This window comes from Natator depressus, chromosome 7 (genome assembly GCF_965152275.1).
Source record: "Natator depressus isolate rNatDep1 chromosome 7, rNatDep2.hap1, whole genome shotgun sequence".
Lineage (NCBI taxonomy): Eukaryota > Metazoa > Chordata > Testudines > Cheloniidae > Natator > Natator depressus.
Genome location: NC_134240.1, coordinates 34,450,137 through 34,594,315, shown reverse-complemented (window position 1 = coordinate 34,594,315; position 144,179 = coordinate 34,450,137). Strand labels below are relative to the sequence as shown.

The following is a 144,179-nucleotide window of genomic DNA, read 5'->3' as shown; positions in this document are numbered from 1 at the left end:
ATTAAGGCTCGGCTGTATGGCTGACAGATCCTGCAGTTCTGCCTGTGGTCACAAGATGGAGTGTGAATACCCAGTAGAGAGACTTGCCAATAGTGGCATTCAGTGGTGAAATACAGTCTCTCAGAACCAGTATCCCCACTTCTTGAGCCAGGTGCCTTCCCCCTGGCCTACAATAACTCCTTACTGGCTTGGAAACAAGAACTGACTCAAAAATAGAAAGAAAAATAGTTGTTACATTTTATATTATCTTGCATGAGTCACAGTGAGCAAGAGTTCAGTTAAAAGTGATGTATCTCCCTCGAGGGGTTCCTAACCAAATTTCTGACAGCTAATGTGTCACACAGTCCAATGCCATATATTGGATATTTCTGGAGGGCCCTGTGGGATGTTTAATGTGCCATGCTGATGTCAATGGAACAAAATGCTTCTAAGGAAAAAGGTCTCCTTCTGCTAGATGAATGATGGAGTGGACCTACGGTATTCCTCAAAAATGAAGAGTTCCATAGCTGAAGCGTTTCTTTCCAAAGCAGGAAATATTTATTCAGTGACTGTACTCTACTGAGGCTGTCACTTTGACTGATGGCCATGGCTTCATCACTGACAATTGCTCACTATGTCATAATTAGAAAGTTTCATTTCTATTGTCTTAGGGAACAGAACTGGTCTGCACTTCATTCAGTCATAAACTACCCTGCTACTGAAGTGTTTGTTTTTTCCTCAGAGAGTGAATAATTTTTTATCAATTTCTGGTTGGCTGAAGTTCTTGTTTGTTTGTTTTTAAATAAGGGACAGCTGTTCATCAATCCTGTTGGTCAGCCTGAATTTAATTTTGAGTTGAGAAGTTTACTGTATAGCACCAATATTTTTAAAATGGTATTGATGGAGGGACTAAGAAATTATAGTTTAAGTATAAAATATTAGGGAAGACTCCCTAGCATGGATTCTCAGCTTGGGAGTCACAATCCACAGGGAGGTTGCCAACAATTCTAAGGGTTTTTTTGATCACCCTCCCTTTCTTTATGGCGTGGGTGCCTAAAACTTTTTTCCTTTTCGTACATAGGGAGGTATGAAAAAGGTAGACGATACTAAAATTAGGCTGGGTACTGAGAAAATCAGCGAATTCATAGGGATGATGAAGAAAACACAGAGTCTGATCCTCATCTGGTATAAATTGGCACACTGCCATTAACTGCTGTGGAGCTACATCAATTTATACCATCTGAGGATCTGGCTGACGATCTACTTACACAGTAGTATTAAAGAGTATGCAAGATTAGAAATTATTATTAAATCATTATTAAAAATTGACCCAATAACCATTGTCAGGGAGCAGTAGTAAGTGGACACAGATAGTGCTCTCAGTATTCTGAAATTCTCATCACCTATTGAATACAATTTCCAATAGGAATAAAGAATGCTCAGCACCTTAGCAGCTCACATGTGAGAAAAAAAGTGACTGATGAAAGGACCACAGGAATGGGCATTAGTCCTAATCTTGTTCACTCTATACAACAATGACCTGTAGGGAGGAAGGTGTATAACTTGTAGGTGATACAAAACTCAGAGCTTTGGTCAAACTGCCAAAGAGGAGGAAGAATGGTATCTAGGAGACCTTGACAGGGTAGACATAGGAGGCAAAGCATCTCAAACTAATGAATATGGAGAAGATGTAAATTGGTGACTTGGGAAATGGCTCTGCTGTCATTGGTGACACTCAAGATAGTGATTGAGAAAAAAAGGTGGTAGTGTGTGTGAACTTGAAAGAATCTATGGCAGCCGTTAGGAAACCAAGAGCAATAACTTTGAGACAATTGTATGCAAAATAGGTCCATGTTCTTAAATCCCTCTCCTTAGAATTAATTCCACCCTTTTTTGGCACTCCCTCCCTTATGCCCATCCACTCATTTCACAAAGAGCTATAAAAGGGTAACAACTTTTGGACCCATATCTTTCAAGCTGCTCTACATAGGTGACACACGTAGGCCCATATGAAGATCCATGGGTTGCTTGTGGACACAGGGGTCTGACCATACAGAGCAGCATGCAGGATTGGAGCTTTGGGCATTACCAGTTCTGGGCCTGATTTGAAATGGCATGCTACAGGGGAAGCCTTTATATACTACTATCAATCCCCTGACTCCTCCAGTCCTCTGCCCACACCAAATAGTGTTGTTTGAGCTTATTCTTTACTTGTTACAATTCTGTACTGTCTTTCGTGAGTATCAACTGGTATTCATGGGATGGCTCTCTACAACTCTTGAAACCTGTGGTAAAGATAATGAAGTCCCAAAGTGTGGGGAGGAGAGGGATTCTTACAAATTACTCATATGAAGTTCTGAGACTTGTAGCCATATTTCAAAAGCCTTCCTCTGCAGCATGGGGCACAGGTCACTTGCTGGAGGATTCTCTGCTCCTTGAAGTCTTTAAACCACAATTTGAGGACTTCAATAGCTCAGACATAGGTGAGAGGTTTTTCGCAGGAGTGGGTGGGTGAGATTCTGTGGCCTGCGTTGTGCAGGAGGTCGGACTAGACGATCATAATGGTCCCTTCTGACCTTAGTATCTATGAATCTATAAGTGTCTGGGTATAAAATTCATGAGCCAATGGAAACCCAAGCTCATAAGGTCAATAATGTTTTGCTCACAGAAAACCCACGTAGACAGCAAGCAGGCATTACCTTGTCTATCAGGAATGCATATATTCTGATTTATTAATTAATATAAGGAAAAAAGGGGGGAATAGACACTGTACTCAGCAAATAAAATGTAAAAGCACACATGTTCAGAATAATATACCTGTGGCTCTTGTGTGCTCCAGCAGTGGAAAAGGACGATCAGAGAGAAATACACACTGCGGACTGCCATATATACAGTAGGCTAGTCTCTTTCTTTCTTTCCTGAGACATACATTTTAAATAATGTTGACACTTCCTTCATGGACCACATTCATTTGCATTAATAGGTAAATTTATGAGCAATTCATTGTGCTTGGCCAAATATGGCGAGTCAGAATAAGTTTCCTAGGGCTCAAACATAAGCATTAAACGTCTGATTTTTTTCCAGAGGTGCTGAGCACCTGCAGTTCCCATTGTCTGCAGTTCCCATTGTTTGTGGTTGCTCAGCACTTACAAAAATGAGGCCACAGTGAGAAATGTTATACATACTACAGTTTGCTGCACAGAATCTGTTTCTTCTGCTTAATTTTTCTAAATTACTCTTCTTATAACTTATTCCACCTTCTTTTAGGTTGCTCTCCTACCACTGCCTTCCAAACAATGTTATTCTGTGAAATAATAATGAAGCAATAAGGCACACAAGAGGGTATGTGTCAATTCAACCTGTTTACATTTACAACTATTTTATTTTTTGGTTTGTAGGAAACATAGGCAGCATATATGATTGGCAAATTCCAACAAGTAAACTGCAGGAGATTTTTTTTTTAATATTTTACATTTTTGACTCATCTTTCAAGAGTGAAGAATCAACGCTAGTACCTGGTGTACTGCTACAGTCAGGGCAGGATGCTTTTGTGAAAAGATCTTGCTCCTTGCTACCTGATTTCTCAAATAAGCCTAATACTCTTTTGCAGAAGGACTGATCAGGACTTTCACCTGAAAAAGCAAAAGCAGGGCATTCTGGCCTGCATGCTTCATACAGGTCACTAGTACTTGCAAACATTTCATCTGATGTAGTAGAGATATACTCCTTGATGTTGATTCCTCTGATCAATTCTTCAAAATATCGTCTCACTGAAATTTTATACTTTGATGGATCCTGGAACAATGACCTTCCTTCGATAAGTTTTTCCATCTTGCTCCTGAGTTTTTTATCCTCTTGAAGAAACTGTACTGAATTTGAATGTTGTTCCAAAAGAGTTTTCATTTGCTGATAAAGCTGCCTGGGGGCTTCAGTTTCACTCTCTAGTAGGTGCAGTTTTTCTAATTTTGTTGAATAGTCCTTGTGTAATTTTGTCTTCAGTTCTGCAATTCTGCACCTTATCCCTTTCAGTAAACTGATCCCAACTGTGTCAATCATTACCTTGGTGTCTGTAGTGCTGGATAGGAGTTCACTGATCAGCTTTTCTGTTTCCTGTTTAAAAAAAGTTTATGCAAGGTTTCTTAGTAATGTCCACAAGTAGTATTCAAAATAGTTAAAAGTGTGAGAAGTTATTTTAACTTTCAAACATAATTTCAGATCTAGATATACATTTTAGGCCTTAAATTTAAAGTGGTTTCAACTTTGCCTCCCATTTATGCTCAAAAGCAATTATAGTTGTAAATAATTGCAATTACTTTTTATAGCACTTTGCTTTCAGAGTTTTGCTAAGGTCAGGCAGGCCCTTAGGCCTTTTCAAGGGCAAATAGTTTCCTGATTGTATTGTGTACAACTCACAGTCTTTAAGGCCACAAGGGACCATCACGATCACCTCCTCTAACCCTCCTGCACATTGCAGGCCACAATACCTCATCCATCCACTCCTACAGTAGGCCCATAACCTGGCTGAATTACTGAAGTCTCAAATCTTGATTTAAAGACTGCAAGTTTCAGAGCATCTAGTTCAAACCCGCAAGTGATATTTGCCCCATGCTGCAGAGGAAGGCAAAAGAAAAAATCCCAGAGTCTCTGCCAATCAGACCTGGGGGAAAAATTCTTCCTGACCCTATATGGCAATCCATACACCCTGAACATGTGGGCAAGACCTGCCAGTCAGACACCAGGGATAGAATTCTTTATAGTAACTCAGAGGCCTCCTCATCTAGAGTCCCACCTCTGGCCATCGGAGATATTTGCTAAAAGCAATCACCAATGGTTCATATGCCATCGTAGGTGACCTCATAAACTGCCCCCGCCCCCAAACTTATCAAGCTCAGTCTTGAAACAAGCTAGGTTTTTTGCCCCTAGTACTCCTTTTGGAAGCGAGTTCCAGAACTTTACTCCTCTGAGGGTTAGAAATCTTGGTTGAATTTCAAGCCTAAACTTGTTGATACCCAGTTTATATCCATTTGTTCTTATGCCAGCATTGGCCATTAACTTAAATAACTCATCTTCATCCCTGGTGCTTATCTCTGTGATGTATTTATAGAGAGTAATCATATCATATCTCCCCTCAGCCTTCAGTTTATTAGGCTAAACAAGTCAAGCTCCGTACATTTCCTCTCTTAAGGCAGGTTCTCCATTCCTCTGATCATCCTAGTAGCCCTTCTCTGCACATATTACAGTTTGAATCCATCTTTCTTAAACATGGGAGACCAGAATTGCACACAGTATTCCAAATGAGGGCTCACCAGTGCCTTGTACAATGGTAATAATGCTTTCCTAGCTCTACTGGAAATATCTTGCCTAAGGCATCCTAGGATTGCACAAGACTTTTTCACTGCTGCAGTGCACTGGTGGCTCATAGTCATCCTGTGATCAATCAATACACCCAGTCTTTCTTTTCCTCTATCACTTCCAATTGGTAAGTTCCCAGCTTCTAGCAAAAACTCTAGTTGTTAGTCCTTAAGTGGATGACCGTGCACTTTGTACTATTTAATTTCATCCCATTTCTATTACTCCAGCTTTCAAGGTCATCCAAATCTTCTTGTGTGACTCTCTATATCCCAGCCAAGTGGAGGTCAGGCATCCACAGAAGATTGAGAACCTGGGAAGGAATAGGGTTAGCAAGCTCACATGACCCCAAATAGCAAGGGACAAAGTAAAGTCACCAGGGAAGCCTCCCATACCATTAACTCTTGCAAAATTGTCGTCAAACTTTGCCAAGCCACATACAATCTACATGCCTACCCTTCTGATGTTGACAATGAAAAATCTAAAGATATTTTAGGCACTCTTTCAGAGGGTCAGTTGGCCCTTCAGGAAGGTTGGGGATCAGCTGCATCGGTGTCAGATTTAGTGTCAGATGAGTGAAGTCACATGACAAATGGTCAGGTGACTAAGGGCAGTCTTTCTAGGAAAATAAGAGCAGCCTGCAGCTGTAAGAGGGAGCCAACTGTGAGGGACTCCAGGGAAAATAGCCTTTGGAGTTTGTGATTTATAAAAGACCAGGAGGGCTCGAGAGTATAGGAAGTGGCCCTGGGAAGAAGCCAGGTGGGTTGAGGCTACTTGGGGGCAGACAGACTATTTGTTTAGAGCTCCCAGCGACAGGAACCCAAAAGCTTGCCTCCAGTCAAGCAAGCAAGTATAAATATAAAAGGCTGGATTGCTGTCAGTTGAATGTAGTGTTATCTTTGTTAAGCCAAAGGAGGGGCTGGCCAGGCAAACAAGAAGAGTTCCAGACTACTGGATCCTGGAGCCAGTGATTATATGCATCCTGCAAATAACTAGGCTCAGAAAACGAAAGCACACTCTACTGCGTGCACCAGCGAGGACTGTATATTCTCTTGGACCTGCAAATAAATCCTTTGCTTCAAGGTGTAACAAGATTGCCACAGGGATCAGGTAGGATTCCCATTCCCTCCCCCACCCCAATGTACAGCATTATACATTTGCCTTATGGCTTTTTTGCCTTTCTCTGAAACATCAGACACTGGCCATTGCTGAAGTCAGGATATTGGGCTCGATACTAGTGGTGTACAAACTGCAGGGTTAACGATGGGCCGCACAAACTGAACCCTGCAGGGTCCATTCAGAGAATTTCCAACCCTTCCCTCAGAGTGTGCCCTACCAACTCTCCAGAGCCACTCACTCCTTCCAGACCTGGGATCTATCCAACCTTGGATGATTTTGGGTGGGGGCCTGGCTCCAATTTGCTCCTCCCAAGGGCCTTCAGGTGTACTGGGTGGCCTCTCCCAAACCTGCCGCACCAGGTAAAGACCATGGCCTCTGGTACCCCACTGAGGTTATTCTGGAGGACAGGGTTGCATGTACCTGCTTTGCAAATAGCATCAGCCAAGGTGTGTGACTGTTCATGACTCTGAGTTCTATGATAATACTTAAAACTTCATCATCAAAGTGTTTGATAGGCATTGATTAATTAATCTTCCTCACACTCCTGTGAGGTAAGCTTTATTAACTCCATTTTTCCTATGGGGGAACTAAAGGCAAAGCAGTTATGTGATTTGGCAACATGACAAAAGGAGTCAAGAGTCAGGAATACAACTTAGTCTCACGCTCACACCACTAAACCACATCATTTTATATAACTTAATCCTTTCCTAAGGGCTATCTGCCTACACTTGTATCAAACATCAGGTCATGTCATTCTGTTAATAAAACCGAAAGAAAGTGAGTCACTTGTACTATACCTTCCTAGATTGTACTGTGTCTTCAGATTTCTGAAGCAACAAGTCTATATCTTTAATAAAAGTAATTTTTCTTGCTGTGTAAGCTTCAGACATTTTTGCAACACTGTGATGCTCATGGTTTCCAAAGAGCTTGCAGATTGCACAAATTGGTTCATCATCAGTCAGACACATCTGAGAAAAGAACACAGTCATTTTCTAGTACAGCCATGTATGCTTACACGTTGTTAGCTACGTAGCACACTGACCTAGAACATTAGGCTCGGTCTGCTAAGTAAACACTGGTGCAACTGTCGAAAACAAATGTTCAGAATGAAGCTGAGATGGTTGTCTTCAAAAGGGAGAAATGCATGCTACAGCAACCTTCAGTTCCATTGGCATTCTCCTCTGGAACCTTATTAATCCAAACTCCTCCAAGCGACACACATTAGATTTTCTACCCCAAAAGAAATACTCTCTCCCTACTTCTTAAAAAGTTCTTAAGAACAGATCCTGTAAGGAGGTTAACTGTTACTCAAGCTATGTTGCACTTTACATTCAACAGGCATTTCGCAAGTACTACATACATCACAGTAGTGCCCACCCATAATTAGGGATTGTAGTAAGTGTTGCACAAGCACATATGAAATCACAATCACTGCCCTGAAGACCTTATTGTCTTAGAAGACAAGTAATGTATAAAGTTTGGAGGGGGGAGACACAGATTTTATACACTTTAGATTTATAATTGTCAGGAAACAAAATTACGGAAGGAGGTGAAGTTGAACTGTTCTCATTGGTCCATCAAGTCTTTATTAATTGGTTGATTTCTTATACGCATCATGGCAAAAATAGGTCTTTCGGTTGGAAGAGAACAGTGATTTACAGATTTGTTCACGAAGGGTATTCTGTGCCTGGAGGAAGGCACAGAATTGTCTGTGTGAGAAGCGGCTGAACGGGTGGATATGAGTGGTGCAGTGGTGCTTGTCTGCTTTTATCCCTTACCAAGTCACTGCACTTCAGTGGTGCAGTGACTTGGTAAGGGATAAAAGCAGACAAGCAGGGAGAGGCAAATTTATAAAGGGCTTGGAGTGTGGGGATAAGAAACTTGAACTAGATGCTGTGAAACAGGAAGCCAGTGGAAAGTTTCAAAGTGGTGGTGTGGCTCTCAAATTAAATGGGCAATGTACATCTTCTGAAGAGTTTTTTTCCTTGTTTTTTGGGTTCATTCAGTTACTAATTCTCAAACTACAGTAATTTTTAGTGGGTCTCCCAGTTGTTGGAGTGAGTGAGGTTTTAGTGTCTCTTGAACTAAATAATTTAGTACTGTTTTGATACCCTTTTCTCTAATGTTGTTGCAGGAGTGACAGTTGTTGCTTGTTGTTGGGCCATTGAGAAGGTGTGAGAGGTCTAGTGGCCTGACCACAGGAATGAGAGCTAGGAAATCCTGAGATATTGACTTCAGTGCGACTACTCATGTGCTTCTAGCTAGGCACATGTTTATGTAACATTCTGAGTTGTGGCCTCTGTGGGTAGCCCCACAGAAATCAATATGGCTGCTTGCGGAATAAAGCACTACTCAATGTGACTGCAGGTAGCAAAACTCTGGCCCTAATTAGTGAATCACTTAATCTTTGTGCAGTGCTTTGAAAATGTAAAGCACTAATTAATAATGACCTCTTTTATATAATTATGTTTTGTTTTTGCAGGGTGAATCTCATTTCATGAATTTCATTAGGAGGCTGGTAGTTCTTCCAACTGCAAACCACCAACTAGACTCCTCATCTAGATGGAAGTTATCCATTTGGGAAAGAAACAATTCAAATGGTAGGATTTGCCCTTTACTTGTGTTTTTATAGTCTAAAATTCAAATGATGTGGTTTATTCACAACTGAACATGGTATAAAGGACTAGCTTGTTTAGAATATGACCATTCTGCTACAAGATCCAACCAATAGAATTCATTTTGATTAAGTGAATATTGAACATTTACAGGACAGATTTGGTGTGCAAATAACTAAATAAAGGAAAAATAAGAAATACGTAAATGTATACCAAATTCATATTTTCCCCATGTTCTTCACATATTTGGGACAGCTGGTTTTGCTCCTGGGCATGAATGTTTTCAAGTTCATCCTTAAATTTTTCCAATATACTTTCAACCAGAATATTTCTCGGTAATCCAATTATTCCTCTGCCCCTCAAATATATGACCTAAAAGTGAGGAAAAACTGTTACATACTATTTGAGAGATGCAGGAGACACTTTGCTTCTTTGATAGTTTCATAGCTGTGTAATGTAGAAACAGTGCATCAGCATTCTTCAGTTGTGGTTTATATTAATTTGATCTTGTACTGAAATACAGTACTGCAGCTAAATGATCTAGACAGCAATTTCCTCCTAAAGTATACCTTATAAATCTAAGGCTCATGAACATCAGTGGTCCAAATTCTGCCTTTGAATAAGTGTATGCAAAACCCACATTTGGAACCAAAAGGAACTGAATGTGCACTCCCACATACAGAATTAGCCCCTTGTACTTAAGCAGAGACCCTTGCATGGCTTCTGTTAATAGTTAAACAAAAACCCCTCATTCAGAGCTAAATCCTGAAGGCTTGACTGAGGTTCCAGTCCAGGAGCTCTTACTATTTAAATCAATGGGATCATTCATATGAATAAGAGCTGCAGGACAGACTCCTCCATTCTTACTTGGGCAAAACATCATTGAAGTCAATGGGAGTTTTGCTCCAGTAAGAACTATGTAAAAACCTAGGACCAGATTTTGTCACCATTTTTCACACACAGTAGCACCACTTGAGAAGTAAAGTATTGCTCCACGTGAATAATGGTAGCAGATTCTGACTCTAAAAGAGGGGCTTCAATTAACTTGCTAAAGTCTATAAAACCACAGGAGTATTATGCTAGCTACAGTCTAAATTAATGCAAGAGAAGGAATTAATTTACATGTGATATAAGCACAAGTCCTGTAGATTTTGAAAAAACAAAGTCAAGGAAACATGCTGTTTGACTAAAATCCATGGAAATGTTTAGTTTATGACTGACATTTTATAGCAAGTGTTCCAGCATATCCTTGTTCCATATCTTTCCTTTTAAAACATGTTTGCCAACAATTTAAGTAACATTTTCTGAAAGACTTTAAGAATTGTCCTGCCAGGTTCTTGTGATTGGATCAGGATAGAACATTACATGCTTGGACCTATAGTCTCCATGGGCTTCACCATTTTTAATAGATGTCAGGGAAGTCACAACCATCTGCTCCATCTTATTAAATTAAATTAGGTATGGCCTCGGCCTTCTTGCAAGTTGGCAATGTGCCCCTTCAGTTGGGAACAGTTTGGGCAGACCCTTGTCTTGCAAATAAAGAGAAGAGCTCTGACTACAGAGAAGATTAAACGAGCGTCTCTACATACTTTCCTGCACATAGGGCAGCAGAACTGTCCATTGACGTGACTGCAGTTCTGGCGGATGAGGATCTTTTCCAGGCATTGCTTGCAGAAGTTGTGAGCACAAGTTAGGACCAGCACTGGTGGAGTGAACAGCTCCAAGCACACTGGGCAGGAAAGCGCCTCTCCCAAAGCCTCCATGGTACTGCTGCACCTCATGAGTAAAGCCTTCTAAGAGACCAGGTGCAGCTACCCCTTTCTTCCAGTAGCTGGTCGCCATCCAGGTTCTAGAACAACTCGGAAACCTCTGTGACAGCAGCTCCATAGCGACAAGCACCAACAATCTGTGCAACCTTTGAAGGATCATGCTCCTCCAGGTTTCTGGAACAGATGAGGGGGCAGACAACCAGTCCCAGATGTCTCCTTTGGGACAGTGATGTTTAGCTGAGACTCTCAGATTTTTGATTACCCCAAGCACACATATTGTCACGAAAGCACCCCTCATGTTCTCATTTCTCTTGGAATGCTCGAGTCTGTCTTGATTTAAGTCTATAGGTGGTGAAACAGGGTAGGGGTGGACAGCACACAATACTCCAAATTTAACAGATTTGCATCCAGATGCTTCTAGTAAAACAAGTTCCTTTTGATTTTTAATTCAGATTTCTCTCCCCTTTCCTTTCTTTGATCCATCTCTGTTAAATTTGCCTTTAGCTCACATTAGAAGCTGCTTGGTCAGTCTCTTTCTTTTCACCTAGCTTCCTTTGTAATTGTGAACTTATTTAAAATGGATTTTTTTAGAAAATTGAGTAACTTATAATACTGAAAGCTAGCAACCTCTTTTTAAGGAACATTCAGATTACAATAGTCTCTGTTTTGTGGTCATATACTGGCAGATCTTGGACTTTAATTGAAGCCTTTATGGGCATAATCGTGTAGGATATAAACTCGTCCTTGGGAAGTTTAGACTTGAAATTAGACAAAGGTTTCTAACCATCAGAGGAGTGAAGTTTTGGAATAGCCTTCCAAGGGAAGCAGTGGGGGCAAAAGACCTATCTGGCTTTAAGATTAAACTCGATTAGTTTATGGAGGAGATGGTATGATGGGATAACTTGATTTTGGTAATTAATTGATCTTTAAATATTCATGGTAAATAGGCCCAATGGCCTGTGATGGGATGTTAGATGGGGTGGGATCTGAGTTACTACAGAAAATTCTTTTCTGGGTATCTGGCTGGTGAATCTTGCCCCTATGCTCAGGGTTTAGCTGATCGCCATATTTGGGATCAGGAAGGAATTTTCCTCCAGGGCAGATTGGAAGAGGCCCTGGAGGTTTTTCACCTTCCTCTGTAGCATGGGGCACGGGTCACTTGCTGGAGGATTCTCTGCTCCTTGAAGTCTTTAAACCACGATTTGAGGACTTCAATAGCTCAGACATAGGCGAGAGGTTTTTCGCAGGAGTGGGTGGGTGAGATTCTGTGGCCTGCGTTGTGTAGGAGGTCGGACTAGATAATCATAATGGTCCCTTCTGACCTTAGTATCTATGAATCTAAAACTCTTGCTACAGAAATCTTTCATATACAGTACCGTAGTTAGGAAATTAGAGTGAGGTGAAAAATGACCAAAGGAAATTAAGGTAGTTGTACCATCCTCTTATTACAGTTTTATGTATCTGTGTATGTGCTGAGACCGCATGCATGCAGCACTTTTGTTTCTAAACATAAAGTCAGTTAACCTGCCATAATATAAAATGTCTTAATATCTTATCAATGTTTTCTAGAAAATAGAACAGGGGTGTGAAAGTTGGGTTCAATTCCCAACTGGAACTGACTTCCTGTAGGTCCCTGGGTAAATCACTTTCAATCACTCCACCACAGTTAAATTGGGGATAATAGTAGTTCCTACTTCAGAAAGGTGTAGTGTGGCTTGTTTAATGTTTGGCACTCTGAGATCCTTGGATGAAGGGATCAGAAAGAGTTAACTACAAGTGTTGATTTAATGTCTGACGTTTAGCGCTTTTCACAGTTTTTGCTATATCAAAGACTTCAGATGTCTATATAGTATATAGTGTATAGGGCCAGATTTTTAAGGGCATATAGGTTCCTAAAGATGCAGATAGGCAGCTAGGCACTTCTGAAAATCCCACTAGGTGCCTAACTGCCTCTTTAGGTACCTAAACGCTAAAAATCTGACCTACAATGCCTTTCTTCAGAGGGTGTCAAAGTGCTTCACCTGCAAAGAACAGAGTATGTGTGTGGCTTAAAATATTATCCCCAGTCTATCACTGAGGCAGAGATTTTAAGTAACTTATACACATCATAATCAATCAGTGGCAGAACCACAAAAAGAAGCATCCGATGAAGTGAGCTGTAGCTCATGAAAGCTCATGCTCAAATAAATTGGTTAGTCTCTAAGGTGCCACAAGTCCTCCTTTTCTTTTTGCGAATACAGACTAACACGGCTGCTACTCTGAAAAAAGAACCTAATTCTCCTGACTCTCAATCTCCTCCTGTAACTGTCTCCTTAGTAGTACATATTATTCCTTACGTGATAAGCCACCTCCATGGCTGAAAGCAGACAGACACAACAGAAACCAGGAGTCAGTATGGTCTGAGAAGCAGAACTGAGAATCCTCAGTTTAAAAAAGGCTTCTGCCACTTGAGCTAAAGGAGAATTCCCTTCAGCTCTCTCTAATGTTTGGGCTTTTATTCTCTTTCTGAGCTAGTCCCTAGAGAGGGCAAAATAATCACAAACACTCGGGCAGACCAGGCCAGGCAGGGATGTACACATACATAACAGCCAGTGCATTGCCCCTTACGGGAGTGAACATGGCAAATGTGCCACATCTTTTATTATGACATTTCCTAGACCAAGCCCAGCTATTGGGACACTGAGCTCAAGTCAGTGCTCAAACTGGCCTCAGAGAGAGCTGCCTGGTGCTATGCTGTATTGCAGGTATTCTGGAAATTCCTGCTTTCTTGGTCTTGAGATTTGGCTTTCAGGCCTTAGGGAGAAGTGCATTTTCTCATGTAGCCAACAACATAGAATTGTGTAAGTTCAATATGAATTGACATAAGGGGATCTCAGTCTAGTTGTTAATGTGTGTTTCAAGTGTTTTTTCCCTGCCTATCTGAAACAAGATTATTCCCATGGGAAATAAGAGGAATAAAGAGAAGGTGGCAGGTTAGGAAATTGAGAATGTCCACTGGGATGTTAAGTCCGATTGTAATATAGTTGGAATTTTCTAGTCACTTATTCCCAAACTTTATTAAATACAAAATCCCCTGTCTTGAATTAAAGCCCTTCTCTTTGGATTTAAGGCATAGCCCATGTGATGGGGCTGTGATGCAGCTGGGATCCCAGGGGGAATTCTGGCTAACTCAGGTTTTAGAGGTTAAATTAGGGAGACAGGACTCCTGGGTTCCATTCTCACTTCAACTATTAATTTGCTATGGTTCTTGGGCAAGCCTCTTATATTAACCGTGCCTCAGTTTATTCACCTTTAAAACACAGGTAATGCTAACCTACCTGACCTGGGTTTGGATGACTGAATTATTGTTTGGCACCTTGAGATACTTGGACACAAGTTGTTATGTCATGGCCTGATACAAATCCTACTGCAGTCTATGGAGAGACCCTATGGCAGGGGTGGGCAAAGTACGGCCCGCGGGCCCATCTGGCCCACTAACCGTTTTAATCCGGCCCTTGAGCTCCCGCTGGGGAGCGGGCTCTGGAGCTTGCCCTGCTCTGGTGTTCCAACCAGGAAGCAGGATCTGGAGCTGCTCCGCGCAGCTCCTGGAAACAACGGCATGTCCCCACCTCTGGCTCCTACGCATAGGGGCAGCCAGGGGGCTCTGCTCCACACACTGCCCACATCCCAAGCACCACCCCCGCAGCTCCAATTGGCTGGGAACTGCAGCCAATTGGAGCTGCAGGGGCAGCTCCTGCGGACAGGGCAGCACGCAGTAGAGCCGCCTGGCCACGCCTCTGTGTAGGAGCTGGAGAGGGAACATGCCGCTGCTTCCTGGAGCTGCTTCAGGTAAGCGCCACCCACTGCCTGATCCCTTGAACCACCCCCCATGCCCCAACCCTCTGCCCCAGCCCTGATCCCCCTCCCACCCGCCGAACACCTCGATCCCAGCCCAGAACACCCTCCCGCACCCTGAACTCCTCATTTCTGGCCCCACCACAGAGCTCAAACCCCCAGCCAGAGCCCTCACCCCCTCCCTGCACCCCAATCCCAATTTTGTGAGTATTCATGGCCCACCATACAATTTCTATACCCAGATGTTGCCCTCAGGCCACAAAGTTTGCCCACCCCTGCCCTATGGAATATGTTGGACTTTCAATGAGACAGATAATAAATGCAAACCATGTTACTCATCTAAATAAGTGATGCAGTCAATGTTTGATAGTTAACAGGATATATATGAATATTAATTCTCACTGCCCCTGAGTTTATCCATCTTTAAAATGGAGATAATACCTACTCCGGGTGTGTGTTTTGTGGCTTACTTATTGTTTTGCACATATTGATCTTTGGAAGCCAGGTGCTATCTTAGTGCAGACACTAATACTATTATAAATAAATATGATGCTTTAAATTAAAAGTTCAATATGTATAAGGATATTTATCAATATTTTTAAAATGTATCAACATATTGATATTTATATTGGGCTTCGATAGACCTTGTGGGCTACTCTCTAGAGAGGGTAATATGGTCACAAACACTTGAGCAAGAGAGGCAGAAATGTGCACATAATTAACAGTCAGTGCATTGCACTTTTATGGAGCTATTACTTGGTTGTCATGGCATTTATACCTCCCTCATTATGACATCGCCTGACCCAAGCACAGCAATCTATGCATTGAACTCAAGTCAGTACTCAGCTTGACATTGGGAAGAGCTGGTTGATGCTGTCCTGTATGGCAGCTATTCTGGAAATTCCTACTATACTGGATTCAAGAGCTGGCATTCAAGCCTTGGCTAGAAGTGAGTGATTCTTTTCTCGCTTTTCCAGTGTAATAGAACTAGGGTTCTACTATTTTTGAATTGAGTTGTGGGACGACATGGGTTTCACCCCAGTTCTTTGTGGATACAAGCCTTGTTTTGGACTTGTCCTAAAAGAATTACCACATTGCCACCTTACTTTACTGGGCGCTTCTACTGGGAATTCCCTTAATTATAACTATTATATGAGATAGGGAAGCAGTTTTACTGCCATAGCCAGCTGCAGAGATCACAGCATTATCTGATAAATTCCCCTCCTTTGTCATTAATGAGCTCGTGACCAACCAGGAAAATAGTCTTCTATTCCAATGTCAATTATAATCCTCTGTCTAGCTAGTGATAGTAGGTATTTATATAGACCCAAATCACCACAGTATCTATATATCTTGCTTCTTCAAAGGATGGTGATAATGAGACAAGATGATGGTCATGATGAGAAACCTAAACTTTCAGCACTGGGCTCCTGGATGGTTAGGATTTAATGGGATTTAGTAGCTTATCCACTCCAACCCCTTGCATCATTTAGGATTCTTCACTGTATTAATCCCACTATAAATCTGTCTACCCTAGTGCTTCTTTAGGCAGTTTACTTCCATTGTTAGATCATCTCTCTTTAACTGCATAGAAGATAGCCCGAATGTGAATGTCTCTGTTTTTGTCCATTTAAGGTATGAGGATCATGGGCTATATGGAATAAATGGCGGCTTGTTGTTAAGAAAAGAGTTTTGCACTGCAGACGTTGTACTGTGTATGCAATGTTGGGGGAGAACGGTGAGTTTTCGGGACACCACAATTAACCTAAAGAACCTCAGTTGGTCACGTAGGCCACTTAAAACTTTCAGAAAGAGCCCTGTAAGCAGTTCTGGTTAAATTGATAGTATATCATATCTCCTCCTTAACCCCTTGACTGTTTTGTAATTGAATGCCTAGGCTCCTCTAAGAAATCCCTGCTTTGTCAACTATTTTTTCTAGGTGCCTCAGAGACTCATTATGACCCTTTTTTATATGGAGTTTGCAGCTAACTGCTAGAGTCATCACATGCCCCCGCATTGCTTTACTGATTGGTACAATATTATTTTCAGGCCCTCTCAGACCTCTTGTCTGTGATTTTACACAGTGATACGGAATAATAAACATACTGCACGTTTCCAGCATACACGGATGCACTCTGACTCCTTTCAGCGTCCCACTCGGGGCAGACTGTCTTTCAGGTTTCTGTTAATAAGATGCAGTGTTTACACGAAGAGGGAAGGAGGGTTAATGCTGTTGTTTCTGATAGGTGGAGTTAATGGGGAAGGCGGTGTTCGTACACGTAACAGCAAAGGGAAATTGTGCAGCTGCAACTAATATTTTGTTTCCATTTCACTTAGGATGGAGACTCCATGTAGGGCTAGTCCATGTATCTGCAGCAAATTTGCTGCTTCTTTTCGGCCCCTCATCTACTTCTTCTTTCCAAAGCAAGCATCTTTGTCAGTTATAAAGGCAGGTCAGCCCTCATTCCGCAGGTAATTCTGGGATCAGCCCTCTTTCCTGAGGGTACAGTGCTTGGAGCATGCAGCTACAGAGCAGGGTTCCCACCTGTCTGAAAATGTAGATACAGTCCGGTTAAAAAAAACAAACACCTCCTCCACAGCCAGAGGTCTGCGTCCTCACTATACCCCAGTAAAGTGCAGGTTTAAGAGACTGAGAATACTCAGGCCTGCAGCCTTGGACCCATTTTTCTAGGTTTTTGAGGCCCCTCTCTAGAGAGAAAGAAGGGAGTTATGAATATAATATGCAGCAATCACATCTCTAGTGTGAATACAGCATCCCTCTCTGTATTTCACTGAAACCATAGGGCAGGCTGGGGTGAGGACCACTTCCAGTATGATGAGAATGGATTGATATAGGTATTTCACTGTCCACTATGAGGAAAAGGGCCTGACAGCTCCTCCAAAGATCCCTATAATCACTTGTAAGGAGAACATTGCCTAAAATCTGTTGCCTATGGGTAACATAATGCTCCATCCCTGATCAGATGGAATTTCTTTTCTCCTGTAATGACCAAGGCCAAGAACAATATGTGATGGAACAAAGCACTTGGTAAGGTGGTTGAAAGTCAAACAGGGATTAGGTCGCCATGGAGCTCACTGTTGTTCCTCTCTCTCACCCAGTTAGGTGGTGTGAGAATGTAGGAACGTGCTGGAGCCCAGTTTCCCAAATCAGGTTTGAAATTCTGCTGATAAAACAATCCAGATTTTACTGGAAGATAGAAGGGAGGTGAATTAGTAATCTTACTGGGATATGGGGTCATGGGACATTATTAATATAGATTATGGCTAAGGTTAAGCTTTTGTCATGGTTATTTTTAGTAAAAGTCACAGACAGGATGCGGGCAATAAATAAAAATTCACAGAAGCCTGTGACCTGTCTGTGACTTTTACTAAAAATAATGGGAGGGGGGGTGGGCGCTGACAGGGGGTGACTAAAGCCCGAGCGGGCAAGGGATGAGAGCCTGAGCCCCACTGTGGGAGGGGGGAGTCCAACACCCGCTCCGACACATGCCAGCTGACAGCTGCTGGGCCCCCCACAGTGGCTTAGAGCTGTGGGGCCCCCCGCTGGCTGACAGCTCCGGCCCTGCTGCCCTGGCCCTGAAGCAGAAAATGTCACGGAAGTCTCTGAAAGTCATGGAATCTGTGACCTCTTTGACATAATCTTATCCTTAATTATGGCTTAAGTGCAGGAAGGTACAGGAGAAGATGCTCAGCTAGTGCTAATATTTCTTTTCATTCATCTCACTTTAGGATGAGTGCTCCATCACGGTCCAGTTTAATGGGTGACCACCCACTGATTTCCCTATATTGTCTGATGCTTACTTCCTACTGTTGTATGAGGCTTTCCTAGGACAGAATGGATGATCTATCATTGAGTGAGTATTAGCATTCCTTCTGTTTTTGCCTGAGTACGTTTGGGAAGATGTATGTGTTTGTGTGTATAGATACAGGGCTCTGGATGCAGACATGGAATTCATTTGCCAATTTTAAAATGTAAATGTGAGACAACTAATTCTATGCAGTCACTGTGAAGAAGAACCAAATTCTGTCTCACTTAGGGCACTGTCTGACTAATAATAGGCCCCAGTAATTCCTCCTTCTGTCTTGCAGCCCAAACAGTCTGTTCCGTCCCATCTAGCTTCGCCCTGTAATATCTATGGAATGTTTGTCATATTCTCCGCTATCCCTGCCCTTGGATGGTGGCAGTTATGGGGAATGTCGTGTCCATTTTTTACTTATAGTTTTTGTATAGGGGATCTAAGACTCAGTCATGTCTATGGCAGATGGAGTTCACAGCTATTTCATAGAGTTGAAACTTGGATCTGCCCTGTTATGTATCATCCTGAATCCCATGACCTAGGACGTATTACATTTATTTTCAGCTACTTGTTTGGATATTTCATGTGAACTCTCTTGCCACACTGAGTATTGAACACATTTTTTTGGATGCAGTGGCGTTTGTTCTTTTCCTAGCCACCATTCTTTATTTGCTTAAACAGCCCTAGCCAGGACAGAGATGCTTTGAACTTACCCCTTTTAAAACCATGAATGTTTTTAGAAGTCTCAGAGAAGGAAGCATACAGATTTTACTGACAGATGGGTTTAGGTGTGTGTTATTAGAGACCATAATAGCATATTGGATAGAGGTGCATATGAGAAATGTTCAGCTGTGAATAATATTTTGTATCTACTTTTCTTATTTTAGGACATTGTCAACACGATCAGAGAACTTGGAATCTCACAGCCAGTCCCTGGCCCCTTAAGGCTCAGTCTGGCCATGTAATCCCAACCTGTTCCTCCATTCAGTCAGTATTAAAGTTCTTCTTAGGTCAAGCTACATTAAGGATGGTGGAGAGAGGGGTCTCTAAAAGCTCAAAGGCATACAAGGAATAGTGCTTTCAGAAAATATAGGCCGATCCTCTCATTTCAAGCATTATCAGGCGGCACCAAATTCTCTCTCACAGGGAGCACTGTCTGACTAACAAATATCCCTGACTCTTCCTCCTCCTCTTAACAGTCACATATACTGCAAATAGCCCCCATCCTTTCCTATGTATAGTTCCAACAGTGCCTTACACAGAAGGATGAAGACCCAGGTCTCTACCTTGGAGATTCTACAATCTCTACAATGTTCTGGTAAAAGGTGTAAAGCCCGTTGCTCCTCTTCCTGCAGTTCTTTGCCCACTGCTTCTGCCTCAGCAGAGAGGCGCCTCTTTGCCTCCCTTAAAACAATACCCATTTTAGTAGGGAAGGGAGGAGGATCAATACAGATAAGGATCAATTACGGATTGACAGGGCTGAAAAGAAGGACTGCTTTGCAGCTGCTGACATTTCAGCTCAGCTCTTTACTAACACATGGAGGCAGCTGAAGACCCCTGTTATGCCCCACACCTGCCTCAGAGGTCTGGGCTGAGGCTTTCCTGAATAAGAGTTGTCCCTCTACTTCCACCCAGTGAGTACTGGGAGTCTCATCCATTCTGTCCTGAGTGAATATCAGAGATGGGAGTGTTGTGTGTGCTTGTACAGAGCTTTGCATGCAGGTGTAAGCGGGGAAATGGTCCCGCTATTGTGGGGAACTTCCCTGGCTTATACGCTACCCCGGTGAAATGGACTAGTGAAAGGGTCTGAGTCCTCGCTCCCACTTCCTTTACCCAGAGGCCTGCCTGACCTCGAGGCCTCCCCTTCCACTCTCCTGTGTGGCAGAGTCCACGTAACCCCAACAAGACTGGGCCCAGGATTCCTGGGGGGCTTGACCCCCAACCTTGTCATGGTCACTTAGGACGGGGGCTAGGGTGTCCCCACTGCAGGTTGCTCTCTCTGCACTGGATGCTTCCCTGACCCATTGATCATTACATAGAGTTCAAAGCTAATACAATTTATTAAACAGCAATCAATATTAAAAAATAAGGAAAAAATGGGAAAAGTTAAAGGAAAACACATCACCCCGCTCTGGCACCGGGACACCACAACCAGACATCTCTGGAATGTAAGGGAAGTTCAGTCTGTTCCTCACAAGTCCCAGGCTCCTTCTCGGGTCCTGCTTGTGCTGCAGGGATGCTGTGGGTCGGACACTTGCTCTGGCGGTGGCCACACACCCTCAGGCTTTAGGTGGCAGAACCCTTCTTCCCAGCGTTGCCCCCACCCCGTTGGGGTTATGATCCCCCTCCAGGCAAGGCCTCTTGGCTGGGGGCATCTCCCTTCGCTGGGCCCTCTGCCCAAGGTCCCTCTCCCTTTCCCCAGCTGCTCACCGCACCCAGCTCTGGACTTCTCCAGCCCCAGCTCTCTGCCTCAGCATGGCTGCTGCTCTGCCTCCAGCTCCCTGGGCTGCTTCTCTGGCCCCGGTTGCTGCAGCTCTGCTCTCAGGACAGGTCCGCTCTGTGGCTCTGCTCCCAGCACTGACCTGCTCCCCCTGGGCTGCTTCTCTGGCCCCTCTGAGTGCTCCCCAGCTCAGCTCAGACCCCTGCTCTCTCCTTAGCTCACTAGGACCTACTCTGTCTGACCCAGGCAATTCCAGCTCACACAGAGGATGGGACCCGCCCTGGCCTCCTGACTCCCTCATTAGCCTGCCCACCCTGTCAATCAGGCTGACCTGGAGCATTGGCCTCTCCCCAGTATTCCTGGGGACTGTTAGTCTCAGGGTCCTAATTTCCCATCGGCCCTTCCCCTTTCTTTTGGTACTGGGAACTAGCCAACCAAAAAAAACCCCCACTGGGTTTTAGGAAGGGGACAATGGCATGCAATCAGGTAGCCTTCTTCCTGAAAACGAAAATTCAGATCAACTAGACTCTGCAGGCATTGGGAGGAGGCACCAAACTCTGGCTCACTCAAGGCATTGTCTGACCTATGCCCAGACCCGATCAGTCTCATGTAATGGGACTAAATGCTTTGCCTCCCTGTTATTGCCACACTGTTAATATCTCTGCAATGTTTATACATGTTCCTTTACTCCTTGGCTGTGGTATGGGAGACTGCTGCCTTTTCTTTTATTATTGACTAGACAACTCCACGGTTAGATGAAATTTATTGTTAAATCAGAGAGCTGGGATTGTGTGCCCAATTCCTCCTCCTTTCCAAACACATCTGGTCTGTGACTGTTGATTCTTTGGGGTTGGGATTAGAGGTTTATGCAGCAGCTTCCTTGGATTGTCCTCTGTGGGCTTCTCTAGAAGGAAGGACATGCATGCCATTAGTCTTCACTCCCTGCAAGAATGCAAGCACTGCAAGATACATTGGCATCTACTGCTGGATACCCATTACTCCTTTGCTGGCTTGCTTCTGCCCCACTGTGGGCAGAGAGACTGTGCATTTTTCTCCTGTAATTTATTAGGAGGGAGGATTCATTGAGATCTAGCTGGTATGAGAGGTTCCAGGAATATCTCAGGCACAGAATGAGATTTTTCAGCTTCTACTGAATATCCTATTTCTTTTTCTCTTCTTTTAGGGTGAGGTTTCCCGCTTCTGGCAGTTTATCAGTGCTCAGCTTCTTGACTGACCCTGTGACGTCTGAGTACGATCTTTTAATCCGGAAAGAGGCTTAAAGTGAGTATTGCAGTTCTCTTTAGTGTTTCCTTCCTTTAGAAGCTGTTTTTGTGGTGAGAAGGAAATGCTGGGCCAGGACACTATAATTATCTTTTGCTGGGTTTTAAAAAGTGCAGTGGATCATTAATTTCCACTTCACAATCTGGAGAGCTAGTGCAAAAAAGTTGGGTTTCAAGATGATTTTTCTCAATCATAATATCATCAATGTGGTGGGAAGCTGCTTGTCTCTCAAAGGGCCATGTGTCTATTTGTTCTGGCTTCTGCCATTGTCGTCCGTAGTTAAACGAAATGATGATGTTCTCCTTGTGGCTGTTATCCTCTAGGACACATTCTGAAAAGGTGAGAGGTATTTAGGTTTTTCCCCAGTGCCTCTGCCTTAGTCTACTCCTAGTCACTTCTGTAAGAGACTGTGGAAAAGTGAGATATTGGGGGGTCTCTATTTATTTCCCACCAGTGATTTCCTAAGCAGTTTTGTTCAGTGTCTGATTTCCGTGTTCCCAGATGTATCTTATCCATGCTGAGTCTGGCAGAGGAGAGAGCTGAACTGGCATTTTCTGATGGCAAGACTGGGCAAGTTAGAGCCAGGATCTGACTGAACTGAGAAAATCAAGTTTGAGGTGGAAGGGTAGGAAAATCTTGTGCCTGAGAATTAGTCTACACTACAAAGTTTTGCTGGGATAGCTATGTCAACTGGGAGTGTAACCCCCACTCCCCTGTCTCTCTTGGGGACTAATCCTGCATTCAGATTGGAAGGATTTTGTGATATAACAGTTATCTGCCTTTCTTCTAGTTCTCTGGATAGTGAGCAGACACCCAGAGATAGTCTCCAGAGCCCTCAGCATAGCAACCAGGTAACAGCACAAACACTGCAATAGAAAAATATTTGTTTTACATCTCTAGACTCGGGCATTCTAGTAGCAGGAAACTACTGAGGACAAAAGTTGGGAATCCCAGTTTAAAGCTGCTAATTAGTGAAAATCAGCTAGTGACTAAGTACTGGAAAATACTGCAGTTGAAGTCAAACTTCTGTGGAGTTCTAGGTTCATTAGGGCACAGGATTGAAAAAGAGAGGGATTAATCCCGTGCTTTATCCTGCATATGGAAACTCTGCAGGTGCTGTATTTCACTGGTAAAGTAGTGCAGGCTGGGAGCAAAGAACACCTCTAATATGATAACAATGTATTCATTAAGACATTTCACTGTCCACTATGAGGAAGAGGGGACCTGACAGCTCCTCTAAAGATCCAGTAATCATTTGTAAGGGGAATATTGCCTAAAATTCTTTGCCTATGTGTAAGGGAACACCCCATCTCTGATCAGATGCAATTTATTTTCTCCTCTAATAGTGACCAAGATCAACAACAACAACAGATGGAATAAAGCACCTGGTGGGGCGGTTGAAGGCGAAGTAGGAACTGGGCAGCCTTGGGGCTCATTCATGTTCCTCTCTCGCACCCAGTTATATGAAAATGTATGAATATGCATTTCACTTATCAAAATTAATTATTTATATGGGGCCCAGATTAAGACTTTCCAGACACTTGCTCACCCCTGTTGTGACCGAGGCTCATCTTGCTTGTGTGAACACTGAGGCGTAGGTGTGTGTGCGCATATGTATGTATGAACGTGTATATATACAGACATGGAATAGGTTACCACTTTGCTGAACATGTAATCGCAGATTGCACATGGTGTAAGGAGGGACCAAATTGTGCCTCACCAACAGGCACTGTCGATTACGCATCATTCTCATTGAATAGGGGTTCTTTCCTAATTAGTATTATTTATATGGTACCAACATTGCACTAGACATTTAGCGGACAAGTATGTGGGTCAAATACATTTGCCCCAGACAGCATACACAATCTAGGTACCCAAAGTGCAGAAGGATGGGGTGCTCCCTCTCTCCTGTCCACAGTTTTTTGGGGGGGTTGGAGGGGTGGGGGGCTTTCCTGCCTCTGCTGCTGCACTCTGGCCAAAGATACTTCAACATTTCTCCTTCAAAATGGTATCACTGGATTATAATAAAAGTTGGAGGGAAAGTGCAAGGATTCCTACAGATCCAATATCTATGGGGTTTGGGTTGGTAGTGATGATCTTGATAGAAAAGAAGAATTTTCAGCAGCCGCAATATGTCAATTCCATTTCTCTTCTTTTAGAACAAGGACTGTGTTCTTTTAGAACAAGGACTTCTTTTAGAACAAGTTTATTGTTCACAGATTATTGGTTATGCACCAGACCAATGTCATAATCCATCAGGGGACTTTCTTGAATCAGAGTGGGGTGACTTTTGCAGGGTGAGAATGGGGATCACATCGGTTATTGCCTCTGTGTAGATAAAGGGTATGTGTAGGGGAGAGGAGCTGTGTGTGTCAGCATGGACCCGGGCTGCCATGTTCATGGGAATGCAAGATGATTCCAAGACTTCAGGCATTACGAAAGGCACCAAGTTCTGCCTCAGCCAAAATTGTCTGGCCACCACACCACCCCACCCATGACTTCTCATCACGTCACCCTCCTCTAATGTGACTAGTCTTTCCCTACCCATATCTTTTGAGATTTTTATCACATTCTCCTTTTCCCCTGACATGTGCAGGACTGCCTCACTTCCCTGCTTTTTCACGTATGGGCTCCAATACCGAGTTGGCTCTTATTTTAGATGGAGATTACTGCCAGAGTCTGTTGCCATCTATGTGCAGTATTTGTTAGATGTCAATCTCCATGCTTTCTGAACATTGTGGAAATTACATAAAGGTTATTTGAAAAGGCCTGGAAATTGATTCTGTTCTTCCCATTCTGGGACTGGCTATTTACGTAAATCTCTCCCTGCCTTTCTCCTACTCAACATACTTTTCTTGTTTCTTTTGCTCCCTCCTGGACCAAGCATTTGCTCCTTTAAAACAATGTGGAAGTTTGCAGGAAGGAAGGCAGATTAATACAGGTTTAGCTGGTGGGTGCAATATTAGGGTCATACAAATAGAGATTATAATATTTTCCATTTCTCTTCTTTTCGGATGAGGACAATCGACTTTACCATTTCTGTCCTAGGATCTGCCACTTTCAGGATTCAGGCCCACAACATTGGTAGAAATAGCTTCTGTCCTCTATCTTCACATGGTAGGTAAAGGCGTCTCCTCGCTTCTGGCATGTGGGAATTTAAGAGGCAGGGTTTTGGGGGCATACACAGAAGGATTCTGCCTCCAAGTGGAGTTTGTTTCCTTTGTTATAAGAAAAGAGGTTAGGAGTCAATTTACAGGAGTGGATGGGTGAGGTTCTGTGGCCTACAATGTGCAGGAGGTCAGACTAGATGATCATGATAGTCCCTTCTGACCTTAAAGTCTATGAGTTTAAGACCTTAAAGACAGAAGTTTAAGTCTCTACCACAAAATTCAGGGATTCTCAATCTTTGTCCTTGTGAGTCGTCCCCTCCTCCCCCATTCCCCCTCAACATGCAATAACAACTCCACGGCCCACTCGTGCCACAACGGTCTTTCAGTAGATTAAAAGCCAGGGCAGGCATTGGGGGGTAGCAAGCACAGCAGTTGCCCAGGGCCCCGGTGAGTCTAATGCAGGCCCAACAAAGCAAAGTTGCTCAGGCTTCAGTTTCATCCTGGGGAGGAGGGACTCTGACTTCAGCCTCAAGGAGCGGGGCTCAGGATTTGGCTTTCTGCCCTGGGCCCCAGTGAGTCTAATGCAGGCCCTACTCTCTGGTTTATTTTGGCAGACCCCTGAAACCTGCTTGTAGCCTCCCCAGGGGGCCCCAGTCCCCTGGTTGAGAACCACTGACTTAATTCATGCAGTTTTCAATGGGTAAAGCCCAGTCCAAGAATTATTATTTGTATTCAGTTTTGTTGTTTGGAGAGTCCAGCTCATGGGATTCCTCCATCTAATCTGTTGCATTTCAGCAGGAGGGTGTTGGGGACATTCCTTCCAGTTTCAAAAGACAGAACATTGATGGTACAGCTTAATGGAATAAAACAGCTATCTCCTGATTGCATTACAGGCCAGGTTCATGTGTTCATCAGATTATCCTTGAGCCTGGGGATAACATGCAGGCCAGTGCCCATCACATCAGTAAGAAAACAGGCTGGTGGCTGAAGAAGATTCAGGTGTTTAAATACAATAGGCAGCAGTAGCTCTATATAGACTCTTCTTTGTACTATTTTCTCAAATAACTTAAAAATGAGTGAGATGCTGATAGCGCAGGGACTATATGCCAACTATATCTATTCCTCCTGCGGGAGAAGTCCTGCCTGGGCCTAGGGGGGAAAGACCACTGCTGGGTGGTCTGTGCTTTCAAAGGCTTCCTTTGGGTCACCGGGGTATGTATGCTGAGGGACTTAATGGTGTTACAGTCTAGAGTTTGTCTGCTCAGCGAACAGGCTCTGGCTGTCAAACGGGATGTCCTGAATTGTTTGCTGAACTTCTGGGGGGAGACCTGAAGACTGGAGCCAGGCATTGCGTCTCATTGCGATACCCAATGCCAGGGTACACGCTGCAGAGTCCGCGGCATCCAAAGAACCCTGGAGGGAAGTCCGGGCTACAATTCTGCCCTCCTCAGCAATGGCCCCCAGTTCAGACCTGGACTCGGACGGGAGGAGCTCTTTAAACTTTTGAACCGCAGAACATGAGTTATAACTGTACCGGCTCAGGATTGTAGCTGGTTAGTGATCTGGAGAGAAAGGCCCCCCGATGAATAAACCTTTCTCCCAAACAAATCAAGGCGTTTAGCATCTCTTGATTTGGGTGTGGGCCCCTGCTGACCCTGCCTCTCTTTATCGTTCACTGCATCCACAACAAGGGAACACGGAGGGGGGTGAGTGAAAAGATATTCGTACCCGTTAGTAAGGACAAAGTACTTCCGTTCGGCTCCTTTGGCCGTAGGGGGAATGGAGGCAGGCACTTGCCAAATAGTTTTGGCATTAGACAGGATAGTCTTTAGCATGGGTAAGGCCACCCTTGAGGGACCCTCTGGTGCCAGGATGTCCACCACAGGGTCATTGTCCTCTACCACCTCCTCCACCTGGAGGTTCATGTTTAGGGCCACCCTTTGAAGGAGCTCCCGCAGGGCCCTGTAGTTCATGGGTGGTGGACTGGATGTGGAGGTACCTGCCACCACCTCGTCAGGGGAGGACAAGGAAGACGCCACCGCCACATGGCAGCCTCCGGATCCTCCGGGATCGGATCCTCCCAAGCCCCGGGTGTAGCCTCCATGAGGGGTGGGGTTGGATCTGGGTTTTGTGAGGGATCCTGAGGTGGGTGGCTGATGGCTGCCTCGGGGAGGTGAGACCCCGAATGGGCTGGTGGGGGAGCTTCAGGAGGGGGAGGGCACCTTGGGCCTGATGGTACGCCCAAGGGGTCCAGAATTGCCACTGATGTTGCCAGTGGGGCACTGAAGCATCCTGTCTAAGACTTCCTGGCCCAGATCTAGGCACTTCCAATGCCCCTGTTGCTCTGCCTGACCTGAAGGAAGCTGACCTTCACGGGACAGCCAAGGGGTGGTGGCACGGGACTGCCCCACGGAGGCCTCCTCCTCCTCGAACGGACAGGATGAGTGCTGTGGGGAATAATGAGGGCCAGACGGTGACCGGTGGTGTCACTGTGGGGAATGGCGGCGAGATGCAGAGCGGTGCCGGGAGGTCGATCAGCACCGCAAGGTGGAGCTCCGCCCTGGTGGAGAGCGGTGCTGCCATGTAGAGCGGTACTGCAATCGAGGACTTTGCCAAAGCGGGGACCGTTGTCCGGAATGGGATCTGGACCGTTGCCGCGAACGGGAGTGGTGCCGTGCCGGGGAGTGGTGCCGCGTTGGAGAGCAGTGCCTAGATGGGGTGCAGTGCTGCGACGCAGAGCGGTACTGCTGCGTACAGCAGTGCTGGTCTGTCGAGCGATGACTGGGAAGTACAGCTCGAGGTTGATGCGAGCGGTGCCGCCAGGTCACAGATTGGGATCTGGACCTCGAGCGGGACCAGGACCTATCAGCCGATGACCACCTCGAGCGGGAATGGCTCTGAGGGTCGGGGCTGAGAGACCAGTGCTGCGAGTCGGACCAGTGCCACGAGTCAGACCGACGCGGGGGCATATGTACGGTGACAGGACTCAGAGTGGCGTCGAGACCCCAAGTGACACGGAGATCCTGGTTGGGGGGCAGATGGCCCGAACATAGCCAGTTTGCCTCTTGAAGTTGCCAGGCCTTGGGGTAGTGGAGGCCTTGAGACTGGAGACTTGGGCGCCATCATTTCAATAAGCCCCGTAGTGGCCTCAAAAGTGTCCGGTGTGGAGGGTAGCGTGACCTCTTCCACCTGCAGCTGCGGGGAGCCCAGGAGTGTGGGCTTCCTGGGAAGACGGGGGCCCGTGGAGGTTAAGCCCAACCAGAGGGTCTGTCAGCTGTAGGCCCATACTCCTCAGCATGCCCTGCCGAGGCTGTGGTTTCCGTAACAGGCCATTGTGGAGGCTTGTCCTTGGCCTACTTCTTGCAGGCAACCAGCAAATCGGAGCGGTGCCGAGGGGAACGCTTCTGGGCCCCGGGAGACCACCAACCCCTGGGAGGGTGTGCGCAGTCCGTTTTCGGTGCCGCGGACAGCACCACCGGAGGAGCACTCCACACCGAGGCGCTCGGGGCCGGGTCCTGCTGCGGATGGAGGAAAGACTCCATGAGGAATTGTTTTAGACGAATGTCCCTCTCCTTTCTAGTGCGAGGCTTGAAGGCCTTGCAGATCTTGCATTTATCTGCCTGATGGGCTTCTCCCAGACACCAGAGACAGGAGTCATGGGGATCGCCCGTGGGCATAGGCTTGGCACCGGAGCTACAGGGTTTGAAGCCCTGGGACGGCATTCCCCGGAGCCCCACAGGGCACTCCTTGAAGGGGAAAAAACCCCAATCACTAAAGACTACAATTAACAGCTAGAAGAGAATGATTAACTAACAATGGGTAACTATATACAAAGAGCTAGGGATTAGTGGAGCACTTGTGAGCAAGAGACCACTGTTCCAACAACCGTCACTGGTGGTAAGAAGGAACTGAAGGGGGGTTGGGCCGGCAGGGTCATATATAGAGCGCCATACCGGCGCCACTCCAGGGACTCCACAGCCAGCCCAACGGGTAGCTGCTCGGGAAAAGCTTCCGACAGCCATGCACGCGGCGTGTGCACACACCTCACTGGAATTGATATGAGCAAGCACTTGAAGAAGAACAATGTTTCATCTTCAAAGTGCTTCAGAAACATCAGCTAACTAAATCTCACAACATACCTCAAAATCATACATGAGACCTAAGCAAAATCATTCTTCCCCCCTGCCCAAGAGGCACATAGACATACACGTAGCATTTTGACAGGTCCAGGGTGCGAACAAGCAGGCTTCATATCTGAGGCATAGTGCAGGCTCAGCTCTGCGTTCACATGCTATTTTGTAGGTAGGGGGGTGGACAGCCAGAAAAAGACTAGTGTAAAAATTCAACAATATTCCCTAGAGCAGCACTCTGTTCACGAGAGACACATGGAGCTGAATAAAGGAAGTAGCAAGGGAAACGTGTTGTCCAAATGAGGATCGCTTTTGCTGCCTTCTTCACAAGTAAAGGCTCATCACTTGTGCTCCTGAATGATCCATTTTGTACTTTTTCTCAAGTGCAGGGGTGTTAACTCAGGTGTCTTAGCCAAGTTCCAATGTAGGTTTTTACAAGCTGCCTTCCTAAAGGAAATCAACTCCAACCACACCGTTCCCCCATACTGAAAATCCATATATAAAATAAATTGGGAAATTGAAATCTAAATATTTTTCTGCCTCTTTCTCCTCCACATCCTAAATTGCCATAGTACGTGATAGTTATTAAGAATCAGTGGTTCTACACCAAACAAGAAAAGCATCTCGCAGGAGGGCAACAGTAACTATTTTTCTCCCCTTCTCCAACCAGGAATATAACCATCAATACAGGCCTCAAACACACACAAAGTTTAAAGATGGATTGTCTGCTTTATGGCCATGACATCTGCATGTGCCAGTTCTAGCTTTCTCAGGCATGTCAACTCCTGTACAGAATCCCAGCTGTCTTGTCAGAGACTACTTGGTTTGGCTGGATCTCTCTAATCCTCATTCACACCAAGCACACACATCTTGGCTAGAGAACACTATCACATTCCCTACCCCTCCCTAAGTGCTGCAGGGCATGAAGAGCTTCCCAGCAGGCACACTGAGATGGAGGGAAAAGCGTGTGTTAAGTATCTCCCAGCACACTAGCATGAGAAAAGGGAGACTGTGAAAAGTCTCCTGGAAGCTCCCCCACCAGACACCCAAACCAATTCAACCTCCCTCCCCAATGACCAAAATCACCTCAGCTCTCCCACACAGTTGCACCCCAGTGACCAAAATCACCTCAGCTGTGCCCCCCGCCCCGTCCACAAGCTTCCCCTCAACCAAAATCATCTCAGGTCCTCCCACAGTGCACCTCAGTGACCAAATCATGTCAGTGCATCCCAGGAACCAAAACCAATTCAACCGCTCTCCCCCTGCACCCCTTGCGACCAAGAGCAATTCAGCACCCCCACATGCACCTCAGTGACTAAATCAATTCATCATCTCTTGTCAATGCATCCCAGCAACCCAAACCCATTCACCTCCCGCCACACCCCTTGCCCCCAGTACACACCAGCACTCAAAAATCCAATCAGCTCCCAGAAACCCTGGTGACTGAAAGCAATTCTACTTCTTCCTCCCACAGTGCACCCCAGACACCATAAACCAGTCAACACTCCCCTCCCGCCCTCCAGCTCATTCCAGGCAACCAAAACAAATTCAACTGCACCATGCATGCCAGACACTCCCAGAGACCCAAATCTCACCACCCCCCCCCGATGCTCTGCACCTCAGTGCCCAAAGCCAACAGATGAGTACAAAAGCTCCCAGCAACCAAAACCAATGCACTTTGGTCTCCCTTGTACCTATTTGTAGTCTCGTATTCATGGCTACATACTGGTTGCTTGATACTTTGGGCCCCTCCTCTTCAACCCCTCACCAGGGATGAGGGAGCCATTAGGGGCTTGCACACACACACACCCCTGGCAGCCAGGAGAGGGGAGGGAGATGCCCAGCTCAACCACCTCTCAGGGTCTTCAAATTTCCCCACCCTCAACCCTGGACTCAAGGGAGGGTGGGTGGTCCTTCACCACCAGGCTTCCCAGGCTGCTGGGAAGATCCACGCTGGGTAGGGCTTAGGCAACTTTCCTCACTGGCTCCGGCCCTGCCGTGCATTCTGGGGCACTCTGAGCTGTGGGCACTTCAAAGTGAAGCAGGGTAGCATGTGCCTGCTTTCCTGCATGTGTCCCCTGGGGAGTGAGACCCCAAAGGGGCCCACACTGCTATATGTTTTAAAGAGCCAGCATCTATCTCCTTTATCACACAGGCAAAAACTAAAAAGATGTCATTGGCTGGCTGGGGCCAGGAGATTTCCTAGTAGCTAGTTTTAAAATCACAACTTTGCAAGCCCTAACCCTCTCCCACACAGCAGTCACTTCCACTGCATTATGGAGTGTTGCAGCCAGCTAGGGTCTGATCACACCTCATATTTCAAGCTACCTTGTAAATAAGCACCCCCACTCCCCCAAACACACACACATGCTTTTGTAAGCCTTGTGGCCTGATGTTGGAATAAGCCAGTCTCTGCACCATCTGCTAGTGAACAGAAGGAAGGATAACAACAAAGCAAGACCTTCATTTGCATATGGTTTCTACCCAGAATTCCTTTAGTAACATTTTGAGAGTGACCATCACTGCAAACAAAGTCAGAATTGTTAGGGTAATGGAACTGAGTTCAGAGGGAAAACAGGAGAAATCTTTTTTAAAAAGAATGATTATTGCTGTTATTATTTAAGTTGGGGGAACAAAGAGTTTAGCCATGCGCAAGTCTTCTGTTCAGAGGTCCTATGTGCTCCTGCTTTTTCTTTCTAAAGAATTCTGGTTTTGGAGAGGGATTTTTCAGGTAAGACATGCTATAGACTGAGGATTTCACTACAAGAGCTGTTACAGAAAGCTTTGCAACTAGAGATAACGCAAAGGTGGCTCCTTGACCAAGTACAAGTTAGAGAAGGCTTTTTGAACTTCAGTGAGGTCCCTTCAACCCACCACTAACTAAAACTGAAATCAGTCTATGTGGGTTAGGTGGGGGAACCTCAGAACCAGGCAGCACTTCCCAAGAGACTGGAGACAAGTCCATTCAGATGCACCTCAAGACTCTGCAACTATGATATCCACTGACACCAAACCATGAGTGGCATTTAACAGATGGGGTAAAGGTTAGTTTGCTCACCCAGTGTGAGTGTCCAATAGGCAGAGTTAATGGACTATTGCCACAGTTACCATTGGGAAGTGCTTGATTTGTCATTTAGTTACATGTAGTGTTGCTGTGTTTTCCCAAGTTGATGCTGTGTCCCCTTTCCCACTAATAACATTTTCCTTGTTTCATCTTAGACTCAGTGCTTCTAAATGGGGAAGTACTGTCTGTGAAGAGCACAGAGGGAAGGCAGTTAGTGATTCTAAAAATTGTGGGTAAGGACTCAAGATGGTGGTGTTTGCTCATTTTACGAAGGACTCCTAGCTATTTGAACCTGGCCCTCATTGCTGCCTCATTGCTAGCAGAAGGGTTATACTTCCTGTGTTTTCACTGTTGTCTTATTGGCAACTATGATCAGTTCTGAAAATTAAGGACCTAAAAATTAGCTCATTTTAATATATTTTGCTAATTATCTCATGTTTGTTTCCATCCATCTGACCAACAAAATCTCCTATCACCACAAAGCTTCACCTCAAGGTAGGTACTGAAATTGGGTTCTGCAAAATGGGTTGTAAAATGGTCAATAAATCAACCTTTTAGAAAATGCTGCATGATTCTGCTGCCTCCTTGAAGCCAACAGGGAAAGGGATAGGAATGAGGATGGCCCAGTACTAGAACAGGAGATGCAGCGCAGGCCTTGAGCTGCTCCCTGGGCTAATTAGCTGACAACCCCTGCAGCTCAGCTCCAGAAGCCTCTTAGAAGCTCTGTTCTAGGGCTGGCTGGCTGCCTAGCTCAGAAGCAGAGCTTTGGTTAGTGAACTAGCTGTGCTCCTATTAACTCATGACCCCTTGCTCTCCTCAAATCCCACCACTGTCCCAAGCCTTTCCCCCGACATTCTGCTACTTCATAATCTCCAATGCACCACCAGATAACCTCAACTCTTCTACAGCCTACACCCCCCAACCTCAATCTCTGCCACTGTACATCTGCAGATGCCCTTTTCCCCATTATTCCTACTGTATCACATTCCCACCCCTACATTCTGCCTGCCTCCCTTCTCCCCAACAGCAGAGTCCACATAAAGTTCAGGGCAAGTACACATTTTCTTACAGGTAAACATTTAGAAATGTAATCCGCTTGTCTTTGCTCAGCCTGAGATTTCCATGGGCTTGTGCTGGTGCACAGTATGCCCTCTCTCTCTCCGGAACTATGCTCCCCTCAATCCAAATGCTCACCTACCAGAGCCCTGCTCGCTGCGGATCCTACCCTGACACAGTGTCACTCTTACTGTGCTCATGGTATGGGGCCCTAATGCTCCCTCATCAGCTACCCCGTGATGCCACATTGCTAACGCACCTTTCCCTTCTTCCCCTGTGCCAACTGACTGAGACCTGCTTCCCAACACCTGTCCTCCCTCTTGTTCCACCAGATTTCTGCTCCTGTATGATTCCCTCTCCCCCATGTCCCCAAATAGAGCCCTACTACCCCCCAAATTTGTCCTCTCTTCCATTTCTGCCATGGGCTTTCAGCCAATAACCATACTTACACTTCCTCCACCCAGTGCTCCCACAATTCACTCCTGGGGCCTTCGGTAGGGGGCACAGTGGTAATTAGCCACATTCCTCCAACCATCCTCTGGGTGTGGCCAGCAAGCCTGCATCCACCGTACAACCAATCACAGTGCAGACATCTGGTTCCTCAAACATGTGCCTAACCTTAACATCAATCTCAGAAAGGTTAATATAGCTAATGAATGTAAAAACAACACGGAGTCCGGTAGTATCTTAAAGGCGCCACCGGACTCCTCGTTATTTTTGTGGATACAGACTAACACGGCTACCCCTCTGATACTAATGAACGTAAGTTTAATACCAATGAACATAAGTTTAATAGACTTATTTAAACTTAAAATGAATAGACATTTAAGTTTAAATAACTAATATGTTACTACAACCTAAACCATTGTTTGGAATGAAGGCTAGGCATGTGATACTGAGGAACTGGATCTGTACTTTATAAGTTTTTGAATTCTGGAAGTTGAAAAGAATTTCTTGTGGAACTGTGAAACCTGTGAATGCACTTGGGTATTATATATGGATGATAAAGGCATGTGAATTGAGGTTAATCTGGATGTTAAGTATTGCCTTGACTGGTGATTTTCTAGAGTTTTAGTTTACAAAGTTTTTGGGTGCGATTCATATACAGTATTTTACTTCCACGTCATGTACACATTTTAAGATCATTCTGTAAAGGCAGGAACTGATTTGCTTGGCTCTGAATTTGGTTTATGGAGTTATGCAGTTAGCATTTATAAATTATTAACATAGCAAACAGTCCTATTTTTAACTGAATATATGCAGTCGCTGATGGTGTTGTACAGCTCAATATTTTAGAACAGGAAAGAGTTTTTTTAAGGTTATCTTACATTATGAGCTGTAACCCTGAAAATTGGGGAACCAACCTGAATCCTAATCCATAAACAGAAATTGTTCTTTGAGTATACACAGATGTCTTTAATTAAATAAATAGAAAATGACATCTCATTCAAAGATACAAAAAAGCAACACAGTACTTTAGCATCTGCAACAAACTTTTTACATTTAAGGTTTTCATTGGTTTAATTTTTATAGGTTACTTATGTAAGTTATGACTCAGCGTGAGTAAAAAATGAGGCCTTTGGATAAGGTTTCAAATTTAAATAACTTTTCAAATGAGGTAAACATCTGTAGGTTTCTTTAGCCAGTTGGAAAAGATTACTCTGTCCTTTCACGCATGTTAACATACAATCAACTTTCCTTTAAAAATAAAATTTCAGAAACCTTTTCTATTAAAATACCTAAAAATATATAAAAGTTGGTAAGTAAGCAACATACACTGAAAAGTTAAATGCTTGTTAGTATTTTCTTTTTTTTTTAGACACATAAGAAAGCAACATTAAGACATGTGGTGATTTACTATAGCCTATGTATAAAGGATTTTTTTTCTACAAGTTTGTTTACTACTACAACTAATCTTATTTTAAGATTTCCAAAGAACCCAATAAATACATTAGAATGTTGTCAGTATTTATTCACTGTAAAGTAAAATGAAATATCATTAATGTAAACATTAATACATAAATATTAATACATTAAATCATTGTATAACATGGCACTGACATTGTGGCAATTGTTTAACATAAAAAAATATAGCTTATTGATGAGACTTCTAAATCAATAAATATAGTTTTAAAACAGAGTTCACAATATAAAAGCATATTGCTTCAAACCAAATGCTACAGTACAATCACACAGTAGCAGCTCATTAAAATATCAACTTTTACATCTGTAAATGGAATAAGGCTCACTACAGCTCCCTTTTTTTAAAAAAAAAAAGTTCTTTAACTAAAACTAAAATTTGGTCAATACATGCCAATTAGCACAAAATACTGTAGCTGGTAAATGAAAGTTAATTTGACAGGATCACTGAAGTCCCCAGCATAACTGTGTAAACATCAAGAGGGGTTATCTGTTTCTTTTTTGGCCTCCTTTCTTTTTGCTTCCAGTGTTTGTTTAAATACTTTTCTCAGAGTATTGTAAACCTGTGGTCCATTTTCAGAATCCAAACTCATCTGGGAAAAGGGAGAAATTAATTTGAATGTTTTACAGTACTGTAAGACATGGCACAATACAGATAGAAAATACTAAATAATACATATTTTAAAATTCCAAGTACCAGATGCATTTTCATATACTTATTTTAAGCCAGGAAATAGGTATTTTTTCATAAATCACTACAGGTCTGAACAACTACAGCAGAGTTCTATCTACTGACAGGTTAAAACAAAATGGCAGTTAGAAATAAAAGAGTTAGGAGGAGAGAGGTCATGCTCATGTCTACAGTCTGAATGGCTACTAGCTGAAGAGTGGCTGTGCGTTAGATATGATCCTTTTTTTCAAATTATTTCAGATACTTTATCAGAGGAAGGATGCTGAGTTCACCATCACGAGAACCCACCATATGACTAAATTTAACCCTTCCAAACCTTTACGTCTGCTTTTATAATCACTTGTTTATCTGTATATATCCCATGCTCCCCACCACCTGTGTATGTGGATGGAGACCATGCATCCATGGAACACAGGAGGGGACTTCACTTCTGCTACATGTTCCCCTTTGTGTCCCTACCCAACAGAATTCTAGTTCCATGGACATGGAAGATTGGGAGAAATTGTTAGGCTCTGGATTCTTTCACTCCACCCAAACCTGCAAGAGAACATTGCACAAACAAATACAATTTGAGGTTCTATTAATTGGCACTACTTTCTCCTTCATGAGAGGGGAATTCAGAAGGCAGTTGCAGCACATGGAGTGCTTGAGAGCATGGGTTATGAAACCACACTATCCAGGGACTAGTTGAAAATGGTGAATCTGGGAGGCAGATTGGAGACAAGATAAATCCACGTGCACAGTACTTATATGATCTACAGGTAATGGTGTGGAAGCCTTAGTTCCTGGCCAGGGGGAGAAAACAGTAATAGTTATAGATTTCACATGTAGCACATGTTTCCTCTGCCCTCCATGATAACTCGCATAGGAAGGATGGGCCCTACAAAAAATAACCAGTATTTGACAATGGAGCTACATCAAGTTACCCCAGCTGAGGATCTGACCCAGTAAATGCAGAGTTCTCTGCACACTACTAGCTTTACTGTTCATGGTGTGTGGGCATAACAAATGTACATTGTTACTCCTTTTCTAATCTTATTTCACCTAAACCATATTTTGATCTGACCAGAACAGGTTTCTGTTCTATACATTATACACACTGAGGCTCTGTGTTTCTATAGTTAGTGCAAATGAGCTGGGGCTACAGTTTCTATAGTTAGTGCAAATGACCTTCATTTGTAAAACTACAATATTACCAAATATTCCTTCAGAGATAATTAGATAATTTGCAGGCACGGCCCTATTTGATGACAGGAACAACATAGACAACTCTTCCATAATCACTAGGTCATGGGCCGGATAAAAGCATCTTAGTTAGTTTAGATAAAGTTGAGGACAATGTTAATCCTAATTACTGAGGAGGGAAGACTTAACCGGGGGGGGAGGGGGGGGAGAATCCAAACCAAATCAAACAGTGATGCCAGCCTAATGAGTGAAGTTTAACTTCCCCTAAGGGAGGCTGAAATATGCCCAAGGAGAAAGTATGAGCAGAAAATGAATATTCTGCCTGGTTTTTGCTTGAGACCTGCCAAAACACGAGAGGTGACTTACATTACAGTAAATGAAATTTACAGTGCTTTTGTCTGTACAGATCCCAGTGTAGGTTTGCATGCCCCATGCATGCAAGTCAAGAATCTTTCAGCCAGCATTTCAGAGTAACAGCCGTGTTAGTCTGTATTCGCAAAAAGAAAAGGAGTACTTGTGGCACCTTAGAGACTAACCAATTTATTTGAGCATAAGCTTTCGTGAGCTACAGCTCACTTCATCGGATGCCAGCAGTTTCACTTGTGCCCCTCTGAGAGTATAAAGAGCAAAGCAGCCCAACCACCACTCAGTTCCTTCACTAATATAGACTATCCAGTAAAGGACTCTGTATCTGGGGGAAAGTGGGTGGGTTGTGGGATCCATGGGGGGGATAAGCACTTTAAACTCCAGTTACTGTCAGTTAAGTAACCTCTTTCTTCAAGCATTTGCCCACATAGTTCCCACTGTAGATGATTGGCTAACAGCTACCTCTCAAGGAGGTGAGTGATAGGAGTCCTAATTAAAATAACTGTAGCATAGCCTTGCCAAATTGAGTATCTGATCTAGAGGCTACCACAATGAAGTATTGATTGGTAAATGTATGAAAAGAACTCTAAGTAGCTGCCCTACAAATCTCAGAAATAGGGATTCCCCCTGAAACAAGTTACAGCTCTAATAAAGTATGCCCTAACTCTAGGAGGAAGGGGTAGTTTATTCAATGCACAGGATATCTTCATATAGTCTGAAACCCACTTCAAGAGCCTCAGAGGAAACAGCATGACCTTTAGATTTGCTACCAAAAGCCATAAAAAGTCAATGAGATAGGGATACATGTGAATGCCTTGCCTCCTCTGCACAGCTGCTCCAACTGAAAGGCATTTGGCAAACATACTCAGAGCTGTTGAGAGACTGAAAGGGAGGACTCTGAACTGGCAATAATGTCCACTGACCATGAAATGAAGAAGCTTCCTGAGAGCTGGATGGATTGCCACATGGAAGTAAGCATCTTGCAAGTCAGGAGTTGCAAACCAGTTCATGGGATCTAGAAAAAGGAATTACTGAAGAAAAAGGTGGTCATCTGAGATTTGAAGCTCTAGATGAGTTTGTTGGGTCCTCTGAGATCTAATATAAAATACCACCCTCCTTTCTTTGTTGTAATGAGGAAGTAGTGGGAATAGAAGCCCTTGCCACACAACCCTAAAGGCATCATCTCAATCACACCCTGAAGAGTATCTCCTCCTGCACCAGACCATTTTGTTATGTGTCCCTGAAATGAGTGCAGAGTTGGCATAGACTGGGGCTGAATTGAATACTCTTGCTCTATAACTTCTAAGACCCATTGGTTGGTAGTAATTGCAGCCCATGCATCTGCAAACAAGGCAATTGCCAAAGAGCGGGGAGAAAGGGCATAGATCCTCAAAAACTAGCCCACAACTCTTGACCCTGGCATTAAATCTGCAGCCTTTGGTCCTATGATCAATCAATGCACATTAACAGTAGATGGATAGCTCATCTCTTCTTAAAAGAGTTTTTTTTTCCTTGTACAATTCAGAAGTTCTTTGTCAGTATGAATATGAAGATGGAAGACTCTGTTTTGAAAAGCTCAGAGGTTTTGTTTGCTTTTTCCTCTGGTATGCAATACAGAGGCCAAAAGACCAAGAGGTTGCTCTCAAGTTCTTCAGTGCATGAAGCACCTAATCAGTCTTCAAGATGAAAAGATCGTGGCCCTCAAAAGGAAGGTCCTCAATCACCCAATTCTCTGAGTGTCCCTAAACTTCCAACTCCCAGAAGCTGGGATTGAACAACATGGGACCAATCACTCAAAACTGCCCTGTTGTGTTCCTTCCCTCTGAAGCATCTGGTACTGAGCCAGATGGACCATTGGTCTGACCCAGTATGGCTGTTCTTATGGTGCGAACCTCTTTTGGAATTCCTTACTATTGCAGCCAGGATGTTCTGCATATAGTTATTGCAGTAGCCATTGTCCTAGCTGCAGTGTCAGAAGCATCCAAAGACACCTGTAATGCAGTTTTTGTCAGCTGCCATCCTTCCAAAGCTACTGCTGTCAATTTGTCCCTGATGTCCTGAAGAAGTTTTTCATTCAACTGTGAGAGCTTATGCTCTCCTTAACCCTAGATGTAGATTTAGGAGGACCAGGCTGCTTGGAGTTTTCATGAGCACTACTACTACTAAAGACCCAGGGGCCAGGGGTCAAGAAATATTCAAACCCCTGGGGGAACTGATATTTGAGATCTGCTCTTTTAGATGTGGCTGAAATAGATGCAGGAGCCTGCCACATATCTTTAACTGACTCAAGGACAGCCTCATCATTTTCCCATACCAATCAACCCTGGGAAACCAGATGCACAGTGCTGGATAACTTGTGAGACCTTTCCTGGACAACTTAGAGGAATATCTAAGATCTCTGATATCCTTTAAGAAGGTTGTGAAAGACCTTGAAATTGAGTGTGGAAAGACAGATTGTGTTACAGCTTCATCTGATGAGGAAGATGAATAGCCAAAGGAATCAGTTGATACCCATGTTCCTCCATAAGATCTTACTCCTCAGTATGAGGTTTTTGTTCAAATTGCTAGACAAGCTCCTGGTTACATGGTTAGGCTATCTTAGATGGTTCCTCAGGAGATGGTGATCTAATTCTAGACCTAGATCTGGATGAACAAAAAGCAGGAAAATGGTGATGCTTCCACCCTGACTACTATGGCCAAGACTGCATCCCATATAAGAAAAGCATACAATGCCACAATGTGGGATGAAATACCAGAATTATGGGATCTATAATGAGAAGGATTCCTTCTTGAGTCTCATTCAGGAGCCAGCATAGGAAAAAGAGAAGAGAATCTAGAAGAAGGGCTTCTACTGTCATGAGACAAAGATGCAGAGAAGTAGAACTCCTCCAAGAGTGGTATGGATCTCTGAGTAGTTTTAACATGCTGCAGAGATCCAGATCCCAATCTCTGAGAAATAGATATTGGTACCACAGATGATGGTCACAGGGAGGTTTTCATAATCAGTACCTTTGGTTCCAGTAGCAGAAGGGATGTAGATTCTGTAGACACTCGAGAAATATCCAAGTGAGGAGACTGTGGTTCTGCAGCGATCACTATGGTTGGAGAATTTGTGAAAGCCGCCAGCATTAAGAGAGGAATTGGTACCAACGTGGGCAGAACCAATCTAAACAGTATCAGTATGGAAGTCTCAATATATGGGACCTTCTTATTAATATGAAATACTAAAAAATCTGTGGCATATGGTAACAATGATGCCGATACTAAGAAAGAGGTATTGGTTGCCAGAGACAGACAACATGGTACTGAAGCAGCAGAGTAATATTCCGCAGCCCTTGAAGACTTGTGGCACCAATTAGTTTTGGAAGGAGTCAGTTTGAAGACATCAGTGTGATGAATCTTAGGTCTCCTCTTGGCCAATACTGAGGAGTTGAATACCATCTGAAGATCTCTGCTCTTTCCTACCTTGGGCAACAGCAGTTGCTGAATGACACAGAAAGAACTGAAGATATGGCTCAGCATGTTTCTGAGAAGCATGAGATCTCTTAGAGCCAGAAGTCCTGTTAGGTCCCAAAATAAATAGAAATACTAAAAACTGGTTTTAAAGCAGCAGCTTGCTTTCAAGAAGAGCCTTCAGAGTCCAAAAAGCTTTTCACTGATTTGACTTTTGCATCAAACATTTTTAAACAAACATGACATAAGCTCTCTGCATGTGCTCAGAAAAGGATTTGCAAATTGACCATTTGTCTGTAATATGTGACTCTCCTAAACAAAAAAGATATTTAGCATGTCCCTCGTTCACAGATATAGCTGCCTCAAAAGCAGGGCAGATCTTAAAGCCCGGAGATAGTCTTAGCCATGTAAACCTCCACCTTGGTACTGGGGGAGACTCAAACAAAAGAAGGCTAATTATCCTCACAGTTAAAAGTGTGTGTTTTATTTCTAGTTTGAAATAGTCTAACTTCAACTTCTACCCAGTGGAAGCAGCCTAGCAAGACATAAAAATGAAGCCAGAGAATAGTTCGAAGGCACTATTTTTACTCCATACAATACTCAACACCCACAGTTGACCTGTGTGGAGTATTTTTCTGTGCTTTGGTGAGGATTGCTATGACAAAAATTTAGTACTTTGAAGCAGAGAAGTGTCAGTATAATAACTATTAATGAATTACTAAAATTTTTGGCTAAGACTATTATTTCATCTACAACACAATCACAATTTCATGGGCGAGTTGCTACTTGCCTTAGTGAAAGCTTTAATGGCCCGGGTAAGTAAGGCTTCCTCCACATCAGCTGGTATTGTCTGCAGATTCACTACACAATGGAAAATACAAAGAATAGTCTGATATTGTTCCTAGTGGGTAAAAGAAATATAAAGTTATTAAAAAGGAAACATTTTCAAGGAAAACATTTAAATAATTGTTAAAAGTACTCCAAGAACTGTAGACCACATTACCCCCTCTTGCAATAAAATCCAGGGGAATAAATTCCCCAAGGATTCTCCTGCAGAGTTCTTACACAATTGTTCAATCATAATGGGAAGAGAGGTTCTGTTGTGTTAATTTTGATGAAAAATATGGGCCAAAGGTGTCAACATACCCTGAAACAGTACAATATTAAACAGTTTCAAGCAAGGTTTGGTATACAGAGACCTAAACCTGCTTAGTACCATGGCAAATACACCATTAAAGATACAAAAAGGAAAAACTGTTACAGCATTTGAAATGTAAAGTATTAAGGCTTTCATTTTAATGACCTCTCTTGTTCCCTTTAACTGTAGATAATCTTTAGAAAGAAAAACCCATTTTAAACTCTTTAAGATGATGATAAAAATGGTAACTGTCCTTTTGGAGAAAACTGAAGAAGTCAGTTGAGAGGGGCTAGGACTGTTGTTATTGCTGTTAAAGTCTGATCTCATTTTCTAAAAAACAAAACAAGAAAAACACACACAAGAGGGAAGAGAGAAGAACAGAAAGATAGAAAATGCAGCTTCTGTCTCTGGTGTCAACTTTTGCTTGTAATCTCACTGCTGGAAAAAATGGCCTTTCCAGCCCTCTGAGACCTGGTAAACTTGTACTAGCATTGGGATGTTCAGGAAATTGCTTTTAGCTGCCTCTTTCTGGCCAGAGGCTTACAGGAGTGTTGTGAAATATAGTCTTGACAAGCTAACCCAGCTCTTATTAAACAGAAAGAAAAAGGAGAGAGATGAAATAAGGAGGGGAAGGAAAAGGACACACAATGGGAGTGAGGGAGGTTGACAGTCTCACATCCCAGGTAACATTCGGGGTTTAGCCAAAGTTAGTGGAGGTGGCAATGTCATCTGTCTCCCTTCCTCTGGGCCAGTATGATCAGAATATCTCTCAGGATTAGGATGAAGGAGGCACAATGGTGTCACCCTGGATCCTGGAGTTTCAGGAGAGGGTGGGAATGGCAGCCATCATCATGATGAAACTCACTCTTCCCTTTCCTTTCTCTTTCAGTCATCCAGCATTTGTGTCCATCCCAACTTTCCCTCAAAATTTTTTAAGGACTCCAAAAGGGAGTGATGAGTAGAATAATCCATCCTCCTATTTTTTTGTCCACCAAATTAGGCCTAATTTCCAGCAATTTTGGTTCACTGATATCTGGTTCCATACTTCTCTTGTTTATGAGATATGATCTTAACACAATTCTTGAGTTGTTTCAGTAGGCCCTTTTGTTTGGACTAATTCAGTCTGTCTCCCTTTTGTACCTTTTCCCCGTCAATATTTATTGTTATAGGTTATTGTGACATTTTATGAACTTTCACTCACTTCTTACAACTGAGCTCACAACTGGGGTAAAACTTGCAGGCGCAACTATTACAACAATTCTCCTGCAGAATGTGGGTAGCCTCATGACACAAACCCCATGGATCTTCTGAAACTTCTAGGAGGTCAGGGCTATCCATGCACGGGCTTCCCCCCCACCCCCGCAGTAGATCCAACAGTACTATGGACTCTCCTGCTCATGGCTGTCCACTTAGACTCCACTCCCTGACTGGGGGAAGCCCTATTGTGAAAGGGCACAAAAAATTATACAGTTCCAGATTGTATTATCTTTTCCTAGGAAAGACTATAGGGCCCAGGGAAGTATATACTCCTAAGTCTTTCTCCTCAATTAACATCCCACTCCCACCCCTGGCCTGCCCAGCTCCCTTTCCAGTGTGGATCACAACCCCACAGAAAGGTCTCTGACGGGTACCAAAAAGAGTGTCTGGGTGGATGAGGGAAATAGTGTTCTGAAAGCAGCTTATCTCCTCTTCCACATTAGGCTCACCACCAAATCTTGGGGGAGACAATCTCCACTTGGGCAGGCAGCTTTTAAAGGCAAACATACATTACAACAACAAATGGGCAAGATAAAATAATTAATTTTGATGATTAGTTTACCTTCAAGTGTCAAGCAGTTACTTTATCTTTTATTCAGCCAAAATAATAAAACCCTGATGAACTGAGTTCAGGAAGAAGCATGACATTTCAAAACCCTGAACTGAGAGAAGCTGAATGTCATGGAAGTGGACTGCAGAGAAGGCAATCGCTACCTGCTGCTCAAGGAAATGTGGAACTGTGAGCAAAGGGGGGTATTAGAATGTGCCCTACTTTCTACACAAATAATCCAGAAACAAAAAGAACATCCAAAGAACTGGAAAATTTGTCATGTGACTGAGAATTCTAGAACACAAAAACTCTCTTTATAAGGAAATGTTCTGAAAAGATAGAATAGCTAAAAAGATTTATTTATCCCTTTATAGAAAACATAATGCAAATGTTTCAGAGCAGAATGACTTATTCCCCATCATGATCTGAGAATATGGAAGTCCAGAGCTTTGATTTAGGTAATGGAACTTGGCCAGGCTACTGAAGCATTTACTACTTGGATTTGTCAGTTCCTCATACCCTCTGCACCAACCCTCTCAGTGCTACAGGATTAGATGTTTGCAGAGTACTTTGAAGATGCACAGGACTATAATGTGGTCAATATTAAGCACTGTTGCCAGATTTGGTGTTAGGGAAAGCTAAAGGGAAAGAGTTTCTTGCCTTTTGTCTCTTTGAATTTCAAGGTCCAGCAGGCTGTGGTACCTCCAGCCAGCGCACATGGAAATCAAGTTTCTATTGACTAGAGTTCTAAGATTTTATCTATCTTGGATTTTTCTAAAGGACCCATCACCAGAGCATCTAAGCATTGATTAAAACTTACTGTGAACTATCAAGATACATTTTCATTTGATTTTTATGGAGCTTGAAATTTGTTTCATTGCAATTTACCTTTAAAAATGTAAATTTTCTTGTTTAAGGGCCACTGATGCAAAGCTTGAGTTAATAAACTGTACTTTTCAGTAAAATAATGAATTGACATATACAGTGTTTACCTTTTCTAGTAAGTTAAGAGTTTCTGGTAATTCTGTGCATTTTTTTGACAACATGTCAATATCCTCTTTGGTTATAACAGGTTCTTTTAGTTGCTCTATCCAGGACCACATCAAGCTGCAAAGGACAAAAGGATCTCTCTCGGCACAAATTCTATCCCAAGCTCCATCTCGAGAATTCAGCTCTTTCTAACAAAAATAAAAATGCACCATCTGTTTACTTCTGCTCAGATTGTCTTTGCTTTTAGCAGCACTTGTTAGACTTATGCACAAAGGAGACATTTATCAGCCCCATGAATATAGTTCCTCCTGTAATGGGGTTCCCACTCTTTGCTAGTGTACCTTCTCCTGCCTAGAACTAGGAGATCTACTTTCCCAGCATTGGGTCACCCCTTCTGTTCGCTCTGCAATAGTCTTTATTCTGGTAAGTTGGCCCTCCAGCGAGGTCACTGTTTAGTCCACCCCTTTCCAGAGTTAAAAAGTCCAACAGGACCACTTCTTAAGATGGTGTCCAACCCCAGCTTGGGGCTCAAGAGCCACTATACCAGCAGCTGGCAGGGTCCGTGCATTACACCAGATTCCAGCCCAGAGAAACCCTAAAACCAGCAATCTAGGTCTAATCAGTCCCTGACCCAGTTCCTGTCTCCCTCTTACCCAGCCTTTTGCCTTCCCTTGCCTGTTTCTGGTTTTACCACGGGAGCCAACTCTGCTCCTGGTGCTACTCCACCCCCTTCTAGCCTCTTGCTAGACTTCTTATGCCAGGGCAGAATCGCAGGGCTTACACTCCTCCTTGTCCCTGACAACTTCCCTCATCCTAGGGAGTGACTGCAGCTCCCTTATGCTATCCCTCCTGGGTTTACAAAGTGCTATCCCAGCCCTTCCCCAGCTTGGCTTCACTCAATTAATCCTGGTCCTCCCTCTTGCAGGTGATGCTGGGTAACCCAACTGGCCTCTCAGACCCTTATTAACCCTATCAGGGCTGTCATGGGGTGCACACCCCATCACATCTCCCTTTTACAAAACTGTCAACATTAATCGGCTGTAATGCAAGTGGCTTTTTAGATCAGAAGGGCAACATGAATTGTACAGTCCAGTGCCCTCCAATTAAAAGCTGTTTCATATATTCCACATATGATTCCTATTTCAAGTCAAACGTGTTCAGGAGGATATGGTTTTAACGATTTTAAGCAGTTAAATTTCCACTAAATTATCTTATTCATTTACACACAAAACCCTGTGACTAGCTGTGAGAAAGCTCTGATAGACAACTTGCAGACCTGTCTCTAATCTAAAATCTTGAGGCACTTTTATGTTACCAACAATGTTAGGACTATAGCTATCAACTGATTTTAAACTGACTGAATAAACACAAACAGAAAAAAATTGTCTACCTTTCTGTTAGATGCTAACAGTAAAGTGAAATTTTGCTTAGGTTTTTGTTTTTGTTTTTTTTAATTGTTTTGTCAAACCTCAGGCCTCTGATTATATAATATTTCCGTTGCAACAGGACCTTTTTATTTAGGTGACTGGCAATTTCAATTTCAGAGCATGTCTAATATGTATAATTTATAATGGGTGCCAGAGACTTCTCTCACAAGCTAGCAGTAGGATTTTTGCTGCTGTTTATACTTTAAATATACATGTAATACATACACAATATTGAATAATGTTTTAGAAAAAGTAATACCTGCCACATTTCTACCTTCTGTTTCACTTCCTCCTCTTCCATAAATTCATTAAGATTTGCAAGAGCTTTAGCTGCCAAAATTCTTCGTGCGTCCAGACTTAATTCTGATTGCAAAACAATGTACGGAACTGCTTCCAATAGATCTTTACTATCTTGACTTTCATATCCAATAGATGATTCTTCTTCTAAAGCAGAATTATCAGAGTCCTCCGATGCACAAATTCTTCTGCCATACACATTAGTCTCTCGCTCCTTTCTGTGGCCAATTTCCTTTGCAAAACTACATTTTGGTGTTCTTGCTTCCCTGTCATTGTGTACACGTTCAAAACCTGAGGAAAATGTTTTACTACGCTGCACTTCTTTTGGAGATTTTCTTGTATAGAAACTGTTTTGTCCATTTAAACTGAATTTACCTTGACTCCAGAAAATAAATGTACTACGAACTAAGGCCTCTTTGTTTAAATCCAGCTGAGGAGTTTGAATGCCTGCAGAGAGAAAATGTTTCCTAGTGTTCTGCTGCTTAAGTTTGTCAAAGAGTGGTACTTGTGCAGGCACTGTCCATGGAGTTTCTCCTTGTTCCAAGAGAAATGCAGTTCTCCTTAAATCTGAGTCACTATAGCTTAGACGTCTTTTTGAATGAGTCAAAGGCTGAAGGCATTCAACATTCCGCCTCTTCCAAAGAGGATCATATTTGTGTTCATGGGAGAAAACAGAATCCTGGGTCTCAAAAGTGACATTTTCCACTACTGAGTGGGCGAATGGCTCTGATGAGTCACTGTTCTGTCTTCTTAACTCTTTATCTAGCTGTGTAGAGTCCAACTGAGAAACAGCCTCTTCAATTTCAGAAGAAAGATCTGGCATATCTAACAATTCCTCCTCTATCACTTGCCTGTTTTCAGCCAAGTCCAATAGCAGCTTGCAAACTAGATGAATAAGTTTTGGCACATACTTGAGATGTCTACTCTCATAACCGTGGAGCAGATGCCTCTGACGGATCAGATACTGGGACAGAGTAACCGCATGTGCTTTGGGCTCGCAGCAAGCAAACACATTTCTTAGAGGGATCAAAAATTGAGTGAATTCTCTTACACACACTAACTGTCCTCTGGTTTGAATAGAATTAGGCCTTTTTGCCCTAACAAAAAGAATTGCTTGATCTGCAGTCATTCTTGTTGCAAAAACTAAGTAACAAGCTATTAAAACACCTAGAAAATTTAAAGACAAATGGTTAACATGTTAATAAATACATTATAAAATAAAAATTAACACACACACATAAGGATGTAATTTTATGTCCAATTCATAGTGTGCTATTGTATAACTAAGTGTACATGCAATTTTTGCATGATAATACAAACATCGGAGTGCAACAACAACTAGATAAGCACTTGTCTCGATAAGACAGATGAACTGCTTTAGTACTAAGTTACCGGTAATATCCCAGATGGCCAACACTGACCATTCTTGTGCCATCTCCTTTTCCTTTTGCTGCTTTTTCCTCCCTGAATCTCAACCATTTTCCAGTCTCTTATGTTTCCCCTGTTGCTGCTGGCTCCCCAAGTTGATCCTGTACCTCTGTCATAACCATACAGCTAAGGGCAGCCTAGAATTCCTCCTTACCTGTAAGGGGTTAAGAAGCTCAAATAACCTGGTTGGCACCTGATCAAAAGGACCAATGGGGAAAGAAGATACTTTCAAATCTTCGGGGGGGAAGGCTTTTTTGTGTGTGTTCTCTTGGGAAGCAGAGAAGCATCAGGTCAGAAAACTCCTTCTCCTATAAACCATCCTAAAAGTCTCTCATATTACAAAAATTATGAGTAAAAGAGAGGCAAGGCGTGTTAGATTATCTTTTGTTCTGCTTGTGAATTTTTCCTTTGCTGGAGGGAGGTTTATTCCTGCTTTTTGTAACTTTGAAACTAAGCCTAGAGGACGTTCTGCTGTGTTTTTGAATCTTTTGTTACCCTGTAAAGTTATTTTCCATCCTGATTTTACAGAAGTGATTTTTACCTTTTTTTAAAATAAAATCCTTCTTTTAAGAACCTGACTGATTTCTCTATTGCCCTAAGACCCAGGGGCTTGGGTCTGAGATCACTTTGTAACCAATTGGTTAGGATATTATTCTCAAGCCTCTCCAGGAAAGGGGGTGTAAGGGCTTGGAGAGATATTTTGGGGAAATAGGAACTCCAAGTGGTCCTTTCCTTGATTCTTTGTTAAATCACTTGGTGGTGGCAGCGTACCCTCCAAGGGCAAAGAATTTGTGCCTTGGAGAAGTTTTAACCTAAGCTGGTAGAAATAAGCTTAGGGGGGTGTTTCATGCAGGTCCCCACATCTGTACCCTAGAGTTCAGAGTGGGGAGGGAACCCTGACAACCTGGTAGGTACAGTGGGAAATAATTAAACTTGAATTCCACTGTTAGTTTATCCTCTAGTAAAAGGATGCTGATGTAAATTGTTTGGGAACTCAGTACATAAGACTGCCTGTCTTTCCATGTGATATCATGGACACAGAGATAAGAAGAGGCATGTTACATGGTCTAATTGCAAAGGGGCTAGAGGCATTTTCAGTGAAGGCTTCTCTGGAACTCACTTCCACTCTTGACCCACCAGAACCAGAATGTTAGCCTTCAAATCATACTCTAAAACTAGTCTTCTGTTCCAAGCTTTTGTGGGACAGAAGGATCAGTAGGTAGCACTAGGTGGTAGGAGGGAGCCACTAATGTGTGGATTTGGGATGATGTCATGTTTCTGGCCTTTTATGTTCTATTTTATAAGTTACTTCAATTTTGTACATGCACCCAAAAGTATGTGTGGAAATCTTCCCAAATGAATTAAGAAATCAACATAAGCAATAGCCTTGACAGAGTATGTGCTTGTCAGATAACATGGGGCCTCATTCACCTCCCAATGAAGTAAAGACTCCCATAGATTTCAAGAGTAGTCCTTATAGGGGAGGTTCTATATGCATAAATCAGGGGTATACCTTGTGCTTAAGCATACCTGAGAAAAGCCCTTTTTCTCTAATAGCTGCACACTGGTGCTAATTAATTACATCTAAAATATATTCAAAATGTAGAAGCATCATTATTACAAAAGGAGATTGGTGAGCCACAGCACCTGGCTTTTTGCTCTCCCTGTTCCCTGAGAGTCTCCTGCAACTTCAGGTGGATTTTTTTTCTTTCTAAGCCCACCTATTTTATTATTTCTTGCATATACAGCTGTTTGTATCTCAGATCTCCAAAATAAGATCTTTTCTTCCGGCTGCAAGGATTTGAGGCCTGCAGCTGTTTCACTGATCTCCTTCCTAGCCATTTTCCTATTACTTTGATATAGGTCAGCCATTGCGGTCATTCTGTGGATGTAAGAGGATTTGAAATTGAAGTGGCTACTCAGTGGAAGACAGAGGGAATCTAAGGTTTAGGGCTTTTTCCCCCCCTTTAAATAAGAAATTAAATCTCCCCTTAGCTTGTATTAACTTTGTTAAATGCCATCTATGAGCGGTTAAAGGTCTTTTCCCAGCCTCCCTCCACATTTTAAAAAATGCCAGTTTCTCTCTCAACTGTGTTTGCAGCACAGTTGCATCATTTTCGAACTCCTCACACCCACATGGAGCAATGGTGGCAGTTGCAGAGATGGGGCCAGGCAAAGAGACATATTTGGGAAGGGGTCAGAAGTTAAGTGCAACCTTTAACATCCTCACACCCAAAAGACAAAAGCTTCAAAGACCAAAGGTCTGAGTTGGGACGGTAACCACAGATAACTGTCGTCAAGACCAGAAAAGCACAAGGTGAATTATTTTCTTAATTGGAGACTATGTGGAGTAGCAGTTGCCTAGGCGAGGAGGCTGTACAGTTTCAATACTGCTGGGAGATTGTTACATGGATTCAAAGTTTCTCTAACCCTTTGGTTCACAGCTCATATCTGTTAACTTTGTCCCCTTGCTGCCTGTGACAGAATGACTCTTATTTTTTACAAATAAATGTTGTTTGCAAGTTTAATCACTTTACAGGTACACCTCCTCTGGGAGTGATAAATATACAATTTAAACAAACCTACAATGATTTATATCTGCCATTATTTTGTACCTACAGAAAATAAGTTCACATTAATTTTTGAAGTTGCACACATACCTGTTCGGCCAAGTCCTGCATGACAATGAACAGCTACCCTCCCTTCCTGCAAGGCAAAAGCCATCACTTTTACCATATCCAGTATCGTCGTGAGAGATGCCACGCCATAATCCTTCCATCCAAAATTATAAAAATAAACTAAAAAGAGAGAGAATTGTTTTCTTTAGTATACAATGTTAAATCTTTTGTTCTGTATGCAGAAGAGAAATGAGTAGCCATAAACGAAAATACTGAAAGAATAAAAGTAAGAGGACTAACTATACATATTTGTTTGAAACAGATTATTTTCACATTTCAGAGAGAGCTTGCTGTGAGAATTTCATGGACGCGCTGAGGTAGTTAAGATGTTTCAGACTAAAGCTCAGCTGGAATGGAAAAGTTATAACAAAGCTGAGTGATTCATACTAAAATTACTGAGCTATATATAGGAAAAGCGTAACATTCTGTTTGGGCATAAAAGTACATCTTAATTCAATGGCTCTTAACTTTCGGAAGCAGATACACTCAGTGCAGTATGAAAAAATAAAGATACTGCTGATACAAACCTCTTCAAATCAAAGAAAGAAACAGACATTTTGAAAAGTGCAACGTTACCCGCAAACATGTCTGAAACCCAGTTAATATGCTCTACATTATTTTGCTCAGTTCCCATTTATCTTTTTACCAGGCATAGTCTTCTATCTACTCTAGCTGCTCACTCTACTGAAATTTAAAACACCAACCACATACCTCACCCAACAGTAGCATGAGAGAGGGATCAATGTATTCTTGAAGGTTGGACATTGCTAAATTTGCTTTTTTATATTTTGTGTATAGTATTCCTTATATAACTGCTCTTAATCCAAAAGCTGTGTGTCACAAAATCTGCATTACTGTACTCGATAATTAATGAGGAAAAGCAGCAGGAGTGAACTTACTTTCATCCTCCATGAAAGCTTCAGGAAGGTAGGTAAAGCCACTTTCTTGTTCCAGTGGATTCCCACAGCTAGCATGCTCCCCAGGACGCTGAAGGTTAATTATTGTTTTTATGTCACACCTTAAGCAAGGAACAGAATAGTCACATTATACACAGCCATAATTTCATTAACCCTTATTTTCTAAAACATACATTTCTCCTAAGTGCAAAATGGAGGCTTACCTGCATATTGCTAAAATGAAAGGACCTTTACCAACAATCCAAATCTAAGTAGGAGGGAAAAAATGGATCAGGGATTATATCAGTAAGATCTAGAGCAATTCATTACCAATAAAATTCATTACCTTTGAAACTGTTCAATAATGTTATACTTCTCAATAATTTCTGTTGAGGGTCGAGCCATGGCCACTATGTTATCTGTTATCCTGAGAAAATAAATTAATAATTTGGATGGATATTTCATTGTGAGTATTTCATGGGTAATCTATGAAAATATATACCTTTTTTTTCATGTTCAGGGAGCTATCTATAATTAGCAATGTGCATTTATACCTTTTTTCTAAATTCTTTCATCAGATAACATGCTTTATACATCCTATTGAAACAATTACCGGGTAAGTTATATAATAAAATACCATTATTAGAGGTGCTCAGATACCGTGGTGATGAGCATGATACAAAAACTTAGGTAGATAATGGCTACCCAGATCACAATTTCTGTATTCCTATTCAGAGACATTTTACATGTTTCTTCTTAACTCATTTTTACAAAATGTCAATATTAATTTAAAAATACATTCCAGTGACCATACAGGATGGAAAAAATGCTTTCATTGGCTCAATACCTAATATTATTTTATCTTCAATAACATGTTTTCACTCATTTTAATCTAAACCAATGAACATATTTTAATTTAGCTGTATTTAAATTCCAAGGAAAAACTTCTGTAGTTTAGAACGTTCATGTAATCTGTAAACGGGCATTTATTATTTTGGATCTGAACCAAAGCCCACTGAAGACAATGCGTGTCTTTCATTGACTTCAATGGGCTTTGTATGAAGGCCTTTATGGCTTACTGCTAAGTATTAATTTTTAAGTGACCTTTTATTCCAGTACATACTGTACTTAACTTGGCAGTCTATATTTGGTAGAAAAATGCAATATAAATCTATTACCCTAATTCTCTAACGTAGCTAATACAATTAAGCTTAGTGAAATTGAGTGCTGCATATTACCAGGAAGAGTAAAGTCCTTTAATGGCTTGCTCTTGGTCACTCCATCGAGCTGGGTTTTCATACTTGCAAGCACGTCCACCACATGCCATCGAACACTGCATATGTCCAGGAATGACATGGCGAAGGCGTTCCCCTACCTTAGTATATTTTGCAGTTGGACGCCTTGAATTTCCTACAACACATGGAAAAACAGAATAAATAAGGTTAGCAAACTATCATCACTACCCTAAAATATAATATAGCAAACTTTTAAATGATTCAATTACAAAAATATAGTATATTAAAGATTTTTCAAGAGATTTAAGCAGCAAGGACTCTCAATAAAAATACCATTATTTGCTTATATTAGCGCTGTTATTCATGACATCAACTTGGTTTCCTTCTTCATGAAATTACAGGTACGTGATATCCTCCATTATGAAGGAAATGTCACGGTAACCTTTTATCTAGACATGTACAGCATGCCTACACAAGTACATATTAAGCTATCTTTTGCTTTAATTATTTTCTGAAACCAAGGTGTTAAACTGAAATGCTCTACAAGTTAAAAATAAAGTACAAATTAAGCCCTGAGTAAGATATCAGTAAATACAATTATATATAATAAAACAATAACCACTATCAAATGATTTTGAAATATTTCATATGTATTTATGTACATCTAAACATCTGAACAAGATTATACATCTTTAGTACATGTTATATAATACATTGCTATAAAACCCAAGTATGATTTTTGGCAATAATCTAAAAATACTTCACTTTTTTTCTCAGGAAAAGTTGCATTCAGCTCTGCAGGGCTTACAGATGATATGGCCACCATAACGCGGTGTGTGGATGATGAGAGGACCTCTACAACTGAGCTCCGGCGCCTTTGGAGTATGCGGAGAAGGGGATCAGAGGAAGAATGCCTCCGACCCTGAAAAAAGTTGCTAAAAATATTCACAGCTGAGCGCCTCCTGGGTGAACCCTCCATGATCGATCACCCCCTTGCAACACTTTACAAATGCCGTAGAAAACAAACTGGATCTGAAATCCAACTTGCTCAATGCTGAAGTTACACAGAGATGTGTATCTTTCTGTATGATCTAACAGCTATTCAGGATAGGCTGAGCGGTCTCCATAGTAACAAACAATGAACCCACTGATGCCAGCTACCCTTGTGGCAGCTACATTCTATATGAATTGATTCTGCTTGGGACAAACTGTTCCACTGCTGATGAGAATAGTTGCATTTGAAGTAGATAACTCTGCAACTGGACTGGGACTATTTTCCATAAACAAAATGAGTATTTTAGTAAATTATAATTATTGTACATTCAAAACATACTACACAGTATATTATATACTGAAATACAATCAAAATGTAGTTTGGGGCACTGCTTTCCTATAAATCTGTAAGTAAATACACTGTACTCCCCCACTAATTAGTTTGAAGTCCATTACTACCTTTTCCCCTCCACTTAGCTGCTCCAGAATGCATGGTTAGTTCTGTAATGATTGGGATTAGTGTAAAAAGAAAAGGAGTACTTGTGGCACCTTAAAGACTAACAAATTTATTTGAGCATAAGCTTTCGTGAGCTACAGCTCACTTCATCGGACTATGTATATAAATCTCCACACTGTATTTTCCACTGAATGCATCAGATGAAGTGAGCTGTAGCTCACGAAAGCTTATGCTCAAATAAATTTGTTAGTCTCTAAGGTGCCACAAGTACTCCTTTTCTTTTTGCGAATACACACTAACATGGCTGCTACTCTGAAACCTGGGATTAGTGTGTTGCTATTGAAATTGTTAGGTACATGATGAATTGCAGACTGCTCACTCATGGACCATTCATATCCACTAACAAAACACAATTTGTTATTGAAAACAAAAGGTTTATTTTTCAGAGCAGAGCTTTTTATTAACCAAAGCTCTTGGTTCTGCTGGGTTGAGGTAAAACAGACTATTGGGAGAAGTAACCATATAATTTGATTGCTCTAAGTTTCAAGAGGTAGGTATCAGGCTATGAGCTGCCTCCCTCTTTGCTTCCATGCTAAAGAGGGAGATTGAGCTGGCCAGAAAGATTACAGCACTCTCAAAATCACAGGGCCAAACCATCACTTGCATGGGGTAAGGACTGTAAAAAACCATTAAAAATAATAGTCATCTTGTCAGTTCTCTGTTAGAGTGCAATTTACAGATCTTGACGAGCAGGGTAGAGAAAAGAAAAGATAGAAGAAAAATCAGTATAACCTGACCCAATAAGCATGTTACGCCTGTTGCCCTCTCTTAAGGCCATGTTCTACCCTCAATCTGGGCATGCGATTTCCATCTGATGTCATTGGGACTTGTGTACGTATACCACGGGAAATCGATACTTCTTGAAGTGGAACTTGCATGACAAAACCGGGTAAGTTAAAAGTGGCATTTTCCAGTTTAAAAACCTCAGGCAATGATCTCTTTCTTCTAGGTGCAGACAGGAAGGACGTTACTAGATTTTGAACAGATGTGCCACTTGGCTAGTAAGGGCACACAGAGAGGTTTGGTGCTGCTCCCAGCCCTACCACTTGCCAGTGACGGCAGGAGGGAAGAAAAGGAACATCTAAAATCTCCATTGGGTGCTGCTGTTGTCCAACAGCTTTTGCTACCCTGTTCCAACCCTAATGTTGATGTCAGGAGGGAGAGGAAGTATTAAAGCCTGCTTCATGGCTGTTGCCCATGAGTGTCTGCTACCAAGCCATGCTCTCCTCAACCAATCACATGCTAATTGAGGATTATAAAATAGCACTCCCCTCACCCCACTGGGCTGCTGCTACCTACGAACCCTTTTTTTAAACCTGACATGTCACTATCAGTTTCAAAAAGAAAAACTTGCACTTTGAATTAAGTGGATTTCTAGACCTGAAGGGCTGTTAAGGCAAGTTTTTGGGGTGTCTGTTATGGGGTGATTATAGGCTTTTTTTAGTTTAACTTCTGACTCTGTTGTCAAGGCTTTACAATTGTCTTGATGTTTGGAATTTTAGGAGTTATTTTTGTTTGGATAATTCTTGGTTGCTGAGGTTTAAGTATCATTTGTGATTAAGGTTTTGTTCTTTTTGGTTTTTTTTTTGAGAGATGGTTCAAATGCTGGCTACAGCCAGTGAATATATATCGAACTTTTGCTCATTATTTATTTTGCCTCCTTAGATGTAATTCCGTATGGATCTTCATAAGTCAGTAACATTTTTCTTCTAGATATGTCAAATTTAAGGAAGTTATAGTGGAGCCAGCCGTTGGTGAGACTGAGGGAGGCAAAATGCTGAATGCCATTATTCTCTCATTGACTTCAGTGCCATTTGAAGGTAGTCAGCCGAAGTGGTGAATCATAATTATTGCCTGTAAAAATTGTTATTTTTTATTATTTGTTTTCTGTGGCACCCCACAATGTCTAAGCACTTCCCAAACACAAAAGATGGCACAGTTCTTGTCCATAAGAATTTATAACCTAACAGAAACAGAAAGCTAAAGGCAAGGGAAACATGTCAAGGTGGTTACTAGTCATAGCGATGTTTGAGTAACACAATGAATTATTTGTACTGCATATACACACACATTATCCCCACAACCTAGCTATAACAGATGTATATGGCTTTTATTTTTAGAGATGATTCCTTTTCAAAACTCATCTAAACTTTCTTTTAAAGGGCATATTAAAGAAAATGATTACCTGAACTCATAGTTGCAAGATATGCACTGCTCTTTACCAATGAACAATAAGGCAATTCATTTTGCAGCAAGACCCCTGCAGCCATGGCAGTACCTGTTGAAACAGAAACATGTTTATTGTACATATATCAGGAGAGACTTAAAAAAATCACTGGAGGATAGCTACGCTTTATAAAGATATAGCCGAGCAAGTTACATGCAGTATAGAGTGAGACAGAAGCCTTGGGCAGTTAGATATTGGCCATAGTACTCATTGTTACACAGTGGATTTAAACTGCAGGAAGTGACAGACTGTCCCAGAAAATTCAAGCTCATACATCCTGCAGTTTTAGTTTTGAGTTCTGCTGAATATGGACTTCAGGGCTGGATCCTTTATACAAATATGAGTCATTCAACAAAGGTCCTAGAATATTCAATGCACTGCCATCTTGATTTCAAACTCTCTAGAGTAAACACGGGATTGTAGAACAGAAATTTTGCAAGAATGCTTTTTTTTCCAGGAGAAGCTAATGAAATCATTGTGGCAACACTGTTTCTGGACTGGAAACTTCATATTTACAATTTTAGATTACTTTGTATTTTTTCAAGAGACACCCATGAATGTGTGCAGTTATCTACAATAGCATGTGTAATCACCATAATGAAGCATACAAATCAGGTGATGGGCCTCAAAATCTCAGGTTATTTTTGACATGTTGGCAATTATGGAAACCATATTTTGTGGGACACTGCTCCACTTAGAAGTCTGGTATCTGAGATCTTGCCAACGTGGAGAAGGGCCTTTTGGTATAACCTAAACTGTGAATTTAAACCGATACAGTTATACGGGTATAAACTCCCATAGGAACACTCTTATCCCAGTTTCGGAGTATCTTTTTCCCATTTAGCTTATGTGTCCTAGGAAGTGGTTTAAACAAATAAAAAAGCACTTTTAATCAAGAATAAGAGCATCCACAGAGGAGGTTATATCAGTAGAACAGGTAAAACTTTCCCATGCAGACAAGGCTGAGTACCAAATTCTGCAACAATATTTTTAGGATTCAACAGCACTAAGCAACCTGCCTCAAGGTACAGGAAATTTACTAAGAGGGTGTTATGGGGGTGAGGTGCTGCAGCAGTCCAAGGCTGTGTGTTTGTAAGGCGTTAATTGCTTGATTTTCCTTGCCCACTGTTTAATTTATGCATATTTTTGTATGTTTTTTAAAAATTCAAATGACTTTTAAAACATCCTCACTGCGCATTTATCAGTTCAAATGTAGCACTGTCTGATTTCATGATGAAGTAAATCAGAAGTATCCCCAATGAAGATAATAGGCCCGGTTCTCATTTACACTAAAGCCATTTTACACAGCTCGGGCATTGTTAAGGGTCTTTAGAGTGGGCATAAGTTACATTTACACCCATTTTAAGGTCCCTTTAATGACAGAGCAGTGTAAAATGGCTTTAGTGCAAATGCAACCCCTGCAATCTCAAGGTGGCTGTGCTTTGTCTGGACGTATGGGAAAAAATGGGTAGTAGATCCTTTAAGGGGAGAATGGGGAGGATTGGCAATTACACACAAAAATATATTGGTTACGTCTGTTATTCAGTGACAATGGGGTAGACCTATCCAGATGAGGAGAGGATGTATTTCTGGCCAACATGAGAGAGGAAATTACCATTCATCTGGGAACCAGGTTGGCGGGGGGGAGGCAGTCACGCTAATTGCTGGTGCCTGTGTAAGCAGGAGTCCAGTGCAGGTACTCATTCCATAGCGGGTCTGGTTCCCTGATAAACCAGAACTGGAAGTGGACCTAATGGGGAAGCATCCCGTAAGAAAGCTAGGGAACACAGATGGGGCTCCTAATGTCTACTCCAGCAAGGAGACAACCTCTTTCCCCAGCCCCTTAACTCTCGTACAAGGGGAGGGCAGTGGGATGCCAGCAACAACCAGCTGTGGAGGGCTGATGGCAGCCCTCTACCAGGTGGAAGTGATTAAGGAAGGAAGTATTGCATGGATTACTGCCAGTTACTTCCCAGATGAGTTAATACAGTCGCAGCCTACTTAAGCCACATCTTCTCTTTTTTTCTGTGTTGTCCAGGACAATGAGAATCAGGCACAGTGTAACTCCATGTAAGTGAAAGCACCTTAACAAAGAAAGAGCCTTTAGAATCTTCAAGGATGCCAAGAAGTGCATTGCATTATAAGGAAGAAAAAAGTTAGGGTTACCTGTATCTGAAATGTTTTCAACGCTGACACTTGACTTTGTTATTTTAGCAGCAAATTCCTTCATTATATGGGTAGCTAACAGCAGCACCTATATTTAGGTAGCCCATCACTTTCCATTTTAAGAGATGCTTGTGCCCTTTTTTCAGACGCTCTAACATTTTCACTGTTTGCAATGGGTCTCTGGAATTCAGCAAGGGGAAAGCCCGCAGGCTAAAGAAATGCCTTTTATTTGTCTCATGAAATTCCATTCAGGTTCAGTTGAGTTATAAACTATTTTAAAAAAATCACCCTCTCCCTTCTCACTTGCATTCCTCAGGAAAATTCTGGCAGTCTGCCAAAATTATAATTGAACACACAAACATTCTAAAGATTTAGGTTTATGCTATCCATCGTTTAAAGCAACAGCATCGCCACCACCACATGCTGCACTCGGAATGCCTGGGAGCTGCCAGAGCAGCTGTAGTGGCAGGACGGAGGGAAGGGGGAGACAGCCGAGTCAAGCCAGGCTGGGCTCCACTGATCCAGCACAGGGCCAAGACATCCCATTCCCCATCCCGAGGGCATGACTTGGGGGCAAGAGTTCCCCAAACTCCCCATAGGGGAAGAGGGACAGCCAGATTGGACTCCCCATGTTATCCCCTCTGGCCATCCCATTCTCCACGCTGGAGGTACCACTGTGGTGGGAGGAAGGAATGATTGCTGGGCTGGGTCAGACTCTCCCGCATCACCCTGGACCCAGCATATGGAGCCAGCCGACCACCTCCCCCCTCCTGCTGCTGCCACCTACTACAATCTGTCCTGTAACTCAAGTGGCCAAAGTCTGCACTGCAATGCTGATGGGCAGGGTTCACACCAGATGATGGTGCATGATGGTTGAGTTGTACATAATTTTTTTTTTACCTTTTTCCTCTAACAAAAACAATACCATAGGAAATTACATCCAAAAAACTGTTAAAAGAACATAATTTAGGTTGCTAAGTCAAGCACTTGAAAATTAGGAAACACCAGACTTATGGCTGCTCATACAGTCTTAACTATGCCCCTTCTGAGTATGCATTGTCCAGCTATGCCAGAAGAAAGACAGGAGGCAATAGACATGGTTTAATTAGGCTGTAACTTTATTCACTTAAAATATCCGGAGTATCCAACAAGAAGTTGTACGTTGCAGCTAGTCATCATTTCCTTAATAATTTCCACCTAATTTTGAGGGCTGCTGTCAGCCCTGTCCCTTCCCAACCTGATTCCAGGCATCCCATTGCTGGGCCCCCACTGCCCTCCCCTCACATGAGGGTTAAGGGGGCTAGAAAAGGAGGGGAGTTGGCTCCTCATTGGACCAGATGTAGGAAACCCAAACCCTCTTCCTCAGCTCCCTTAAGGGCTGCATTCCTCTAAATCCCCTTCCAATCCATTTGATCCGATAACCATGGCCTTTCCATAACGAACACCTGCACTGGATATTTGCCCCAAATTTTACATAGCAAGTTGAGATATTGTAACCTAAACCCATGCCCCACCCTACCGGGTCCCAAACCTGCTGTAAGAAGGTGGAAAAAAACACCCTATCTTGGTCAATCTGGCAGCAAGGGAAAAATTCCTTCCCCGCCCCCAAGGAAAAGGGCAACTAGCATAATGGCCACAATGGATCAAGAAGAAACCTGGTCCTTTTTCAGATTCCATGGGTGGCAGGATGGATGCTGCCAGACCAATCAAGGTGAAAGAAGGCTTCTCCAGACTGTCCAGGGTATAAATACCCACCCTACTCTTCCAGTCAGCTGAAAGGGTAGTTACTCTACACACCTGGTCCAGCCACTTCCTGCTCCATCAGATAAACTTTCCCTTTTCCTCCTTCTCTGGTACCAGTTGCAGAGGGAGCCCAAAAAGGCTTCCACTCCTGCCAGCCAGACAAGGACCCACTGCATACAGCTATGGTGAGCCCATTATGATCCAGTTTTAACGATATGATCACATATTTTTTCCACAGGACCTTTGCCTTACTCAGTGCACAGAACGGAAAAACAAGGGGTTAGAATTAAGGCTGCAAGGGCAACCATAAATCTGGCATTTCTACCTTTCAAGTGCTTGACTTCACAACCTACAACATTCTCTTTTAACATAGTGTTTTGATACTTAATTGCCAGGGACAAAATAAATGTGTGTGTCAAATGCTAATGACAATCTGATCACTTTATTCTTGTACCTTTACTAAATACATTAAATTTATTTTTTTTAATATTATTTCTGTTAGGATTGGATTCATTTAACACTTACTAAGTCTTAGTTCTTCAACACATTTTGATTCATTAGAACTCTTGTTCATAGTCCATAATGGGAATATCTAGCTATGACGCAGGCACTGAAACTGCTCATCACAATAGGAGATCTTACTATTAGAGCTATTTAACCACAAGCTAGAAGGCTACTTAACTACTCAAGCTACTGATTCTCGCAATTATTTCTGCTGCAGCTGTTTGAACAATACGTTTAACAATTAAAATAATTCTCTTGAGATGCTGGATAAACAGCACAAATTTGCATACAAAATAGTTTCTAAACTCGCCCATACACAAAAGGACAATAGAAAACAAACAGTGTATTTTCCAGATGCATGCCACAGGGATACTGTCAAGTTAATCGTACTTGTGAAAGTTTTCTGTCTGAAAATTTGTACTTGCTTTTGTTACAATTAACATATGCGAGTACAGTAACTGAATGAGGTTAAAGGAAAATATGTATTTTTTTTTGTTTGAGGGGAGTGCATATAACAGTACTTTGCGCGTGCACATTTTCCATACATTCAATTTTGTGTGGATCATTTACACAATACGGTAAAATAAATTAATAAAAAACAAAGATGTGGTGGTAAAACTGCAAAAATTGGCAGAAGTACTCAGGAGGTGTGTTTTCCAAAACTATTTCATATTTTTTTAAGAATTAACTTCAGTTAAGTTTTATGGGATCTCTTTTACTTTTAGAAAAGATCAGTATTGCAAAAAATTGTGTAGCTACAGAACTGCAGAAGGCTAATGAGCTCTTTCTAAATAATACAGCAATGAGAGTTGGTTGATTTGCCCAGGAATTTTTTTGCCTAGGAATTGGGCAACCCTGAAATTCTTTTCCAGAACCCAGACCAATCCTACTGCTTTTTCCCATATGAGCAGTGCCATGGACTTCAATATTTTCTTTGTTTTAGGAGTGCTGTAGTATTTCATTTCAAACGTGAGTATGCTGAATTTACTACATGACAGCTATTCTGAATTCAGCAATATGAGCAATATTCAGTCTCTGCATTTATTTTTTAAAACCAGTTAAGTGGGATTGTGATTTACTTTAAATACGAAAATAGCTCTTTTTGGAACAAGGGCAAAATGTGGCTCACAGTGAGGAAATGTGTTGTGATTTGGAACAGGAAGTACTATTTAACATTACAGTATTGTAAGTATATACAGTAAAGTGATTCAAGTTATGGATTTTGTTTTGCATTGCTACACAAACAAGGACAGTGCTAAAGTAAAACTAGTGCTTGAGTAACAACTGCTCACTTGGTTCTTATAAATGGCACTGGAGTAGAAAGAGAATAAGGGATTTGTGATTCTCTGTTTAGCTGCTGCAGTTTTCTTTAAGCAGCTAGGATCAAAGTTGAAGGTGTTTTCTGGGAAGAGATTAGCACTTCCTGTTTCTTTCATTTAAAATATAGTTTTATTCCTTAAAGGCCTTATTCACCAGTTTGTTCATTATATTTTACACTCAAACCTGGCACATGCTAGAGAAAAACAAATAAACAGCCAGCATGTTATTTTAGGCCATGTTCCTAATTCTCTTGAAGAGCTAATAAAGTCAGGTCTTGAGGCAATCATGCTATGACAGTAATCAGATTATCTACATTATCCATGTGACATACACCTCTATTGCCATGACAGCAAAGCAGGAGGTCTTTAATCTCAGATTTATGGTTTTATATCTCTCTCTCTCTCTCTCTCTCTCTCTCTCTCTCTATATAAACACACACACACACACACACACACACGGAACAGCATCTTAGGTGATCTACCATCTGTTTATATTTAACCACATATCAACCACAAAAAGAAAAGGAGTACTTGTGGCACCTTAGAGACTAACCAATTTATTTGAGCATAAGCTTTCGTGAGCTACAGCTCACTTCATCGGATGCATACTGTGGAAAGTATAGAAGATCCTTTTATACACACAAAGCATGAAAAAATGGGTGTTTACCACTACAAAAGGTTTTCTCTCCCCCCACCCCACTCTCCTGCTGGTAATAGCTTATCTAAAGTGATCACTCTCCTTACAATGTGTATGATAATCAAGTTGGGCCATTTCCAGCACAAATCCAGGTTTTCTCCCCCCCCTTCCTCCCCACCACCACACACAAACCCACTCTCCTGTTGGTAATAGCTTATCTAAAGTGATCACTCTCCTTACAATGTGCATGATAATCAAGGTGGGCCATTTCCAGCACAAATCCAGGGTTTAACAAGAACGTCGGGGGGGGGGGGGGGTAGGAAAAAACAAGGGGAAATAGGTTACCTTGCATAATGACTTAGCCACTCCCAGTCTCTATTCAAACCTAAGTTAATTGTATCCAATTTGCAAATGAATTCCAATTCAACAGTCTCTCGCTGGAGTCTGGTTTTGAAGTTTTTTTGTTGTAATATCGCAACTTTCATGTCTGTAATCGCGTGACCAGAGAGACTGAAGTGTTCTCCGACTGGTTTATGAATGTTATAATTCTTGACATCTGATTTGTGTCCATTTATTCTTTTACGTAGAGACTGTCCAGTTTGAGCAATGTACATGGCAGAGGGGCATTGCTGGCACATGATGGCATATATCACATTGGTGGATGTGCAGGTGAATGAGCCTCTGATAGTGTGACTGATGTTATTAGGCCCTGTGATGGTGTCCCCTGAATAGATATGTGGGCACAGTTGGCAACGGGCTTTGTTGCAAGGAGAGGTTCCTGGGTTAGTGGTTCTGTTGTGTGGTATGTGGTTGCTGGTGAGTATTTGCTTCAGGTTGGGGGGCTGTCTGTAGGCAAGGACTGGCCTGTCTCCCAAGATTTGTGAGAGTGTTGGGTCATCCTTCAGGATAGGTTGTAGATCCTTAATAATGCGTTGGAGGGGTTTTAGTTGGGGGCTGAAGGTGACGGCTAGTGGCGTTCTGTTATTTTCTTTGTTAGGCCTGTCCTGTAGTAGGTGACTTCTGGGAACTCTTCTGGCTCTATCAATCTGTTTCTTCACTTCCGCAGGTGGGTATTGTAGTTGTAAGAATGCTTGATAGAGATCTTGTCGGTGTTTGTCTCTGTCTGAGGGGTTGGAGCAAATGTGGTCCAACAGAGCTTGGCTGTAGACAATGGATCGTGTGGTGTGGTCAGGGTGAAAGCTGGAGGCATGTAGGTAGGAATAGCAGTCAGTAGGTTTCCGGTATAGGGTGGTGTTTATGTGACCATTGTTTATTAGCACTGTAGTGTCCAGGAAGTGGATCTCTTGTGTGGACTGGACCAGGCTGAGGTTGATGGTGGGATGGAAATTGTTGAAATCATGGTGGAATTCCTCCAGGGCTTCTTTTCCATGGTCCAGATGATAAAGATGTCATCAATATAGCGCAAGTAGAGTAGGGGCGTTAGGGGACGAGAGCTGAGGAAGCGTTGTTCTAAGTCAGCCATAAAAATGTTGGCATACTGTGGGGCCATGCAGGCACCTGAAAGCTGCGATATTACAACAAAAAAACTTCAAAACTAGACTCCAGCGAGAGACTGTTGAATTGGAATTCATTTGCAAATTGGATATAATTAACTTAGGCTTGAATAGAGACTGGAAGTGGCTAAGTCATTATGCAAGGTAACCTATTTCCCCTTGTTTTTTCCTACCCCCCCCCCCAGACGTTCTTCTTTAAACCCTGGATTTGTGCTGGAAATGGCCCACCTTGATTATCATGCACATTGTAAGGAGAGTGATCACTTTAGATAAGCTATTACCAGCAGGAGAGTGGGGTGGGGGTAAACACCCATTTTTTTCATGCTTTGTGTGTACAAAAAGATCTTCTATACTTTCCACAGTATGCATCCGATGAAGTGAGCTGTAGCTCACGAAAGCTTATGCTCAAATAAATTGGTAGGTCTCTAAGGTGCCACAAGTACTCCTTTTCTTTTTGCGAATACAGACTAACACGGCTGTTACTCTGAAACATATCAACCACAGAATACAGTGCCATTAAGTCTGCATAAATAACGTAGTGAATGGAACTATAGTACAGTAATAGCATATACCTATTGACTAACTGAACGAAACAGCAATATAGTATTGCCCAAGGATGCAAATGGCTCCTGAATTGTGGTATACTGTCTGATACCAAAGACTGAGAGAAATATTGCACCAAAGACAATAATTTTATTGCTCGTACCATGTTGCCAGTCAGCATAGATTTTGAAGATATTTTCTCACCTTCCTGAAGAAAACGGATCCCCAAATAAAAAGGAAACGCAAGTTTTTGCTGGCTGCCCACTGGTCACTATGTTGATCTACACCAGGGGTCGGCAACCTTTCAGAAGTGGTGTGCCGAGTCTTCATTTATTCACTCTAATTTAAGATTTCACATGCAGTAATACATTTTAACATTTTTAGAAGGTCTCTCTCTATAAGTCTATATTATGTAACTAAACTATTGTTGCAGGTAAAGTAAACAAGATTTTTAAAATGTTTAAGAAGCTTCATTTAAAATTAAATTAAAATGCAGATCTTATCAGTTTAGAGCAGTGGTTCTTTACCTGGGGTGCGAGATGCCCTTTCTGGGCGTGCGAGACATACGAGATTTTTTGAGAAGGTAAATCATTGAAAACACAAATTAAGCACAGGCACATAAGTACAACTACTTTGTTTCATCAAACCTATGCATTTATTAACATTATACATTTTTAACGATTACTGTAATATACAAAGTTTTTAAGTTTTCAAGTTTTTAAGTTAATTGTAGTGTATTTTTTGATAAGGGGACAGGTGGAGTGTATTAAATTGTTCCCCATAGGAATGTGCTACTTACGGTGTACTACTTACAGCTGCCAGTCCTGAGGCTCTGAGTGGCATGGTAAGGGGACGGGGAACAGGGGTGGTTGGATAGGCGTGGGAGTCCCGGGGGGCCTGTCAGGGGTCGGGGGTATGGATAGGGTTTGGGGCAGTCAAGGGGCAGGGGGGTTGGATGGGGGGGTGGGGTCCCGGGGAGTGGTTGGTCAGGAGACAAGGAGCATGGGGGGCTGGATGGGTGGAGGGTTCTAAGGGGGGCAGTCAGAGGACAAGGAATGGGGGGGGGGTTGGATGGGTCAGGTGTTATGAGGGGGGCAGTCAGGGGGCGGGAAGTGGGCCGGCTGCTTGGGGAGGCACAGCCTTCCCTACCCAGGTGTAGTGCATTAAATTTCTCCCCTTAGGAATGTGCTACTTACGGGGTACTACTTACGGCTGCCAATCCTGGTGCTCCGCATGTAGCACGTTCCTATGGGGAGAAATTTAATCCACTGCACCGGCAGACAGAACCCCAGACCGGCGGCGGGTTCCGTCTGAGGTTCCGTCCACTGGCTCCTACCAGCCGGGGTCCCGGCCACCAGCCCCCCTCAGCCGCTGCCGGCCTGGGGTTCCGTTCACCCAGGCCGGCAGCGGGCTGAGCGGGGGCGGCAGCCAGGACCCCAGCTGGCAGCAGCATGCCAGTAAAAATTGGCTCGCGTGCCGCAGGTTGCCGATCCCTGATCTACACTTTTGTTGACTGAACTGAACCAAAACCCCATTATGTTCTATAGGGCTAGACCAAAGGTGAAGTGGAAAAGTACTCCTTGAGAAATTGGCAGTATGTCTGCACTGCATCAAGGAATGAACTTCCCAGCCCAGGTCCAGACCAGACTTGTATTTGCAGGGCTCACACTAGCATACTAAAAATAGCTGCGTAGACATTGCAACTCAAGCTGGAGCCTGGGCTCTCATGCCCGCCCGCCCACCCACACAAGCTTGGGCGCCCAAGCTGTATCATCTACCCAGCTATTTTTAGTGCACTAGCATGAGCTCCCACAAACACAAGTCTGTGGATCCAGACTGGGAGGCTTGCTCCTATATGCAGTGTAGACGTATCCTATAGAGCTGAGACTGCAGGTGGTACTTTCACTACATAAGGAATAGAATTTTACTTTAGACTGTGAAATCAACTCTCACAAACAAATGTATTAATTAAAATATGTAAACTGCTTTATTTCAGCAACTGCAAGGGTAACTGGATAAGGTGTGTAATGCAACTAAACTAAGTAGCTAATATTAAACAAGTAAAATGTATCATTATTGGAATGCTTTGTGTTTATACAAAGTTGTAGAACTATGAACTGTACTCATTAAGCTTCCTGTGGAAAACTAGTAGTAGTTAAACTGTTAAAATCTCTGTTCTTTGTACATGTAGAATCTGTCAGAAAAGAAAATATACGCTCTGAGGCTCGCAAAATGTACACCATCTGCCAGGTATGGATGATTATCTGTACATGGTTTGGTTGGTATAGATGTCTCTATGTCTTGCAAAACATGGATGGGGCTAAATAAAAGAAGATGTGTAAGGTCTGGTAATAGAGTGAAATTTGTGGAATCTTTTATTTTTTATAAACAAGGGTGTGTGTTTATATCTATAAAGTAGAATTGCGTTCAGACTTTGGAACAGACACAGACTGGAGATGAAAGCTGTGATTGTACAAAGCTGTTCTCCAGACTGGGTAATGTATATTCCTTTCTGTATTGTGCCGATTTATCTTTGATTAATAAACTGACAGAGCATGGGTTATATGATTTTTGGCAATATGTATTTGATAACAGATGAGTAGCAGTCATCTGGAATTGAACTAGAATGGTCAAGAGTGAAATAACCATCGAGTTCATTTAAATTTACATTGAGCATTTTGCAGGGCTAATTCCACCACTTACTAATGTCTTATTGAACCAGTTCTCAAATATCTGCCCTGATGACGTTCAGCCACCTTCTTGGCAAGTCTGTTTCACTGCCCAGTTTCTCTTGCTGATAAGACTTTTCTTACTACTTTGCCAAAATGAATAATTTTTTAGCTTCATGTCACTGCAGAGACTAACTCCCTCTTTTCATTTATACCGTTACTCTGAAATTATTTATTCAATGTGTTTATGCCTACAGAGTCTTTTTTAAAAACTACAAAATATAGCTCTTTATTCTCCAGTTATTTTTGTTATAGAATTGGATTATTAACAAATTAATTGTTGAAGAAACTAAAAACTTGAGCAGAACTTCAGGTATTCTTTTAGACACTATTTTTTATAAGCAGCATTTTTTTTTCATTTTATAGCACCACAGCTTTCATTAGGCGTTGAGAAAGCATCTCTTGAAGCTTCTCAATGCTATTTCTCAGTAACAGCCACAAAATGTTGCATGTTCCAAATATATGAATCTAAATACTCTAATGCATGGATCCATTTAGGATAATGATCCAATGAGACGCTGCCTGTCACTCTCCCACTCCATACTCTTCAATACATCCAAGTTACTGAAGTTAGCAACAGCAAAACCATGTAGCACGAAAAGTCTGGCTTACACTTCATAGGACAAATCCTGTCTAGTACTCCACTAGTGCAGAGAGACCATTCTCTTGCAGAGGAAGTGGTGTGATTACTTTGTGCCATCGGGGGGGGGGGGGGAAGAGGGGAAGAGTAGGGGGAACCAAGATTGAGAGAGACTGTACAGGGGCATAGGGGCCGACTTCCCCTCTGCCCGGTGGGTGCTCGACCCCCACCCCGCCCTGCCTGACCTTTTCCCACCCTAGCCCCCCCATTGCACCCCCTTCCCCCAGATCCCTGCCCCTGCCCTGCCTCTTCTCCACCTCCTTCCCCGAGCACACCATGTCCCTGCTCCTCCTCCTCCTCCCTCTCCCTCCCAGAAAGTCCTAAGCGCCACCAAACATCTGTTGGGCAGGGGAAGCACTGGGAGGGGGAGGAGCAGGGATGTGGTGTGCTCGGGAAGGGGGGGAGAAGGCAGCAAGGGGGGGGAGCTTGGCTGCCAGTGGGTGCAGAACACCCGCTAATTTTCCCCATGGAGTTGTCACCTATGCACAGGGGGGCAAGAGGACTCCCTACTTACAACTATCAGTCTGCAGCAGGAACAGTGCATGTGACTAAGGAAAGAGGTTGGTGGTTCCACCCTTATGTCTGTTGTGGGGAAAGAAGGACCATACAGGCAATGGAAGCTACTCCTCTAAGTCCCATGACTGGCTTTGCTGTCACTCTGCCTTCAGTGGAAGAAGATTCCTTCCCCTCTCATCTCTGCTACCTGGGAAGTCTCCCTGGCACTCGGATGTTGTTCAAACTGGGTGTTGTGCAGAGTATTTGCCCAAGAATGAGGGAGAGAAAAACGGATGAGGTTTAACATTCTGGCTGCTAGAAAAGAATTGCACTGAGTTAAAGAAATGAGAGAATAAGATGTCTAAAGAGTATCCCCCAAGTAATTACCAGTAATATGGCTATTTAACATAAAAATACAAGTAATTATTGCCTTTTCTTACAGAACTTATTTCCAAAACTTGCAGACAAGTTTTTGTTTTCTAGAATAGAAGGGTTCCAGTTCTGCCAACTCAGCTACCGCCATGAATAGTAACCCAATGGTAAGGTTCATTAGCATATTTTTGTTGAACTAAATTAACACATAAAGGCCTCTGCCCTGCAAACTCTTATGCCTGTGAGTAACTTTGTACATGTGAGTAAATCCATGGATTTCAGTGAGACTACTCACGTACTTACAATATCAGGGCCATAGTTAGTAGCCAATTTTAAAATCTCTGTTTCAGAAACTCAGTATTTTCAACCTTAATATAAAAAGGACATAATGAACTTGAAGTCTAATCAACTTAATGAGTAAACAGTAGCATCAGACACTACACATCTCCCACAGTCCCTTTGCTGGTTTTTGTGGATATGTTCATATCTCCCTGCTTTTGTTTTTTTTAAGGTGGTTGTTTTCTCCCCTGTTGTCTTTCACACATAAACAATAGGCAAAAACCATCTAAGGGCCAGATTTAAAAAGTACTTAGGTGCCTAAAGATGTAGATAGGTGCCTAGTCCCTTTTGAAAATACCATTAGGCATCTTTCTAAGTCTTTAGGCACTAAATACTTTCAAAAATCTGGCCTGTTCCTGCCAACACATATCTTACATGAGTAATTGCTCTGGTCTTACTGAAGTCAATGGGACTACTCCCCTGAATAGTTAGTCATGTGGATAAGTCTTTTCAGGATCAGGTCCTTACCTGCCAAAACACAGGAAGGAATGAAAGTAACAACACAAAGTTCTGTAAACTGCACAAAGTTTTCTTCTCAAATCTCTAAATGTTGTTTTCTCTAATCTCTTTCAGTTATAGCAGCGGTACCCAACCAGGGGTCTGAGGCCCAAGCAGGTTTCAGGGGGTCCGCCAAGAAGGGCCAACATTAGACTCACTGGAGCCCAAGGGAGAAAGCTGAAGCCCCTGCCACCCGGGGCTGAAGCAGAAGCCTGAGCAGCTTAGCTTCGCGGGGCCCGCTGTGGCGTAGGTCTCCGGGCAATTGCTCTGCTTGCTATTCCTAATGCTGGTCCTGCCTTTTATATGCAGAAAAACAGCTGTTGCGGCACAGGTGGGCCATGGAGTTTTTATAGCATGTTGAGGGGGCCTCAGAAAGAAAAAGGTTGAGAAAGCCTGAGTTATAGTAACCTTAGATGATACTTTTTACCAGTGTAGGTTAAAGAAAGTCAGAGTAACGTGATCATAAAAAAAAAAATCCCTTTAGCCTATTTCTCCAACATATGAGAAACAATTAAACTTGTCAAAATTCAGTTTTTTAAATCAGGTACTTTAAGATATGCAATCAAGAGTTTTTGACATTAAAACATTTTAAAATATGCTAACAAGTAGCCAATTAGAAGACATTTCAGCTAGAAGTACAGGTCACTAAAAAAAACCCAAATTTTATAATAGAATTGCTAACTCAACTGTCACATCATTGTCAGAAATAATACAAATTTGTAAAGATGCTCAGAGAAGTAATGTTTTTATTTCCACGTTGCATTATTACTAGTGATGACAATTTAAAAAGGGAAAATATTATTCCCCAAGGAGTTTTCAATCTAGGTTAGCAACAAGACACAAGAGGTGGATGAAAAACAGATGGGGAGACGGGGAGAGAAATGGAGGTCAAGGTAACAATAACACACATATGTTTTCATATAGACTAGCCATATGACATTTACACAGTGGGGTGATCCTACACCCGTGGCAAAACATCCAGTGATTTACATGGGAACAGGATTAGGATCAGTATGTTATGTCTGTACCTGCCTCCGTGCACTTTTTTTTTTTTTTTTTTTTTAAGGAAAAACAATATTCACCATCTGTTTCAGTAAGAACTGAATGTGACTTAATCATTAAGCAGAGTGTTTACACAGGACTGTGGTTGTTTATGGTATATCACAGACATACAAAAGGAACAAAAGCATACAATTAGGCTTGGAAGGTTTAGATTTTTATGGGTAAATGTTGGTAAACACTAATTTCACTGCACAAACATAGACAAAAAATATTTCCATTGATGACAACTGAAATTTCCAAATAGGCAAAGTAAAAACCAATACTGTTTGAGAACTTAGAGTTAAAATCCAGTGATTTAGTCTTTTGAATTAGGCTTATTACAAATGGACAAGTAAATGAATAGTAAAAACACATATAATTTGTTAATTTAATTACAGGATATTTACTTCATATATTTTGACATGTGATATTGACCATGTATCTTCATTAACTTTTTGAATCTCAGGGTCTGTCATTAAATAATATATATATAGTGCTTAAAAATAAATATATATATATATATATATATATATATAATGCTTAAAAATAAATATCAATAATATCCAACAAAATTATATAAAATAAAAATCAAATTCTGCCAAGCCTACATACAATTCAGCAGAACACTGTGTAGGTGTCGCAGCCCTGGGTATTAATTGAAGGTGGGCATAAATTAAATAGCAAGAAATTTCGTGCTAAACTGATGGACAGGTCTAACAATTGATTTAATTAGTATTCTTTAATTCACTATCAGAGTTATTCAGTAAATGCTAGCACGATAGTTTACAGACCTTATTTTAAACTATCTTGAACACGCTGGCAGCCAGTAATTACTATTGGGAATTATAAAGGAACAGGGTAAAAGTGAATACATTAACTGTTCTACAAACAAAACTGGTGACTCAGATATTATTAATCTTGCATCTCATGTTTAGTAAGACTCTGTTTTTCTGATTTGCATGGTGAACTACATACAGAAGAGTGAATTGGATTGTCATTATAGTTTGGAATGCTATACACAACTGAATTTTAATATAACTATGCTCACAAGTGCACATGCTTTAAAACGGGACTTTAGCAATGTCAAATTAATACAAATATCTGTCCTTTGCAAATTTCAACCTCAGAACTGGAGAGAGTTAGCTTCTCATTTTAAATTAGTTTTAACAGGCAACTTCAATAGTTTCAGTTTAATGCCTTACCTGTTACCCAGAAAAAAGACTGGGTGACTGCTGATCCCTTCATTGCTGCAGATTTGACCAAGCACAAGTTGTGTGTTGTATGAAAATACCAGTTTATAGAAATGAATCCTAAATGTTGTTGCAGTTTTTACTATGGTTAATTGGATTTGTAAGGGTAATCTGGGAGGAGCCAATAACAATCAATTTTTTTTCCCCTAAGACTACATGTGCAATACCTAAGGGACTATGCAGATAATCATCCCATAAACTGCTTTCTGTGTCTGGTTTAGATTTTAAAGGGATTGAGGCAAACGGGCTACATTAAACCTGATATTTTAACAACAGAATCCTTTCCCTCTTCCTTCACTCCCATTACTGTCCAACAAAACCAGTTTGTCATTTCTGGCAGGTATTTATAAGATGTGCTTCTTAACCATTGAAGCAATGGCAATGTAGAGATAATTTTGGATGAAGTTACATTAAACAAGGACTCACTAATAAATCAATTTTGAAACAATGAATCACAATGAATAATGTCATACTCAAATCTCTGGTATCTCATCTGTTCTTTTAATATTTTCTCTTTCTTATTTTAACATAGGAGCCTGGCATATAACTAATGTAGTTATAGCTAGTGTAAGTTAACAGGATCAAATATTATATGTCTACAACAACATGAAAAAACAAGTGCTTCTGAAGACAGCATACTTAATCAAAGAAGGAAGAGCCTAACTATATGGATTTCTTTGGGTGAGTGAATCAGTAAACAACTAGCGAATATACAGTATGGGAAATATTTTGCTCTATTTTACAAAGTTCATTTCAACCACTGAACATTAGTTGACAATACAAAAGGTTTCCACTGATTCTTGCAGCACTTATTAAAAAGCTGGCAATGTTAGTAACAGTTATTGAAAGTTCGCCATAACATGACACCCCTTTCTACCCCCCTTCCCTTTACTTAAAAACACAGTAGCCTGTATTCACACAAGCTTCTTGGAGATAGGGAGATCTGCTTTATTTACGCAAGCAAATTGACCTGGATACAACTGTTCTAAGGGTTAAGCCCAATTAAGCTTGGAAAATATTGTGTCAGCTAAGGACCTGTCTTAATTTGGCCGCGGAAGACACTGAGTTGGTAACTGAGCTAAATTGTTAGGTCTGTTTTTAGAAACATTCTTCTGATCAGATTTAACTGTTTGATGGCTAATATCCGTGGAATTAGTAAAATTCAGAGATGAAAAAATTCAGCTGCTCCAATATGCAAAGGAGAGCGATAGGGCCAAACTTTAAAAACTGCCATTTAAAATTGCAGATGCTATGGACAATATTTTTGCAAACACAAAAACTGATTGTACACAAACTGAATTTGCAATCAAGTTGTGTTTTTTCATGGCTAATTACAATACCCAGTTTGTACAAATCCAAGCACAATTGTGCAAAAAGCCCAGCCATGGAAATAAAAATTTGGTCATGGAAAGTTGCATCCACAATTTAGAGGCCCTATTGAGGTCCCTTAAAAATATGGCCCATTGTTATTCTCAAGTTTGCTTTTTCTTCTTTAGATTTTCCAGTTAAATATTATTTTCTTAGAAAATGGCATGGTAAAAATATTATTGTTTACAAAAATGATGATTGGTTTGATAGTATAGTCCGTGGAGAAAGTGAAGTAAGGGAAAGGTTACATGACCATTAAAACCACCCTCTGTGAAAAATAAGTTTGGTGCACTCCATTATATTATTAGACCAAACAACTTTGACTCACAAATGTTTCATTTGTTAATTACAGAGGGAGAAAAGAAATCAATTAAATCCACAGTTTCCGCCCCTCAGGCATTTTGTGTCTCATGAAGAAACTACAGTATAAGCTTGTATGTCCAGTCAATTTTTTTATTTTAGAAATATCAATGGCAAATATTCACTGTCCAAGTAAGCAACAGATATTTACCAGGGTGGGAAAAAGTTATTTTAATTGTATTTTTTTAAACCTCTTTGCTATGTCATTGCAATTCCTTTCCCTTTTGTAGCTGAAAAATATTAAATGAAATGATCCATAACTCAAAAATAAATAGGCATGCATCCGATGAAGTGAGCTGTAGCTCACAAAAGCTTATGCTCAAATAAATGTGTTAGTCTCTAAGGTGCCACAAGTACTCCTTTTCTTTTTGCGGATACAGACTAACACAGCTGCTACTCTGAAACCTAAAAATAAATGTAAATGTTTTTAACCGTATGGCAAATTGTTGCTATCACTTTGGATATTGTACCTAAAATTTCTGCAGACAAAAGAAGACTGAAGTATATTAATAGACTATGAGGGATGCCCTAATAATTGCCCTAGTCATACTTGTAACTTATTTATAACAGACAGATTCTGGAGGACATATAATTTCATTCTGTTCCATGTAATTAATATGCATATTAAAATACATTTTTAGGACTGAAGGTGCTGTATACAGTAGTGACAAATCAGATAGCAGAATAAATTGTTGAGAGGCAAAATCGTAATGCCTTTAACTAAGGAAGTTACTGGTGCTCATTTTCATGTTTTCTACATTCTATAATACAGTTAAAGAGTAAACCCTAATTCCATTAAAAAACTATTTGAAAAGGCTCATTATTTCGAACTTTAAGGTCAGAAACTTGGTAAGTTAACTGAGATACCATTTATATAAATAACAAAAATAGTATTAAGTATTTGAGTTGCAAAATTTGAGTTGCACAATTCTAGCTACAAAACAGTTTAATTTCTAAAAATTAAAAGTTGTAGATAGTTAATATATAAGAACCAAATTCTTTTGTTGTTTAGAAACCTGACCAGATCAGATATTCACACTTCAAAAATAATCGCTTAAGAAAGTATTAATAACATGTCCCCTTGCTATTTTAGTATGTCACTTTAGGATTCATTTTCTAGAAATACTGAGCACCTCCAGTTTCCATTGACTTCAGGTGGAACTGTGGGAGACAGCTGAAAAATCAGTCTCTATAGGTCCTATCCTGCAAACACTTAACCACGTAAGAAACTTCATTTACTTGAGCGGTCCCTTTGAAGTCAGTGAAGCTATTTAGGTCAGTAAAATTATTCATGTACTTAAGTGTTTGCAAGACGGGGCCCCTAACGGTAACTAACAAGACTGTCACTACTTTATGGATCCAAATTTGCCAAGTGCTGAGCACCCTCAGTCACCCCTTTGACTTCACTGGGAATTGAAGGTGCTCGGCAGGATCAGGCTTGAAAACACTAAAAATTGAAGACCCATTCACAAGTAAAATTTTCTAGAGTAACAATACCTGCCACTTCTTATTTTAACTACATATGGTTCACCATTGTTATAGAAGTGGCTCCACACATCACCATTTGAGAACTGCTAGTATAGTATGTATGTCACATACTTCAAATCTCAGCATCCAGAACCTTGGTAAATAAATGATGTATCTTTATGGAGTGGTGGGTTTTTTTGTTTTTGGTTTTTTTGGGGGGAGGTGGGGGGGAAGAATGATGGAAGTTAAGCTGTTTTTTTAGTTGAATACAGACGAAACAGAATAAGTAGTCAGATTTTTTTTTAAATTGAATTTAAGGCAAAGAAAGGTAATTTCTAAATATTTAGATGAGCTTCTTAGTGAGAACTGATGCATTTTGGAAACTTTGAAATTTTAATATTTGAATGACAGCTAGTGAGCATTTCAATAATTACTTTTCCTAATGATAACATAACTTAGTACTGGCTACCTGTTCATTTCCAGGTACAATTCAAGACTTGGTGGTCTGGAGCCCAGTTGAGAGCTTGCCTTTTTGCTCTATCCACTTGCAGAAGTTATGACTTGCTGATTGCTCTAGCACTTCCTAGATTTGTATTCTTCAGTACTAAAGGTAGCTCATTCTCAGTTGAAGAACTGAGTGCCCTAGTAACCTGCCAGAGTTTAGCTTGCTCCCTGGTTCAATGGCAGGCCTGTTTGTTCAAAACAATTATTACTTCATTTCTATTTTCATTAGGGCTAGGAGGTTTTGAGCCAGCTGAGGAGTTATTTTTTGGTTTAACCATATTGTTTGCTGTTTTCAAAGAATTAAGGCATAGCAACAGGTGGGATATAAGGCAAATGAATTCATACTCTTGAAGCCTTTAGAACTCAGCAGTTACTATTTAAACAAAAACAAACACACAAAAAAGAATCCTAAGCACTTTGGAAAATTCTACCAAACTATCCCAACCACGCAGCCACATGAACAGGCTTTTTAGGTAAGTAGAACAGGACCTGGTCACTCGATGTTTGGCAACTAGTGTGACTAGAACTGTCTACGCTGTCTTAGGGCTGCATTACAGAAGGCTTAACATTCACCTGTCCATGACCCCAGACAACTAATTTATCTGCTTAGACCAATGGAAAACTGCAAGTTTAAAAATTCTGACTACAGTTAACACCACAGTTAACGCTCTTCCATAATGCAGTTAAACAGGCAGAATCAAAGCTTCAAACTGCCCTGAAAATGAAAATATATACTAAGGCAAGGAGAACTGAACAAATGTGAATGTCTGATGTATTTTTTAAATGTCCTGTTGTCTCCATTATATCTTCAGCATGTATAAGATGTGTATCCCCACAGTTTTTAGGTGTCACTCTGATCTAATAATATAACTAATTGAAAATAAATCTATTTTTGGTGCCATACTGTGGTACTTACAGGATTTTCCAAGTTATCTTGCGTTCAAACATAAAATATGACACACCGCACTGGAATTACACTGCATTTAATATTATGTTCTCACATTGTACCTTTATTTAAGAATGTCAAAATGCTTTATAAGAGGGGGAAAGTCAAACAGAGAGGATAAAGGGACACTGGGAACTTAAAAATCATGCATTATAAACACAAACGTTATCTATTACTATCAACATTAAAGATCCAATCTACTTATCACTTTAGATTTGAGATTTTCAAAGCTGCTATTAATTTTAATGGGACTTGTGTGTCTAAATCTCCGAGTCAGCTTTCGAAATTTAATCCATGCTTTTCATTTATGTTTTGCTTCTCTCTGTTTGGACAATGAAAAGCAATGAAGCCAGCTTTGCTTTCAGGTTCCTAATGTTGAGATGTTTAGACTCAAGTACTACAGGGTGGTGTTTGTTTATAAACAAGTGTTTTTATTATAACTTCAAACACTGCGGAAACATTTTTATTTGTTTTAGGATTTATAAAAGCTTGTTTACAACTTTTAATTGTGGATCCAGTTTATGTTGGCACAGCAAGTCGGGGCAGAGTCAGGATTTAGGAAAGAGAACCCAGCTTGGACTCTCAGTCCTGTACTCTAACAAACACACCCACACACACCCCCACAATAAAATGCAGTTGTGAGCTAAAAACATGCTTTAGGTGCCTAGTGTGGCCCAAGACCAAAGGCCATGCCAACCACACCATCTGAAATGTATTATTCCACTCAGAAATTGCACGTATTCTTAGTGGTAAAGGATAAATGTATAATATGAAACAGTACAAATATAGTTTCAAGTTTTCTATCAAGTGCAATCTTTTTTTAAAGATTCTCCCTGTCCCTCTACAGACAGTCCTATCTTCCCATATTCCCTCCTCTGGGTTTCTCCTTTCCTTCACTATTAATTAAAGCAGTCACCAAAGAGGAAGTTGTAAATATAATGGGATGGTGTAGCACAATAGCGAGAGGATTTAAATTCGAAGGATATTTCTAAAGATGGAGAGTTGTACTGAGTGACTACATAATGAGTATACAATGATTTTAAACTTGATTGGTAAGGGTGACTAAACTATGCTCTAATAAATTTGTTAGTCTCTAAGGTGCCACAAGTACTCCTGTTCTTTTTGCAGATACAGACTAACACGGCTGCTACTCTGAAACCTAAACTACTCTTGCAAGAGGAAAACATTCTAGGAAATCTGTTCTTAGCTATGAGGACTGAACCACAAGGAAAGTCGCAACTAAAACCTCACCATTTAATCAAAAATTCAGCCTATGGAATAACAGCTAGGTTACTAGGTCCTTGGGTGGGGACGAGAGGAAGAGATACCTCCCTCCTCCAGCTGCTCCCACTGCAGTTCAACACTCTTCCCTCAACCCTGCACCACAGTCATCTTGCCCTAGAACTGAATACAGTGCAAGATGACCCCCATTTTGCGTATGACTACACTATGCTTTTTTCAGCAGAGTATAGTATACATATCTGAGTAGCCCCTCTAGCACAGGTATAAACAGCTGTGTTGAACTTGAAGCACAGCTTAGGTGAGTAAAGACACTCCTAAAGGGTGTGGGTATATACAGAAGCATATGCCTTACACAGCTCTTTACTCTCCCAAGCTGTGCCTCCCTGTCTATACTGCTATTTTATCACTGAAGTGTCCGACTGCTGGAGCCTTTCCCCACTGGACTGAAAGACTCCAGCAGCAGGGAAAGGGTGTGGCAGTCGGGAAGCAGGCTCTGAAAGGCTCAGCCTTTCCCCTCTGCATCCCCCTGCCAGAGTCTTTCACATACATGTAGCTACACAATGCAGTGTGGATGCAGCTTGCTTTTCACTGCAGCATGTAGCTACAAGTACACTACACACTGTTGCTAATGATGTGTAGTGTAGACATAGCCTTTGAAAGCCAGGAACTTCCACGTTCTAATCCTTGCACTGACATTAACTGACGTCATGGACCTGGGCAAATCAGTTGACCTCTCTGCCTCAATTTCTCCCATCCATAAAAGGGGGTAATACCATTTAAGAATACTTTAAGATTAATTGCAGCACTGACTTCCTAGGTCTCTGTTTGACAACTTGAAATTTCTACAACATTTAGCATTTTTGTCCCTCACTTAGATCACAATTCTGCCATCTCACACTTACGTAATCAACTCAGAGAGCAAGTAGAAATTTGAGTACAATAGCTACTTAACTTAACAGCAGCAACAACAGACATTCATTGCGATAGTACAAATATAATCGTTCAAGTATTCTTGAAATAAAATTCAGAGATTTTTCCAATAAAAAGTTCCAAAATTTTCATTTGATGTTGTTTAGAAGAGATATGTTTTATATGTGGTTCAAGATATATTATGAAAAAATGGAAGAAATCAAACTCAATGAAAATGTCTCAACTGTGAAAAATGCATCGCTTTTATTCTATTTTCAATTATACTTATTTCAACACTGTAATAAATGGGCTCTAATCTTCTAAAACAATCCATAATCTTGTCCTGAATGTCAAAGTTCTCAGACTCATAGCAAGTTAACTTATTAGGCAGAAAAGCTGGTCAGCCTGCAAAAGCCTTTTATTTTTATTTTTCCAATAATAAGCCTGAGTTGTGTGTGCTGCCTCTCAGTATCTTTGTATCTGATTTATGTGAGGCTAGTCCCTAGAATATACTTTCAGCCTGAGGTATCTCAACAGCATAGTGGTGGATGAGGACTGTGACTAGGGACTCAAGTTAATAACAAATTATTATGAAATGAAGAATTCTCAAGTTTATGGATAGCCAAAAAAGGATTCATGATAGGCAAAAGATTAGGAAACCCTACACTACAGAGCCTCAACTGGACTGAAAGTACCATCACAAAAACATGGGTTGGAGATTTGCTGATGAGTGATGTCTGGAAGGCGGTGGGACTCAAACATCTGTAAGTAATGGAGAACTGAAAGGGTTTCTTTTTTCTGTGTCTAGGATTTTAGTTTTAAGATTGTATCTGCTAAACCGTTTTGGATATATCCCTACAGACCTAATTTAAAGCTGTCTTATTGAGCTGCCCTATTAGCCAAAGCACTTTGCGCTGTGGGCTCTGACACACTGCTCTTGACCCCATCTCACCCTCATGCCGTGACTTGCAAGAGAAGCCTCAGAAGACAGCTGTAAGGTCCACAATGTAAGCTGCAAGCTCCACAATGCCTGCACCAAGGGAATCCTCCCCCCATCCTCCATCCAGATACAAGGCTTTTAGGGCCCCGTTTTGTCACTCTGGCCTTTTGTACCTGGCCAGAAAGAGTTTAATGATCTGATCCTTTGTTTGAATGTATAAGAATAATACTTGCAAGGTATTAAGAGGACACACTGTGATTTGGTCTCTCTTCAACACATACTTCACTAATGAAGCACAGGAGAAATATTAGAGGAATTTCTGTCCTTGAAGAGGGTGGTGGGTTTTTTTTTCCTTAAGACGGAGTACTGGAAGAGATATAAAAACCAGGAAAGAAAATCCTCCAAACGTTCATTAGTATACTCAGAGATATTAAACAATTAAAAAGATACAAATGCAGTGCAGCTTATCTTCAACTTTTAATTGATGTGCTTCTTCCTTAGATCATGCATTATCTAATTTGTTTTTTCTTAGTGAGTCACAATTCCTTGTATAGGAGTTCCTATCGTCTGCAATTTCACCTACTATGAAAGCAAACCTAAACATAGTACATAAATAAATAAATATACACACACTTTACATTGTATAAGTGCAAGGACTGTCTTCCTCTGTTTGGAAAGTGACTAGTACATGGTGGGTGTATGGACCCACAGACTTATATAAATTTATACAATAGGGGACAAACCTTTTCTGTGGTACACATTACATACTTCTATCTGTTCTTCTTCAGATCTCCTATATGGAATGAGGGCAGAATATACAATAGAGATCTACAATTTGGCTCCACAATCAGGATTTTTGTCGATGACAAAGTAATTGATCTCAAACACAGAGTGGTGGTTGGCCATACTTCTAGAAGCGAGGGACTTGAAATCACTAAATTTTTGGTAAATTAAGAGATAAACAGCTTGGTATCTTTGTAATTCTGTGGCCACTCTAAACAAAGAAACATCATTACTTTTACTGAATGGAGAACCCATATATTATGATATAAATCAAGAAAGCTCCAAAGTGTATGTTTCGGGTTACATTCTCATTCAGTTTGCAATAGCACTTCACTTTTATGACCTGGTTATGGCATGAGATGTTTTAAGGTATATCTCTGGAGTCCTGTCCACCAAAGTTAATTTGCACAGGGTTTAGTTGCCCAATTAACTTTCTGTTGATTTTATATGTTAATTGTCTAGTAGAATTCCCTTCCTTCCATTTTTAAAAAAATATATAAATGTGTATCATATGTTGCCTCCCATGTATACTTGGTCTCAATCCAGCTTGAGAAGTGACATCCTGGGAATACAATTTATTTTACGAGTTTAAACTCTCATGAGTTTACAAATCTCAATTTTATTAGCAAATCTATTCTGCAATTGCATGGATTTTAATATTCTGATTTACAAAGTGCCATAAACGTCACGATTTTTTCCAATGTTACGTGGATGGCTTAAAGAAGTATGATTACAGTCCTAGGCAGTTAAATCAACTGAGCACTCCGCACTTCCCATCCCACTTTCTGGACCTACTTACTGATGTCTATCACCAACTGAGTCATCACTCTCTTAGTTAGCCGTTCAGCTTACTATATATAGCTTAGAGGACAAACAAGCTTGTGAACCAATAAACTTGATGGATTAGCATCCAGTTTTTAGCTGGATATCAAAGTAAACAAGTTCAACTACATTTTCTTGCCTCATGGTTTTACTATAGCTTAAAATGTGTTATACAGAAATATTTTTAGATCAATAAAGAATCAAACTGCTGATTTTAGAATTTTGTGCGAATATTCAAAACTTGAAAATTTAGTCACTATCAAAAAAGTTAAATAGTTTCATGGAATTACACATGCCCTAAATTCCTTTGCCAATTTTTGTGGTTTTACAATTACAGTTTCCAATCTTTACAGTATTTCTCACTTCTTTTTCTGTAGGAAAAAAATGCAGAAAATTGACCAGAAGCATAATTGTGCAGTTGAATAAACACACTTGAAAAAATCTCTCATCTTTTAGTTGCAATAGCATGAGGTGTTACTTGTAACAATTGTTGGTAAAACATTTTCAGACAGGAGTGACATTTGAATTGAAAGCGTCTTTTTAAAAGAAAATCATTTTGCTTTTTCCACTGTTCATGGAATTACACTAATCTTCAGCAATGTTCCCCATCCGTAAAACCCCAGAATATATTCCCATCTGAAAAATGATCCTGCACACTATTCACGATATGCCAAAGTCTTTAATTTCTACATATCATCCCACTAAACTCCACCTTCCCAACATCCAAAGAATGTATTCTACTGTCAAACTTTACAGCTTCCCGTCATGATCAATCCTTCATTATTTGTAGGCTTCACCATATTTTGTGAATATATAAAGTCACCAATACAGTATAATAAACGAGTTTCACAATTGTTAGACATTGCACTAAAACAGATGGAAGAAATATTATCCAAGTGGTGTTATGTTGCCAACCAAGAAATCCAATTATAGGAAAGGATCAACTAGTTAATTACTGTATATCTTAAATTGACAATGCCTGACCCTGAAGTCTCGAGTACTATCTCTCTCGTTTACTTTTCCTATGCTGTCTAACTCATGGAGCCTCCATATATGTTTTACAGAAACTCTTGATGCAAAAACTAGATGGAGGAAAACTGCTTCAAAATAAAGAGCAACTGCAGACACTTGGCTTACTTCACACGTATTACTTTGGGATTAATTACTCCACAGACTTGGTGCCCAATTTCACTGACTGAGGTGCAGGCCTCCTGAAAACAGATGGTTCCTTCTAAGAAATAAGACTCAAGGGAGCTGTTCAAAAGAAAAACAATTAACTCTACATCATAAACATGCAAGCTAATCACTCTGTTATTTATTTGTTCATCCAATAAACAAAGCGTTAAGATCAGCCTATTGGCAAAAACAGAAACAGAGTCTAACAACTAGGTATAAAAAATTACTATCAGGACTGAGGTAAAATGAAAAGAAAAATGTGTTGGCATATTCTTCACCTCAAATTCAACTGAGGAAGGGACTAAAGGTTGTTTCTCTAAAAGAGCTGGGTAAAATAATTATTGGTTAACTCTAGGAACTAACTGCCAAGAGAAGGAATGAAAATGTTAGAGTATGAAGAGGATAGCCTGTTTCAATTTAAAGTACAGATAATAGACTGAAAAGCAATCATATAAAAGAGGTGCCTTCTTATCCAAGGGATCTGCTCAGTGTGTGTCTAATTCACTACAGCATCGTGTGTGCTAACTTCAATGACAAACAAATGTTTGTGTTCCTGTTAAACCCCACAGAGGCAGCCAGTACCCTATGGGACTTGGGAGAATAAGCTAGATCCTACTACGATTCTTCCTTCATCAACAAAGTTGTCAGCCACCTTCAGAAAGTTCACCTGAAAAATGGTTATTCCTGGTAATGAGTTGCCAGCCACAAAGTACTGTTTGTTTTTAGACGCCCAGGTGGAATTAACAGTGCCAGAAGACAAGAATAGAAATTGAGTACGTTTGCTCTTGATGTCACTGAGATAAGCGTGGAGCTGCACAATGCCACATCTAACGTCACTTTCCTGGGCGTAACTGCCACTGTTCTGTCTAAGCTGTGCGCATGCACACAGATCCTAAACCCTGCACACACAGCGAAACACCGCACGCACAAAAATTTGCACAGAAGTACAATTCGCACAGAAGACATTTTTTGCACACATGGCCTGTCAAAAATTAGTGGGAACATTGGTAACTGCTCTTTAATGCTTTTTGTTGGTGCTGAATACCTTTCACCAACCAAAATGCTCTTGAACCCATCTCCTTACCTCAACTATGAAGAGCAAAGTCCAGCAGCTTCCCTAGGAAGTGGAATATCAAGCACATTCTTCTTGCTGATCTCTGCCTTCCTGGGCACAAAACAATAACAAAACGTCTAATTACACTTATACACACACTGAACACACACAGGCACACATTTAGGATGTTTAAAACTAGACTGTTCAAAGCAGTCAGAGTTTAATTAGATAGATGAAAACAATCTGTTAGGGCCTGTCACTTCTGTGAATCCCTAAATCTAGAACTGGAAAAAATATCTATTATATTGCCTTCTAATACCAGACTTTCCCCAGCTCCGCTCAATAAAGCAACTGTTCCATGACTGGCTAATTGATCAGAGTCAATCTGCGTGAGTGTGTCTGCATCAGTGTGCACACAAGTCCATGTGCTCATACACGGTGCCTAAGCAGGCAAGTATGTCTGTGCGTGCACCTGGGCGCTTGTTCGATGCCGGCCCCCCCACACTCCGTCACGGCAGGCTGGGTGGGGGACCGGGTGAATCCTTCCCACGCCTGTCTGAAGAGCGATACCCTGCCCCCAGGAGGAGGGGGACGTCCAGGGAATGATCTGACAAGTGACAGGTCGGGTTGGAGTAAGTACCCCGCCTGCCAGGCTGGGCTCCTAGCGCCAGGGGAAGGGAGATGGCTTGGCCCGGGCTTTTTATCACCAAACCCTTTGGATGCCCGTGCCCACCCACGGCACCCCTGTGTTCACGCCTCCCGGCCCACACGGGCTGGGGCTTCCCTGGGCGTAAGGGCCCCCTGCCCCCGCGCAGCCTGGGGCAGAGGGTGGGTGGCTCTGCCGGCTGAGCGCGGCCCGGGGGGCGGGGAGCCGCCGCAAGATGCTGCCCCGGGACCAGGGCAGCTGGACCCACAGGCCGGGCGCGGGCGGGGCCAGGAGGCTCAGCTGGGGGAGGGGCTGGCGCTCGGCCTGGGATGAGGGGAGCCGCGGGGGGCGGGTTTAGAGAGGAGAGGGGAGGGGCTGGGGCGATGGCGGCCGGCGGGAGAGGGCGGCGAGGCCGACAGACCCACCTTCCTGCCGCTCCCGCTGCTCCGCTCCAAGGCGGGCCCGGGGCGCCCGGCTTGGGGCTGGGGAGCGGGCGCGGCCCCGCCTTCGGGTCGTAGCGGGGGTGGGCCGCTAGCCGGCCGGAGGCGAGGAATGCGCATGCGCAGACCAGGGACGCCTGCGTATCGGATTAGTGGGGTGCCGCAGGTGCCGGGGGCGGAAGCGGGGCAGGACTGGGGGGAAGCGGGGGGGTGGAGGATGGGGGGCAGGCGGGACTAGGGGGAAGCGGGGGGTGGAGGATGGGGGGCAGGCGGGACTGGGGGGAAGGGGGAAAGCGGGGGTGGAGGATGGGGGGCAGGCAGGACTGGGGGGAAGTGGGGGTGGAGGATGGGGGGCAGGCGGGACTGGGGGGAAGCGGGGGTGCAGGATGGGGCAGGACGTGGGGGAAATAGTGATGGGAAGCGAGTGGGACCTGGCAGTGGAGGTGGCTGGATGGCACCATGGGTTTTTCTACGTCCAGAGGCAAGAGAACCAGAGTTTTCCCTGCCACACTGTATCACGCGCTCTTCTAAACTTCCCATTTAATCGAAAAGGAACATTATTAACATAAAGGTTATTCCTAAATCCTGCACTTTACTGCTGGGGCCAGTTTGCAAAAGATTTATGTTTGCAGTCCACTCACTTTTTCCCACACTGTCTATTACAAAAGAAGATGTGGTAGCCAGAATTTTCTGATGTATTCACATACCGTCCACAAACATGCCATCTTTGCATAAAACATTGCCCCAAAGACAGGTAGTTCTAATAATTACTCTGAAAATGCATTGACTTACCTAACAGTTTCTTTCTTTTGCTTTGACTAATTTTTGCCCTATAGCCTTTATACTTTCAATCACAATTATTTTGAAAGTAGTTATAATCATACCTAGCTCTCATAGAGTACTTTTTTATGAGTAGATCTCAAAAGTGTTTCATAATCTTTAATAGATTTATCCTTACAACACCCCTGTGAGGTAGGGAAGTAATATTGTCCCCATTTTAACAGATGGACAACTGGAGTACAGAGAGGCTAAGTGACTTGCTCAAGGTCATACAGGAAGTCTGTGGTGAAGTAGGGAATTGAACTTGGCTAGTGCCTTAACCATAGACTATCTTTCTTCTCTTATACATGTTATGTGTCACAGCATGAAGAATCTCAATTAATTATAGAGATAAAAATACAATCAAATGATTAACTTCGTCTCTATGGAGCTATTTCAGTCTGTAGAATCTTGAGCCAGTAGCCAGTCACATTTGAGTCTTGCAGTCATTTATTTCATGAGAATTTTCTGATTGGCTCCAGTAAGGGCAGGATAAGGATCTGTTTTTTAGTGGCGGCCCTTGAGGTTTTGCACAAGAGAGTTATGGTAGCTGGGGAAGAGAGCAAAGGGTGTTCTTCTCAGCCAAGCTGTTCCCTGACCCTTACCTTGCCTACCATCTTGTGTTCATGGGACGATTGGTTTGAGGATTTATTCAGAGTGGGAGCTTCTTGGGAGTTCTTGCGCTGCAGAAGAGGGCAGTGTAGCAATATATCGACTGGGGATGAAGGGGTGATCCCAGGTACGTATAGGTCGACACTGGCTAGTGCAGTGGTGGGCAACCTGCGGCCCATCAGGATAAGCTGACTGCCATCTGTGAGACATTTTGCGGACGCTGACCATTCCGCGGGCACGACGCCCTGCAGCTCCTAGTGGCCGCAGTTCACTGTTCCTGGCCAAGGGGAGCTGCAGGAAGTGGCGGGCTGCAGGGATGTGCTGGCTGCTACTTCCCGCAGCTCCTGTTGGCCAGGAAAGGTGAACTGTGGCCACTGGGAGCTGCAGGGAGCTGTGCCTATGCATGGTCAACGTCCACAAAATGTCTCGCGGCCTGCAATCAGCTTACCCTGATGGGCCGCAGGTTGCCCACCATTGGGCTAGTGGCTGCTTCAGGTGAGCAGATTGCAGGCTTACAAAATTGTGACAAAACTTTGTGACACCAGGACAAGGCCTGAAAACAGGGACACTTTAGATTTATTTCCAGGGATGCATGGTTACCCCTATTAATGCCTTCCGTCAACCAGGAGAAACGTATAAGGGAAAACAAAGAGCCCCATGAATTCTGTTGTGTCTCACAATCATATCAATATAGATTTTTTCTACATTAATTTATCTCCCATCTGGAGAGGACTTATCTAGTATCCAAACTACAACTAATACTCCTGGGGGAATTCTACGCTACTGCGTGTGTGCAAAATTAATGAGCTGTGCATATTTTTAATTTTGTGGGCAGAAAAAAGCTTCTGTTGAAATGTTGTTGCAATTCTGCCTTTTGCCCACCAGAGGGCGCTGTGGTGCAAGAGCAGCAGCAGCTCCCAGCAGAAAATAACTTCTGCCGTTCTGCCTTTTGCCCAGCAGAGGGCGCTGTGACGATAGCACACAACAGCTCCCAGCCAGCTAGGGAACAGAGAGAGGACCTGCAGGGGGGCTCATAAGGGCTAATGGGGGAAGGACAGACTGGGGAAGGGGCTGAATGGGAGTGGAGGCACAGGGCCCGGGGGGAAGGAGGTGAAGGGCCAAATAGTGATGGGGGGGTGCACAGCTGCATAGGGACTGGAGTGGCTGGGTGGGGGCACAGAGACACCTGGGGACAGAGGGAGCGGGGACACGGACACATAGGGACAACGGTGTGGCTGGGTGCGGGCACAGAGACACATGGGGAGGGGTACAGGGCCATATGGGGGAGGGGGCGTGGGTGTCTGAGTAGGGGTGGAGGAACACATGGACAGGGGGTGCAAGGACACATGGGGGTGCAGGAACATATGGGGACAGGGGCAGATGTGCTTGACAATGGGAGAGGCTGGTTGTCAGAAAATGAACATTTTCTAGAGTCTTTCTCTGATTCAGAAAGTGTTTTGTAATAGGATATTGTCACAGGATCACGTCTCACGTTCTGAAAATAAACATCCGGATTTTGCCTCTAAGGCAAGAGATCATTATTCTATGCCAATCTTCTAGTCAACTGATAGTATCTCTTCGTCATAAAATGGGCAAGCTAGAAAGAGAAATCTGCATGGCTGACATAGACGGTCAGAACTGCTCCCAGGTCTCCTTCAGTTTTACATGTTCGTGAAAGAATCTCTACGATTTCTGCCTTCCTCTCACCCTCAGCCTGCTATTTAAATTATTGTAATTTATTTTTTAAATCACTACTATCCTTGGAATCTTGAAACATCTAGTATCTGCTTGAACTGCCCCCTCTTAGCTTTCCATTGAGCTCTTGTATCTACTCTCTGATGACTTGCAAATTGGTGTGGACTGGCCCGAAGGTGCACTTGGCCTAAACGTCGGTATTTAAAACAAATGACAGCAAAAATATTCTCTATATTCGCAAAAAGAAAAGGAGTACTTGTGGCACATTAGAGACTAAACAATTTATTTGAGCGTAAGCTTTCGTGAGCTACAGCTCACTTCATCGGATGCATAAAGGATGCATAAATTCATCTTTATGCATCCGATGAAGTGAGCTGTAGCTCACGAAAGCTTATGCTCAAATAAATTGGTTAAAGCTTTCATGAGCTACAGCTCACTTCATCGGATGCATAAAGATGAATTTATGCATCCTTTATGCATTGGATGAAGTGAGCTGTAGCTCACGAAAGCTTACGCTCAAATAAATTGGCTAGTCCCTAAGGTGCACAAGTACTCCTTTTCTTTTTGCGAATACAGACTAACACGGCTGCTACTCTGGAACCATTCTCTATATTGTATTCACAAGTGATCTTAAATCAAAAGTCCCCCAATAAATGAAACTGCAGTGGGTTCCAGATCCTTATTGGGAGGGGCAGTTTTGACTTGTTTATGGAGCAACAGATGGGATGTTGACAACATAAGGTTCTTTCTTTTATGATAGTTGGAAATGATGTTGTATCATGAGTACGGCTGCCGATTAATAGCAGTTAACTCACATGATTAACTCAAAAAAATTCATCGTGATTAAAAAAAATTCATCGTGATTCATCGCAGTTTTAATCGTGCTGTTAAACAATAGAATAGCAATTTAAATTTATTAAATATTTTGGATGATTTTCTACATTTTCATATATATTGTATTCTGTGTTGTAATTGAAATCAGTGTATATTATTTTTTATTACAAATATTTGGACTAAAAATGATAAACAAAAGAAATAGTATTTTTCAATTCACCTCATACAAGTATTATAGTGTAATCTCTTTATCGTGAAAGCGCAATTTACAAATGTAGAAATTTTTTTGTTACATAACTGAACTCAAAAACAAAACATTGTAAAACTTCAGAGCTTACAAGTCCACTCAGTCCTACTTCTTGTTCAACCAGTTGCTAAGACAAACAAGTGTGTTTACATTTCTGTAAATGATGCCTCCCTCTTCTTATTTACAATGTCACCAGAAAGTGAGAACAGGCATTTGCATGGTACTTTTGTAGCTGGCAGTGCAAGGTATTTACATGCCAGATATGCTAAACATTCGTATGTCTCTTCATGCTTTGGTCACCATTCCAGAGGACATGCTTCCATGCTGATGACGCTCATTAAAAAAATGAGTTAATAAAATTTGTGAAAGAACTCCTTAGGGGAGAATTGTATGTCTCCTGCTCTGTGGTTTTACCTGCACTCTGCCATAGATATTTAATGTTATAGCAGTCTTGGATGATGACCCAGCACATGTTGTTCATTTTAAGAACACTTTCACTGCAGATTTCACAAAAAGCAAAGAAGGTAGCAATGTGAGATTTCTAAAGATAGCTACAGCACTCAACCCAAAGGTTTAAGAATCTGAAGTGCCTTCCAAAATCTGACAGGGACGAGGTGTGGAGCATGCTTTCAGAAGTCTTAGAAGAGCAACACTCCGATGCGGAAACTACAGAATCCAAACCACCAAAAAAGAAAATCAGCCTTCTGCTGGTGGCATCTGACTCAGATCATGAAAATGAACATGCGTCGGTCCGCACTGCTTTGGATTGTTATACAGCATAACCTGTCATCAGCATGGACGCATGTCCCCTGGAATGGTGATTGAAGCATGAAGGGACATAGGAATCTTTAGCACATCTGGCACGTAAATATCTTGTGACGTCGGCTACAACAGTGCCATGTGAATGCCTGTTCTCACTTTCAGTTGACATAAACAAGAAGTGGGCAGCATTATCTCCTGCAAATGTAAACAAATTTGTTTGTCTGAGCAATTGTCTGAACAAGAAGTAGGACTGAGTGGACTTGCAGGCTCTAAACTTTTACATTGTTTTATTTTTGAATGCATTTTTTGTACATAATTCTATATTTGTAAGTTCAAATTTCATGATAAAGAGATTGAACTAAAGTACTTGTATTCGGTGAATTGAAAAATACAATTTCTTTTGTTTTTTTACAGTGCAAATACTTGTAATCAAAAATATAAAGTGAGCACTGTATACATTGTATTCTGTGTTGTAATTGAAATTAATATATTTGAAAATGTAGAAAACATCAAAAAAATTTTAAATAAATGGTATTCTATTATTTTTAACAGTGCAATTAATTGCAATTAATTTTTTTAAGCGCTTGACAGCCCTAATCATGAGGTAGGTTTAACCCTGCTAACCTCAAGATCTATCTAGGGTTGAAATTAGTTTATGTTCTCTGTTCAGTTCCCAGGGGACATGTGCAAAAATAATGAAAAGCACCCTTGCAGTTAGCACTAATTGACCTTAAAAAAGCCAAGGACTACATGGGAGATGATGATCGCATTCCAGAAGAGAGCCTTCCAAATCAGGACTTCCCCGTTGGCAGAGACAAGTGAAGTTGCTTGACAAATGGGGTGAAGAGGTGTTCTACATAGAAGGAGAGGAGAAAATATTTGTGGAGATGCCTCTGAGTAGAGCTGAGAACAGAGTCCTGAGGGACTGTAACAGAAGGAGGAATGGCACAGAAGAAGAGCCACCAGAAGAAATGCTGACAGAATCTTAGAAATGTGAGAGGAGAACAGGAGAAAAAGGGGTCACAGAAGGCAAGGGAAGACAGGATATCAAGGAGAAGAGAATCATCCATAATATCAAAGTCAGAAAAAACTCAAGGAGGATGAGACTGGAGTGTTGGCATTGAAATATAGGCAGGAAAAAGTCATCTGATATTTTGGTGAGAGCAGTTTCATTGGAATATAGAGGGTAGAAGCAGAAGGGATCCAGGAGTGAGTTTGAGTTCAGAATAGGTGAAGTTCTGAGAGATAGAATGACAGATCCTTTAATATTGTGGGGCCAAACTCAAACCTGATATTGGTGGATGCAACTCCATTGAAATTGCACCAGCTTACATTAAGTCTGAATTTGGCCCTTAGTGATTTGGATTTTGACATGTACTTGATTGGAAATAGTCTTAGATCAACATATGCCATCTTGTGGTAAATGAATATGATGCACATTTTCTTTCAAATATATTTTTTAAACACTGTTATTCTAGGTGATGTAAATTGTATTCCGGGTCTTGCTGGGGGACGCAGAATGGGCACATGGGTCCCTTCTATAGCTCCTGCATCGTTTGGAGCCCCAACTGTTCAAATTCCTCGGTGAGCTCTGGCGCCTCGATCACACATTCTTGCAATACCCAATGCATTGCCCTGCAAACCTCCATCACTTACACAAGGGTCGCATTTGGTCCAAAGTGCCTTGTGTAGGACATTCTGGAAGCCAAAAATTTCTGCAGAACAGATTTTTTGTTTTGAGATTTGGGTGCACTAGCAATTTAATAAAGTGTTCTGTTGCAGTTTTAACAAAGAACAGCCCAATGTTCATCGGAGAATGGCTCTGACATTTTGACCCAAGATTTTTTTTAAAATGTTGGGGGCATTTTGGAATATGACTTGGATTCCACTCTCAGATCTGCAGTTGGCATCGGAGTGTGGCTAAAACCACCTTTTTAAAAAAAATCTGCTTCTAAGGATATCAGTGTGGGTTTTTTGATACACAGCAGTGCATGCTGCTGCTGTTAGATTGCAATCTATTTATAAATTATTTATAATTGCGGTGTAGTGGTTAGGGCACCATGCTGGGCCTTGAGATTTCGGTTTGAGTCCTGGCCCTCTGGCACATACTTGCTGTGTGACCTCAGGCAAGTCACTTAAATTCTCTGTGCCTGATTCTTGTTTACACCTAGGCTCCTTAACGCCACTCTGGCATGTAATGGGGCCTTAAATTAGAATAAGGTCCTCTGCCACAGTTTTCCCATCTACAAAGTAATACCTATCTCTCTTTGTAAGTGTCTTTGAGATCTTCAGAAGAAAGGCACTATAGACGTGCAAAGTAAGAAACTGACTCACTGAACCATATGGATTTATGAGTTTTTGGTTTTACCTTTTTCAGATTGAAGAGAATGGAAGTTTTTGACAATCTAAAATATTTAGAAAATGGTGAAACATGATACAACTGATGTAATACATGATTGAAAACCCTGCATATCACTTCCATGACGTTGCCTATAACTAAACACTACAGTAGAAAGCATGAAGGATTGTTCAGTCACCAAATGTTTCCCGCTGCCTCCCACCCCAAGCACTGGGTTTGTAGTTCTTTATTCTATGCTCTTTTTCTTAAATTCTGTTTCTCACTGAGGATAGCTGTATCTGTGTTCTTTCCCTGAGCGAATACAGTCCTTGCAGAGATGTTCTTGCTTCTCACTAGAGGTCTTTCATTTACACTGTTTACCCAGACCCATCACACATTCTACAATATGTGTCCTGTTTGTAACAAACCTCAGCATTACAGGAAGGGAATAAAAGAAGGAGGATAGTGGGCAGATGTAGCAAAACTGTGCCAAGAGCAATACAAAAATAACTGGGAGAGGCTGCTATTAAGATGATAAATATATTCAATAGAATGCCCTATGGCAATTATTAGAGTCTAGAGGCCAGATCCTAAGCTGATTTTGTTTGTATTTAGATCAATTCAGTCAATGGTGTTACTGTTTATACAAGCTGAGTTTCTAGCCCTAGAACACTTCCCTCAAGCCAGGTTCCCATCTTACCTTTTATCTCCCTCCAAAGGAGACAAATGGCACCTACTGTATGCTATTAAATGACTTAGCATGATAAGAGAGAGGGTTATCACGCTTTCTCTCCTATTGACTTTTGTCGGCCAAACTTACTGCTTTAAGTTATTGATTTGATTTATTTTCAGTTCTGTGTATGGAATTTCCCTCCTACACACATTTTGTGTTGCATGTTGTAGAGTTATCGGCCATTTTTCATTTCAGGACCCCCAAAACAGTGATTTGGCCTTTACAATCAAACAATAATAAGCATGACACAATGTTTGCTCCTGATCAGGTGAAGAGTTGTTCAAAACCAGATGGTCATCACAGAAATATGGATGTTCCTTGTGCTCTAACTTAAAGAAAAACACTTCTAGGAGCATCTTTCATGAAAGGACCAAAAGCACGTTTAAAACTTTAATTATGTCTCAGATAGGTAGGTACGTAGGTAGATATCATCCCTGTTTTACAGATGGAGAAATGAAGGGGCAGAGGCCCAGATTTTCAAAAGCAATTAGAGATTTGGGGTGCCTTTGTTTTTTGAGTGTCTGCATCTTAAAGGGGCCCGATTTTCAGAAAGCTCAGAGCATCAAAATCACCTTTGAAAATCATGGCCAGAGAATTCAAGTGTCATACAGCAAGTCAGCGGAAAAGCCGAGAATTGAACATGTTGGTCTTGAGAACTTGGCTCAGAGCCTCACTGGCACTTAAGCACCTGACTCCCATTGATTTCAATGATAGTCAGGAGCCTAAATAACTTTAAGGATCTGGGCCTTTGTCTGCTGTTTTTCCACAATACACATTCTTCACTTGGAAACGCATATTACTTTAAAGTGATACTACCCAACTTTGTACACCCTAAATGTGATCTACTACATATGTTTCAAATATCTGTTTGAAAAGACCACACTGTATGTAAATGAGTTTAACTGTTTAAAACAAATGCTTCAGTGCTTTTTTTTTTTTTTTTTTTGAAAGAAAGAAAGAAAAGCCTGCAGCACAAGTGCTTGAGAACAGCCCTACAGTAGCAAACACCATGGAGGAAAACAAATTTTCATGATATTTCAGTTTTTAGCTTCCAATGAGTAATCTAAACCACAGCCTCTAGCCAGTTTACCCTAAACCCTGGCCAGAAAAAAATATATCCCAATGTGAGAAAATATTGTAGTTCATTCCCCTGCCCATGTAATCCTTAGCCTTCCTTGAGATTGCTAATAAGAATGTAATTAGAGCCAATTCTCAGGGTGATTTTTGTGATGTGCAAATTCATTCACAGAGAACTGGATTGACACCAACAACTCAATTCACAAAGACATGCCTTCAAATGGTGATGATTTTCAATCACTATAGACCGATGCTGGATTTATATCTCTGGGCTAGAGGTAGAAGGGACTATATCCCCATGACAGTTTGGGAAATTTGTCTGTGTGAAACTTATGAATTCTGGTTGACGTTATGAAATTGCTGTTTCATTGAAGGTCTCAATGTATCAGCCATTTGCTATTGGGGCTGATGTCACCTCCCAGATAAGGAGCAATGGAGAGTCAGTCATCAAATTGGGAGCACTTTAGAACAATGCTGCAGCCTAGGGGAAAATCAATTCTATTTGGCTGTCTGCAGGAGGAGGGGTTGGAGCAGTGGAAAAATCCACAGTAGAAAAGAAGGATTGAAAAAAACAAGGTGTTGGAACTGGCTTTTAAAAAACTCCACAGACTCTAGGTGTTTTCAGGGAATTCAAAGGGACATGCTCTCTGAGCAAGGGGAACCTTTTGGCTGTCAGATCTGAACAAGCTAGAGGAAGCTTGCTGCAGGAATCAGAAGCGCCTCCATGACCAGGAAGACAAGATTGAGTTGGGAGAAGGGACCTGGAACTCCTGAAGGCACCAACCAAAACCCAAAGGAAGCTCCAGAGGGTGAGGTCTCTAGGGAAGGGAAGTGTGTTTTCTATTTTGCCTAGATCTAGCTCCTGTGCTTTGTCTGAGAGTAAGGAGCAATTGGTTTAGAAATTCCTCTGCAAAGTTGGTGTCTTATGTGCTTCAGCTGTCACATGTGTCTCATTAGTTAACTTATAAAACAGAGTACACAGGAGGTGGTGCTCTGGGGAGGCTGTACTCGAGGTAACTGGAGTGTCTTGGGGTTGGAGGGGTGCGGGGAGAAAGGATCAGCAGCACTGGTCCTGGGGACCAGGACCACTGAGTCCCTAGAAGTAATACTACAGTCTGCACTCAGGAAATATGCATGGAAGACTATGACTGTTGCCTGCCCAAATGCAGCGTTGCTTAGAAGCACACAAATTCAGTGCTTGGGTCCAAACACAGCTGCCTGGTGAGCATCCATAAGCGGGAGCTGAAGCGAGAACTGAAGTGAGCACGAAGAGTGGAGGCAGGATGCTGAGGCTAATGGGGGATCAAACAGACATGATGAAGCATCTGCTGGAGGTGCAGGAAAGCCAACAAGAGCACAGACCCCCGCTGCATCCACTGTATAACCGCCTACCCTCCTCCCCATGTTCCATAGCCTCCTCACCCAGACACCCCACTCCAGAGGATGGCCCAAGCAACAGAAGGCTGTCATTCAAACAGTTTGATTTTTAGTGTGGCTACAATAAGCAGTGTAGCCTTGTCCTTCCCCACCCCGCCCGGGCTACCTTGTCTGTTATCTTTTTTTTTTTAAATTAATAAAGAAAGAATGCATGGTTTCAAAACAATAGTTACTTTATTTCAAGGGGGGGTAGGTGGTTGGCTTACAGGGAATTAAAATCAACAAAGGGGGCAGGTTTGCATCAAGGAGAAATAGACAACTGCCACACTGTAGCCTGGCCAGTCATGAAACTGGTTTTCAAGGCCTCTCTGATGCGCAGCACGTCTTGCTGTGCTCTTCTAATCGCCCTGGTGTCTGGCTGCTCAAAATCGGATGCCAGGTCATTTGCCTCAACCTCCCACCCCACCATAAACGTCTCCCCCTTACTCTCACAGATACTGTGGAGCACACAGCGAGCAGCAATAACAATGGGAATGTTGGTTTTGCTGAGGTCTGACCAACAGCACCAGCGAGCTTTTAAACATCCAAAGGCACATTCTACCACCATTCTGAACTTGCTCAGCCTATAGTTGAACTGCTCCTTACTATTGTCCAGGCTTCATGAACCATGGGAGCAAGGGGTAGGTGCGACCGTGTGGTGCTGCCAGCTGGGAGAGCAATCGGAGGCAGAAGCCTCCAGCTCGCAGAAGAGCAGAGTTGCAGCAGAAGCTGAGGAGCCATACACCATGGATGAGGACAGCTAGCAGTCCTACTGGACCATCTGCTGCGAAGGCACCCAGGAGCTGCTGCTGTGTAGCAATGCCAGCTGCTTCTGTGTCAAATGCTTGGAGGTCCTGATAGGGCAAGGTACCTCAGCCAAGGCAAAAAAGCAAGAGCCCTGGAGCTGTTACATGTGTCAACCACAGAAGTGCTATGGGGTGTTACAGCGCCAACCAGACTGGAATGTCTGGCTGCAAGACTTCTTCACCAGCGACAAAGGACAGGAATATGATACACCTAAAATCTAAAAAGGCCCAAACATTTCCCAGAGTCGCTACCCTTGATAACAGAACGTCAATGATTGCATTGGCTACTTGGATCACAGCAGCCCCCACAGTAGACTTGCCCACAACCGCAGCGGTGACGGTGAGCTGAGCGGGCTCCATGCTTGCCGTGGTATGGCATCTGCATGGGTAACCCAGGAAAAAAAAAAGGCACAAAATGATTGTCTGCCATTGCTTTCACGGAGGGAGGAGCGACTGACGACATGTACCCAAAACCACCCGCAACAATGTTTTTGCCCTATCAGGCATTGGGAGCTTAACCCAGAATTCCAATGGGCGGCAGAGACTGCGGGAACTGTGGGATAGCTACCCACAGTGCACCGCTCCATGAGTTGATGCTAGCCACGGTAGTGAGGATGCACTCCATCGACTTAATGCGCTTAGTGGGGACATACACAATTGACTGTATAAAATCAAATTCTAAAAATTGACTTTTATAAAATTGACCTAATTTCGTAGTGTAGACATACCCTAACTTAAGCTCAGCTGTAATAGCTCCATAGGGATTGTTCCACAGCAGAAAGTAGACAGAGTACGCTGTATCTTCGCCCTCCCCCAGAATATCCCCAGCATTACCCTAATGGAGAGCATCACAGAAAGCCCCTTTAAATCAGTGATGTTTCCCTCAGGTCATTTTTTTAGGCCTAACAGTGTCTTTGTGCTGCTGGAACAGTGTTGAAGGGCTACAGTCAAACACAGAACTGGGCCAGGCTTTGCAAAGTGGCCTTGTAATAGAATTTGAAAGAATGTAGGCGATACAGAAAAGTACCTTCAAAATATACTTTGGTCATTAGAAAAAAGCAACTGAACTTCAGTGCCTTTATCAGAGCTCAGCAAATATTGAAAAAGTGGGATATTTATGTTTTAAAATGAGTTTGCCTTGCCTGTTCTCTTGCCTCTTTCACATCTCCTTTCCATGAACATTTGTGCCAGTATAAACAAATTTTGAAGCTGCATGTGTATGTATTTGCAGGAGTTTAATTTTAAATTCACAAGCATATGTATTCATGCTGGAAGAGCTCAAGCACTCATCCAGTCAGGGTGTAGAACCAAGACTGTGTGACTTAGCCATACAATTACAACTAACCAACATTTACAGACTTCTTATGAATCCACTGAGTTTTGACAAAAACTGAATGCTTTTGAACAACAAATAAAGGTAAGGAAATCACAAATTGCTCACAAATGTTCTTCAAGCAGCAAGACAAACTTTTTTTTTAAAGTCTGATAAATTTGTTGCAGATCATTTTACTCAGCACTAGTATTTATTAATAATTGTTGATTTGTTTGCCAGATTGTGATCAAAAACATTTGGCAGGAAAGATCTCCTCAGGAAAGCGAGCCAGTGGAGTTAAGCTGTCATCAAAGTACATACTGAAAAACTGTTCGCTTAGCTTAGAAAACAGAACATTTGCAGAAATAATAAACATGCCCTCTAAAATTATGTTCCTTTTCCCTAAAATCCCTGCAGGTCACAAGACTTTGACCCTACAGCAGGAGCATAGCACTTCATGAGACTTCTGTCAAAAGCACATAATACAAAATAAATATACTCTAATAAAAAAATGTCAGTCTGATTGCTCAAATGTGCCTTCCTTACACATTCTGGCTCCCTCTTGAAGATCTGGTACACATGCTGCCATGAAAAGGAGACCCATATGGAGAAGCTATCAAACCAATCCATCTTCCTGAAGTTTCAGTTGTTGTAATTAACTTTTGTTTCATCTCACAAGGAAACACTGTAAACAATAAAGTATGTTATCGTTTGACATGTTCTAATTGAAAAAGTGTAACTTACTAAAGTCATTGTTTCTGTGGGACTCATCTGAATATACCTCTATTAAATGGGATCTAAAATGCTTTCTTAAAAGAAAATTGTAAAAACGTGTTTTAAGTTTATACAGCGCCTAGCACAATGGGGTCCTGGTCCATGACTGGGGCTTCTAGGCAGTACTGAAATATAAATCACAGGTTCTCAAATCACTATGATATAGGCAAAGCCTTGAAATTTAAAGCAATTATTTTGAAAATTAAACGGAAAGGTATTTTACATGCCAAGCCCTGGATTTCTCTTACAGAAGTCGATAGCATCACAAGTGACTGATGCAGAACAAGGAGCTGTCTTCCTTACAGTTCTCTTCATGGATTTATTTATTGATTTATTTTAATAATCTGCTCTTGCAGGAGAAAGATAGAACTCTGAACTCAGGTCACTGCAGTTAAGTAAAGAGGAAAAACCATGTCAAATATTTAGGTTCACATTGTTCCTTGTGGCCTCAACCAAATCAACTCTGAGATAAGAGACATGATTAATTAGTGGGTGAAATTCAACCCTGTGTAGAGGGCCAGTACAAGCCCTATGTGCCACCAAACTCTGAGGTCCTCTATTTTGAGGGCCTCCAATGGAAGGCTCTGCAGAAGTGCCAGTAGTGTTGTTTTAAAAAGTATTTGTGATTGTTTTTTTGTTAACTTTCCCCATGTGCAACATCTTGTAAAGTCCAAATCCTTTTCCTTGCACATCGCCTGAATATCTGGCTGTGCACTAGCTGGCATCATCTTGTGGTGCAGGCAGGAGCACAGAAAAGCATGTGTAGCTGCAATAGAGGTAAATGCTTCTTTATTAATAACCTGGAAGTGACAGATATAGTAAGACCTGCAATATTAACTCTTTAAGTCCCTTCCAGCATTTAGCTTCATGTGATGGAATGGAATCCTCCCCAACCCAGACTGTGGACACATTTTAGGGTCACTATGCATCCATAAGGCCCTAAAGCTGCAATAGCTACCAGGACAACAAAGTGTCTCCTCTGTGGAGGGTGACTGGAATTGTGTAGATCCACTAGCTCCCTATCCCACCTGCATGGCAGAGCTGAATTCTGTGCTACTGAGGGTATGTGCACCCCACCCCTAATCTTCCCTTCCCCTTGACCAGCACAGCTGAGCTGGTTCCACAGCCAGGGGTCTCACCACACCAGGGAGGAGGAGGTGGGACTTGACCATTAGGGCTGTCCTGTGTACCCTTTACTCCCATAGGTGTGTATGGGGGTCTCAATTTGAGACATCTTAAAGAGGCTTGATTTTCAGAGAGTGCTGAGCACCTGCCCTCTGAAAATTAGGCCCTATTAAGGTGTCTCAAGTTACTTCTCCACCAAAGTCAGTTGAACTGCTTGGAAGAGTAACTACTCACCAGTACAGGTAAGGGGCTCACAATCTGGCCTACGGTGATTTAAGATCTTAAAATTGAGATTTTATTTATTTATTTATTTCCAAATCATTTTAGTTCCCCTTTACATAAACACATGTATACAGTGTGTTACTATGCATGTTTTCAGTCTGTTACAAAGCAGCTAGAAATTCTCTAGCTAGAATTCAAATGGTAGGATCACTAGCCAGTCAAGGACTTTCTGGCTGAAGTGTAATGGAAATGTAAAGCCCACCAGTGAGATGGTGTATAGCATAGTCTGCGAGCAAGTGCTGTATCATTATTATTAATTCATTATCATAGCACCTAGCAGCCCTAGTCATGGACCAGGACCCCATCGTGCCAGGCACTGAATGAACTTGGAACAAAAAGACCTCAATCCTTTATCTATCCACAGCAGAACAGTCACCTATGGATGGATCATGCAGGCTGTATTCTTGAACTGCAGTGGCAGTAACCTAAGGTAGTTCAGGTTGAAGATTGCCCTCACCCTCTGAAGGAGTTTAGCGATGTGCATACTCACCGGTGTGGCACCTCCTGCTGGTCATCTTGGGAATTAGCTCTTTCCAGCCCAGAGCACCCTCTGCAGGCCAGTGTCTCTCCTGCCCCTGGCCCCCCGTGTCCCTCCCAGACCCTGGTGCCCCTTACCCTGGCGGTCTGCCCCACCAGTACCCCCTCACTCTGGGTCTCCCCTCCCTGGGGAACCCCCAGCCCTCTAAACCCACCTTGCCTCAGAGGCTACTGCCAGTCATCATGTAACCCCCACTCACTGGGGCAGACTGTATCATAGAATCATAGAATCATAGAATATCAGGGTTGGAAGGGACCCCAGAAGGTCATCTAGTCCAACCCCCTGCTCGAAGCAGGACCAATTCCCAGTTAAATCATCCCAGCCAGGGCTTTGTCAAGCCTGACCTTAAAAACCTCTAAGGAAGGAGATTCTACCACCTCCCTAGGTAACGCATTCCAGTGTTTCACCACCCTCTTAGTGAAAAAGTTTTTCCTAATATCCAATCTAAACCTCCCCCATTGCAACTTGAGACCATTACTCCTCGTTCTGTCATCTGCTACCATTGAGAACAGTCTAGAGCCATCCTCTTTGGAACCCCCTTTCAGGTAGTTGAAAGCAGCTATCAAATCCCCCCTCATTCTTCTCTTCTGCAGACTAAACAATCCCAGCTCCTTCAGCCTCTCCTCATAAGTCATGTGCTCTAGACCCCTAATCATTTTTGTTGCCCTTCGCTGGACTCTCTCCAATTTATCCACATCCTTCTTGTAGTGTGGGGCCCAAAACTGGACACAGTACTCCAGATGAGGCCTCACCAGTGTCGAATAGAGGGGAACGATCACATCCCTCGATCTGCTGGCTATGCCCCTACTTATACATCCCAAAATGCCATTGGCCTTCTTGGCAACAAGGGCACACTGTTGACTCATATCCAGCTTCTCGTCCACTGTCACCCCTAGGTCCTTTTCCGCAGAACTGCTGCCTAGCCATTCGGTCCCTAGTCTGTAGCGGTGCATTGGATTCTTCCATCCTAAGTGCAGGACCCTGCACTTATCCTTATTGAACCTCATCAGATTTCTTTTGGCCCAATCCTCCAATTTGTCTAGGTCCTTCTGTATCCTATCCCTCCCCTCCAGCGTATCTACCACTCCTCCCAGTTTAGTATCATCTGCAAATTTGCTGAGAGTGCAATCCACACCATCCTCCAGATCATTTATGAAGATATTGAACAAAACCGGCCCCAGGACCGACCCCTGGGGCACTCCACTTGACACCGGCTGCCAACTAGACATGGAGCCATTTATCACTACCCGTTGAGCCCGACAATCTAGCCAGCTTTCTACCCACCTTATAGTGCATTCATCCAGCCCATACTTCTTTAACTTGCTGACAAGAATACTGTGGGAGACCGTGTCAAAAGCTTTGCTAAAGTCAAGAAACAATACATCCACTGCTTTCCCTTCATCCACAGAACCAGTAATCTCATCATAAAAGGCGATTAGATTAGTCAGGCATGACCTTCCCTTGGTGAATCCATGCTGACTGTTCCTGATCACTTTCCTCTCATGTAAGTGCTTCAGGATTGATTCTTTGAGGACCTGCTCCATGATTTTTCCAGGGACTGAGGTGAGGCTGACCGGCCTGTAGTTCCCAGGATCCTCCTTCTTCCCTTTTTTAAAGATTGGCACTACATTAGCCTTTTTCCAGTCATCCGGGACTTCCCCCGTTCGCCACGAGTTTTCAAAGATAATGGCCAAGGGCTCTGCAATCACAGCCGCCAATTCCTTCAGCACTCTCGGATGTAACTCGTCCGGCCCCATGGACTTGTGCACGTCCAGCTTTTCTAAATAGTCCCTAACCACCTCTATCTCCACAGAGGGCTGGCCATCTCTTCCCCATTCTGTGATGCCCAGCGCAGCAGTCTGGGAGCTGACCTTGTTAGTGAAAACAGAGGCAAAAAAAGCATTGAGTACATTAGCTTTTTCCACATCCTCTGTCACTAGGTTGCCTCCCTCATTCAGTAAGGGGCCCACACTTTCCTTGGCTTTCTTCTTGTTGCCAACATACCTGAAGAAACCCTTCTTGTTACTCTTGACATCTCTTGCTAGCTGTAGCGTAATGGCCACTCATCATTGGCAAGGGGTTAGGACCTTCTGCCTTTGCCTATCCTTGGGCTGCCCCTCTGCAGCCCCAGTCTCTTTTGGCGTTCAACAAGGCCTGCAGCCTGGGGGTTTACCAGGCTGGAGCTCCCCAGCTCCCTTTGCCCTTCCCCAGCACTGCTCCACCTGAGGTGCCTTGCTCCCAGGCAGCTAGCCTTTCCCACTCCAAGACTAGAGTGAGACTTCTCCAGCTTCTGGCCCACAGCCCTTATAAGGGCCAGCTGTGGCCTGCTTGGGGCATGGCCCCAGCTGTGGCTGCTCCCCCAATCAGCCTTGCGGTTCCCAGCTACAGCCCTCTCCAGGGCTGCTTTTACTATTGGCTCCCCAGGGAAGCCTTCTCCCGGGGCTGTTTTAACCCCTTTAGGGCCGGAGTGGGGTGACCACCCCGCTACAAGGAGTAACAGCAATAACCCAGCGGCAGGCTATGTTCTGTGTGTACACATAAAGAAACAAAGACGAGACAGTGCAGCATGCAGGCTTTTTTCCTTCCTGCACATACACTGTTCTCTCATCAAGCACTGCTTGAACGGCATAGTCTCTACATTCCTAATGTTCTACAGTGCCCCCTATTGGAACGCTATTTATTGCAACAAGCTGTGAACTCTTACTGTCTTCGTTTCCATGTACGCTATTTGCCACCTGTGTAAGCTAAAGCTGCCCTTGGTAGTTTTAACTCATGCTGTCACTACGAATGGCCTTCTCATACATAGTTGGGAGGAGCATATAACAGTGGTTCTGCTTCTGGCTATGACCTTTTTTCTTGTGGCCATGGCAGCTTTACCAAACCTGGGGTCAGTGCTACACAACCAGGACTGATCTCTGGGACAGATCTGGAGTGCTGGGCAAATGGTACTTTTGATCAGGGTTGCAAGCTTGAAGACATAATTAATCAGTTAGAACCTTTGTAAAAAATCACACCCACTCTAATAAATGCACTGATTCCAACAGGCGTTTGTAGAACTTAAATTCATTAAGAAGTTTGAACTGTGAGATTGCCTAGGGCAGGTATATCATAAAATATAGACAAATTCTTCGCCTTATTCTTATTTCACTCTAGTTTTATATAATCCAGAGAGAGAGAGAAAACTTCATTTGTGAAGATAAGGTTGTGTTCAGTCATAACTCCCCCCCACACACACACCAAACAGAGGAAATAACATGTTTAACAATTCATGATTTATATAACATGGATCACATACTGTTATACTTGCACTACATCATATCAATTAAAACATTAGTACTAATTACTGAATAAAATACAAAGTCCCAACATGCAGTCTTTACCTCAAATTAGGCTTCTGTACACAGTTCCTGTACTTCTATAACTGCTATCGGATGTGATTTTTTTAATTGATATAGTTATGTGGGTACAATCCCTAACGTGGAGGCAGTTATACTAGGATAAATGTGCTTATAAGCTTCATTCCCCTTCCCATAGAGGAACAAAGTATATTGGTAAAAGCACATTTATATTGTTATAACTGTGTTCCATGGTAGTGGGAGGATTGTACTACTCTAACTATGTTAGTATAATTAAAGTGCTATAACTTTTGTGTGTCGATAAGGCCATCATCCCTATTAATTTTTAATGTAATTTGCTTTCTCATTTTAAATGTATTAATAAAGTGGTTTTTATAGGACTGGAGCGATGCTTATGGTATGAATTGAGGTGTTTTTATATCTTGTAATTTCTGAGGCCTTAGAAGGGATTTCCACAAGCCACAAACTGAATGATGGGCTTGGTATTTACAAAAATGTCAACTTTGAAGCCCCTTCCATAAATTGACAGAGAACTGTTATCATTTAAACTCCGGTGCCCAATCATTGAAGAACTAGCTCCTCCAGAGACAATAGGTTAATGCTGAGTGGCTGCTGTTGAGTTACTGCTCTGAGTAGTCAGTCGAACATCAACATCAAAACCATGTGGGAAGAAGACTGGAGGCTTTTAGTTTGTAGTCTGCTGTTCAGACAGTCTCAAGAAGCTGGCACTCCAGCAGAGAAGTTTGTTTCCATAGGAATTAGAGCTCAATTGACTCATATACAAATATTCATTTAGTTGTTTGGCTGTTTTGTTTTTTAATTGCAGAAACTTAGCACGATTTGGAAGGAAAAACCATTCAGAGTGCCGTATACTTGGCGTCATAGAGTTGTCTATTGTGGAGTTGAACGTTAAGGAGCTAATTTCACTGTTGCAGATTAGCTGTGGCTCTACTGTTTCTCACCATTGAAGGTATGTTGTTACATGTTTGCTGTGTGACGTATGAGAAGCCATTAAAGGGACTCCGGATTTCGATACACCTTTAGGATTCAGTTGGAATGATGCCCTGATTCTGTGTTAGGAGATGATGGTTGTCACAAGGTGGGATGGCCCCTCTAAAGATGTGGGGTGTAGCCCCATTTGTGACTAACTAACTGCCTCCCAAGTCATCAGATAAATGGTGAACAAGCAGCAGAGTTGGGGTAGGGGTGGCAGGGAGGGATCAGTGGTGGCAGGAGACCTTGGGTCAGGGGAAGGGAGCTTGCCATGTCACTTAGGCGAAGCACCTAGCTGGAGATATCTGCTGTGTAGTCAACAGCAGAAATCCTCTGAGGCAGAGGCCTCAGGAGGGGCCCTGGTTTACTGTTTGGACTGACGTTGTACTGTGTTGTGTTTGTACTATTAAATGAATCTCTTGGAAGAGGGAATGAAATATTGACACTGGTGTGAGCTCCATTGATGCATCAGCGGGTGCGATGATATGAATGTTTACATGAGTGGGGGAATTGAGGCTGGGTTTGGGGAAAGCCTGTTACAAAACTTCCTGTTTTCTCTTTCACTTCTACAACAACAGTGACATAAAAGACAGGGTTTTCATAGATTTTAAGGCCCGAAAGGGACCTTTGTGATCATCTAATCTGCCCTCTTCCATAGAACTTCCCAAAAATAATTCCTAGAGCATATCGCTTAGAAAAGTATCCAATCTTTATTTAAAAATTGCCAGTGATGGAGAATCCAGCATCACCCTTGGTAAATCTGTTATGCGTTATCTCCAGTCTGAATTTGTCTAGCTTCAACTTCCAGTCACTGGATCATGTTATACTTTTCTCTGCTAAACTGAAGAGCCTCTTATTAAATGTTTGTTCCCCATGTAGGTAGCTGCACACTGTTATCAAGACACCCATGAACTTTAATTTTGCACAGATCTGGCCTGGTTCTTCTCTCACACTGGTGTAAATCAGAAATAACTCCATTGAAGTCAAGGAAGTTACACAGGTGTAAAACTGCTGTGAGAGGAGAATCAGGCACATAGTATGTAATTTCCAAAGTGATAGCTATAGTCCCAAAAGTGTTAATGTTTTCATCTTTAGCTGTGCAATTTATTTCCAGTATCACCTCTATGTACAAACCTTTCCTCTGAAACAGTGTATTTTCCTGAGCCTTATCACTTCTCAAACCCCTACAATAGTACACTTCTGTACTGCTGTTCTAAACTGGCATTCACAGAAATTAATCGAACAGACTTTCCACTGGAACATATTTCACTGGAGCTGCATATGGGATGTCCCAGGTGTAAACATTATTATCTGTGACACAGCAAATTCAAATAAAATCAAATCCAGGAGAAATCCTGGTCACCTTACCTCATTGAGAAGTTCAATAGGCTCCATTGGGATGACTTGCATGAGTAGGGTCAGCAAGAGTTGGACAGAAATGTGTCTTCGGATCTTGACTACAGATGTGTTTTGTCGTTGCTTTAATTGGTGCTCAGCCATGTGACGCACTGCACGATTGGCACTGGAAAGAGTAGGCAGATAGTAAAGGGAGTGACTGCACTGGCTTCTGTTCAGTGCGCTGTCAATGTTCCTAAAACTGATCTCCCTGCTATTATATATTATATAAATAGCCACCCTGCTATTCCAGTCCAGCACTCGCAATTTATTACAGAGGCCCCAGCAACACTCTTCACAGACTCTTCTGCCATCCAAAGTCCCACTGAAATTAGTAGGCCCAGATCCACAAAGGGACTTAGGCATTGTAGAGCCGAACTTTTACATGCGTTGCCACCCAGTGGAATCCACAAATGCTGGGTTAGGTGGCCAGGCTCCTCACAGGAGGCATTGGGTGAGACAGGGATCCTGAAAAGCCAGCCTGCTAGGCCTGAAGCTGCCTCAACTAGCCAGTAGCAGGCGCTGAGGAGCGGGGTGTGTCCTAAGCTTGTCCCTACTCAGAGAGTTAGGTGTGTACAGGGCTAGGCAACAACGGAATGGGAGTTTTGAGGATCTCAGTGTTGGACTTAGGTGCTTACCTCTTGCCGTAGGCATCTAAATCCTTCTGTGGATCCAGGCCCTGGACTTTCTGCAGGCTTTGGGGTCTGTGCTAACAACTCCCAGTTCAGCAATATGCTGACCATCTGACAAAGGAAAAAGCTGCCAGCAAAACAACATGATTCCATTAAATTCCCATGTGACTTAAGGAAAATTGCAACACCAAAAGTGAAAGGCTAGCGCACTAAACCACTTGTCATCAAGTCTCCTCCTAGCAATTGCTTTGATTTTTCTGAGTGCACCTGGAAATGCTTATTGTATGCTTATGGAACTTGCTTTGCCTGAGCGATCATAAACAACTAAATAGGAATTTTAGTGATAAACAAGTTCCTTGTATCTGTGAACAAAAAAGGAATAAAAGCCAACTAGGGAGGCTGCTGAGTTGAGTGTCCTGCAAGAACAAGAAAAGATGAACCTATTAAAAGCGGGAGAGAATGAGCAGCATGCCGTTATGTTCTGCCTGGGATGTGGTCTCTGGTAAGATGACAGAGCCCTTCTGGGGCCAGATCATGCTCCCACTGAAATCAATTGCAAAATAAGTAAGAACAGAAAATGATCTTCTGAGAGAGCAAAGAACTCGGGTGTTCAGGATGGGTTTTAAACCATGGGAAAGTAAGGATTTGAAACACTAGAACCGCAATGGAACACAAGACATTATCAAAGGTTGATATCTTTTCTGCCACAGAGTTATTCAAAAACCTGAAACATGTCCTGACATAGCATCTGATATATTTTTTAAACATCTGAATGCCAGGGTGAGGGCATTTGGCACATGCTCTGACAGCTAGTGATGGTGCCAGATTCCAGAAATGTGTTGGTTTGGTTCAGAGAGCCACACTCTGGTGTGTGGTTTCTTACCTAAATCACATCCAAGCCTCCTGCGTCTGCAGCCTTGCACTCAAGCTACCACCAGGTCAGGCTTTGCCATGAGATTCCCAGTGCTCCCCATAAGGGCAGGAAATGCCTCAAGAATAGCAATTTCCCCCACTATTTCAGCTCTTCCAGCAAAGTGAAAGCATCCAGGAAGATAAAAAAAATAGTGGGGGTGGGGAAGAAGTGATCTGAACTTTTTTGACCCACCAGGGTTGTATTCTGCAAGCCCCTACATATCAATTGTGCCCAAAAGTTAGTAAGCACCAGCGTGAATGTAGCATAAGGGTCTTATTTTATCCAAACATCCCTCACTACAGCCCATATGTTATACAAGGGGCGGAGAGGCAATCCTGCTCACCTTACTCAGAAGTCTTGGGCATGACCCATGTGAGTGAAGTGATCGAGCTCTGGCCATTTGGTAATCCTCACGTTTTAATTCAAAACAAATCCTTTTGCTTAGTGTGAAAATTAATAGAATCTAGACACTTGGAGTTTTTAGTCTCCACAGCCGTTCCACTTGAAGGGTACCAAAAGCTGTAGCAACAATGGACAGAGCAGAGCACTGTCACGGAACTCGGGAGACCCAGGTTATCTGCCCAGCTCTGCCACTGACCTACTGGAGACCTGGGGCAAGTCACTTCCCCACTCTGTGCCTCTGCCTCCCCTTCCCTTCTTCGTCAGCTTTGTAGATTTAAATTGAAATGTCCGTGAGGCAGAGACTGTCTTACAATGCATTTTGTACAGCGCCTAACACAATGAGGCCCTGATGTGGGTTAGAACCTCTTGGTGCAACTGTAATAAAAAATAACAATAAAATAATTGGAGTGCTGAAGTTGTCCATAGTGTATACAAATGAGGATGATGGAGAATACAGGGACTGGAGTGTAATAGTATACATACATGCGGTCTGGTTTGTGCTCTTATCAGAAAATTCAGGTTATATACATTGGATCAGGCTCCCGTAGCTACTAGCTCAGGGAGCCTATAACGTCACAAACCCAGCAGAGGGAGCCAGAGCCCTTGTAGCTGATAACTAGAAGATAATTTCTGAGTCCTGTAATTGGGTAAACATTGCTTTTGCATTTCGGATTCTGTATAACCAACAACACCTTTGTAATACACTTTGTTTTCCCCCTCTTTGTATGACAGTGTTATAGTGTTACTCTTCATGCCCCTGTCATTCGGGTTTTGTCAGCATTTCTGTTATAGCTTCCTGTCCTTTTAAATAAATAGGGCTTTATCAGCTGGCCAAAAACATTCTTTTCATCCTGAAACTTGTCACGCAAAGACTTGACATTTAAGTGACTTTGACTAAAATGGCTGGTTTGTGTTTCGGTTTGTGTTTAATTGTTTTAATTAAATACAGAGTATAAAGAGAAACGTTGTGAAGGGAGCCTAAAGAAAACAGGAATAGAACATAACAATGCAAAATAAATCACCTGTAGTTATCACTAACATGTTTTAATAATTAGATATATTGGAATTTGAAAATCTATATTTAAAAAGTCTGAAGTCTAGTTATAAAATAGAAGCAACATAGATTATGCATGAAAAGCAAAATGGTATGAATTCCTTAAGTATACTTAAGCTTCACACATAGGTTGAAAACTGTATCAGTCCCTCTTGGAAATGGCAAGTAGAAAGTGCTTTATCTAAAATTAGTCCATGTTGCCTTATTATGTGATGTACCTGGAAGTCTGGCCCTGCTCCTGTTGAGCTCACTAGCAAAATGCCTATTGACTTCAGTGATAGCAAGGTTCATCCTGTGGGGGAGATTTTCCAAACATCTAAGGGAGTTAAAAGCTCCCAGCACCCTGAGGTGCTTTTGCAAATTCCAGCTCATATGTGCAATCTGAATAAAAAGGCCTGAGCTGCATTTGGGGTGGGGTGGAGGCATGCAGCGGTGCCTGAGGAAAACCTACAGGATCAGAGCCAAAATTACAAATCGTAAGAAATTATAGTTGCTTAAATGATCTTCAGCATTATAAAGATTTTGTCCAAGTTTAAATTGACTGATTTTTAGAAAACACTAGAGCGGTCTCTTTAATAACCCAGCAAGAAGGTTTAAATTCAGTTCTTGCATAGAGTTTGCAGATGACTTCATTCTAATTTTCAAATTAAAAATAAACCCTGTGTACAGACCCTGGACATAAATTGAGGGTTATAATTTGTAGGGTAATTTGATGTTGTTTTTTTCACGCAGGTGGCTTTTCTGATCATGAACCAGTCCATTCCCAGCCCTCTCAAACCTTCAATGAGAACTCTGGGTGTGCAGGGTTGGACCCATACCAATGTCCATCCTTTAGTGAATTACTTTAAAATATATCTTTCCTAATTTGGACCTTTATGTCACTTGAAATTAGATTAAGATTTAGATTGATCCTTGGTTGGCAGGGATGAAAATGTGTCAGATCTGAGCTGGAGCAGGATGTAGAAGGGAGACGGACCATTGTTCTCCCCCACGTATCCTCCTTCTACCATTGAAGTCAATGGAGATGTAACTTGCATATGCTGAGCACCTGCCCCTATCTGTGGGGATCAGAATCCATGACTTGGAGTGGGAAGAGCCATCCCATCTACCCATCCCCACACAGAGATTCCTCACCTAAGTTAATGATGATGGAGTCAGTCCCAATTTTAGGTGCAGCCCCCCATCATGTGAATTGGTTCTGAGAGTAGGACACAGTGGACAAAGCCCTGAGAGCATGGCTTCACCAGACCCTTGCTCCCACACAGGCAAAGGAGTGCTGTGCAGGGTCAGAGAGTAGTGCAGAAGCACAAGACCACCACACATGATTTTGGCCCCAGTTGGTTCTGTTGTCCAATGCCCGTCCACTTCTTTTCGGGGGGGGGGCAGCCCCTGCAATGGAAAAATGACAAGAAAACTCCATGACTCATGAGTCTAATTCAACATAAACTCTGTTCTTACAGCGAGTGCTCCTCTATTTGTTACTGCGTGTCACCCAGACAAATCAATAACCCAGCTCTTCACTTAGGGCCAGATCCTGTTCCCATTGAAGCCAATAGCAAAACTGCCACTGAATTCAGTGAGTGCAAGATCAAGCCTTTATATACTAAAATTACCAAAAGGGGGGGTATATAAACAGTGATGTGCAATTCATTTAGAGCCAAATTCTCTGGCTCAGGTGAAGGCAACAGAAGGCCCTGAAGGAAGAGGGACTGGTGCAGGGATGGAGCCGGATGCAGCCAGCACTCTGTGTGCACGTCACATACTTGTATTCCACAGGGGCTCCCTCCACCCTAACATACAGGGGGGAGGAGGGCTTTGGGACCATATTGGGGGTGGGGCAGTGGTGTGTAATTGATCTGCAACTGTATGGATTCATCAGCTGAAATCCTTTGCCGGGAAGGGTGCAGCAGCTGCAGATGATACTGTAGAGCAGCACTGGAGTAGAGAGCCTGGGAGGAGAAGAGAAAAAACAGCCTGCTACCCCCAGAACGTCCCTGGGCACAGCCCCATGTTCTGTACTGCAGCTGTGCACAGGTACCATTACACATATGGTTACAGGTCACATGGTATTGCATATGCACAAATATATCAAACACACCAACTGATTTATGAGTGAGACTCCTACAACAAAAGTTACCTCTTTAGAACCCATTGAACTCCAGCCAAAGTGTATAGATTAAAATGGATAAAGGCTGTTAGGAATGTAAATGGCATACAGAAATCCTAATCCATGTGGCATGGTTTTGTTCCCAAGTGTTATTCTAGACTGTGGCAGTAAATCACACTAACTTTATTTCTTATCTAGGGACCTATATATCTTTATTTGAGTTAACTTCTTTTATTAATTCTCATCACAATGGGTAACATTCAATTGATTTTTGAGACAGTATATAGGAGACTAATATTTCCATTATGGAAATCTTCAACCACACTAGATCTATTGCCCCGTCAGTTTGAGTATTTGGAACAGTCAGCAGTAGAAAGAGGAACTTCTAAAAATAAAGCTCATTTAAGAGATTTCTGACATCTGTTCTCTTTTTCTAAGCATTTATGGCTGATCTGTTTTGTTAACATTCTGTGGGCCCATCCTGTAGACGTTTCTCACGCATAAGTCCCATTCACTTCGGTGGGTAAGGTGGAAGAAGTCCTGCCTATAACATTTATTGTAGGGACACATTTCATGCGTGGTCCCTATATTTTGAAAAGAAATATATTTTTACATTAAACGCTTGTAAGTTTCCCCCCAGAAAACCCAGCCCTGCAGTTTAATGGTTTCATATATTGCTTGGCATTTAAAGGAATCCATTTTTTTTAATGTAGGCCTGGCATTTAGATTTTGTAAAATAAATAAATTAAAGTGGTGGAACTGTGTGTGCATGTGTGTGGGGTGGCGGAGTTAACATAACCTAATATGGCTGGACATGATTTCATGATTTTTTTAATAAAACAGTTCAGTTAAACTTTTTTTGTTTTAAGTGATTTCAACATCTCCCTGCTCCTCTACAAACCCAGACACTACAGATCTGGGCTAGTGCATAAGAACCAGAAACTGAAACCTACTAGAAACTGACAATAAAACTGAACAGGCTTGGGGCCTGATCCTGCTTCTTTTGAAATCAGTTGGCATTTTGTCACTGATTTCAGAGCAGGCCTCAGTAATTTAGCCCAACTGGGTGAAATACAAAAAGTAAACACAGTATAAGAAGTGAAGAGTTAAGGAGACTAAGATCCAGATGCTCAAAAGTGTTTAGGAACCTCACTCCCATTGAAATAAAGTTTTTTCAGTTTAGGACTCGAGGGCCCCAATAGTGCAAAGACTTAGGCATATGCTTAACTTTATGCACTGAGAACAGTCTCATTCCAGTCAATAGGACTATTCAGCGTGTGTAAAGTTAAGCATGTGACAGGATCAGGGCCAACATTGTTATTAGTGATATAGGCTCACCACAAAGGTATTTAGACTCCTCACTTCCAATGATTTCAGGATATCTTTTTAGTATACAGCTTTTATAATTGGTTGCTGGAATTTCAGGAGGGATAAGTGCTGATTCATCGTCTTGCCTGAAATGGATTTGGTAGCTAGACGTGTACTGTACACATGTGTGCAGATTGTTTTAGTTTGGTATAGTTGTCATTAAGTAAACAAGAGAGCCCAGCTTTCAAAAAGTACATGGGCTTTTACATGCACCCCAGCTGGGTGTGCAAAACCTCCAAAGCCTACCTACAACCTGGAGATTTGCACACGCAGAACTCTGGTGCACTCTCATCAGGCATTATAACATGCAACTTTGGCAGGAGTAAAAGTGTGCGCACACATTTCTTAAAATCTGGGCCTAGGAGTTTACATGGGCTACGGATTCAAATATAAGGTTTACACCTGCAGCCATTCATTACTTATGGGACTTCACTGAGAGCTTTGCTTAAGGAGGCCCTGATCCTGTAGACCAGAAATCTATCTGTGTATTAACTTCTCCCCTAACATTTTCAAAATATGTATATCCTTGTTTGTGAGAGGTGAGTTTGACTCATCTCCTAAAAGGCCAAACCTGCCCCTCCTTTCCATTGATGTAGAAGGTCCTAAATACCACAGAACTGCTGCAGTTCTGTTACACAGGAGCCACAGGTTTGCACTCCCTCTACACACCACAGTGAAACCCTCTACAGCAGCTTTTTCTATGGCGTGCGGCCACCGGGGCTTTTCTTGTGGCTACAGCCTCCTCGGCATTGACTGGGGGTGTATGTGCAAAGCAGCGGCCCCTCCCCAGGGGCCAGCAGGAGTGGTTGGGCCCTGCCCCCCTTTGGAGAGACACAAGCTGAAGGAACAGGCAGCCAGTGAGTTCCCTACCTTCCCAAGGGCACTGGGATTGGGCTTCAGCCCTCAGGTGGCAGGCTCCAGCCATGGGACTTTGGGCTCTGTTCCCTGGGCTTGGGGCTTCGGGCTCCATTCCCTGGCTGTGTGGTGATAGGATCTGGCCCCAAGCTCACCCCCACATCACCTCTGCCCCCCTGCTGCCTCCCGCAGTGCCCATGGCCCCTGCTGCCTCTGTACCTACCTCCCCATCCAGGGTTTAATTTGTTCCTGGGCTTGCCGGGGCTCAGTAAGTCTGTTGTGAAAAGTTATATTCGTATGTTTGTTAATATCACTTTTCACAGCACACTGAGTAGCTAGCAAGTCTAAAAAAAAAAAGCAACCAAAAAAAAGCAAAAGAAACAATAAGAAAAATGACAAGAACATTAAAAGCACTTTATTTGTGTTTCTATTCTGTTTAGGTCCAATAAAGAATAGAGACAACTGTACACTTTATTATTGAGTCTGCAAAAACAAACAAACAAACAAAAAACCCTACATAGATAGATTACAATGATTTGGACACATATCTGTGCATATTTATTTGTTTTTCCTAAAGTTAATTAAGTATTTTAGGAAAAATTGTCAGGGCGGCCACCAGCAAGAGTTGGTGGCCGCACTCTTCAGCCACCAAAAAATTTGTTGTGAGAACCCCTGTGGTGGAGCAGAAAAGAGAAGGATGGCCGCATGTACGATCAGGAGATTCATGACTGCACTGATCCGCCGGCTGAAATACCCCTTTCCAGAGGCCACAGCAGCTGTGCCTCTACTAATAAACTGTATGCTGGCAGGAGCGACTTCTTAAACCCCTCCCATATGTCCCCTGGTGCAATATACATTTATATGGGCTTTGCACTAGAACACAGAGCTTAGTTCATAGAAAGGAGTATTTCAGGTTGGTCAGTATCAAAAGTTATAACTTTAGACCCTTCTGATTTGGACAGCCAAGTTCTGCTTTCTGTTGTGCACATGCATTGTTGTTTTTGGACCATGAGCTAAAAACATTGCCATACCTGCTTTGTACTTGTCTGGCAGTTCATATTTTAATCACTGTGCACGCAGGGTTTGTTAATGCTCTTTTGTTACTGGACTTCTGCAAAATAAAGGGGATGGCACAGAGAGAGAGCGAGATCATTGTCATTTCTTAGTCAGAGAATGGTCAGTGATGAGGGATAGACTGATAATCATAGAAATATATCTGCTGATACACATGTAGTAATAATAAGCACCTACATGTTACTTTCCATTTGACAAACATTTAATTACAATGCCAGTGTACTATATCCAATATTAGAAAGACAAATTAACACCATCTATATCCAATTCACATTTTTAAAACTTGTGGGATATTCTATAGAGTATAAAATTAGTCTGATTAGAAATATTCACACATCTGTGCTTTCGGGGCTACTCCCTTTATAGCGTTCAAGTTTATTAAAAGTCCTGGGCCAAACTGAGATGCTTCGGTTGTGTCAATCAGCAAAGTGCATAGAAAGGAGGGGGGGCATGAATTGGTGGTGCTCTTTAATTGGTAAGGAAATAAAGGGAGCAGAGGGCAGCTCATATGGAAACCTAATTACATGTTATAAGCCTGATTTTTCAAAGATAGCTAAATATTCAAACTGTCTGGTAAGGCCAGGTGTTTGCAGAAAATCATTTTTGGAGGAATACGTGTTTAAATGCTGATGAAACTTTACTCAACCGTTAAACAGTAACATATTACTCAGGACGGAGCTATTCCCTCAGCCCTAATGCTCTTTTACAATTAATGTGTGATGTCACGTTTTCCACTCCATTCATACCACTTTGTGGGTTTCCTGAGTATCAAGTGCCATGAGTGAGTTGGAGTTTATTGTGACTAATTTCCCTCTTCAGCGATCCTGTATCAGTTAGAGGGGTGAGGAGTGTGGGAATGATGTTCCTTGAATGGCATGAAGGTCGCTCCCAATTACAAGCATCTGGATATCAGCTAGCGGAAGCCTGGTATGCTGAATGGTACCTGCTGCACTGCAGCTCCTAGGAGTAGAGACTTCCTTAGTGATAAGCCCCACATCACAACCTCAGACGCATACTTTTAAGGCTTCATACACTAGTGCAAAACACTCTCCAGTGTAGACAAGGCCTTAGATTTCAGAAACCTTGAGAGGGTGCTCTGCCAGAATTATTCTTCCGATAGAATAAAAATTGGTATTTAAAAAACAAATTACAACAATTAATCAGAACTAGGCCGTGCACCTAAAAACCCTGCAGCTGTAGGAGTTCCCAGTTCTTAAAAGAGCCTTCCAAAAGATTTCTTTTAAATGGTTTTATGTCCTTTTTTGTTGACTTTTGATGTATAATTAAGGCCTGGAAAGTTTGGGATGCTTTAAAGATGTTTGTCTGCTTATTTTTAATTATAGAAATATCAGAAATGTACTTTTCCCCAGTCTTTATTTATGTTTTTCGTTAGAGTTCTGAGGGAGTTTATTGTGAGCATTTAACCCCTTAATTGAAGGGGCAAGGTTGTTGAATGTTCAACAAAGGCTTAATTAGTCATTGAAGCTAAAGACCTTTCATCAGAACCAAACAAAAAACCAGACTTTCCCCTCTCGAAAGCAAAACTTCCACTTGTTTTGCTGTCACCATTTCATTGGTTCTCCAGCCAACATAGTCTCCTAACTTAGACAGGACCTGAATTTCTAATGTGAAAGTAAGCCATATAAACCCATCTAGTCGTTCACACCGCCTTTATCTATCATAAAGATGTAAAAAGATGGAGAAGCCTAATTTTTTTTTCTTTGCAGGTTTCTTTTAAGAGCCCTTCAGGGGAAATAGGGTTTAAACTATGATCTAGGGGTTGGGATGAGATCTTTTGCATTGCAGTTCGCAGGGGGAACCATATAATCTCTTGCCTGATCTGAAATAAGTATTTCATATATTAGGTGTGTACATGCACACACACACATATATTGTTTCAGTATCTCCTTTCTTGAATGAAGCTGTTTACTCTTACAAGAATCTGCTGCTTTAATAACACTGGTGTTGTGTTTCCCAGCGATAGGTCCAGGTAGAGGATACAAAATAGGACTGAGAATTCAGATCCAATTTGAAAGCACTGGAATTAAGAGAAAGTCAAAGCTCTTGTCAGGCAAGAGTCCCAATTTTAAAAATGTGTTAATTTAACAGTTGGTTGCTTTATTTATTTAACTACAGAATCTGCCTTGCAAAAGTTTTGAAACTGATTTCCAAAGCTTTCTGATGCTGAAACTGATTCCTACAGTCCTACTTGGCATGATCAAACTTTTATGATAGTAGTATCTTCTATGATTATTTTTTTAAATTAAAATGTAACGTATTTAGGCCCCAATTCAGAAATTAGATTTGTGTGGGCAGCCCTCTGCACTCACTGATTGACTTCAATGGGGCTTCATTTGGGTGGAGAACTCTGTCTGGGTGGATCTCATTCCAGGATCAGGGCCTCGAGGCCCCATTTCTGCAGCCTTTACTCATAAAGTCTTATGGAAACCAATGTTTAAGATATAATTACTGATTTACACTTTCATGTCATTCCATATTCCGAGAAACATATAACGCCTCTACACTACACTGAGCACTTCCTCCTGTTCTAAAGGCCAAAAGAGTGACCATATATATTTGCTGTATTCAGACTTTTTGATTGTAAATAAAAAAGGGGAAGCAGGAAACAAGAAAATAACAGATGATTTGTCATGGTGAATGAACTAACTAGCTTAAGTACGTGGGGATTTTGTTTAAACAACATCATGCTGATTTTACTCTGGTAAGGATATGGGGCCAAATCCTTCTCACCTTGCTCAGACATTACCATCGTATTCATCTATTACAGTAGCAGCTAGAAGCCCCAACCGAGATCAGGGCCCCATTGTGCTAGGCAGTGTACAAACACAGAGGCCTGACCTATACCTAAAATTTAAGTTGACCTAGCTACGGCGCTCAGGGGTGTAAAAAATTCATTCCCCTGAGAGATATAGTTAAGCTGAGCTAAGCTAGACACAGTTAAGTCGGTGGAACAATTCTTCCATCAACCTAGCTGCTGCCTCTTGAAGAGGTGGACTGAAAAACCCCTTTGGTTGCTGTAGCGATTGTCTACACTACAGGGCTACAGCGGCAGCTGTGCTGCTGCAGTGCTTGTAATATAGACCTAGCCATAGTTAAGAGCCAGTCCCTACCTCTAAGAGATTACAGTCTCAATAGAGAAGACAGACAAAGAGTATGAGGGGAAACAGGCACAGAGATTCCTCAGTATTTGATTATTACATGAGGATATAAAGGCCCCATCCAAGATTAGGGCCCCATTGTACTAAGCACTATTCACACACAAAATAAAGACTGTTTCTGCCCAACGAGTTTTACAATCTAAATTGACAAGACAGACAAGTGATGGGAGGGCAAACACAGGGCACTAAGAGGTGGAGTGACTTGCCCAAGGTCACACAGCAGAGCCATGAGTAGAATACAGGTGTTCTGAGTTCCTGCCCCATGCTCTATCCACTACACCAGAATCATGTATCTGGTCCCGTTGACCTCAATGGGATGGCTGGTGTAAGTAATGCGAGTAGGACTGGGTGCATAATTCACAGTGCTCCACTGACACACTTACAGTGAAAAGCATTAACAGAGCAATATTTGAGTAAGTTAAAGTAACCTAACAGAAGTTATAAGAATTATGTAAGGGCTTGGTGAAGTTGATAGACATGTTTTCCAGGCTGAAAAAATCAAGGGACGTCATTTTAAAATTCAGAAACTAGGAAAAAATAGAGAATCTAGGCAGAACTGCTTCACGCAAATGGTAGTAAACATATGGAACAGGTTACGTAGGGAGCCAGTGGAAGTAAAGGGTATAAATGAATTCAAGAAACACCTAAAAAGAAAAGGAGTACTTGTGGCACCTTAGAGACTAGCAAATTTATTTGAGCATAAGCTTTTCTGAGCTACAGCTCACTCACCTAGTTTGTGTAGAACGAGGGGGGGGGGTGGCGGGATGGTGGGAAAGCAGGAAGATGGGACTAAAATAAACCTAAAAGGGTTTTCTAAAATGTCTCTGTCTAGTCCTCCACTAATATATTTTAAATTTGCATCAAGTATCATTTTAAGGCTTAGGTATCCTGATGTGCATCTCTGAATGTATGTCTGCACTACAGTGGCACAGCTCCATTGACGGGAGGGTTTATTCCACCTCTCTGAGAGGCAGTGGCTTGGTCGACAGAAGAATTTTCCTGTCATCCTAGCTGTGTCTACAGTGGGGGTTAGGTCACACAGGGCACAACATTTTTCATAGCCCTGAGTGAGGTAGGTAGGTCACCCTACGTTTTAGGTGTAGACCAGGCCTCAGTATCTGTAAAGTCAGCAACTGTAGTCGGTATCTAGCTACTAAATGCACATGTTAGATTCCTAGTTAACATTACAAGACGTATCGCAGCGCAGCTCAGGGTCAAATCAAGCCTTACATATTTACCTCAGTGCTATAACATGCAACTGAACATAAATAGAGTTGAATCATGTGACAAAGTTTTTTTGCAGTGTTGGAATAACTTGAAAATCTTGCACATATTTGTTAGCATTTTAAAGACCCAGGGCCTAGTTCTGCCCTCATTTATATATGGTGCAATGTCACTAATCCATTCCTGTACCTGTGTGCGTGGACTCACAAAGTGTGCTACACATCTGATTAGGAAGTTCAGTTAGGTCATGAAATGGAAAGATTTGTTTTCGTTTCCATCAGCTAAATGGTTTATTGGATGGAGTTTGTCCAAAAGTCAAATTTGCTTTTCCTTCTTTTTTTGCTTGTAAATCTTCACTTTTTTCAGCTTACAAAATTCAGCTAACACACTGAAACCCTTCACAGTTTCCTGCATAGTGCAGACTAAATTGAACCACTTGCATTGCATATGGTCTTTATTGCTGTCAGGGCTGTTTCCTTTTTTCCCACGAATGCATGGTGCGTCCCTTGCATTACATAGAAAAAAAGTATTTAATGGTGAAATCATTTTATTCTGAAATACAGCTGACTTAGGGGTTGCTTCAGTAAACATCTGGCAATTAAATCAAACTCCAAATGACAAGAATCAACATTTAAATGGAAAAATATAGCCAGGGAGAACAACTAAATACAAAACATTCCTGCTTTCTTCTTGCTGCTTCTCTCAGGGCCCACTTTGATAACAAGCGGATTGTGTCTCACCGGGAGAGGCAGTTACTGTACACAACCAGATCCTCGGGGCTGTAAATTGGTGAAGCTCTATTGAAGCTAAACACTGAGTCCTTCAAAAATTTGGTATTCCAATTTACATTTTATATATAAAAAGTGTTTGTGTATGATAAACATATACTGTGTGTGTGCATAGATAGATATACATACATATAGTTATATCTACATATGCGCAGATACAGAGAGAGAGAGAGAGAGAGAGAGAAATACCCACAACACAGATAGATATATTGATATATATATACACACAAGCATATAACTGTCAAAAAGGGAATGGAATTCTTTTGTTGGACTCAAGCTCCTGCTTTTCAGAAGAGATCGGAATTATAAAAAGCAACCCATGAACTACATTTGTGTCTCATCAGAAACATTAGAAGAATTTCCCTTTCTGTGCATTTGTACATGATTCCTCCCCTCCTCCCTCTTTTCATAGCAATCAAACTCCTTCAATCCCCAGCTGAGCTAAACTGGAATAGACACGAGTTCAGCGAGTTTCCCATAATTAGCTTTTCGGATGGTTATGCAGGCTCATCATGTAATTAAAATAAAGACTTTAAGGTAGTTTTGCCACTAAACGACTTCCCCGGGAATAGTCAGGGGAGCGTGTGCTGTCCGGGCTGGAGCTCTGGTTTGCATCTGCAAAGTATTTTCAGGAAGGCTGAAAATTGCTACCTTTTGTTCGAAAGGGGCCATTTCATTAGGAACTGTCATTGGAAGGCAGTTTGGAGAGAGTCAAAGGGCAGATGTCATCTCTGGGCTACACCCCCTCATCCCGCAGGAGGGAAGGGAGATCCTGAGCTTGTTCGGGGATCTGTAAAACCAGCAGAAATGGCCCGAATTGGGAGTGTCAGCATCTCCTGCAAATCCCTCTGACAGCGCCAGGCATTAACTCGACAAGGGGCAGGTGGCGGGTGGGAAAGGTGTTTCTCAGACATCGATCCCCCGTTCTTCGCCCCCGGGCCCGATTCTGCGCTCCTCTCACAGGCCAGAGGAGGGGGTTCGGAAGGGGCGCAGCCTGGGGGCGCGCAGCCTGGGGGCCCGCTGCCTTTGTTTCTCCGGGGTCCTGTTGCGGTGACCCTCGGCCGGCAGGTTTCTCCCCGGAACTTCCTTCTGCCACCTCTTCGAAATCGGGGATAAAACTGACCTCAAGAGCATCAGGCGGCTCCACATCGGTTCTTTTCCCTCTGAAAATCCCCTGCTGCCCCTCGCTGTTTGCGGGTCTCCAGATCAGATGTGGGATGTTTAAATTGAAAAGAAATTAACCAAATCTTAGATGAACTGACAAAAAAACGAGCCCATCTTCCAGCGCAGTAATTCACCTAGAGGTGTGGGGGGGGGGGCCTTCTACTCTTTCTTGTGGCCATGAAATGTCCCAGACTTTGGTAACCCCCCGAATTGATTATTTTCCCTGTTGTCGGAAGGGAGGGGGCTAAATAGCTTGAAGCCGGTATGAAAATGTCTACTCAGAAGGTGGGTGGTGCGCTGCTAAATCGTTCCCTTCCAAAGGCTTTGGAGGTTTCACACTGACATCGACTTCATTATTTAATCTTCTTCTCTTTTTCTTTGAGGGGTCGGGGGACTGTCAGAAAGAAACTCACCCTGTGTGCAAACCAGAGCCACTTCAGCCGGGCGAGGGGGGAAATGGATGAGCTTACCTGTCCCGTAGGCAGATGTCCATCCTTTCATGTTTCCTTTCTATGTAAAGGGAAACAAATCATTTCTAATTGTATTAACTCGTTTAAACACCTTTTCATTGTTTAAAACTAGCTCCTACGTCCATCCGTGGGGCCCGATTCTCTTCTCCGTTGGACGCATTCCTCTGGCTTTTATCACCTCTCCTCCCCCCCCCCCCCCCAGGGGGAAGCTGCCCTCACCGAAATGAAGAACGATCCCCAGGTCAGCGGTCTCGTTAGTTTGCATCCTAGTTTGCACCGTTTGGGGGCAATTCTCTTTCTTTTGTTCCCCCTTTATCTCGGGATGGATTTTGTTCCATGTAAAAGCCAGTAATTCTTAGACAGGGTTGGGGGGGGAATATCCTTATCAGTTCCAACCGCTCTAATTATGTCCAGAAAATGAGCCTCCCCTGTACTAATGCCAAAACCAACACTCAGAAGAAATTGAAGTGAACAATTATTAATTTGAAACATGTTACCAACTTTCCTAGGAGGCAAATTAATGGCTTCTATGGCTGTTTTGATTGAGAGGAACAAACCAGATCCTCACTGCAAGCGAAACGTGCATCAACAGAGTGAACCAGCTTTTGCGCCTGTTTTTCACAACTCTGAAAATATTGGGGTCTTTTTGCTGTTCAGAAGGGACGGCGGGGAACGGGGCAGATGCTTTTACACTGGGAGACATCTTCCAAGCCTGGGCGTGTTTCGGGTGGTTCTCTTGTCAGGAACGCTAGAAACGGAAGCAACCCTCAAAGTGCCACAACGAATTTCCTAGTAAAGAATATTTTCTTTAAGAAAGAAAGAAAGAAAGAAAGAAAGAAAGAAAGAAAGAAAGAAAGAAAGAAAGAAAGAAAGAAAATCAATGATCTATTTACACTGTAGCCTCCACATCCATGGTCAGATCTTGTTGTCCTTGGCAAAAAAAAACAACAACAAACCCCTAAACTTCCGTGAGAGCAAGGACCGGCAGCTCTTAGGACAATTCAGTTTTGATGGTGCTAGGAGAGCCGTGCAATGAAAAACCTAAGCCCCTAGAGAGCCCCCTTTCTGGTGATAAAAGTTCGCTCACAATCACTTTCCCCCCAGTGCTTGGGCATGTCTCCGCTCCAGACATGCGGGAACGCACTCTGGTCAATGGTTTGTGGCGTGGGCTGGGACTAGGCAAATTTCCCATCGACTTCAATTGGGTTTTTGTCCGGCTGAGGACTGCAGAGTGGGACCTAGAAGTGGCGAGATTGCTGCTGCCTTTGGCTGTTGAAGTTAGCCTTACAATTGATAGTGAGCACAGGTCCCTATTAAAATACTGTCAAGCTCTCTCTCGAGAGAGAGAGAGAAAGGGAGAGAGAGGGGAATCCTGCAGTCCTCACTCGAAGCTGTCATTGGGTCCAGTGGCAATTATGCCCGGTCAAGGACTTCAGGAGTTTGTCCGGAATATTTCCAGCTACAGAACCCGCTCCGAGAAGGCTTTCTAATATAAGGATGCCAGCTCACAAAGCCGCATTCCCAGGGAAACGGCTGAGAAAACGCGCTAAAACAATATTGTTTCAGATAACGCTATAAATAAGGAGATTGAGTTTCACGTCTACAAGGAGATGAGATCGACTTTCCTCCCAATTCTCTTTGTGTTTCACGCGAGGAGCAGCAAAGAAGGTTAGATTGCTTTTCCTGGAGCAAAGGACTCCCCGAGAACACACATTTAATAGTTTCCTCAGCCAACAAAAGCCCAGTAAAATATTGGCCATTACCTTTGGAATAAAAACCCCAGATTAAAAGAAACGAATTACAGGTGCAGCCTAATTGACATGGCGTTTAGCTACAAACTTTGCATTTGTAACACACCGCGTGTGATCACAGGCGCTTTGATTGTTTCTTCCCATGGACTTTAACTAGATAACGGTTTTCCATGTATAAAACAGCCCGCTCATAATGTATTTTACGAACGTTAAGAGCCTCCTTTCATCTCATGGAGAAATGGAAATTAAAAGACTTCCAAAACCATGTTAAAATTAGAACACCACGAATCTGTTGTTGCTTAAATTTTCTATAGACTGATTTGGCTGTATCGATTCCCAGGTGCATAGATCTTGCCTGAAATACATAAATCATATGTATAAATCTTTCATTAATTATAGGCTGCCCTGCATGAAATATGGTCTCTGGAAAATAAACGAATCCCATCGTTCTATGCAAAATATCTGTAAAAGGGCTATACAAATAAACAAATATAATCAGTGATTCCCCCCCCCCCCCCGCCATCAGTTCCTTTAAATTGTATACTGAGGCTTGGCATAGACACGGTTCTTCTCTGATCCGCGGTGATTCCAGCGAGTCTCTATTATGGTTCAATAGAAATGGTTTTAGAAAAAGGCAATCTGAAACTCCGTAAATTCCCAGATATAAATCTTTCCTTTCAAGCGGGTGTTTCTCTCTCTGTCTGCGAGCTACCCATCTACCTACGCAGGGTCTGATAGCTCATCTCAGGAGCCTTGTTTCCGAAAGGAAACAGGACTTGGGCAGACACTCCCAGTGCCCGTTTGGGCACTACTGTAAGTTTCGTCTGTCCATTTCACCTTTTGGAGCCCGATCCCGCAGCCCTTCATTGTTTTCCTGGGGAATGAGGGAAGGATCAGGCCCAACCTCGATCTCTTTCAGGGGGTGATCCTGGGCCATGGGAGTTTCCCACTAGTTTCTATTGCAGACGGATCGAGCAGCCCTCAGACATGAAAGTATTAACTACTCGCCATTTGCAAGCAGCTTGGCGGCATAGCTCGAGGGCAGCAATAATACTATCAACCCACCCCACCCCTGCAGACTCAGTTAAACAACCCCTGGGGGATACAGGTAGACTTCCCAAGACTGAGCGCTCCTTGCGCGTTAGCCACGCCACCAGCGCGCCCCACCAGGAGAGAAAGCCATCCAGCTTCAACCCGGCCCCGGGCAGCCCTCCCGGCACGTGCCCTGAACTTCACCATCCACTCCAAATTCGGTCTTTATTTCTCTTGCCAGGGCCCGATCCTGCAGTCCCTTACCTAGTCCTGGGTAGGCACCGCTCCCGTGGATCTAAGCGGGAATCTTGCCCGAATAAGGACTGCAGGGTTTGACCCTTCGCCAGTGCCACCAGAGAGTGCCACCCAGAACGGGGCGGCCCAGCAGAGCAGTCCCTGGGGGTTCTCCATGTTTCCCGGCAGGAGCTGTTGCTAAGAGTTTTGTAATGCAAATGGAGGGGCTGCTATATGCTGTTTTCGCCCAGTACGTCTATGAGATCAAACTACACAGCCAGGCCCAGGTTTAAAAGAGGGTGGGGGTGGGGGAGTGGGGAGGAAGAACCTCTTGACATCCATGAAGGCAACTGGGGTTCGAAGGCAAACGGAACCTTTCACCTCCCCAGTCCCTGCTGATGACCCGGACCCATGTCACCTTGGAGGAAGTGAACTTAACCCCCTGGTTTCCTTGGGGGATCCGCAGTTCTGAAAACTCTTGTCTTCCCCGAAAGACACAGCAGACTGCGTCGAGTGGGAAGGACCCTCATTAGTGTCCCGAGGTGGTGGGTTTGCGGCACGCGGTTCCCGAGATCTCAGACACTGCGTGAGTCCAAGGATGATTTCCCCTTCGGTTAGCGACTCATGGCTTGCCACAGATTTGCTGTGTCCATGGCAAACAATCCTAGGCAGACGTGGTAGACAGGGTTGAGGGATTGTAATTTTGCTCTTCTGGGTGACAAATTGTTTAACTCACCTGGGTTGCGCACACTGCACTATTATTCTTCATCCGTTTCTCCTGCCTTGGAAAACATTGCGGTGCGCCTTTGGGTTTCCTTTTTGACGTTTGTATTACAGGACTGCTCACTGGCTTTAGACAATGTGCGATAATGTTCGTAGCCTCCAGGTAGCGGGAGGGTGCGGCTGTGAGACAGGTTCCGTAGGGCAGGAGGAATCACCTGGCCTTAGTTCAGTGTGTTTTCCTTCTCCAGACTTGGCATCGGAGAGGAAAAAGTAAATGACTTGCCGCTTGCAGCAAAAGCTTATTCCCTTCCCCATGCTTTGGGTAGGGCCAAACGGGATATATGCGGGAGGTAAAGGCGAGCAGGACGCGGCCCGTAGGTTGTGGGGCTGGGACATTCCGAGAATGGAAGCGGGGAACGCCAAATACTGCGCAAGGCGATTCGCGTGTTAAATGGTACACCGTGAACCTGGGTTTTTTTTTTTTTCATGGAATGCACAATATTTGACAGGCTCTTTGACGTGTGCCTGACCTGCAAAACTGGATGGGGAGATGAGCTACGAAGGAGAGCTGGCTTTGCGTTTGGAAAACGTCCTTAGACTACATTTAAAACCAATAGGACGTTGCACATCCTAGAGGGTAAATGCAGCTCCAGCATTTCTAAACCACGGGCACATTCCTCTTCTTGTTCGGAGCGGGCTGGAGGTGCATACTTGCTGTAAAGTACCTTTAGCTTCAAATCGGTCATCGCTGGTTTGGGTGCCTATGAAAATATAAAGGCTCATTTGCTTTAAATGGCACAGGATAGACGCTCTTCCCTAACCTTTCGTTTCCAGGTACTAAGCGCCCCCCTTTTTCCCCCTCCCCCTCCCCCCCCCACACCCCAGTCCAGCTCCTACAGTCCCAGACTCAGGTCAGGAATATAATAGGCTGCTGTCTTCAGTCCTGGGGCGGAGAAAGAGCTCTCCTATGACGTGCCTCGTGCAGCATGAGGTTGTAACTTTTCCAGCCTGGGCTCACTCCTTAAGGAGATCTTCAGCCACTCGGTGCCGTGGGGAAGGAAGGGGGGGGGTGATCGGGGCAAGCACACGGCGAACGCTAGCCCCTCGAGCCCCTCCGAAGGGGAAAGGCTACCAGGGCTGCGGGGCAGCTGCGCGCTTGGGCAGCCAAACCCCAGGAGGGAGAATGGACAAAGGCTGCCCGAGGTCCCTGGGCGCCCTTCCAGAGGCACCAGGCGGAGGGCTGCTCTAGGGCGAGCCCGGCAGGATCTGTGCAGCCCGCGGCGCAGAGAGCCGGCGCCTCCCGGAGGAAAGGGGCTGGGGGCGTCCCTGGGGTCTGGCCTGGGGCCTCGCACGCAGCGGGAAGGATGCAGCATCCCCTGGACCTGGGAGCCGCGCATTATTTCCCAGCGGAAGCCTTTCCTGACCACCGCTCGCATCGCTACCGGAGTTTTATGATCGAGGAAATCCTGACGGATCACCCCGACTCCAAGGTCTCGGCGCCGGCCGGAGAGCTCCTCAAGTTCGGGGTGCAAGCGCTGCTCTCAGCCCGACCCTACCACAACCACCTAGGTACGTCCCGCGGCCTCGCCAGCCCCCCCACAGGCCGGGGAGCAGCCTCTGTCTGCATCCGCCCTGCAGCGGCTGCCAGACTAGGTGCAGGGGGAGGACAGGGGCGCGCTCTGCCCAGAGTGACAGTCCCGTGCATTAGCTCCCTCCCCGGGGAACCAGCTGGGCTCCCGGCTCAGGGCAGGTCCCAGGGATGGCAGGGGTCGTCCCAGGCGGTAACAGGCTTAGACCTCTCTTCCCTTGTTCGTCAGCGTGCCTGATGGCAAAGGGCGACTGCACAGAGGAGCTGGGGTCAGGGTGGAAACACGAAGCAGCTCTCTGTATTCAGGGATCCGTTCAGTGGCCGAGTTCGGTGGATAGATCCCTTCACATCTAAGACACAAACGGATCTGTGTTTATATGCCACTAGGACGATCCCATTTCATGTGGTTTCATGCCAGAAGTTTAGGCCACAGTCAAGCAAATATCTCACACACACCCAGAAAGGAAGATTCAAAATAACAAGATGTTTTTTTCCAAACAGGATTTTAAGAGAAGCCGGTTTCTCTCACATCTAAACAGCCTATATATAACTGGCATGAAACAAACTCTGTTCTTTCCCTTTCCCCCAAGCGTTTGAGCTGCATTTTTCTCCTATAACTGATTTTTATTGGGCTCATCAAAGGGAACAGCCTGTTTCCTTCTCATTCGATTTGCTTGCTTTCAGTTGGGAAAAACTTTTTTTCCGTTCTGCGCAGGGCGGAATCTTAGTCTGGTAAACGACACACTGTAATTACACGAGGAAAACAAAACAAAAACTTTCAAAATAGTATGTGGCATTTCTAATCTTTTCCCCCCGCAGAATTGCACCAATTTTTTTTCACTTTACTTGTCAAGGTTATTTTCAGAAGGAAGCTCATATCATTCACTACACATTAAAATAAACGATTGGGTTATTAATGTGAGTAAGCGGTTTGTAAGCATTTCAGGCAGGCTCTTTGCCTTCTGACACTGAAGGCCTTAACTCGATTTAAATTCAACATAGGCCTAAAAGCTTGGGCCTTATGAAAGCTGTATTATGGGTCCCATCCTATTTAGAGAAAAAGCCCCTCGAAGATAAGGAAAGTTGTATTTGTGTACAGAGTAAGGGATTGGACCCTAAATAGTGATATTATGATTGTATTGTATGGAAGAGAGGCAAATATAGAACGTTGTAGGCTGACAAATATAGAACTTTTATTTGTATTTAGTAATGGACTACATAGAACATTACTCATATGGGTGTGCACATATAGTGTAATATATAGACTGTAACGTATATATCTGGACATATGTAATATATTACTAATATATTACAGGCACAATAAGCAAACCATTTATGGCTTCTGAATTTGAAAACTGTCCATTGAAAATTGTTCTTTCCAAAGCTACCTTTATGTATAACCAAATCTTTCTTTATCATAGAAAAAAGAATCAAATACAAAGAACACAGTTTATTGTTTCCCATAACACAGTCTGTTTGCATAAAGAATCAGAGCAACAATTGCTCTATGGAGGGATTGTTGCATCCGATGAAGTGGGCTGTAGCTCAGGAAAGCTTATGCTCATATAAATTTGTTCGTCTCTAAGGTGCCACAAGTCCTCCTGTTCTTTCTATGGAGGGAATGATTTTTACAGACCGGCCGAACTCAAATGCTCCTTTAAAATATTAAACCAAGTATAATGAGGTTTATAAATTATTATGGCAAAACTCCCATTGACTTCAGGAGAAGCAGGGGCGGATCCTAAATTGGGGTAATAAAAGTTCGTGCTTCTGCCACACAATTTATATTTAGGACCGGGAGAGGGAGTTGGAAAAGCCTTTTAGAAACATTTTTTCCTGATTGTCCCTGTAGTTTCCTTGCAGTCTGAGGCCGTTCAAGATCATCGGTTTGTGTTTTAATTTAAATCGCTCTAGCGAGTGCAGCGTACTGTCCTTTTAGTTCCTCCCCCATCAAAGCTTTGTAATATACTGAATGAATTATTCATTATTTCCAAGCTAATTCTGCATATGCGTTGAGCCAGGTCTTTTGCTGTTTCCTCCTCAAGATTAATAGGGAAAGGACTTCCTACTTGTGCGGGGCATGTGGGGGGCTCCGGGGAGGGATGCTTGAACTGTAAGTTTATATAGTTTCTTAGCCTGCTATTAGCAAACTAAACTTCCAGGAGGTCATTTGTCAATTTGATTTTATACTTCAAATAAGAGAGTTGAAACTAAATACGTGGTTCAGAGAAGAAGTATCGCCAGTTCAAAAATAACTTGCTAGGCATTACTACAATATTTTGGATCGAGAAAGGTTAGACCTGAATGTTTTGATTGTGATTCAGTAATACATTTAACGATGGGTTTGTTTGTGAATTTAAATTAGAATAAACCCTTTCTGTTTTGTTCTATATAGCATATTGCTTTACATGCAAAATGTGCCAGTATTCTGGATGGTTATTAAAATTAATATTTTATTAGAATGAATGAAAACGCAAAGAACGAAAATATTATATAACTATACGGGGACTTTGGACTAAAATTATATATATATATATATATATATATATATATATATATATAGCAGTGCCAGTGCTATAACCTCCCGTCCATGTACGCTATCTTATTCCATTATCTTGATTATTTATTCTATGGCCAAGAACTAAGACCTTAGGTACTATTACATACTAGTGCTTTTAAATTATTTTAAGTTATACCCACTTGTAAATCCCAAACTATTAATTATTAACGGCTATCTTAAATTTGAAAATACATTTACATAATAACAATTCGATCATATTTGGATCTGGGATTTTTATATTACAGCAAGATATTTACTGAACGGGGGGGGGAAATCAAACATTAAGAAATATACAGATCTAGGCTGAAGAATATTGGCTACCTTTTTTAAAAAAATAGAGTTTGGTTTAAGAGACCTGTGAACATTTCATTCTCCTAACTGGAAATATTTAATCTTTCCCCCTTTCCTTAGTTGTGCTGCATTTTACTCATTCCCCGCCCCCCCCGCCCCCGAACAATAACGTTCATGTTGTTTCTTTACTGGAGATGTTTAAAAGAGACAGAAATACAACGCTGAAGTTAAGAAAACCTTACAGTCTGATCGCTTTGACGTATAAAGTATTCCCAACTTGATTTCCCCCCCCCTCACTGAATGAAGGTTAGACTCGTTTGAAAAATGAAATTAAAAAAAGCGCTGGATGGTGATGTTAAATGCTTGTCGTATTCGTGTCTTTGGATCCACACACAGAGCTCAGCAAGTAACCCATTTCCCCCCACTAAACTCCATCCCGCTTTCCCTGCGGGACTCCACATTTCCTTCATTTTTCCCCCTGACCCTGTTATTCCTTTTTCCCCAGGCGGTGCCCGGGGCCTCTGAGCTGTCCTAGGGCCTGGCTGGGGTGGCTTGGGACATGGGCACGGCGTATCTGAAACACGCCAACAACCATGCGGCGATCTGGAGAAGCTGAGCCAGCGCTAGATACGTGCCAAGGGCTCCTGCCTGCTCTCACCGTGTCTTTCTCTCCGCAGCGGTGCTGAAGGCGGAGCAGGCGGCGGTGTTCAAATTTCCCCTGGCCCCCCTGGGCTGCTCCGGCCTGGGTTCGGCCCTGCTGGCTGCAGGTTCGGGGCTGCAGGGCGGCTCGGGATCCCCTCACCTCCCGCTGGAGCTGCACCTCCGGGGGAAGCTGGAGCCGGGACCCCCGGAGCAGGGCAGCAAAGCCAAGAAAGGGCGCCGGAGCCGCACGGTGTTCACCGAGCTGCAGCTGATGGGACTGGAGAAGCGCTTCGAGAAACAGAAATACCTCTCCACGCCGGACAGGTGGGGGCGGGGGGGGCAGGAGCCGCTGCCGGGGGTGGGTGGGGGGTAGAGGGTTCCCAACCATAAGACCAGTTTTGCCCTGCAGTCTCAGGGCAGCGCACGGGGCCAGCCAGGCTGGGTTACCTGCCCCCAGACTCCGGGGCTGGGCACCAGGGGGACTAAGCGGTCCTGGCCCCAGCCCACAGGTCACTCCCCTTCCCAGTTCAGATACCTGCTGAACAGACGCTTGGTGGGGGTGGGGAAAGAGGGCTGGGAACACCCGACAGTCCCAATCCTTCCTTAAGGAACAATACGGACCAAGGGGGGAGGGGAGCGGAGCGATGTATGGGATTTATCTGAGCAGTGGGGTTTTGACTGGCAAGTGGGTGGTTTTCTGATGGCAGTGCGTGTGTCTTCTCTCGCCTTGCAGAATAGACCTGGCAGAGTCCCTGGGTCTCAGTCAACTTCAGGTGAAAACGTGGTACCAAAATAGGCGAATGAAATGGAAGAAAATAGTAAGTGTCTTTACTTGTCTGTCTGTAAAGCCTCGGACCTCCCCCCACCCCAGGTAGAAGTTGGTTGCTGGCCCATAGCTGGTTGCATCAGGGAACGTTAGGCACTTGCCGGAAGAGGAAAAGGGGTTTAGATTATTCGCTCTTCGAATCTAACATCTCTCTCTGTGTTCCCTGATTTGCTCATTGTTCGGATATAGATTCTCTCCCTTTTCTACGTTGTTGGTGACAAAGGCCTGCAAACCCAGCCCGGCTGGCTATGGCAGAAGGGGGTATCTATCATGAACAGCAGAAGAGCTTGTAAAAATGCAACTGCACAAAGGCACAACGTTGAGGAGCACAGGAAGACAGGGAAAGAAACCAATAGCCAAGTCTGCTCCGGGGGTTTGAGGATATGTCCTCTCCCCCCCCCCCACCCCCGGCCAGGATATTCAGGACCAAGTGAGGGAGGTGATCTATAGAGGTAAAGATCCGTTAAAAGCAGTAAATGCAACCCAGGTCATGATTCAAGCCAGCTGTAAGCTGTTCTAGCTGGCTGCCTCCCAGACCTGGTGTTGAAATACTGGAGACATAGAATATAGTTTTGATTCTCGTTATAATTTTTAGTGTAATATCGGCCAGCCTATAGCTTTCACAATAGGACAAAGCCCTTGTATCAGGCACCTTTAAGCATGGTTTTATTCTGGAATATCCTTTGGTTTTCCAGGTATTACAAGGTGGGGGCCTTGAATCCCCTACCAAACCTAAAGGCCGCCCGAAGAAAAACTCCATCCCAACCAGCGAGCAACTTACAGAGCAGGAGCGAGCCAAGGAAGCAGAGAAACAAGCGGAAAGCCTAAACTCGTCCTGTGAAGTCAACCAGGAGGAATAAAAAAGGAAAAAGAAAAAAAAATCAAGGATGCCTCGTTAGCGTGGCAGACAGCACAAAGACTTACAAAGCAGCATCGATCAAGTGCCTTCGCTAACGAGACCTGAACATTTAAAAGACTGGATTAACTATGAGAAACACACCATCCGCAGCAGTTGGACTGATCCTTAGACTTGTGTGCCATGCATTTGTTAGGCCTCATGCACTCCCTTCTATTTTAAAACCTAGTTTCCACAATGTGGAATGAGGAGCAGGATAACTAGACAAGGCCCATGCAGCGTTCTGTTCCACAAGAAGATGCAAGGTGGAAGAAGATGGGTGACAAAATGGTTAGTGGATTATTATTACCATTTGATTTCCGTTGTATTTAATATTTGGTTGATTCCTTTCCCTCTCTTTTTCCTCCCCGTCCCCCCCACCCCCATGTACATAAGGAAAAACACACCCGTTTCTCTTTCTCTGTATCGGCTTGGGAGCTCTGAGATGGAAGATTGTTGTATTTTGTATGACAACCTGAAAGGGTCAGGAGGAGATTGTTACTGTTACCTTAAGCCTTACTTGCTGTCTACAATCCTGTGGTGCCCCAAGTTATCCGAAAACTGCATTTTATGATCAGTTAATGCAAGATATTTACTTTATTTCAATAAAGTATTTTATGAGTAGTTGCTTTCAGTAAGGTAATGTGTTTGTGTCTTAGTAGAAGCAGTTTTCCTGTTAGCTTTTCAAATACAAGTTAATTGACAGATCAAAACGAAACAGAAGATACACAACTCTGTTCCAGAGACATACTGTATTCTTGTCGCTTTATTTCTTCCATTTGTGATACTGTATTCATTTTCAAGAGTAAATCCTCACCCGCAGAGTAGCGCGGATCTAGGGGGCACAATCCTTAAATCTTTACTCGGCCCAACTTCCCTCATCTTGGTCCATACTTAGTGTATTTCACGCATTGCTTTTTTATATATAGTTCACTGATTGCTTTTCGTACAACTTCTGTTAGCAAGTAAAAAGTGATACGTCTGCACAGTAAATATGTTAAATGCTGTTTTGACTTAAATTAGAGGCGAAACAGAGTTTCTTGATGTGGGTGTGGTAATATGTGAAAGTGGATAGCCGACCTATCGTGTTACTTTTTAAAAGGCCACCAAATAATTTAAAATATACAAGCTTTCGAAGCCGATGATTCTCCCTAAACGGCACAAAATGCGTATTATAAATTGTTTGGTTTAGTAATAAGCAAATCGTTATCTGGACTGCCTACAGAAAACCAACACTAATTTCCTCTATGCCATATTATTGTGTGTTGCCTAAGTTTCATATAATGTCCGATTCCCCATCAACTTCAATGGAGTATAAAAGATCGGGTCCATAAGAAAATGCTAAAACTATAGACCGAATTGGATCTTAAATTACTCTGAGCAAAACCCTGGAACAATGTCACTGTTTGCCCCCTATATTTATATATTTAAATAGCTACGTTTTAACTAGAGACGTAACCACACACCATACTTCCTCTAAGGAGAAATTAAGCGGTTTAAAAGTTTTTAACTGGATGGTATTTTTCCTTGTATCCGGTAAAGATTAAGACCAAAAAATCGAAACCATGTAAAATATACTGAAAATACATTGTTCATTCAGTATGAAAATATTCACATTAACATTTGCGTCAAAGAAAGTTCTCTCGATAACAGGTTTTCTCTCTTGCTCTGTACATTTAATATGAGAAGTGCCGAGCAAGAGAAATCGGCCGTGAAACAGCGTGAACCAAACGATACAAACGGGTCCCTCGAAGCTGCCGCGAAGTTACACACAGATACAGCACACTGGAATGTTCGAAAGCCAGACGTCACAAAACCAGAGTTACGTAGACAATTGCCTCCGGTAATGTAGCGAAAGAATGTAAACCATTCTTTACAACCTGGAGGGTGCATTCAGTGAGTCCTAACCGCGTGTTCGATTCCTCGAATTTACCAGCACGATTTTAACACTGTGCGGCAAGGGGAAGTTTTTTGCAAATAAATAAATAAATAAATCAGTTGCTGGTAACACGATGATACTTTACACACGATGCTATTTGTTTTGTCTTTAAATTTTGGGGCTGATACTGCAGGCTCGGGCCCACAGTCTGTAGAAAGCAGACCGGCCCTCTCTGCGGTCTGTGTCTAACAATTTCGGAAATGCTAACTGGAATATCTCCGCGTTCAATCCGCACCCCTACTATCTACACAGAGCGCTCACAAATTCGGATGCTGCTCTGTCGGCTGAGCCCTTTTCGGGCAACAGAAACGATTATTCAAAATAAGGAGAGAGAAAAATATTCAGGAAACCCCAGATAGGAACCTCCCAGAGGCTGACCCTTAATCGCACATTAAAAGAGAAGAGTCTGGGGCTGATTATGATGTTTAGGAAATAGGGTGTCTCAGGTAAATGGGCGGATGGAAACGCCACGGGTCCTAGGTTCGCTCGTTGTAAGAGAATAGTTTCTTGGGCTGGTAAACGATTTTGGCTTGTCTGAATCTCCCCCCCCCCCCCCCCCATTAAGATGAGCTATGGGAATTAGAGGTGTCGGCGGGGGCGGGAAGGGTTGTGCGCTAGGGATTTTTCATGATGCCTCCATCCAGGTGGTCTGTGCCCACAACCTGCCCTCTGCTCCTCCAACTCTTGAAGCTGTCAGTTACAGACTCCTCTGCTTACATTCTCAGCTGGTGTACATCAGTTTAACTCCTCTGAAATCCACGGAGCGACACCGGTTTCCGCCGCCTGGCGACCCTGGCTGCCCATCGCGTCCTTCCATATCTCCGCCAGCTATTAATTCCACCGGGGTGGAATATGGAAAGGACGAAGCAAGCTTGGAAACTGATTAGGTGTTTCGGTGATAGCGCTCGAAGAGAGCGGTTGGCTCTGCTGAACTCATTTCAGTGAATTATAGCTCCCCCCAGCTCCTTTCCACTCTCAACTCGTAAATGTCACGGGCTGCGAGAATCTTAATATTTCACCTATTGCATGTAATATATATAGTCAATGATTCAGTGCCAGGGCTATGTTACGGGGGCTGTTTTGTTAACTGCTGAGATGAATAGCAGGATAGCGTGAGATCCTGCCTGTTTGAATACAGAATGTACTGGTTTTTCTATTGAGTTATCAAATCATAGCGTAGCTGCGGAAACATGCAATTGTCCCTTCTTTAAAAAAACAATAACGCCGCAGGAAACAAACTGCTGGTCTAGCAGAGAGAGCAAAGAGAACATTTGTTCTGAAGACTTTTAAAAGCATCTTAATTCCTTCCTCCCCACCTGGGCGAGACGGAAATGAGGGCATCCTAGCGCGCCAGGCAGTTATTTTCTTCTCCGAAGGTGTGCTGTATAGAAATATGAACTATTTCGGTGTGAAATTTTCTGCGCATTGTACTTTGAAGCATCCTTCCCTGAAGGGGGGGAAGCATGTTGTCAAAATGCGATGACATCTGATCTGTTCAAAGGAAGGTCTCTAAATTGCTGATGGGAAAAATAATCAGCCAGCCAGTCTGAGTGTCTGATTCCCAGCTGGAGCGTGGTGAGACAGGCAGAGACCATCCGCTTCTGAACCCGGCCTTTCGCTGCCTTCCAGAGTGGGCACGAAGGGGAGGGGGAATCATATTCATTTCACCCTAGGTTTTAATTTAATTCTGGGGACAGAGCAAAACAGGTCAGGAGCCCGAGCCTGCTGCTCTTGAAACCGAGAGCGGCCCCACGGACTGCGCGGGACTCAATTTAGTTCAATGGATTATTTGCATGATTATTAGTGGATTGAATTAGCTGATTTATTTCGGACTGTCTGGCACTACAAGTGTGGTCTGGTGCCTGCCGATCAGGTTATGCAGAGCCTGGCTTGCAGGATCCATGTCCCAAATGGGTGCCTTGAGAACACGGATCATTTAAATCGGGCTGATGAGAGGCAGAGGCGGAGTGTAGGGCTTTGCAGCGTGCCAATCATCGCTGCAATTCCGCTTATGGCAGGCGGCCGCGATCCCCAGTGCGCTGCAGGGAGCGATGCTGTCTGCGCTTGTGAACACCTTGGCCATGTGTCTCCCTCTCTGGGTGGCATCACAGCCGGAGGAGATCAGGGCTATGGATGGCTGCCGTGGCTGACCTCCTGCAGCAAAGATTGATTGATTTTAATTTTATTGGCCAGCCTCTCCCAATTAAGTGAGTAATTAGTAACCCAATTAAATAACTGAGTAAAAAGTAATCCCCAGGAAGGGGGAGGAAAAAAAAGAAAAAAGAGCAGAGCCGCCTGTTCTGAGTAACTCAGGCCCTGACTCACACTCCCAGCTTCCAGCCCTACAGCATTCACAAGGAGCAGGACCGGCCCGGGTCCTTAGGCTGCGGCGTCGGGGGGAACGAGAAGAGGCGGAGGCGGTCGAAGTGCACTTGTTCGACTCGCCCAGCGTGACTGACAGCTCCGCAGTGAGTAGCGCCTTTCAGGGCTGCCCGCGGGGAACAGCCACGAGATCGGGGTCTGGGCACAGAGCTCCGAGGGGCCGGCGGGGGAAAGTCCCGAGGCAGTCAGCTGTCCGGGCGCGGAAGCGGGGCGTTCAAACGCCTGTGCAGCTTTCCCTCGCTGGGTTAGAAAACTCTATGGGCTGATCATTTTGCAAACCATTACTACGTCCCGTTTGTGGCTTGAATTGGTATTTTAATCTCCGTTCTCCTCCCCCCCCTTTTTATTAAAAAATAATGGGTTAGCTGATCTTATTTATGTATCGGTTATATTTCTGTGCCTGGTTTGATTTCTTGTGATTTAGTAGTAAGCGAAATTAAACTCTTCCCATTGGCGTAATAATGTTACATTAACACAGTTACACTGATGCACATTTGTAATATTTACAGAGCACTTTGCAAACGTACATTACTGTATACATATTATAAAGAGGCTTCCATCCCAGTCACGTGAGAGACAAGGTGGGGGAGGTCAGATCAGTCGTGTCAGACAGGTAAATAGTACAATGCGTGGTGTCCTGGTATATGCGCCGCAGGATAGGATTAGATTCAGTTTGCAAGTCTCTGGTCCAATACTCCTCATTCGGGCGAAAGTCTTATTGGTGGCTTCCTAGTCCACCCATTGTACCTTTAGAGCTGACTACAGAAATGAACATGAAGGGCTTAGCCTCCCCCCCCCCCCGCCAAAAAAAAAAAAAGTTAGTGAGAAAACTCTCAGGATTGCCGGATCAGGCGCTTAGTTTCGCGAGAAGAAACTGCGATCTGTGTTTGAAGGCTCTGCCAGCTTGTTATGGATCTGTCCGGAATAATTCTAATCCCAGATAACTCAGTGTCCCTAGCAAGGAGGACATGTATGTATCCCACTTAATGTCTGAATCTTTAGGCAGAACTCCTTGCAAGGTCAGTGGGGGGGGGGAGGGGGGAGGGAGGGTTTCCTTTGTCAGGACAGACGGGATCTGGCTCCTAGACTATTGGTAATACAAGAAAGCAAGCCACTTGGTTACAGGGACAAGAATGCCAAGTAGCGTCCAGCGCCTGCTCCTGCAATAAGGTCGGATCTCGAGACTAGAGCTGGTAGAATAATCAAACCGTATTTTCACTTTCAAAAAGAAAGAAAGTTCTTTACTTCGGAAGTGTCTGAAACGGACTCTCTCTTGTCTTTCTATTTTCATGATTTTTTAAAAAAACGAAAACATGATCAAAATCGTTATAAAACGTTAATTTGCTGAAAAGCCAGTTTCCAGTGTATGAAACACTTTAATAAGGTTTAAAAATAGTAAAAAGTCGATTTTTTTCATGATGAAACCATGCCAATATGCACTATTTTTCGTGAACGAAAATCACTTTTAAAGGTAATTTTTCTTTCTCTCTCACCCCCCCCCCACCCCTCTTTTCCTGCATAAAATGTTGACTAGCTCTACTTGAGACCAATGATGTAACCAATCTTGATTTGTCAGTCATTTTTACAACTTGTAACTTTTGGCTTCCTGTGTAGTCTTTCCTCAGAACTAACGTGAGGTTTCATTAAAGCAATTTATTTTTCGACACATTTACCTCAATCTGTCTTATTTCCGCATGGGTTACTCATTTTGCAAAATGTTAAGACGTTCCTGGGAGGGGAGCGCTTTGCTGTTGTGCCTGGATTTAGCTTGCAAATACGGCCAGGCAAAGACCTGATCTGAAGGTGTAGGAGAATTCCCTGCTCATGTGTGTGTGTGTGTGTGTGTGTGTATTTAGACGATAGCTTGCGGTTGCTTCCTGTTGATAAAGCTATATCTGTGTCCTGGGTTAAATAAACTCCAGGGATGAGTGAGGAGGTGTTTGCAAGCCCAGGATGGTGATTGCTGAGTAAACAGGAAGCAAATTCGTTGTTGTTATATTAATAAAATCAATAATATTATTAGTCTAGTTACATATTTTGAGCAATGATGAGCGAGTTTGTATTTAAACTACAGGAAAAGCTGAAACCGTGTAGAACACCACATGATCCGGATGGGGGAGTTCTGAGAGCAGTGACCAGTCAGAATACCGGGATTTGAATATTTCAATCGCTGACAATTACTATACACCTTCCCTGCGCTCTGGCTGAGACGAGGCCTGTGGGTGTAATACAGAGCACTGTCTCTCTTTCGATTTTGCCTGCCCTAAGGTTACTAGTTTATAACTGCAAGGGGAAGCTAGGTTATAAAACAATGACAAAATCTATTTTCAGTATATTGGCAACCAGCAGCTCAATATCATGCTGGGAAAATGTAAAAGGAAGAACTAGTGCATTAAAGCATAAATAGATTGTGATTGTATTATTAAATCTATGTTCATGGTAGATGTTAAACAGAGATTTGGAAATAGCTAATCTTTTGTTATAACTAGGATTTACAGAACAATGTATATTTCATTTATATGTCTGAGACACAGGGTGGGTGAGGTAATATCTTTTATTGGACAAACTTGGTGAGACAGGCAAGCTTGCAAGCTACACAGAGCTTTTCTTCCAGGACCTGAAGCTTGTCTCTCTCTCTCTCCAGCAGAAGTTTGTCCAGTAAAAGATATCATCTCGCCCACCTTGACGCTCTAATATTCTGGGATCAGTAGGGCTACAACAACACTGCACAAATTTTATATTTTTGGTGTAAGTGGTGAACAAGTGATGATTATTCACATGCCGAAAAGACATTATTTGAAAATGGTTGTTCTACCTTTTCTCTTTATTCAGGGCTGTGAGGGAGAAAATTAGGCATATGTTATACTCTATATTATTTTCATTGCTGGTCTTGGAAAGTGCCCCTTTAACAAGGGATGGAGTCTACCCCAGGATCTGCAAGAGGGAATATGGCTGGGAACTCTACTGCAATATAAATGATAATAATTCATGTGTTCATAGGTACAGGATGTTTTTGGCTTAGAGCAAAACAAAAATCCAAGGAGCTTTCTCTTTCTGCTGATCCCAGTTATTTTATTCAAACCACGCTCTTGTCAACACAGTCTCCCAGTATTGTTGCTGGGGCTAAAGTTTGTTGTGAATGAATGCACTTATCTCAAACCAATATGTGGCAACTTTATGCTTACAACAAAAGCCCCATAACCAAAGGCCAGGCCATTCACTCTGCAGGATGGAGTGCGTGTGCGTGTGCGTGTGCGTGTGCGTGTGCGTGTGCGTGTGCGTGTGCGTGTGCGTGTGCGTTTGCGTGTGCGCGTCCACCATTCTGGGATTTTGTACCACCCTTCCTTGCTTCCTGTTCCCCCATGTACATCCCTCCCCAGGGGCACCACAGTATTCAGAAGCCATGGGATTTGTGGGCTGAGGTGGAGCTGAGGACCAGCTTCTTTCCACAGCATGCTCCTTGGCTGACTCATCCCAGAAGATACTTGTGCCAATGCCTCCATGGTGTTAATATTGCCCTAGCATTCTAACTGCTGGGGACTCTCCCCTGAAGGGCCTGCTGCACAGCCATGGGAGCAGTCTGACAAGGCAGTACGACTCCTGGACCATTCAGCTGGGCTGGGAGTGGGCCAGTAGAGTACCATACGGACACTTCCACATGGTTGACTCCTTTCTCTGGGCTAGGGAAGTAGCTGGCAGCTCTGCCAGCCTCAAAACCTCTCCCACCTAAGGGAAGTAGAACCAAGAAATCTGGTGAGGTGAACCTCACTGAGCTTTCTAGCCCCTCTTCCTTCCCTCTGGGTTTTTCTGTGGTAGGAAGTGATCAAACCCCAGATTATCAACCAAACCAGGACATTGCCCGGTCAGGTCACGTGGAGACAGATCAGAGTCCAAAGAACCAATCCCGGACACTGCACTCTCCCCAGATTCACTCCAGTCACCAGGTTAAGAGGCGTGACTGAGATGTGCTCATGTTATTTGTAAACAGACATCCTGAAGTATATTTGGCGATGTAAACAAGTTCTGAATGAAAACAGTGTCTCAAGCAGCATGCAGAGCTCTTTAAAGCAAAGATTAATGGCCTCAATGTTTAGGGTAATTGAACTACTTGCCTAGAAGAATTTTAATTTTGGAAGGAGTTGTTTACAGCAGAGAGTAAATATGTGCTGTGTACTGACTAATTCTCTGAATCTTTTTACTCATGCTAGCAAACTCCAAACTCCCTTTACTCACATGAAAGGTCTGTAAATAAGTTGACGATACATTTGGTAAGTTGACTTTTTGGTAAAGTGCTTACGTTTCTGGGGCAAGTTATTTTTTTTTTTTTTGACTGGCTTACACATTGAAAGGAAACAAATTTTATTTCCATGACTACTTTTACTCAGGACCAGCCATATTCTGCTCTTGGTTCCACCAGTGCAATAGCTGACAGCTGGTTTTGGCATGTGTTTAAGCTGCTGCATTGGGAAGGTATTCTACTGCCTGATGGTAAAAACAAAGACAAGCCGTGGAATTATTGGTAAAACGTTACTTTCAAGTGTATTTTGGAAAGGCCCTGTAAGTACACTTACAAACAGGCTCATGGTCCGCTTCCCTACTATCCTCCATGACAGGTTTCAGAGTAGCAGCCGTGTTAGTCTGTATTCGCAAAAAGAACAGGAGTACTTGTGGCACCTTAGAGACTAACACATTTATTTGAGCATAAGCTTTCGTGAGCCATACGTGAGCTCACGAAAGCTTATGCTCAAATAAATTGGTTAGTCTCTAAGGTGCCACAAATATCCTCCATGAGTTTCACATACATTTTAGGTACCAACCAGATAAGAAGCTTAGAACTACAACAGGCCTGCTCTGAACACAGCTTTTCGTACTGATATAAGTGTTTTGGTTAGGGTTTGATATTCTTTTTTTAAAAACACATAGTTATACTGGTACAACCCATAGTGTGGATGTAGTTATATTGGTACAAAGGTGCCTTATCCTGGGATCATTTATTCCCCTTCCTGGAAGTGAATAAGATATACTGCGACAAGCATGTTTATACTAGTAGAGATGCTTCCACATCTGGGGGTTGCACTGCTTTACGTATCTGGTTCAAGTCAAATATCTTGTTTGTAACCAAGAGAGCTGTGTATTGAAGGCTGGACAAGTAAAGTGTTCTTCCCATATTAGAATGTTAATTAGGTCATGGCTAAAATGTAATTAAGCGGTTCAACATTAATAGATCACCAAGTCCATCTTTGTGAAGGATGGGCTATGTCAGGTAATTAACATTAGCTTTTAATAAAAAATTTTAAATCTGTTTGTTATCTAATACACAGGTTAAGGAAAGAATATTTGTACATCTGGTATAATGCTTAAATTAGCCAAAAGGACAAAATTTGGTTCAAGTCATGGTACATAATCTGCAACATCCTAAATTTAGGTTAATAAACGTAATGCTATAGTTTAGATATTAGCATCCAAATATTTGGGTACATCCCCCCCATAAAAGGTTATATTAAGAGTAGCTTGTGGAAAGCAAATATAGCAATGAGTGTAGATTGTCCCTCAGTAATTGAGAATTTAGGATAGGTTGTTCCTCAGCAAATACAACCCATCAGAGAAGTATTTCTGTTACTTTCCTGACTTTGCTTCTCAATGGCACTTGACTTCACAGGTGCCAACTTGCCAAGGTGCCAGGAGGTATTTGAAACCTGGCTCTGCCCCAGGCCCCTCCCGACTCCACCCTTCCCCCAAGGCCCCATGCCCTTACTGTCCTCGCTACCCCCTGACCCTGGCTCCTTCTGCTCCCTCCTCCGAGCATGCCATGTTCCTGCTCCTTCCCCTCCCTCTCTCCCTCCCAGCCTCCAGCTGATTACAGCAGGCAGGAGACGCGGGGAGGGAGGGAGGGAGGGAGAGGCGATGACCTGTGGGGCCTGCCGGCGGGCGGGAAACATTGGGGTGGGGTAGAGCAAGGGAGTTGGTGGGTGCTCAGCACCCACATTTTTTTAAACCCATGGATGCTCCAGCCCCGGAGCACCCACAGAGTTGGTGTCTATGCTTGACTTTCCCCAAAAGGCCAAGGAGTGGCCTATATGGGGCCAAATTTTGCCCACAGTGACCCTCACCAAAGTCAGTTTTCCAGATTACAGTCAGATTATACCCCAATATTCTTATTTTTTTTGTAAAATTTTGGGCAAAATTCTCCCATCTTACACCTTTGCATGGGATATAGGTCAAGGCAGAGTTTGGCCATCTCTATCCATGATTATGTAGAAATTAGATGATAGCATGAAAGTATCTTCAAATCTTAGACCCTAGCACAATGGGTACTGATCCATGACTAGGGCTCGTAAGCACCATGGTAATACAAATGAAACATCATCACAAAATAAACAAAATGGAATCTTGTGTTGCATTTGTTTGGGGTTCTCGCTAGTGTATTGAAAGAACATGGGAATTACCATGCTGGGTCAGAGCAATGGTCCTTCTAGTCCAATATATTGTCACCAACAGTGACAAGTAGAAGGGTGCAGTCCTGGGTCCATTGAAGCCAATGGCAAAATTTCCACTGGTTTAACTGGAACTAGGATTTCACCCTAAATTTTTAATGGATGCAAGAAACTCCAGTTAGGCAGGAACTTTCCCATAGGGGAAGTACATTCCTAATTCTGTGCACTTAGTGTGACTGCCTTGAGCCTTGATGCAGGAGAGTTTATATCCCTTATACATTTTAATCTCATCTGATGTAATTCTGGATATTGTTCATATAGGGCCAGATGCAAACCCCATCAAGGCCAAAGGGAGTCTTTCCATGGACTTCACTGGGCTTTGGCTCAGGCAGGTAAATGTTCATTCCTTTTTGTGATTGCTGCCAGGCTCTTAGTCTCAAAGAATTCATCGGGGTTAATTGCATGTGTTGTTTTTTTTTTTTTTTTTTTTTTTAAATCCTTTATTAGCTTTACATTTGTTGTCTTTCCACTTCAGTGGGTGTCCCTTGGGCAGTACTTAATTTGTAATGAAAGTGGTGCCAGGGCTCAAGCAATTAGGTGGTGGGGCTCGGGAAGTTCCTCTGGCAGCTGAGTGACGTGTAACCGATGCGGCAAGCCCAGAGGTTTCGGGGCTATGAACTACCAAGCTTAGAGGTGTCAGGGCTCAGCCCTGGCAAGCCTTGACACAAATTAAGCACTGCCCTTGGGTCTAGCATTACGAAAGAGGTTAAATAGGAGATCTCAAGTGACTTTCTTTACACTATTCTTCTAGTCCCCTATCATGCGCCCTCTTATTTGCCACCTTGGCCCAGATCCTCAAAGGTATTTAAGTCTGTCTGTCTCTCATTGATTTTAATAGGAGTTAGGTGCCGAAGTACTTTTGAGGATCTGGGCCTTACTTCCTAAACAGTATAGTCCTAATCTTTTTAATTTCTTCTCTGATAGAAGGAGAAAACTTTGGATATCAAATTCTGAGCTTTACCCTGCATGGGTGAAAACAAATGCTGCACTTGAAATATTATGGCTTTGGTATTACCAATAAATATTACCCTGTACACCTTCACACAGCTACTTGTGCAAACTGTTCCTACCAAGAGTAGGCGCAATATGCATAGAGGAAGGCAGTGTCCATATGAAAGCATCCAAGACCACTACAACCTGCCCAAAACTGCTCCTCCAAAGCTCAGGGTGTGAAAGATTTGCAACATACCTCTTACAACTTCACCTTTCATGTGTTGTG

General features: G+C 42.8%; 3 protein-coding genes and 2 long non-coding RNA genes across 7 annotated transcripts; 3 read left to right on the top strand and 2 right to left on the bottom strand.

The window, feature by feature from the left end:
- Nucleotides 1-3,267: 3,267 nt before the first annotated feature.
- On the bottom strand, nucleotides 3,268-7,398 carry LOC141991500 (uncharacterized). The gene is made up of 2 exons (XM_074959819.1): nucleotides 7,245-7,398; nucleotides 3,268-4,089 (listed from the first exon to the last, which is right to left on the bottom strand). Exons 1-2 carry the CDS (start codon nucleotides 7,335-7,337, stop codon nucleotides 3,448-3,450), a joined length of 735 nt encoding a protein of 244 aa, XP_074815920.1. The 5' UTR covers nucleotides 7,338-7,398; the 3' UTR covers nucleotides 3,268-3,447.
- Nucleotides 7,399-21,967: 14,569 nt separating this feature from the next.
- Nucleotides 21,968-23,700, top strand: LOC141991499 (uncharacterized). Its single transcript, XR_012640375.1, has 5 exons — nucleotides 21,968-22,019; nucleotides 22,107-22,204; nucleotides 22,706-22,829; nucleotides 22,995-23,055; nucleotides 23,551-23,700. It is a non-coding gene; the product is annotated as an uncharacterized LOC141991499 (long non-coding RNA).
- Nucleotides 23,701-35,724: 12,024 nt separating this feature from the next.
- Nucleotides 35,725-84,284, bottom strand: PTPDC1 (protein tyrosine phosphatase domain containing 1). Of its 3 annotated transcripts, XM_074958105.1 has the most exons (10): nucleotides 84,204-84,284; nucleotides 56,771-56,863; nucleotides 53,079-53,250; nucleotides 52,187-52,267; nucleotides 51,844-51,962; nucleotides 50,927-51,064; nucleotides 46,801-48,005; nucleotides 45,117-45,302; nucleotides 41,970-42,080; nucleotides 35,796-36,077 (listed from the first exon to the last, which is right to left on the bottom strand). In XM_074958105.1, the coding sequence occupies exons 2-10, from the start codon at nucleotides 56,853-56,855 to the stop codon at nucleotides 35,961-35,963; spliced, it is 2,214 nt and encodes a 737-aa protein (XP_074814206.1). In that variant the 5' UTR covers nucleotides 56,856-56,863; nucleotides 84,204-84,284; the 3' UTR covers nucleotides 35,796-35,960. The 3 variants fall into 3 exon arrangements, with proteins under 3 accessions (XP_074814204.1, XP_074814205.1, XP_074814206.1); XM_074958103.1 differs by lacking the exons at nucleotides 56,771-56,863; nucleotides 84,204-84,284 and adding an exon at nucleotides 53,841-54,100 and having other exon boundaries at nucleotides 35,725-36,077; XM_074958104.1 differs by lacking the exons at nucleotides 52,187-52,267; nucleotides 56,771-56,863; nucleotides 84,204-84,284 and adding an exon at nucleotides 53,841-54,100 and having other exon boundaries at nucleotides 35,726-36,077.
- A 450-nt stretch (nucleotides 84,285-84,734) lies between these two features.
- LOC141990652 (uncharacterized) lies at nucleotides 84,735-98,468 on the top strand. The gene is made up of 3 exons (XR_012640229.1): nucleotides 84,735-84,805; nucleotides 92,606-92,801; nucleotides 98,328-98,468. It is a non-coding gene; the product is annotated as an uncharacterized LOC141990652 (long non-coding RNA).
- A 28,239-nt stretch (nucleotides 98,469-126,707) lies between these two features.
- On the top strand, nucleotides 126,708-132,254 carry BARX1 (BARX homeobox 1). Its single transcript, XM_074959818.1, has 4 exons — nucleotides 126,708-126,912; nucleotides 130,460-130,748; nucleotides 131,158-131,242; nucleotides 131,946-132,254. Exons 1-4 carry the CDS (start codon nucleotides 126,708-126,710, stop codon nucleotides 132,108-132,110), a joined length of 744 nt encoding a protein of 247 aa, XP_074815919.1. The 3' UTR covers nucleotides 132,111-132,254.
- The last annotated feature ends 11,925 nt before the right edge of the window (nucleotides 132,255-144,179 follow it).

Bases quoted from the DNA above. Each gene is read 5' to 3' on its own strand.
- LOC141991500 (XM_074959819.1), bottom strand. From the start codon at position 7,337: ATGTCTGAAGCTTACACAGCAAGAAAAATTACTTTTATTAAAGATATA. The intron at 4,090-7,244 runs GTATAGTACAAG...TTTTTTAAACAG, and splicing joins ACACAGTACAATCTAGGAAG to GAAACAGAAAAGCTGATCAG.
- BARX1 (XM_074959818.1), top strand. From the start codon at position 126,708: ATGCAGCATCCCCTGGACCTGGGAGCCGCGCATTATTTCCCAGCGGAA. The intron at 126,913-130,459 runs GTACGTCCCGCG...TTCTCTCCGCAG, and splicing joins ACCCTACCACAACCACCTAG to CGGTGCTGAAGGCGGAGCAG. The intron at 131,243-131,945 runs GTAAGTGTCTTT...TTGGTTTTCCAG, and splicing joins GAATGAAATGGAAGAAAATA to GTATTACAAGGTGGGGGCCT.
- PTPDC1 (XM_074958103.1), bottom strand. From the start codon at position 54,054: ATGGAGGGTTCACCCAGGAGGCGCTCAGCTGTGAATATTTTTAGCAAC. The intron at 53,251-53,840 runs GTGAAGTATTTT...CATGTGTTGTAG, and splicing joins AACTTTTCCTGAGAAAAAAA to GAAATTCAAGGCGTCCAACT. The intron at 51,065-51,843 runs GTAAGTTCACTC...CTCTCTTTTTAG, and splicing joins AGCTTTCATGGAGGATGAAA to TTTATTTTTATAATTTTGGA.